The following is a 114,953-nucleotide window of genomic DNA, read 5'->3' as shown; positions in this document are numbered from 1 at the left end:
GTGACGTAAGACAAAAAGTGTTCTGAATGCCCTGCTCCCCTTTTCTGCTGGTAGGTTTTGCTGTCCAACAGCATCCCAGAGCTCTGCAGATGTTATTTTAAAATTGACTGGAACATCTGAAGCTAAATCACTCACTTGATTCTAATTGGCCCAATGTGATTGGCCCTCTGCTGTGATTTCACACTAGCAGATGCAAGAACACAAGCAGCTGTGTTTTTCATCTGGCCTTGTTATATCTGTCCTACGTCAAATACAATCTTCCATTTTTGAGAATATTTTTGAACCTCTGGCTTCTGAAAAAGAGTAATTTGAAGAAAGTGAGGGGTAGGAGATGCTCTACAGGAGAATTGAAGTGCAGATTGTGTGAAAGTTCTTTCAAAATAGTGAAGCTGTGGATTTTTTAGTTTATATACATTACTGACACGTTTGGAGGAGCACAGGCTGTTATTGTTACTTTTAAAATAGCTAATACTTACAGAAAGCTTAAGGAATTTTGGATATGTGATGATTATATTTTATTCAGTGATAACGCAGCCCCCTTCCAGGGTGAAGCACTGTGACTGCTGGAAAGGGCTTAGGCTTGCATGTGTCTGTGTTAATAAAAGTGAAGTGGTATGCACAGCACATGATTAGGAAGGACAGGCAGTGCACATGCAGTGTCTGTAAAACACTGATAAAATCCTACATTCGGATAAAATGAGAATATGATAATACAAGCTTATGAAAATCAAATAGCAAGGACTTTAGTCTTATTTGGAAGACCCTGTTGCATTGTGATGACAGTATGAAGGGTTTCAGTCTATTTGAGAACTAAAAGGCCCTCAGAGAATAGTGCTACTGTGGAACAAACCAACACAGGTGTAAGAAAGAGAAAGCAGACCTTTCATAGTTCAATGGTTTCATCAAAGTGTAATTTAAAGCAGCATTCATTTAATTCCTGAGTGGTGTTTCACAGAGCTCACATAAAAGAAAAACACAAGGGGTAATGAAGTTAATGACTTTTATGATTTTCATACCATAGTTCTACGGAGAAACAGGCAAATTTTACAACATGGTATCAGTAAATATTCTTGCTGATTCATGGATACCAGAAATTCATAGCTTAGCCTTCCTCTCTTCAAATAACATATTTTTCTTTTACAGCTGGAGGATCTGAAGCAAGAAAATCAAAGGAAAAACCACTCCCTGCTACTCATTTCCTGCTGAGCCATTTTGATAACCATAGTGACTGATATTAATGGATAATGACATGAGAATACCACTATTTTCAGTCCTTAACTGTAAATGGCATCATATTTTCATTTTCAGAAAACTACTAACAATACTTATGGCTGAATCAAGAAACCAACCAAGACTTCTTTGCTGTATCACTTTGACCAAATTGTTCAATTTCACTGTTGCTGTCACTCTTGCTCCTCTATGTGTAACCTGCTTATTTTAGTTCTAAATTTTGGGATTACAGTGTCTGTTTCTTGTAATGTATTTGCACAGTAAAAAGTACAAAGAGATTTAAATCTTCACTGGAATTTCCAGGTGCTACTTTGATATAAGTAAATCAATTAAAATCAGTTAAATAAGTAGTCACATCTTGTGTATAGCAGATGGACTTCAGTGCAATTAGAGTCTAATGGAACAAAAATGAATAGCAAAAGATTTTCCTGCAGCTTGGGAGCAGACAGAGTCAGTCTGAGGCAATGCTGGCTTCCCCCACCAGCTGTATTTGCAGTTATGCTGACAGAAAAGTGAAAGACTGTTTTGCATAATGGATTTGCAGGTTTTTTGCTGTTTAAGCCAACCACACAGAATCACACCCTAAATAGTTTCTCTTTTGTAAATCCCAGTGCAGTTTACTCTCACATGCCCCACTGCTCAGTGACATTCCACTCTCTCATAAACCTATTTATCAGTTACTTTCATAAACTCTTCCTAGAGGCTATAAAAAGTGCTTGCCAGTGAGATCTTAATTTAAATGGGATAAGTATTCCCAGAAAGTCAAAATGGTAGCATGGTCTTGGTACTGTATGGCATAGCTGTAGTTCACATGTGTATAGAACACATTTCTGAGGTGGAGCCTGAGCCAGCTATGTTGGTGCTGGCCAGTAAGGTGGTGTGGAAGTCAGTGCATGTTCACAGCAGAAAGTGGCCAGGAATCCACACGGAAGGGGAGAGTCATTATTAGCATGACGATGGGGAGAGAAGGAGTAAGCCCCTCTTGCTCTGCCTGGAAAGCAGGTTCCCATTTTTGAATGCAGAAGCTGGAACTGTATTCTGGTGTTTGTTTCTTTGTATGTAGGAAGTGTAGCCCTACACTTATGATTGAAAAATAATCAAATTAAGCCAGAGACCATGAATAGTCCACCTCCTATGAATATCTTATTTTATTTGCTAGTTACTTTGAATCCAGTGGCAGTAGTTGCTTTCACTACTACTGCGAATACCTCCTTGAAGCTCTTGATTTAGCTCAGATCACACTGTCAGCTTCACCATGGGAATGTGGCATCTTGTGGTTGTTCCTCAGTTCCTTCCTTCCTTCCCCCTTGGCAACTGATTTCCAGGGTGCCTCTGTATGGGCACATAGGATCAGAGCTCAACACATTGTCATCTTCCTTTTCATTTTGTTGCTATGTTGCTCTGTTGAGCCAAACTAGACACTAGCGTTTCCTCTTCGCAGAGGGCTGTGGTGGCAACTGTAAGCCTCAGAAAGCAAATTCTGATTTAAAAATAGTGTGTCTTACTAATCCATTGAGAACGCCACTGAAATAACTGAAGATAATGTACCATTTTTAATAAAGAAAGTGAACTGGTGATCTGAGATACCTGTGGTGTTGTTTTGTTTTGTTTTGTTTTCCCAAGAATTTAAAATTCAGCTGACACTCCTTTACCATTAAAAACAAAACAAAAACCACCCAGCCACCCCACATCACAAGTATTCTTGTTCAATGTTTTCTTACTCACTGTACAAACAAGACTACACACTCCAGGAGCCCTGCCCAGGAAGGTTGGGTATTCAGTTTAAAAATGACAAACTGACAGTTTTAGTGCAAAAAAAATAATGCCTGAACAAATACATGTCATTACACTGTGGTAGTACACTATACCCTGATATACTGGGACTAATTAGAGCCATTTAATGCTGTGACATGGCTGTTTGAGATTTCATATCACAGAATCACAGAATGTTTGGGGCTGGAAGGGACTTTCAGAGATCATCTAGTCCAACTCACCTGCTGAAATAGGTTCACTAGAGCAGATCACACAGAAATGTGTCCAGGTGAGTTTTGAATGTCTCCAGAGGAGGAGACTCCACAACCTCTCTGGGCAGCCTGTTCCAGTGCTCTGGCACCCTCAAAGTAAAAAAGTTTCTCCTCATACTCATAGAACTTCCTGTGTTTCAGTTTGTGCCCATTACCTTTCATCCAGTTGTTGGGCACCAAGGAAAGTGTCTGGTCCCATCCTCTTGACACCCACCCTTGAGACAGCATTGAGAAGATCTCTCAGCCTTCTCTTCTCCAGGCTGAACAGACCCAGCTCTCTTCGTCTGTTCCCATAAAAAAGATGCTCCAGGCTCTTCATCATTTTTGTAGCTCTTTGCTGGAGTCCCTCCAGTAATTCTTTATTCTTCCTGAACTGGGGAGCCCAGAACTGGACACAGTACTCCAGATGTGGCCTCACCATGGCAGAGTAGAGGGTGAGGATCACCTCTCTCAACCTGCTGGTCACACTCTACCTAATGCACCCCAGGATACCATTGGCCTTCTTGGCCACAAGGGCACATTGCTGACTCATCGTCAACCTGTTGACCAACAGAACTCCCTGCAATGCTGCTTTCCAGTAGGTCAAGCCCTAACCTGTACTGATGCCTCACCAGGTGCAGGACCCTACACTTGCCTTTGTTGAAATTTATCAGGTTCTTCTCTGCCCAGTTCTCCAGTCTGTCCGGGTCTCACTGAACAGCAGCACAGCCTTCTGGTTTGTCAGCCATTCCTCCCAGTTTGGTATCAGCAGCAAACTTGCTGAGGGTGCACTCAGTCTCTTCATCGTGGTTGTTGATGAACAAGTTGAACAAGACTGGACACAGTACTGACCCCTGGAGAACCCCACTAACTACAGGCCTTCAACCAGACTGTGATCACAGCCTTCTGAGCTCTGCCATCCATCCAGTTCTTGATCCATCTCACTGTCCATTCATCCAAATCACGCTTCATCCTACCACACGGATAACATTTCAACAGCTGGAGGTTCAGTGCTGACTACTCTCAGGGATCTCACATAAACAGAGGAAAGGAATACTCCCCAGCAGAATTCAGATTCTTGAAGAAATCTAGATGTCTGTCAAACAAAAATGTCACTAGGATGTTTTTCTCTCTAAAAATTGTCTCTTGAGCAGAGATGTGATTCCTGTTATGAAAATACATTTAAAAATAGTTTGAGAGTCAGTTTCTCAGACTAACTCTGGGATTTAGATTGTTGATAGATGTGCTTGAAAGGAAGTAGTTTACACCTGTGGCAACATTTCTTTGAAAGTCTCTTTATTTAGAGAACATTTTGACACAGACCTGTGACATCTCTCAGCTTCAGGCAGCTGAGGAATTAAAATTTTTATTGAGGAATGTCTGCAATAGAAAATCAATTTGACTAGCAATGTAATACTGTTACACTGTTAAATAATACAATGTGGTTATGCATAGCAACCAACAGAAAAAAACCCAGACTCTCTTGTGTGGAATGCAGAATTTGTCATGTTCTTGCAGATTGGAAACTTGCAGAAATGCACATGAATGTGAGAATTAACTTGATGTTCTGACAGAGTTAAGAAGATGGGCCAGGAGATAAGTAAAGCTTCTACTCACATAATGGCATATTCGAAGAAAACCGTAAACAAGTGAAGGTTAGGCTTCGTGTTTAAGTTAGGATCATTTAAGTCATCAATTGAAACAATTTGTACCTGTTGGTTTCAACTGGCCCAGCTGTTGAACTTAGCCCAGCATTTGGTTTAGTAAACTAAGATTATGGAGTTCAGAATGTTAAATAAGGGATTTATGCTAATGTGGTTTTTATTTCTACAGCTGCATGTATCTGGGTGGCACAGTAATACAAGAAACTTTTCAGAGTAATCTGCTGGCTGAAACAGTGTCCCAGTAAGAACCAAACCCATCCTATAGCTTTCCAGTGGCCTCCAGGGTTTGAGTTGATGATTTTGGTTCAGCTCACAGAAGACAGTTGTAAAGACGGTTAACACCGGCCTTTTAAATCTTGAATGCAAGTCAAAGAAAAAAACAAAGAAACTTGTGATTTGGATTTTACTGTAAGAGTTTTCCATTTGTTACAAATGGAGAATATGACAACCCCCTGCCTGCTCAGCACTTTACTATGTTTAACCTGTAAATACAGGTCTGCATTCCAAAGGGCTCATCACCCACTATCTTGTTTGGGTGGAAATTGATGCTACTGAAGAAAAGTTGTGCTGGCCTTCTGTTCTGTATTTGATGTCCCTCCATGGGCAGTACTAGAGGGCAGAAGCATTTTGATTTGGATCAGCTAGGGGATGTGAAACAAAGCCATTCCCTGTGAGAATGACTGCAGCTCTCTTTTGTGGTAACAGTCATTGTTCAGTAATTATTACAGAAAACTTCCTGTAGGTGTTATGAGTTCCGTTAGAATTCATAAAACCTGTCAGGAGGGCAGCTGGAACATGCGCTTTAAGTGTTCACTTGTTTAATCTCCTTTATGTTGTTTGGGATGGCAGAGTGGTACTATGACTCTGCCTGTTCTCTTCCATCCATCTAAGGAGGTTGAGGAGACAAGAGGACAAAGAAGATCAAGGAGACAAAGGAAAAGCTTATCTTGGCTGACAGATAATGTGTCTGAATGCAGTTCTACACCTTTCCTAGCCCAGGCAGTAATCACACAAAGTAACTGCCATAAAGAAGGTTGTCAATTTTCCTGAAGATAAAGGCTCTTTCTCAGACCTTTACTGCTGCTCTGGGGCTGTAGTTCCTTCCAAGATCCCCAGCGTCCTGCGTGAACTGTCCATAGCCATGGGTAATGTTGCTTTTCAGACTGTCAGTGGTGACACTGTGATCACTACACACTCCCCAGCAGGAGCTTTGCAGCTGAGCTGGCTGAGGTGGCTTGTGGCCAATAAAAAGCATAGGCCAGTGGCCAGGATCTGCTGTCAGACTCTGACTCTCTGCACTGTGCCCTGAGGAGGGCCATTTTTAATCTTTACTTTTCAACCCTTGATTTGCTTCCTGTATTTCTTCCACCTGATTGTCATAAATACTGAACACTCACAAGCAAATTCCCTCAAGGAAGGAAAACAGAAGCCAGGTTTTGGAGGGTTAACACCTGAGTACTGAAGATAGCTTTCCAATCTCAGTTCTCAGAAGCCACTGCTGGGAGTTTAGAGTCTAATCTTTCTGCCTTAGTTTACTCATATGTGACACCGGGATAATATTATTTACTACCCAACTGGGAAGGGTTCAGTGACAGAATTATTAATTTTTGTTAAGTGTTAAATTGGAACATATTAAAAAATATTCTTCAATTTGCTACAAGATCTCCATGGATTTTAGTAACAAGGTGCTGTCCTCACATAAAAACTGGGAGGAGAATAAAACCTCTGTGAAAGCAGACTGTCTTCCTGTTTACCACCTTACCAGAGAGTACCAGAAGCATGCAAAAACTGGTGCTTGCTTGTTTCAATTTAGAGAAAGAGCTTGCCCTCATTCCTGCCACAACTTATAGTCTGTTTTTGACACTTGTCTGACGTGCTGATCTTGTGCTTACAAAAATAACATTGAAAACTGATGCTGATAGATCTGACAGTATTTATGCCAAATTAAATATTTTAGTGAAAAATAATTTGGAAAAGTATTTCTTGCTGTTGCAAAACAAGAGACTTAGGACCTCACAATTACCATGAGTAAGAAGGTGAAGTCTAAATTCTCAATGACTGCTCCAAGGAAAGGAGTAATGGACCTGAATGTCCCGACACATTGACTTTTACATTTCTGAAAGCAAGTAGTATGAGCTCTGCATTAGGAACTGTGTAGCAGGGGCTTGAGCTGTGTTTTTGAAGTGCCTATAAATGCAGCGTTTGATTAAGTGTATAGTAGGCATGTATGTAAGAGTGAAAATAATAAAATACTGATATAAAACCATCTGGCATAAAAAAACCCCAGCAGAATAGAAGGAAGTAGAAGAACAGCAAGGGCACAAGCTGCTCCTCATGGTCTCTATGCCACTAACAAGTCACTACATCTGTGGGTGGAAATTGCCATGCAGATTAATTATCATGAACCCTGTTGGTGGACATGATGTCTCATGGAGAAACATAAGCAATGGCAAATCAGAAGCAGCTTTCCCAAGATATGTCTTGGAACCCACAATGAAAGCAAGATGAAAAATTTTATAGGAAAATCAGTGTTTTAAAAGTGTATACCTGAGAGAGAAAGATCTCAGGGACAGTGACAGACTTCAAGGCAGTCTGTAGTTTCTAGGACATAGTGAAGAAAATGTCCAAATCAACAATGGGAGGAAAATCTGTGTAAGATCACAACATAGTGAACTATGGTAAAAATAGTAGATACCATGACAGGAGAGGTCAAATTACAATAATATTTGTAGAGTTTGAAGTATTAGAATTTTTGAAAGTATCCAATCCCTTTCTGATGATTCTCTACACAGGATGTCTCTTTGGGCCAACAGTTGGAGGGTGAATGAAACTTTAAGAAGCTCCAGATGTCCAAATCAGAAAAAAGTATGTCTGTCCAGTGGCAGGAGTTGGACAGAACAGGAGGCAGAGACTCCCTCTGGGTTATCATTAAACAGTTTGGTTTGGCTGTTCTTTGTAACAAATCTCTGCCTTATTTCAAAGAATCTACTACAAATAATCACTTCAGCAATAAGACAGGATTGGCAAATTTTAGAAACTGAAAATGCAGTCTTTATGACAGTATATTTAATATAGCCTTTCTGGTTAGACTTTTTATCTTTTCCTTTCTCCAATGCTATTTACCCTCAGCTTCTGTGTATAAAAGATACAGCCCCATTTCTCTTCAATCATTTGAGTGCAGCCAACTATTCATACACTGTGGGAAGGTCTCCCTTCATAATTTTCAGTATACGTGCAAAGCTACTTTCAGCTCAGTTGACAAGTTGAATTTATAGCTAAAGTTTGTGGTACTGTGTGTGAGCAAGGGATCTGCCTCTTTTGCTCCTTGCCCTCACTTCTCCTTTTACCAAACTAATCTTCCTGGTGTAATCTTGATAGGAAGGCTGTGGCTGTGTGGACTTTTGTAGGAGTGATGATGGCTAAAGAGATACATTGGGAGAACTGAACGGAGTATTGATGTGTTCAGACAGTTTCAGTCTGCTCCTTTGTGATTCAAGGAGCTGCACTGCATCCTTCTACAAAAGGATGGGATTCCACACGCTGAGCACAGGAACATGCACAAAGAGGCAGGAAAGCACATGTGCATAGAGTCAAGTACTCCTCTTGAGCAGATATGGAAACCCCCTGGACTCTGCAGGTTCTTCCTGGTGTTTGCAGAGCAGTGAAAGGTCAAACCATGATGCCAAGTATCTTTGAGCACCACAAACAGTGAGATGGGGAGTGGAAAGTTACTGCAGGAGGCTGTAACATGCAGGTGTCTACAGACCTTACTAGGCTCAGCAGCAGCTGCGAAAGGCAGGCCCTTGACAGTGTTGACTGTTGACTTGACCTTTAGGATCCTGGTGGGCCTGGAGTTTATTTCTTGACTCTGTGTCAGTGCTTCACATCAAGCACTACTCACTGCCTTTGGTTAGAGGTGTTTTTCTTGCTGGACACCTGACAACTTCTGGTCTGAATTGCCTCTGTGGTAGTGCTGAGCTTTTCCACTAATAGGGACAATGCAGAATCTTTGCTTTCTCTGAAACTAGGGAACACATGAAAGGTCTATGAAAATAATATGAGAAAAATTCCTATCTTAAAATACAAAGATAAATAATGTATAATTTCAATACTTTTGTCTTCTAAAGCAGTGTTATAATACAGATGCAAGGTAAGAGGTCTGATGACTCATTATGACAGTATGATCAGCTGAACTCTTACAGCCGTGTTAGAATGTTTTGAAAAATCGCTATGCTTTTATGTACTGAAGAGGTAACTATGATGTTTCTGGTGTTGTGCAGTGGAAAAATATATGGATTGTACAGATTCCTCTCTGGTGATGGCAGAAGAATGCAGTGTATTTGGGGTGAAGAGACAGAGATCTCCACCTCTGGCAGTAGTAGGGGCATATGAAATGCTTTATTAGGACTAAATTTTAAAGGATATAACTTCCTCTTTAGGTATTTACACAATAAAATTAGCATGCTCATCAGCTCATCAACAAAACAGCCTTTGAAAGAGCCCTGTAATACTGGACAATCCTTTGTTTTCCATATGAAAATTTTCCTCTGTTTTAAATAATGTACTAATACTAACCTTGTGCACAGTTTACTGGAAGAGTGGACCGCTCCATTCAGTGTAAATAAATGGTCCACTGGAATAAAGACTGCCCCATGTTTAAAAGCATTTTCGAATTCTGTTTATACAAATTGATATGTGGAAGCTAGAGCATGTTCTGGTGAGGAAGTGAATTGTGTTTTGGTCAGAAAATGTATCCTGTAGATAGACATATATATCTATATATAGATATATAGGTAGATAGATAGATAGATAGATAGATAGATAGATAGATAGATAGATAGATAGATAGACAGACAAATAGATGATACAGATAGATAGATAGATGATAGATAGATAGATAGATAGATAGATAGATAGATAGATAGATAGAGTATGCATATATATGTTTTCTTAGCTCTTTGTTCCAAGCCACACTCCCTAGATGCGTGAGTACTGCAACACTCTATGAGTTAGCGCTCAACTAGTGCCACAGAAGAATGTGCCAGAGATATTTAATCCCTAGAGAGAGAGAAAAAAAAAATCTCTGTCATGACCTGTTGACCAGACATTTCTTGGCAATTGCTAATCAACTGTTGGGCTTTTATTGTCTCTCCAGCCATTATTTTCCAGGAAAGATCTGAGCAAGAGGTCAATGCAGCTTAAGTAGGTATTGGTTTATTTGTTCTTTTGTGCAGTATGCTGCAGTGAACAGTCTGCTCTTCTCTGAAGGTCAAAGACTTTAATGTAATTTGACTTGTTTATTTACTCTAGAATTTGATTATCAAGCCCCAAATGTAAGAATAATTCCTGGTGGCAACATTTCTGAGAATAGTTTTTAGTGCTTTCTATGAGCATTAATTTTTAAAACATCAATATTTGGTGAATTGTGAACTACTTCTTTATTGATGGTCTAGAGAGAAGTGACCTGGATCTTAATTCAAATTAAGACTCTCTCTGCTCAGGTAAGTACTGTAGTCTATGCTTACCCTTGAACAGAAAATTAGATCTGCATTCCTTTCCTGAAAAAGTATATTTCCTCAGCTGGAGACCCAGGGTAAAAATAATTCCTTCCTTGAAAAAGATGAGGGAAAAAAGGGGGAAATGCTAAGAAAAAAATCAGCTAGCAGATGTTTCCTGTCCTGCAAACTGATTGTGTAGAAAAGAGACAGTGGTTATATGTGCTTCTAGCTTCAAGTAACTGCATCTGAAATTCTGCATTTTTGAAGGAATTTCATTTAAAAGACAATGTTATCTTTGATCAAAACTTGTTAATTATTCAGCTTTGTCCACCCATGCTGCATTAACAGACCACTGCTGAGTGGGAAAACCAGAAAGCTTGTCAGCTCCTTTCTGGGAATAGAAGTGTCTGGCCTATGGGATGGGGGAACGTCTCTCCCTTTCTCTCTTGCTGTAATATTGGAAGTATCTGAAATTTGTTCAAGCCTCTATGAGAAGCCAACACAGACTTCTCCTGTATCTTTGTTTCCAGCATGGAACCACAACAGGCAAACAAATGGGCAGCACCACAGCTCCTGTGTGATTGCTTTGGGCAGCCCAAGAATCTCCTGGTCTCTGGACTCAGGAGAAGACGGAGCTGCAGCACGTGGCCTACCTCTATTGAGGCATCCCATTTGATAGCAAAAAGCTCAGTTTTCTTACCTGCTCTAAAGGGCTAGAGTGACGAAGGAGTTAAAGACATTTGACCTCACCGGGATTCCCTTGCTGTGCCATTTGGTCTCCTCTTCCGTCCACACACTGAACACGTTCCCAGGCAGTGTGCTAAACTAAAGATAATTAATCTTTGCCAGTGTGGTTACTTTGGGCTCTCACTCTGCAAAGATAAACTTTATTCTCGTAATGTCTACACTGCCACTTAGGGTGAATGTAGAGCTTATTTGCTGCCAGCCAGAGCGCATGAATTAGTTTTTTCTTTTCCTTTGTGCAGTACGTGCCAAAAACTCTGTACCGTTTGATGCCGGCTTAGTGTCTGCACTGAAGATCTGAATGTTCCGAGGAGCTCACTTATGAACGACCCTCTTTTTGTGTGAGGCCACAGGAAGGGTACAAAAGGGCTGGAGTCAGAGAATTTGGGGGTTGCAGTTGGTGGAGGTCCTGGGCACAGAAGTTTAAAAGCTCTGGAGAGCAGTGACCCCATGGAGCAAATATCACTGTGCTGCACTGTAGGAGGGACTTTGGACTTTTCAGTGAGGCTGGACTGAGCAGGACTGGTCCAGTGCAAAGACAGAATATGCTGGAATTGATTTTTCCTTTAACAGAGTGTGCTTCTGTCATGCACTATTTTTTCCGTTTAGCCTCAAGGACTAAGTTGCCTGTCAGGCGCATGAGCTTTTAACTCTCATGGATTTCAGCAAGAAGCCAGAGGCTTACATCACTTGTTGAGTTTGAGCTTTATACCCTGACACTTGGATCATATGTTTAAAAATAAAATATCCTTTTATTTGGGTGCAAAAGTTCCCTCTTCCCTGTGTTGCATCAGAGCAGCTGTTGTGCTCTACTTTTTTCTTTCTGGGACCGTCTGTGACAGCCACCAGCCATCCTTCTATTTACAGTCATTACCACAAGGAAATTGGAAACTGCAGCTACTGGGACATGATTATCTTCTCTTTCATGTCAGGTTTGTCTTTCACTGTGGCAAAGCAAAAGAAATATTTGTACAGCTAATAAAACATTTATCTAGAGACAAACAGAAGTGCCATGTCCCGACTGAATGAGCTGCTGATGTAGAGCTAATGTAGGAGGGATTTACTAGCAGTGGTGATACAGGAGGGGTGACAAAAGAGGACTCTCCCACCTCCACTGCCCACAGCCATGACCACAGCCCATCCGTAAGTAGTGGGGAAGCCTCCAGAGGAATAGCACCAAGATCTAGATAGATAAGAATCCTGTCTGCCTCTAGGAAAGGATAGTCTTGTGAAATATTTGGTCAAAGGCTATAGCACTTGCAAGGCTCTTGACTGAACAGCAGTCTGGTTAGATTTCTTTCTTCAGTTCCATGATCAAAGTGAAGAAATAATGCCTAATAACTCAGGATTGTGCAATCCTTGTTTTATGAAAATAACAATACACAGTTACATTTTTTTCACTGAGGAATATAAGGAATTAAATGAAAGAAATATTATCTGCCAGTGCAGATAACAGTTTTGAACAGCGTGTGCTATAACCCTGTCTGTCCCACAAGGATTAGTGTTTCATTATACCTTTTTAGCTTGTCAAGTTCACAAAAGCCACAACGTAGAAAATATGTGAAAAACAAGGAGTCAAACCCCCTATGTGCTAAAATTGTCTTTAATTTTGAGCTTATTGTTTTAATCTTAAAAAGATATTTTTCATGGCACACAGCCTCAGAATCGGCACCTTTTCATTTATAAACTACAGAGAATCCCTGTCAAGTTGTTTCCCTAATTTCAACTTTAAAATCACGCAGAAAATCTTTTACTCTCTGTTCCTGTTTTCTATGAAAGCTTAACAGCACATTGCTGCAATAAGATTGCATGTTAGGAGGATTCCATTCACAAAACAGATTTACAGCACATTAAATATTGATTTAGTAATTTCATCATCAATTAAAACTATAATGAAAATGACTATATAAATACATAATGCAGCTTTTGTGATGTGCTACCCTTTCTTGTTTTTGTTAATTTACACTCCAGTTTACAAGAGCATCTTTAGTACAATTAATGAGATTTTATTGTACAATTATCTTGTAACAAGCTCTTAGATATATTTCAACTGATTGAGGCCAATGAAATGAGTTAATTTTCAGCATCTGGTTTGGTGAGAGATTTATCAAGTTCTTCTGCAGGGTTAGATTTCTTCTGGCTTGGGATAGCAGGTAGAACACGACTTGGTTTCAGAGGGTCTCCTGATAGACCAGGCAAGAAAGAATATAGCAAATGACTCTGAGAATGTCCCCTTTTCTGTGATCTGGAGGTTGGGGCTGGTGGGAGGATAACTGCACCATTCCTTAGGGAATTTAAAGGCAGGGACTTAAACTTCTTACCACCCTGAGATGGTAGCTGAACTAGAAGAAAAAGAGAAAAAGAGTGCACAGGAAGTGAAAAGCATGACATTTTTACAAATTAGTTTGCTACTTTCTTTGAACTGTTGTTTATTTGTCTTATGTTTTGTGTATTCAAACCCATATTTGAAAAATGTGACCAAAATATGAGTAAAAAATTGCTAAAGCCTGGCATAACTAATCTTCACCTGAAGAAAACAACTCCAGTGTTAAGTGATTTACTTTGTGTTTGGTGACTATTAAGACTTGATAAGTTCAGAGGTTTACTTTTGATTGGTAAGCAGAGAATCTATACCACTATCTAAACTGAAGGAGACTTTGTCTGTTTGGAGAGATTTCCACAAGACACTTTTTCATCAAAAACCATGGGCTGACTGAAATAGAAATGTTTCATGGTAGATAAATTACTTTTAACAAAACCCTTGTGGGACAATGCTCTATTACACAGGGTAAACTCTGATAAAAATCTTATGAAGATGAAATGGAAGAAAGTGAGACGCTGTGTCTGGGCTGCTCTAGGCATGGTTAGTCATTAAGATCAGTCATTAGGGCCACACATGCTCTGCAAGTCACAGGCCACAAGAGCAGCCCAGTACCCTGTAGCACAATAAGAACCACACTGAAACACAAGAGCCACAGCTCATGTATCTCAGCAATTTTGTAAGAAACTGTGGATTTAGATCATTCTTAATCTCCACCTCACACTCAGCAGTGTAACAGTGTTTGTGCTTTAGAGTTAATGTAGTTCTATATCTTCTCTAAATTGAAATCCTCAAGCTTCATCATTCAAGCAACTCACTAACTAATTTCCTTTTTTTTTTTTTAAAGTAGAATTCAGAACCTTAATTGTAGACCTATTTTTTTCTGCCTTGGAATTTATTGTGAATTGCATTGCCTTCTTTTCTCCTAATTCCCCATTTTATTCATAAGCTCTTTCTATATGAACAGTTTGGGTTTTTCAGTTTAATCATATGAAGAACTCCCTACTGGAGTTAACGCCATCTCTGTTTTGGCTACAGAATCTTCCTTGCCCTCTTTCACATCACTTGTCCTTGGTTGCATTCTCATTCCATCTGTAATTTCCCTACCTTTACATCTGCTGTGATTAATAAATGAGAGGCAATTAACATTTTCCTCTGAGATGTTATAGTTTCAGCTTCATCTTACTAGCCATGGCAGCCTCCAGGAGGCTATTGGGCTTCCCTGTTTCACTGGCTTCAGCCTTTGAAACTAACCACAAACAATTCCTAGGGGTCAGGTATTAAAAACCATTCTCTGAGCCAAGCTGTTTTCCTCAGCTTGCCGTCATGACTGTGTCCTAGTTCTTTACATGCAGGAAAAATCCTGCTATAAAGCGTTCTGCCCCAAAGGTGACCACCTCAGCCTGTCATTATTTCACTTACTGGTCAACTCTAATTAAAAGCTGAGTGTTCGTGTTTGCATTTTTTACTGGAAGCCCTTTTCTTCCCTTTTCATAATTTCTGACAGAAATTTTCCTGGTATAAGTTGAGAGAAATTCTACAGAAATGAGGAATGGAGAAGAGTATTCTTTCTTAACCCTACAAAAATCTTGTGTAATTCCAGAGAAATATCTGAAGTTAATCTAGATTTGCAACATTTTAATAGAGGGTGACTGCGGAACTGAATAATCACTGCAGTCAAACCCTTGTGATGTACTGGACCTTACAAGTAAATTTTGATCTCAGAAAAAATCCTCAAACCAAACTAAACATTCAGCACATTAGAGGAACTCATAGGTAGAAAAGTGGATGAAGTTTCCTGAGGACTGTAGAACAAAAAGACAAAAAAAGAGAGAGGACTTAAGTACTTTCAGGACAGTTAAGCTAAGGTAAAAAAAATCCTAATTTCCTAAAATCCTGCCAACAGTTGGTGTTTCTCAAAAGAGAAATCTACATTCTCACTTCTCATCAAGCAGCATCAAAAAAAATAACTGGGACACTGACTCAGTGGATGCAGGAGAAATGAGGAAATGATGTTTTTTAGTAAGGAAGGGTTATTAACTTTGTCACAAATTTTCATAAAAAATAAGGTAGATCTGTTATTATAACGTGGACACACACCTGACAAAAAAAGCCACTCAGGTGTAATTTCCTGGAGAATAAGTTTACAATGCAAAATGACCTTGATAAATTGGAGAAACAGTAAGAAGTTCAGATAACAATACTCAACAAAGGCAAATGCCAACAACTGCACTTAGGGAAAGCAAAGAAAGAAATGCCAAACCACCAAATGTCCAAATGTAAAATGGCTAGGGGAATAACAGTGCTGCAAATAACTGGGGACACAGGCTGTACCCAAGTCAGAAATATATTGAAGAAGTTCAAGCAGAAGCCCTGCAGCTTCCGTGTGTTGGCAAAGCAGAAGCACCCCAGTCTTGTCATGCAAGCCCTTCTGTGTCTGTACATTTATGCAGTATGTATTTCATAAGTCAGAAATTTGCCCTGTTGGAGACAAATATTACCTCCCTAGTGTCTGCAGTGGGTACTGGTAGACCTGTGCCTCTATGCATTTTTTTACTATACGCATTGTGCAAAAGAGAGTGAAGTTCTCCTTGCCATATTCCTCTGTACCGTATGTCATATACTCATTTTGTCATTCATTATTTATTTGTCAGGAGCAGTAATTCTTTAAGATTTACGAGGTGTCTACTCGGGGTAAAGTAGAATCTTTATAAAGAGGATTTAGAAAATTGTTAGATTTTTTTTCTTTTCATGCTAATTTCAGTACAATTCAAGTTGTGATGGCCTGAGCAGGCAGTGTTTACTAGAGCTGCTTGGCCTTTGGCAATATTGTGTAACTCACAGGTCATATTCAAGGTTCATTCATGTTCAGGAAATTGCTTGGTTCTCCTTTCCGTGAAAAAAAAACAAAAAACCCCCCCAAAACAACAACAACAACAAAACCAAAAAAACCCCAACAAACTTTGCTTTAGTTCATACTGAATTTGTGTGAATCAAGCATAACTAATTACAATAAATGAGCACATTTGTTTTCTGGCACGTAATATAATACTCATTGCAACATACATTGAAATTTTGGTGTGCAAAACCACGAGCATATTGAGAGGCTCAACTGTTTCCCTTCTGGAGCACAGGCATATGTTCATGCATTGAAAGTTTACACCTGTAGAAAATATCTCCAGAACACTTTACATACATACTAGATAAGTACTTAGTGATGGGTTTAAGTAGGGCAAAAGCAGTGTAGCTTAACTTCACCTTCAGGACCAAGTAACCATCACAAACCTCTGCTCATTCAAAGAAGTGAAAACCAGCATCCAAACATGAATGCTTTCCATCTAGTCCTACATACTGTTCTTGGTTTAGAATGTTCAATAAGGATTTCCAGACTGGTACATGGATGGCTTCAAAATAGTACATATCTTCAAAATAATACATATGATGACTTGTATTAGTATATCTATTGAAACACATGAGCCTGGACCTAGCACTGGGGTCTGTGAAAGAGAGAACCCTTAAGGCTGGTTGCCCTACATCCAGGAGGTATATACTACAAAAGCATTAGAACTATTTTGATTCAGAGGGTGGAGACAGCTACCAAAGATTAGTGATACTCTAAGAGATACTAATTCAGGGAGCCTTTCCACTCAGTACTGTGTCGTGGTTGAGATGGACAAATGACAGTACTGACTCTTGAGTGGCTGCTCTTAACAAGCTGCAGAGACAAAAATGAGTCTCTCAGGGAGGCATTGCCCAGGGAGTATGTGCTACCCAGCAGAAGGGGCGGCTCTTAGACTCCCTTCCTTTTGCAAGCAGTGGACGATGATGGCCCTCTGCACAGAGGAGGCTGCTTTGTGAAATCCTTTGCTGTTAACTTGGGAAAGAAGAAACTTCAAGTCATGATGAATAACAGCAAAAATGACGGCTGATCCCCAGAAGACATTATTAAATGACCTGCAGAAATAGATCTCTCTTTTTTTTATTCAACATATAGTAACCTTACTATGGCTTCAGACCTTCTAAGCCACATGAAGAAGTGAAAACAGCAGAGAGATCTGTGTAAGTCCCATATTTATATGGAAAATTATTCTGGCATTGTGTGAGAGATGTGTGGTAGTTGTAAGCTTGTTTTCCAGGGGTCCTTGGAAGATTTGCATGATGAGATAGAAAGAGTATCCTGAGTGTGGAGCAGCAGCATGCAAAATAACAGATGCCAGGCTGTGCTGAGGCTACTCAAGAAGACGTGTGAGGGACCTGTTTGGCACTGGGGACATCTGGAGGGTGGGAGTTTATAAGCTGTGGTTTAAAGTCACACAAGTACTCTTTTCCTAGGCTACTGTTTCATTCCTCTATCCTCTTTCTAACTTGTATTTTTAAATGTTTCTGCCTAGAGATAAAAGCATCTCTTCCTTCTTTTTTTTCTTTGGCCTTCCTTTTTTTGGAAGATGTTTCTTCTTTCTGTTAATTTTTGAGTAGTTTCAGTTCTCTTTCTAATTTATGCCTTTTTTTATTGTTCTAGCTCCCTGGTTGCCTCCCCCACCCGCCGGCTTCATTTCATGTTTTTAATACGCATCTTGTGTAATGAAAATATTAGACGAACACAAAGGTTTACACTCAAGCTTAATTGCTGCAGCCATTTGCCTGGTTAAAGGCTCCTTTGCCTGGATAAAGGCTGTGTCCAGAACAGTAGTATTTTTAGAGATGGTTGGAGGATGATTGAAACCTTCTCTCTGAAACAGTTATGTGGAAAGCTCCAGAATCAAATGTGTCATTTGTGTTAACAGAGAAGAAATGTGACCTATTCTGCAAATAACTTTGCTTTTCTGTTATTGGCTTGAACTGATGCTTAAGCAGTAATGACCCTGGATAAATGTGTTGCATTACTTAATTAAACCATTATTATTAACTGTGATAATTGCATCTTATTCGTAAAACACAGCTTTTGGCATGAGACTGGAACTAAAATCCTGGCTGTTTGTATGACTTCCTGCAAGAACACCGGTGATTATGAAATATTTATTTTTTTTAAGGAATTTGCTTACAACTGTATTTTAACTACAAAACACAGAGAACATTAGTAGAAAGCTTAAAAACAGAAGACTTGGAGGTGGGGCTTTGCAAGCAGATAGGTTATTTTCTTTCCCCTGAACAGACAGAGAATTCCACCTCTAGTATTCCACATATCTCTACTTTTCTGCTTCCTCCCTTATTTGCTGTGCAGCAGCAGTGCAGGATTCTGTATTTTCCCTAGGCAATCTAATGTTCCCTATAAAGTCATCTCTGCCGTTTTGTTTTTAGTAATATTATTATAGCTGCTGAATTGCTTCTGAAGCTCAGATTAGAAAAGACAATGAATCTTAAGTTCAGCTCTGAAGTGTGAATACTTCAGGACTTGGCTGATCTACAGGATGACAAATAATAGCAGATCCTCATCCAAAATGCATTAGGGGATTTGCACTTAGTGGAGCACAAGAATGTGCGGGCAGGACACTGCTGGGAGTAGCTCTGGTGTTTCTATGTGAAGAACAGCCCAGTTGCTGGCTGGGTCCAGCCTGGACACTCACAAAGTCTTGATGCTCTGCTGGGGCTGTGGGAGTGGGATGAGGCTTTCTGTGCTCTTCTGGAGCTGGCTTCTTACTGCCTGGGGAATGAGGAGCTGCCTGGCAGTGCAGAGGAAAAAAAAGGCTGCTGCTGTCTCAGGCCCCTTTATTTCAGCTTCTGTGCTATAGAAGCTACTCAAACCAATTGCTGTGAGAGAAATGAATTATTCCTATCCTCATATAAAAGCTAGTTTATCCACTGTCCTTAAAACAGAGAAAAAGATAGAACATCTTTTCACGTATGTAACATTCAGAAAATGACAAAGTTTTTGGAAACCTGATGATCTTGTTCTAAATGTCTTCCCTCTATTTTTTTTTTCTAGCAAAAGGACACAAACACCAGTGTCGTGATATTTTTCATGCTGTCTGCAGAAGAGTTATTCCTTAGCCTGGCTTTCATCTCACATATTCAATCTTTTTCTGCCATGCAGCCATTTATGGTGTTGTCATCTATCTCTTTATGTCTTGTAAGTCACCATGTTACATCATGTCCTGCCCCCTATGAAAAACCACCAGAGTCATACAGGCATATGCAGTCAAGAGTGAAACCAAGTATTAAAAATCCCATGTCTGTGAGAATTCCAGCCACTTCTACTCCAGAAAACAAATGTAGAACAAAATTTTCCTCTATATTGATGTACATTATTTCAACTAGACCAAATCTTTGAAACTCATTGGAGAAAAGGGTTGTGATCAGGAGCACAATGTCCAACTGCAAGCGAGCCCGTCACTAGTGGAATACCCCAGGAATTAGTACTGGGGCTAATACTGTTTAATGTCTTCATTAGTGACTTGGACAACGGGGCAGAATGAACCTTTTGCAAGTTTGTAAATGACATGAAAGTGGAGGAGTGGCTGATACAGCAGATGGGTATGCTGCCATGCAGAGAGACCTTGACAGGCTGGAAAAATGGGCAGTCAAGACTCTTAAAAAGGGAATTGTAAAGTACTGAACCTGGACAGAAATAACTCCCTCCACCAATGCATGCTGCAGATCAAACTGCTGAAAAGGAGCTTGTTAGAAGAGGACCTGGGGGCCCTGATAGACACCAAGCTGAAGATGAGCCAGCAATGTGCCCTTGTGGCAAAGACAGCTAACAGCATGCGAGCTGCATTAGGAAAAGCAATGCTAGCAGATTGTGGGAGGTGATACTTCCCCTCTACTCAGCACTGGTGAGACACATCTGGAGCACTGTGTCCAGTTCTGGGGCCTCACACACAAGAGAAAACTGGATATACTGGAGTAAGTTCAACAAAGGGTGAGGGAGATGACCAAGGGATTGCAGTGTCCAGCATCAAAGAGGAGGCTGAAAGAACTGGGACTGTTCAGCCTTGGGAACAGAAGGCAGCTCAGGGAATTGTGTCAATATGTATAAACACCCGACTGCGGGTAAGTAATGAAGTGGGAGCCAGACTCTTCTCAGTGGTGTCCTATGAAGGGAAAACAGTTAATGGGCACAAACAAGTAAGAAGAAACTTACTTATTTGTCAAACACCAGAACAGGTTGCCCAGTGAAGTTGTGTAGTTCCCATATTTAGAGGTATTCAAAACCTAACTGCGTGTCATCCTAAGGAACCTGCTCTAGGTCACCACTCTGTGAGCAGAGGGGTTGGACTAGACGATCTCCAAAGGTGCCTTCCAACCTCAGCCATTCTACAATACTGTGAAAAAGAAACATGAAACCGCTCAAGCTCTCAGATGCCAGTGGCAGAGTCACACAGTATGATACTGAGTTGAGACTTGCCTGTACTTACTTTTATGAGCACAGTGGTTGGGTATGGCAGCTAGGCTGTTCTGTACAGGAGTAAGATTTTTTATTTTGGGTTGGTCTACAGACATCTGTTGAAAATTTCTACCTGTGAAAGAAAAAGATAATCTGTTACTATATGAAAATAATTGTAAATAATATGGTGCACTGTAGATTTCTGGCTTCTAGAAAAAAAGAAAACTTACATAGTAATTCTCAGAAATGCATAACAACAAGAAACCAGTAACTGAAAAAAACTGTTCCTTTGTTCTCTTTCCATTCATTAATAAGAGTAACTGATTTAATATAATCTTCCTATGTACCCTTATCAGTTACAGTATAGTAATTGGTCTCAAAACTGGCACAGTCTGGTATCTGGGTCCATGTAAGAATATTTGGACATGAAATTTGTAGAAATGTTCAACTAGATGGATTTGATTTCAGAATTGAAGTTTCGGGTTGCCAACTTTTTAAATAGAGTCTCAGCCTTTCTAAGTACTAGAACAGAAATGGAGTTCAACTGCTGGCTGGAAAATGAGACTGGTGGAACTATATCAGTAGTAAAGATGAGCTTTGAGAGAGTTTTGCTGCAGACGAAATCATGGCAGAACTGATATAAACTAAAGTTGCTTCTTATTAAACTATGTTTGTGGCAATTTCATTTTTATCAAGAACAGGTACTGGAAAACAAAAGGTTAATTGGCTAACTGTGGCATTTCACTGGGTAAGATTAAAGTTAACTTTGGTCTAGTACTATTAAAAAAAGACGATGTTAGAGGATGTGATGCATTTCACTACATAAATGACACATCAAATATTATTTAAAAAAATAGAAACTCCAGCACTTAATCAGCATTTTCCCCAGATCTTTTTCCTGAGTTGATCTTGTTCTGTGATGTTTGAGTCCCTCAAATATTTCTTTTTTGTTATGCCCAGATCTGAGATGAGCCTTTGAAGGAGTCTGGAGTTGTTTCATCAAACAGCTGCTTGTCCAGCATGGCATTGCAACATAACCCATTGCAGAGCAACTATGTGCTATGTCGGCATGCAGAGATGAGGGAAGACACAGGATGGATGAAGTAGGACATCTTAAGCAATAGGAAGAAATGGAATGATATAAATTGCCTTTGTGGTTTTGTGGTTGGTACTTGAAGACACCTATATATTGCTGGGCTGTGCAAGATAAACCTATAGGAAAACAGTTGTGGAACAGTTTCCTAGAGGCGAACTGCTGTAGTTCTCAAGACTGCTGTAACTATGTTAGTGACTAAATGGAGCTAAAGTGGTGTTCATCAGACAAATACCCATGTTATAGTGCAAACTTCAGCTCTGCATGGAGCATGATTCTGGCCCAAAAACCGCAGCAGTTGATTGGCATTGGATCAATCTACTGGATCCTGTGGGTAAAGTTGATGCATATTGGGCTAAAACATGAAGAATCGCTTATGCATGAGCTCTGCCTAATAGAAACAGACTTTGGTTTCCTTTTGCTACATTTTTCTCTTTATTTACTCTTTAACACATTCTCCAGGGTGATCAAAAAGTGGGTGTAAAAGTTGGTAAATTTCTTTTATACACATCACATCCACTGTGCACAAAATAATAAATATATACATTCAAAACCAACAGAGAATCAAGCCTGCTGCTCCCATTAGTTCCATTTGAGTTTTATTGGTTTCAGTGATGCTTATGCTGAGAACTAGTGGCTTATTATGTATGTACCATTATGGTTTGATGATGGGAGGTTGTTTTTTCTGTTGGGGTATGTTTATTTCATGAATGTGAGTATCTGGCAGCAAAACAATGGTAAAAAGCATAATCATGTCTGCAAGGCTGATATGAATGCTTGGAATATAATCCTTGTCTAAAAGTAGTTCTGACTTCAAGTGGAAGTATTCTTCTGCTCTTTCTTTCCATCTGCTATACGTTACATCAGAGAAAAAAAGGTTTTATTTCTTTAAGACATCAACTTTGTCATCCCCAAGAGCATATTTCTGATGGCCTTTATTTTTGAATGAAATGGAAAGGGTGAAATTTCATTATTCTGAAATGCAGGAGTGCTCTGCATTCCATTTACTGACATTTTCTACAGGTTGTTCTTTGATTTTCCTTTGCATTTAGGCAGGTGAATCACATTGTGGTACATTTTGTGGAAAAGCTGTAAATGTTATTATGAATAATCCACTGAAAATCAGTCCTTCAGTTTGAGAAAGGAACATGGCACCGATCAGTTTTGCCTTATTCTTTCCTGGCCAGTAAGTGCTTCCTGTTGGACTCTACTGTACTGCTTATGCCAACATAAGCTTAATGATAGCCTATTTTTTACATTACTCACTCAAGCAAATAGAAAGTACTGGGCTGCTGTAGTAAAACCTGTAATAAAGTGTCACCTTAGACCTGGAAGGTTAATAATCTAAAAAATGAGTGGCTAATAGAAGGGGGCTCCAGCTGGTTAGAGGGTGTGAAGAGCTGCTTTACATTTGAGACAGGCTTCCTTTTACCCCATCTCTTGAAATTTCCCTACTTACGCCGTTTTCCCTGTGGAAAGGAGACAACAATAAATTTTGCAGAAGAGATGATTACAAAGCTCATAAATACAAAATGCTTCAGATTGTAGATGCCAGCTCAGCACCGTGGCTGGCAAACCCTCTTGCAATATTGACAGCAGTTTTTGTTGCAGTCTATCTTTGCTCTCCCCAGTGGAGGGCAAGACAAAGTAGCTATCCTGAGAGAAACCAGTGGCATGACAATAAGGTAAGTCTCATAGTTACCCACAGCAACTGCTCCCCTTTGTTTAAGTGCTAAGATTCAGCTAGTAAATTGACTCATCTTTCATTTTCAGGAGCACAGAAAACAGGAGAAAAAACCTCAAAAAATCCCCGTCTATGTGTCAGCTGCCATCATAGCATGAAGCACAAAAATTAGCTCCGTCTTTAAAGTCCGGGTCATGCAAGACAACCAATACTGTGTTTCAGGTGAAAAAACAATTTTAAAATTGAGTTTTCCTACATTACTGATACCCACAACTCTACCCTGGATATTCAGCGATTAGGAAATTATATGTAGCCCCCACAGTCATGACTTTATAAGAAATAGAGTGTTAACACTTCAGTGTCCTTGAAAGACCAGATGTTGTTTTTTTCCCTTCAGCTGGACCTCCTACAGGAAAAAAAAAAAAAAACCAAAGACAAAAACAAAAACAAACCCGCTAAAAAACAATGAGGAAATATCTTTCTTGAGAGAGAGCTGCCTGCACAGCGCTGCTGGCTGGGCTGGAGCCAGGCTGACTTTGCTCCTGACCCCTGTGAGTCCTGCAGGCGCAGTGCACTGCAGACCTGGAAGCCCTGGAGCTCAGACGGTAAATGCAGCTCTAATTCACAGCAAGTCAGGTGGCTTTAATTACAGGAGGAGACAGATTTAAGCCACACACATAGGCGTGAAGAGGGATAAGCAGATCTTTTTATTGTGAAGAAATGCTACACAGTATCTGGGTTGTGCAATGTGTGCCTGTCAGACACTCTCTGGCTCCTTAAAAGCTTTTAATTCACATGCTCCAGTGGAAGTCCTTTATGTCAGCTACAGGAATCTTTTCATTGTTGGAAAGTTTTGTTAAAGGGGGCTTAAACAGATTCAGGATTTTTCTTTTTTTTTCCTTTTTCTATAAGGCAGATAATAAACTGTCAGAGACAAAATGACATACTCTTCCTCTGGACATACAAAGACAGCTCCCTTTGTAATGATTAGAAGATTTCCCGTAACTGATACAATTTTGCCCTCATTCGTGCATGTAGATGGCTGGTCGTATATTGAGTCCCTGTGCACATCATGGAGCACTGAGTGCATGCACAGGGTCTGTCCTGATTCATTTGCTTGGCTGCAGATTTTTGTCATAGGATATTAACAGAAAATCACCTGTCCAGAGCAAACAACGATTTAACTATGTAGTATTCTACAGTCTTAAGAAAAATCTATAATTTCATTTTAAATTACAGCCTCACTGTACCCTGTGATATTTAGGTTGTAAAGAAGCCCTGCAGGTTTTCTTGTTTTCCACATGTGAGAAAGTGTCATGCTGGAGCAATCTTTGCTAGTCATGTGGAGTTTGGGGTTTGTATGGTTGAGTGAATAGTTGAACAGTGTACAGAAAAAAAGTAGTGACACCTATAGACCAGGTCCATCAAGCTTTCAGTAATGTGACCTGATGTTCAGGAAATGGAACTTTTTTGAGTAGCACCTTTTTACCCTGAAAAACTATTTCCAGCCTTTAGTTTGAACAAAGCAGAATGACCTGTCATTCAGAAATTGTTGTCCCTACTCTCATTATTAGAGATCTGAACAGATATTTGCTATTTTACAGATCCCTTTGCTTAGGAGTCAGTACAATTTGCATTGCCATGCAAGCTCAGATAGTCATCTGACCTAACAGGGGGTTCTTCTCTGGCAAAGTTTCTGTTCACTCCTCTTTCCACTGGAGAATGGCTCACGTCTGTTGGGGTGTGCGTTGATCAACTTATCGTGTAGTGTTTACTCCTTATAATGGTGTATTGGTAAGTCTGGAGACTGCTTTTGCTTGTTTAATTTTCAGTTGGATATTACAGTGGTTGAAAGGCATGCTAGATGTGTTTAATTTTGGCATGGGACTAATCCCAAAGGAGATGAAGTTGGAGACACTGATATGTTGAAGTAAACTCCAGCATGCAAGCCAGCCAGTCAGATTCATTTAAACATGGATGTGACCCAAACAAAGTATGAGATCCCAAATCCTGCCAAATCCTGGTTTCGAGTTTACTTCAGAATTCTGGTGCTCTACTTCATTACTGTTGCATTACAGTTTCCAAGCCACAACATAGAAGCATTTACTCTGTCTCTGTAAATTTTGCAACCTGAATTCAGATTTGGAGAAACCATGAGAACAGCATACTCAATCAAAGAGCTGGCACTCAGTCAGAGGACTGGGAAGGCATGACACTACAGTCAGAACAGGTATGTAAGCAGAAAGTGGCATGGTGTAGAGCCATCAACATGGCACGTGTGGACTTAACTGTTTGGATTCAGGAGCAGCTCTCAGCATTTAAAGATTTGAGTGCAGTACTGGTCCGTTGCACATCTAGTTCCAGGACAAAATGTAGACACAAGGCACCAGGCATGGCAGTGGGTGTTAATGTGCAATTCACAAAGCACATGCATAAATCTGGAGGCACTTGCCTTTCACAGGTACCTTACATGCTTCCTAACTACTTGCATTTTTGCTTGCTCATCAGATCTACTTAAATGTCTTGTTTCTCACACGTAAGCTCCTTACTTCAGCTGTTAGCTTATGTCCTGTCAATGTGTGATTGCACTACATGCGGGGAGAAGAAACTGAAAAAGATATTAAAGAAATAGAAATGTCATGGGTCAGACTTACCCATTTTTTCTGACTCAGATTGCCACAGCAGTAGAGATTATAGGATATCAGATGTAGAGAAGAAAGAAATTACCTGATGGAGAGCTGGAAAGTGAAGGAAGGCGGGGAGGGCACAAAAGCACATGGTGAGATCTATCAGAGTTTAAACCATTTATCAGTTTGTCTGAAGGAGTCCTAGTACAGACTTTATAGGAAAGTAGTTGGTTAGAGTCTCTGTTCCAGGGATCATCCAGCAAAGCCTGGCAGCTTCTTCTGTGGTCCAGCAAGTTGTGTTCACTCCTACTTTTCTGAGACTTGTGTGCAAAATGGTGGGTGCCGGTGCTGGAGGAGAAGCTTGATGTTGTGCTCTGTGAAGCAGTTAAGAAAGAATTGGCCACAGTGATCGGGGGGAGGCTCTGGGTTCTGACAGGCAGAAGTCCCTGACACTCTGGTTGCTTCTTTTCTGATATGAGGTACTTCGTGTCTGTGCTCCTTCTTTTAAAGTCAGCAGTGGTCAAACACTTCTCTGGAATGTCTTTGCAGCTTGTGTCCATAATGCAATCAAAAGTGGTAATGATGTCATCTACTTCTGAGGTCTCTTCTCTAGGATATCGGTCTCTGCTTCTCTCCTTGTGGCTGGTTTTCTGATCATCTTTCTTCTTTTTGCAAGAGAAGATATGGTTCAGCATACCGAATCGTCCTTCTTTCTTTTGGAGCCTGTTGTTCTGAGAGGGAAACTGATGAACTGACTCAGACCTACTGGAAGTACAAATCAAAATGTGATGTCATTATTGCTAAACAATGAAAAAAATTCTGCCTGTGTTAGCCCATGAAATGGGCTATATATTGTTCAGATACATTTGCAGGAGTTGTTCAAGGAAGCAGAAAATTAGGAGTCCAAATTTGTAACTAACAAAGACTGAAAATGATACTGTGTTACTTTGCCCTTTCTTGTGGAGTTCTTTGCCCTGCACCCATCTTACTGTAGGCTCAGTGCAGCTATCAGGAAACAAAAAAAGAAACAAACTTTTCTGGCTACAGTATCCAAGAGCTGCAGAATCATGATTCTTAATGGTGAGGCAAAATCCAGTAATAACAAGAACATGCTGGGATCTTTAAAACCAAGTGGTCTTTTTATTATGTCATATTTGGAAAGTGGTATTTCTAACAGTACAATCATTGCTAATGCTCTAACAAAGGCACTAGTTCACCATTCCTTTCCCTTTTTCTTTCCCTTCTTTCCCCTTCTCCTTCTTGTCTTGCCTGTATTAAAGAGGCCTGGCACAGTTTCAAGAAACCTATCAAGACAATTACCTACAGTGGTGATGCTGTGATGTTTTTAGATGAGATTTTGACTAATCAGCATTTCTGACCTACACTGACAGGCAAAGCACAGGAGGAGGAGGAAGAGGAGAGGTAATGTTACCCATGTCTCACAATCTGTAGTGCAGGAAATAATACTGACTGCTAACTGGGAAGGAGGGGGAAGCACAAAGAAATGTGATGGTAAATGGCTTTGTAAATGTATGCTCATTTACTAAAGTTGAAAAACTAAAATGACAGCTGCTGAAACATGAGAAATACAAAGAGGGAGGAAGAACCATGAACAATGGTGAAAGAATTATACTTTTTAACAGAAAAAAGTCTAGAATAAGAAGAGACAGTGAAGGTAAAGAACTAAAGAAAGCTAGAAAACACTCCCAGATCCTTACTCTGAGGATGAAAACTTGAAATTTATTCTATTATCTATCTGGCAAAGCTGCTCTTGTGTTCAGTCTATCCCTCTGTCTGATCACATGAACACACAGCTTGCGCATAGAGATTTCAAAAAAGCAGATGGCACGTATCTGAGGGCTGAAACTATTCTGTAAGATAACTTTTCTGTGCAAAGATGACTGAGCCACAGCTATACTCACATCTTCTTAGTTCAGAACCCTCTGCTGATTGGCAGACTGGCACTGTAACCACAGTGGTGAGTCTTCAGTAGATGACTAATTCTAATGTTGCTATTTTGGTGGAAAACTTGAACTGAGTATTGCATACAAATTGAGGATACATGACCCAGGGCTCAAACCCTTCAGTGGCATACAAAAGCAATAAATTCATTTTCTAGTTAGTGGTAATATGTGAGCAAGACATAAACTTTTGCTTTACCTGCTCTCCTGAGACAGCAGCTTGATGCATGCCGTGTGCCCACAGTACATTGCATATGTCAGAGGAGTGTTTTCATTGATGTCTCGAGGGCTGCTGTCTATCCCCAGCTCTAGCAGTGTCTGCACACAGTCAGCTTTCCCTGCTGCTGCAGCCCAGTGCAAAGGTGTCCTAAAAAAAAAGGAGTGTGTCATAAAAATAGATTAATAAATTTACTATCAAAACTGTTAGTGACATAATGAGATGTGCTCCTGTGCTGCTTGTCCAGACTCATAGCATCCATTTTAAGGAACTCTTCATCAACTCATCCCACACTGATCTAATTGCCAGTGGTGGTAATAAGACCATAAACTGGCATCTATCTATCTATCTATCTATCTATCTATCTATCTATCTATCTATCTATGTATCTATATCTATCTATGTGCATCTATTTAGCTCTAGAGAAAGCAGACACGGGGCTGCAGAATGCCTATACATGCTATATAATAGTATCTCTTTCACTGCTGGAATTGCAGGGTGGGAGGAGTGCCTGAAGTTTTCAGAGCAGAATTTGAAAAAAATCTTTGTAGCATTCACTGCACAGTAACAAGCTCTTCTCATCTTTACACCTCTCTGGGAAGGTAATAAAAGAAGCCTCTCCTGTTTGAATGAGGACCAAACACATTGACCAGGCTGTCATTGCCCCTTTGCCAGTTTCTGTGTTCTCAGATGGGCACAGACTGGGGCAGACATAATTGTCTCGAATCTGTGTAGGAGAATCAGACTGGTTTTCTACTTGGCAAAAGATTTGCACGTGGTCTTTGGAAACTTTATTCCAGTTTCCAAATTGTAGTATTTTGCTCTTGTAAAAGCTCTGAAAGCACAAAAAAACACCATAAGAAAGCAGCAAGAATGAAAAATAAAACTGACTTTTCTCTGCCCATTTATTTGCAGTCCTGGTAATTTCAGATGGGTGCAGTCAGAAACACAATAGAATGGAAATCTCGTGTGTGTGTATGTGAACAGCTTATCTTTTCCCCTCTTCAATTATAATACAATCTATGGAAGTATCTGAGAATGTGTAATAGGAGGCCATGTCTTACTGAGCTCTTAAGTGTAGTTAAACTCCCTGCTTTGCCCTTCTTTCCATAGAAACACAGGCTTCTCAGTTACATTTTCCTGATGTTTAGAAACTTCTCAGAACCTTATTGGTTTTATTTCTGTTCCATTTTACTGCATTTTTCCAAGAAGAATGCTATTATTTTAAGTACCTGAAGGCCTAAGCCAAGAAAACCTTGGCTTTTGCTCCACTGAGCAGAATAATCAAGGCAAACAGTCACTTGGTTCTGTTTGCATTAAATAGATTTATGAGCAAAGTTCCAAGGGAGGTAGGTGTGGGGTGAAAAAGAGGAAAGATGTCTTCTGCGCTTAGGATGTAGGGATTTCATCCTCGAAAGAATCAAATGCATGTCAGGATGGAAGGTGAAGGTGCCCTGGTCCTACAGGAATACTGTGTTAGCATCTGCAGTGCAACAAGGGAACACTGCCATTTCTTAAATAGAAATAGCAGCAGGATCCCAACTTCAAGTTGTAGGATCCTGTTCTATTGTTTTGAAAAGAATTTTCACTTTTGATTGAAAGAAGTTAAATCAAGTGGTGACAAAGTCATTTCACACATAATCTTATCATTTCCTACCAGAAACACAAAGTTGAATAACATTCATACTAGTCAGTTATTATACTAGATACAATACAAGTGAGCTAGACTCCTTTGCAGTGTTTCTGAGCAAGCATGGTTTTCTGTAAGTGCAGTTCATTAACTAGGTCATGGCCTGTGCAACAGGAAGCATGATTATAGAATAAACAGAGCTAGTCTCAGGTTAATAGAAAGGAAGCAGCAATTTCAGTTTCAGAGTTTCCATGGTTACCTGTCATCCACATCAAGGGCCTGTAGGTTGCACTCTGGGATTTTAGCCAGCTCACTGATAATATCACTGTAGCCTGCAGCAGCAGCAATGTGCATACATGTTTTGCCGTTCTCATCATCGTAATTTATTATTGATGGTCCCTGGTAGTGGTCCAGAATGATGGAACACAGAATCCTGTTGCCACTCTGGCGAGGAATTTCAGAGAAGAAAAGCATTTTACAATGGAGCTCACACCAAACTGCATTTTCTCTGCCAGAGAAGGCTAAATAAAAAAATGGTATTCTGTTTTGTGTTTACCAGACTTCACAGGTATGAAAGCCAAAAGCTTCCAATCTCCTGCTGGGAATTGGGTTTACTTTATGAATTTCCTAGAACACTTTGAACACTGGAAAAATAATAAATAATGTACCGCTGCAAGTATCTCCAAAAGTTACAGAATGTAAATTACTCAACAGCTTTCTCAGAAATAACTTGGGTTTTTTGCTTTTTTGCTAAGCCAGAGTCCAGAAAGATATGAGCCTATATTTTCACATCAAAATGTAGGGTTGGAAAGGACCTCAAAAGACCAACCCACTTCCATAAGCCTGTTCAAGTACACTTAGAAAAGCCATGTAAAATATTTGGTGAAGTGGTTCTTGAAAACTTTCTTAGCTAGTTTGCTCCAGTGCTTCAGTGTCTTAATAGAAAGTTGACATTGGTCTCTAACCTGCCAGTGAAACTGAACATTTTTTATGCTAACTTGGTAAGAATAGAGAAAAATAATTCATAATTTTTTGTAACAACACAGAAGCATGAGGCTGGACAGGTCTTTCTAGGTCATTAAAGTAAATCCCTGCAATCGCTTGCAGCTATGTTATATCATGGCTTTTATAAATTACTGTGTCCATTAAAAGCAATTAATTTTTTTTTACCCCATTACTCCCAAGGAAGGCAGTTCAAGAACTTGTTTGCTCTAATGATTAGTATCTCTAATTTCTATTCATACTCCTGGCTGATTTATGTCCCTGTATGTCTGTGCCAGCATTATTATTTAGGTTAAACACTTTTTTCCTCTGACTGGTATTTATTGTTCAGATGTTTCTCTAGACAATCATCATATCCCTTTTGAGCTGGTCTCTTGCTGCTTTAATCAATCAAGGTCTTTTAAGTCTTTCTTGTAAAATGTGCTTTCTGTTTCTCTCATCAACCTACTAACCCTTCTCCTTTTGTTTTAATCGTGTATCCTTTGAGAGGCGTGGTTAAAATTGTACCTAGTCACACACAAACATTTTTGCCAGGTCTTTGTACATTGACACCAGCTTTTCCTATTTGCGTTAGAAATACCTCGTTTGTTATGTCACAGAGTAAATTTTGCCTCATTCACAGTTGTGTCCCATTAGAAACTCCTAGTAATTTTTGAATAACCATTTACACCTCAGTACTTCTCTTCCATAGTTTCTTCCAGACATATAGTTTCTAGTTCCTGGGAGGACCTTCTGTTATTAGCAGCCAAATGCATGACTTAAATATTTTACCCTATTCGTTTTTGTCCCATTTGTATTACTCTAGACTTGAAGATGATCCATCTTCTCCTGCATGATACCCACATTTTTTTCTGTTAATGTCTTCTAATTTTTAGTTATTGGCAGATTTCATCAGAAAGCCCCTATATTTTGTGCCAGGTTATCAGGAAAATATTAAGCAGGATTGATTTCTAGCCTTATCCATGAAAATAATTTCCTTCCAGCCTCTATTCAACATTCGATTATTACTCTTTGTTTCTTGATTTTGAGATACTTCTTCTGCTTCTCCATACTTTTGCCTTTTATTTTGTAAGATGTTTATGTACTTTAAATATACCTGTTAAGAATAGGTAGCCATCCATTATATCTCAGGACTTTTCTACACACTTTTCTTCTCCAGGCTTGGGATACAGATTCCTGCTACATTTTGTACTGTTGACAGGATATGTTCCAGGTCGCTGAAACTTGCTGATCCCAGAGCTTCTCACTCCTTCTGAGAATTCCCTTAATTTATCAAAATGTGTCACTCTGAAATAAGGAATTTTGTGTTGTATGTGCTTTATTTACTCACCCATTTAATTTAAAGTCTACTCATGATCATGCAGTCCAAGCTTATTTTCTTTGAGCAGGAATTTTATATCTTTCTCATTAACCACATTAAATTTATTATTATTTTATAGTTGTCTCAATATCCAATGAAAAAAAGAGTATTGATCTTCATGTTCAGGAATAATGAGGTCCTGCCATTTTTATTCTCCATTCCTTATGCCAAATGTCCATGTTCTCCACACTAGCATAATTCTCAGGTACCTTTTCTGGCCACTAGCATCAGAGAAATCCCTAGTCACATTCAGGGCTAACTGAATCTAGAAGTCTGTTGTGTATTTGTACAGTAAACATCTATCTATCTATCTATCTATCTATCTATCTATCTATCTATCTATCTATCTATCTATCTATCTATCATCACCCTTCTCCAAGTCAGTTTTGATTAAAAAAAAAAATTAACATGTAGTAATTTAGTATTTCTATATTTGTGTTCTAGTGGCACTACTATTCCTCTAATTTTATACTGTCCTGCTAAGTCCAAATTTCACATCCTGCACCTACAGTTTCAGTCCCTCAATATTCTTGCACAACTCTTGACATTTGCATAAGAAATTTACCACTGTTCTTACTGGCATTTTATGCATTTACAGACTGTTCTGTCTCCCACAAGTCTTCCATTTTCTAGACTAAACAAACCATTTCAACCTCTGTTCATAGGTTAAATTTGTCAACCCACTTATCCTACTTGGTGCTTGCTTTTGGCATCTTTCCAGTTTGTCTATAGCGTTCTTCAACCATGGCACCTCAAATGACATAATTATACAGCTGAGGCTTTTCTCCTGGCATTGAAAATGACATCAGTACTTCCCGTAGCCTGCACGTATCACACTTCTGTTAATATGTCCCAGAATGATGTTTGCTCGTTTTGTATCAACACCATAATTTAAACTCCTATTCACTTTGTAATCCACTAGTGTACTACTCTAGTACTCTTCATTTTCTGCAAACAGCTTTAATTTTTCACAGCTCTGTACACAGTGCTATTTTATTAATTTCAGGTCGTCCCTACATTTTATCAAAATAATTTTGAATTTAATCCAGACCCACAAAGTTCTTGGTGTCCCTCTAATTTGGTTGTAGCCATGAATTATATATGCATTCTGTATTTCATCGTCTCATTATGGAACAAATAAAAATGTTCTTATGGTAAATCCCTTATGATAAAACTCTCTGTGAGATGGTCACCTCCAAATGTTATTTGAACTGTCCTGAATGTGGCTGATACAGAATCTTGATGTGTGATTTAAGTTCCTGAGCTGATTTTGGTTGCATTACTCCTTATGCTTCTGCACTGGGTCATCCTGTATTTGGACTGAATTTTAGGTCCATTATAGCAGCTTGCGCTTATAGAAATTATGCTATTGGCATCACTCAGTGGAATTAACATTGTCTATACTGCTCAGACCAGAAAGGGAGAAGGAATTGGACTTCTTATGATCACTCTGTTCACCACCCACTTAACAAGCTCTCTGTGCCATGTGATGGACTTTATCTTGTTGGCACTTTTCCAGCACTTCTGTATTTTACTACATGTCATTAAACTGATTAACTGACATTCAAACATACTATATCTGATAGCTTCTTATCTGAGGAAGCAATAATGGCTTTGAAGATGGCTATAAAATTTCTCTCCTGTTTTAACAATGCAAATGAATTGTTAACTACGTTTTCTAAATAATCAAGGGAAATTTCCTAATATTTTGAACCTTCTGCTGTAAAAAATCTCTGGCCAACTGCTCTGTGGCTTTCCAGCTCACTTTTCTTAGGAATGCCTTCTTATCTTTATGTTCATCTTGGCTTTTTAAAGTTACCCACAAAATTCTACTAAAATGCTTACACTGCCCTTATTCTTAGATTGATAGCTTGAGCTGAGGTCACCAAAAATGTAGTCTTCCTGTGGTAAATTTACCATGAACCACAGTACTATTGTTAGACTAGGATGTTCAGTGGTAGATTTACCATAGGAAAATTACATGGTTTTGTGACCTTTCTGTATGTATCCCTACATTTCATCGTCCCTTTTTGCATTCCAACTATTTTCAGCAATGTTCTAAGAGATTATTAGTTACTTTTTAATGTGTTTCTAAATATTTCTGCAGGGGTGCCCCCACAGTTTTCTTTATCCCTTTGTCCCTTCTCACACATTTATCTGCTTCCATCCATTATTATTTCTCCTCAGTGAACTTTTCTTTCTTAGATTACTCCTCTAAATTAAACTTACATCGTGAACAAGGAATGACCTAGAGCCTTGATTCAGGAGCCCTTGCAAGGCAAATATTGTGCTTTATACAAGTTTTTGTCTAAGATTTGTATCATCTTCAGACAAATTCACTAACAAGGTCATTAGCTCTCACTTTCACTTCATTACAACTCTGTTTTCCTTAGGCTTCTTAATAAAAAGCCCAACTTCTGATAGTTACTTATCTCTGTGCTTTCAAAACTGATTTTCAAAAATGATTCTTCAGCAAATATCCACCAAATCAATTACCATGAGGACAATCCTGCAAATTTGGGATGTTTTTCTGGTTTTGACACTTTTTTTCACCTATGTCTACTCAACTTGTCCTCGTTGTTACTACAGCCATTGTTGTTTACTTTAGCCCTTTTATATCGAACTGATATGTAGAGCAATAATTTTACTTCCGTAGTTTTTTGTTGCTTATGTAATATTCTACTATAATATTGCACTTTATTCTGCGAGTTCTTCAATCGTACATAATACAATCTTCTCCTTGTTCAATGCACTGTATAGAGGGTTAATTTTTTTTTCCCTCATCAGCATACTCTAGTGAAATAGATATTTCAATGCCAAAGAGAAGAAGGAATGTGAAATAAGTCTGCTAAGCTGGTTTGTGACTACCAGTAATGCAGAGGTGGGAGGGAGAAAGGGACAAGCTATGGACCACTTAACTGCTTTCAGGAAATCCCGACAAAGTATTTTTCTTTCAAGTGAATGCCTCTGGAGATCATATGGTTAGGTTGTATTATTTCTCCTGTGTTTTCTATCTCTTTGTATTAGCATGCAGTTTAAAGCCTTCCTATATCTATAGCTAGCTTTGATGGATGGGAATTCCCCACCAGCAGTGCTTGATGTTGCTTCTTATAATTAGATTGCACTTTAGGGCTGTGTGTGTTTCCTCTTCTTCTGCATTCCTTCCTCTTTCAATTCCACACCTGTGAATCCAAAGTTTGACTTTCTGTTTGAAGTCCTTCTCTTACTCTGAATGGCTTGACGTTTTAACCAGTATTTCATTCCTTTCTGCAGCAACAAGCAAGAACTATTCCCATTGCACTACCCTAGAAGGTAACTTACTTTTATAAACAAGCACCATAAATTGATATAGCTTTAATAAGATTTGCATCAGTAATGCTGGCTTTCTCCTGGAAACTGTCTTTGTGCATCACTGTGTGCTGTTTGAGTTTTATGCTACAATATACTGACTGGTCTCCCAACGCTTTTATCCTTCCTATTATCCTCACAAACATACATACAGACCATATTTTAATATGAAATTGACTGTAACATCTCTTTTACTGAAATAAAGAAACATGAGCCATTTCAAGTATTTGTTGAGCAACCCATAGCAAAATTTGAACAAATAACTTGTCTGTGGACAAGTTGAGGTTATTACATTGGTAATATTCCACAGACTTTTCCCACATGGCTCTGTTGGTTGGGACTTGAAAAGTCTGGACATTTGATTCAAGTCTTTGCTGGTAGAAGACCCTCATTCAGTTAGAGTTATACTGGCAAAACTGAGCTGTTCCTCCAGTACAATTTTGTCCCTTATTAGACTGACTTCTCGGAAGTGCAGTTTCATTTATGGTCATGTTCAGAGCACCACGGCAGTGTATTATTTCATTACCTTTACTATAACTTGAGTTCAGAATTTTGTCCTAGAATCAGAACAAGACAAACATAAAGTTGCATTAACAGTGAGGATATGTTTGGTTGGAATCAGATATTAAGGCTGTATCAGAACAACACATCCTTGTCTTGTCATAGGTGCAGTTTCTGCTGTTTTAAACATGGACAATGCTGAATTCAAGAGCACAGATATAATCTGGCTCCTTCTAATCTGCAGCAAACAGTGCAGTGAGAAACATCCATAAAGCTGGCAATTTGGACTGCTGGAGGATTTTGCACACATGTGAACTTTCTCCTGTTATTAAGGACTTCCAGCGTTTCCCCTCTGTATCCCAGACTGGAGAGAGCTGAGGAAACGTTAACTCTGCCTCTGGTGCTGACTTGCTCCGGCTGCCAGATGGCTGTGTTGGCAGTGGAGAATCAGCGCAAAAATGCGGAGCACCCTGTGGTTTATCTGCCCTCCAGGGACAGAGGCAACTGGGCCCTGTGTTGAGGAAAGGAGCAATCCGTAACACCATCTTCAGCTTTCCTCCTGCCAGGGAAACTTTGCCAGAAGTTGCCTGGATGCAGCCCAGGCAGTTCACAGGGTGTGTTTCTGATGGCAAACCAATATAAATTAACAACAACTCTACTGACGCCGCTTCAGTTACATTGGTGAGACTCAGCCAGCTCAGAGAGAAGCTCATTTGTCTTCTCCTAACCCTCGTGCTTCAGCCCCAGACACCCACTGAGACAGTGTCTCTTGCAGACTCAGAGCGACCCAGCTTGGCTTGGCTTTGTGGTACTCTTGGAAAGGGAACATATTGTTGTTGTGCAGGATACTTTGTTCTGTGGTCCTCAGGGCACTGCTGCCTCTGGTACAACTAGAGGACATGGTATTTTAAACTATTTATCCTCTCAGCAGCCTTAGTGGATGTTGGAAAAAGCTACCAAATGACAAAGGCAGTCGTGGAGGCATACCTATATGGCTATCCTGTGTCCCTGACTCTCTTACCCTCTCTTTGCTCAAACAAAACACTGCCTAAAATACTAGCCAAGCCTCCTTTGGAATTTATTTTCACTTGGAGCTTTCTATAATAAGTGCATATGATTTACTGTGTAAATTACTATGGCTATGACTAAAATTACTTGGCAGCTTTCCCCTGCTAGTATGTTGTTGTAAAGACTGATGTCTTGAGATGAACTCTTTATGTGCTTTGAAAAAGAGGTCATCTTTTATTCCACAGTAAAATAAGGATTTATTCTTTACTACTATCAGAGAAATGGAAACATTTATCTTCCAGTGACTTTTTGCCGGACAGAGTAGATCAGGATATTTACAGATGTGCAGAAGTTGTTGCGCATGTACATTACTCATGTTCTGGCATCTTGTGGAGTTCAACATAGACCGTGTGCTTGGAAGTGCCTGTACTTGTGCAGGCAATTATCCTGTTCTTACCTACATCTTTTGCCTGAGACAAACTCCTGCTAATCTCTGTGGGAGTTCTGCCACTGATTTCCTTGGACGTGATTGATGTGAATAGCTACATTGTCAACGGTATGTTCATACTTGAAGGACTTACTTACAGTTTTAACGGTCAATTATTTCAGGTAAAGGCAGTTTTTCTGATGATCTGGTGGTACAGATACATTGTATCTGATGTATCATATACTAGTAAAAAATAGAGCTTTGGCTTATAAACTGGCATAAATGAAAGTAGAGGAGTAGTTTACATCTATACAAAAAACCTAAGTAGCACTAGAGATCACCCATGAGCATCAAAACTCAGTTGTCTGTACTGTAAAATTTTTAAAATCCCCCTTGGCATGGTTTTGGCTTGGGTCCAGTTCCTGGACATAGTTTAGGAGCTGGCAGGGACCACAAACAATTCCCAATAAGTGGTCGGCATGACTGCCCTGTTTTAGAGAACAAGAGAGTATAGCTGTAGGGACACAGGGTGTCATGTGATAGTTGGCCTTGGTGCCAGAGCCAAGACACAAGCACATTTAATTTGCTGTTGCAGACATTGTCCCGAATGTTTTGGGCACTTTTTGGAAAAAGCTGCTGATGGTACTGGAGCAAGTTTATTTCTTACTCAAAACTATTTACAATCTCTCTTCCTCCTCATTTTCCAACCTGACTGCCCACTCTGTAGACTTCTGCTGCTATGCAATGTTCCAGCCTCCATGAGCAACAGCTGTACCTTTGCTGGAATGTTTAAACACGAAAGGGATTTCTTAAGGGCACACTTAAAATGCAAATTGAATCTGGTTTGCATTTGTTTGCTAACAGTCAAAATTATCTTTAAAGCTTAGTGACATAAGAAAAGAAATCACTAGTCTCTTGCTTTTAGTCATCTCTAGAAAACTGCATGAAACAAGGAAAAAAAAGTACGATTTTGCAGTGAAAGAAATCTGCCTGAAACCAACCAGACGGTGAACTGTGCCTAGAAAATGCACCTTATCTGGCCTAATCCAACAACAAGCATGTCTGCCACAGAGAAACATCCACTAGGTTTTAAGAAGTCTTTGGAGTTTCTGACTTCTTCCGCCATAGGCAGCCCACAGAAAAAAACCACAGGGTGGTGGGCAGAGAGAAGGAGCGTGTGATCCCTCAGGACAGACCCTGGCCCCAAGCTGGTGCTCCCTCCCTGGTCCCCTTCCTCTGCCCTGGCTGATGGCCAGCTGTGTCCTCCAGATCCCCTGCAGCAACAGAGAGATTTGTTCCTTGACATCCTCAAATCTGACTGTGCTCTTACCTTCCAAGTAATTGCAGAAAGGCTGCCACGCATGCTCAGCCAAACACAAATGAAGAGTTGGCTGTGCTTGACTTTTACAACGTGTTTAAAATATACAGGCATTTTGTTCTGCTCTCAGGAAACAGAGGAATGAAATAATTGCATTGTTGCTATGTAGCAAATATGCAGGCTCATAATTTTTAAAATCTTCACACTCCAAATCAGCCTATAAAAAAATTGTAAGTGCAGGTCCACATGGCAGAATATTATTTTCAATGGCTTCTTTTTAGTTGGCTTCGTTTTATACCTAGAGGTTAGCATTTCTTCTCTTGAGAAGAATTCTTTGATTGTATGTTTATTCTTTAAATTAAAGCTGATATTTTAATATAATCATATGACTTAGGGAGCCAGAGTTTTAAGAAAGAGACAAAGAAACCTCTGATAAAAATCATGACAACTGGCAAGGCAATGCAAGCATACTCCCAGGCTATTTCCAAAGTACTACTAATACTATTATGATACAGTAGTATGTTCTAAGATAGTGTATCCTGTATAGTATATACTAGATTTTACTGGGATTTCAGTGATGCCAGTATCTAGGACCGTTAGAATGGCTTTTCACTTTGTTCCAGTATCAGTTAACAGTTTTTCATTACAGAGCTGTGTTTCCTTTTCATTACAACAATTATTGCTGTCTGGAACGAACGGAAAGAAATACCTCCTGAGACACTTCTAGTATAGCCTTATCTGCAACCACTCTTAAAAATATTGCATGTGTAAAAACTGTGGTATGAGATATTCTCATTTCAAACCAGAGTAATCTGTGTTTTTGACACTGGTGTAACACATTTGCACTGAAGGAGTGAATTTAAGCTGCAGGAGACTTGAGCTTTTCAATAGAGCAGACCTTGTTGTGGGCAAGGTCTATGCAGTTACACAGCCTGGGACTCCACAGCCACTGTTTGTCTGATGTGAGACCAAGTGCCAAATACATTGTCTTTGAAACAGCCAGTGTGGAACAATTATTTTGTATGAAACATGCTAGATAATTTGGTTTTGAGTGGTGGGCAATGGTTTTTATGTAGTCTTGCACTGTGTTTCAGTGTAGTGTGGCCAAATCTCCTTTTTCCTGCTGCTTGTGAAACAAGTTTCTGCACAGTGCCTGGTCTTCCCCTGCTGCATTTTTTTTAAAATGAAAGTAAACACAGGGCCCTATCTAGCCAAAAACAACCACTGCAGCTGGTACTGCCTGAGCTCTGTGAGAATCTTGTGCTCTGAAGATATTAATACAATTCTTAAAGGAAAAATATTCCCTTTCCAGCAGCCGCGGGAGAGGCTATTAAACATAATGATAACCCCAACTATCAGAGCTGTTGTTCTGCTCTCTGTCATAGCAGAGAAAGTCATGCTTGTCTACAGTGGCTATTTCTCCCAGACCTAACAGGGCACCAGAGAGCACTGACTGAAAGTGTTTTTTCTTGGCCAAGCTTGAGTAAGAGAAATATTAAAAGATCTGTTATATGCTCTGGTATTTCAGCTACCCCTTCTGGATCTAGAATATGGAGAAGTATGTGGATGGAAGAAGCAATTTACAATGCTTTATAGCAGGTATCTCTGAAAAAGAAAAAAGGGAGTCATCCTGCACATTTTTCCTCTGTTTTTTGGGTGCAGCTTAAAAGGAGAAAGAAGAGGGACTTGTGATTTGCCTCCACCTGAGGCCAAGTTGGTTTTGTGCAATTTTAATTTCCCTCTTTCTCAAGAGTTATTCTGCATATTCATGAGAGAAGGGTAGAGGTGGGAGTTTATGGTGGAATTACATAATAAAATTTACAAAATAGAGAACCAGGGAAATATTAAGATATAAGGGGACCTCTGAGGGTCCTGATTTGAAGGAAATTATTTTTTGTCCTTCTGTTTGAGAGACAGCTTGTTCCCAGAGCTCTGATCTTGCATGATGGATCTCTCTCAGATGTTTCCCACTAGAAGCAGACTGCATTAGCATAAGCCTAATAAAAATGCACAACAGGTTTTATATGAGATACATTTAGCCTCCTAAGGCAAAATAGCAAAGGATGTAGCTCAATTTCAGAGTGATTAGGGTTAAAGAAAAACAAACTGATGTTGAAATAATACCAGTAGCATAGGCCAAAATACACCTCTCCTTCAGAAAAAACAAAAGTCAAGCCTATTGTATATGAATCGTCTGTGGGAGGCTGTGGTTGAAAGAAGCATTATTTGTTCTAGATGTCCTTACTCATTTACAAATATAGTATGTGGCAGTTCAGAGCTTTTAAATTTCTTTGCTGATACATTCTTTTAAGATGAGTGAACTTAGACCAAAGGTGAGGATGCAAATACTTTATTGTTGTAGGAAAATTCAAAACCTGCCTGGATGCCTCCCTGTGTAACCTCATCTGGGTGTTCCTGCTCCGGCAGGGAGATTGGACTAGATGATCTTTCAAGGTCCCTTCCAATCCCTCACATTCTGTGATTCTGTGAAAATGTTACTGGATTTTTGCACAAGTTCTATTTCTGCTTATCTGATGTGCAGGTGTTTTGAACATTGATATGAACTTTTGAACTTGCTATGGCAGGTGCGCAGGGAAAAATATATTTATTTAATTTCATCTAGGAAGTTTTCTAAAGTAAAGTTTCTGCATTACTGATGTAATTGCATAATACAGTGTTTAATGCCACATTAAACCTCTGTGTTTTTTTTCTTCTCTAATGATTGCCTGAATAACTTTTAGCAATTATTATTTTTTTTTTCCCCTAGAAGACAAGAACATACAGCTCAACAAGAGATGTGATTGGCTCCTTGTCTTCCCTAATCTTCAGAGAAGTAGGGTCTCAACCCTTCAGCTTATTATTCCACAAGTGTAGCTGTTTAAGTATGTTTTAACTTGTGTGTACACTATTTTACTCCCAAAGGCCTTTGGCTTTTGACTATTTGAGCCACTGATTTCTGCAACCCTGATTTAATGCAAAAATTTAAGCATTAATTCAACATGAAGCCTGCACGAAGTCCCGGTGAGATAAATTGTAACTTTATTTAGGGCAACAATGCTGAGCCTGTTTTAAGTATGCCTTGCTCTCCAAAGAAGATGTTAGATCCTTGATCACTGCCCACTGGCAAAATGCTAGGGCTGTTAATGGACAATCCTAGCACCCATTTTTTCCATTTCACAGCCAAAATAATTGCTTTTGGAGTGTGTAGGACACCACAACAGCCAGCTCAGCTCAAGCAACTGCCTGGTGAACCTGTGGCCATGGCTCACCTGTACTGCCCAGTGCAGAGCTGTTTTGAAGTCTCTGTCCACCAGTGTCAGGTCTGCTCCCCTGTGCAGCAGAGTCTGGGTGTGCTGGGGTCTGTTGTGGAATGCAGCCCAGTGGAGCGAAGTCATTCCCTGAAAGCCACAAACCCAAAGAGCAAATAGTCATCACTCACAGGAGCAACCTTCAAGTCACTGCAGATAAGCTAGACTGTCTGAAATAATGAGTAGTGTGGCCAGCATGACTAGGGCAGTGACCATCCCCCTGTACTCGGCACTGATGAGGCCCCACCTCGAATCCTGTGTTCAGTTTTGGGCCCCTCATCATAAGAAGGACATTGAGGTGCTGGAGAGAGTGCAGAGGAGGGTGACGAAGCTGGTGATGGGCCTGGAGCACAAGATGACAAGGAGCAGTTGAGAGAACTGGGGCTGTTTAGCCTGGAGAAAAGGAGGGGAGACATTATCACTGTCTACAGCTACCTGAAAGGAAGTTGTAGCATGGAGGGTGTTGGTCTCTTCTGCCCAGCAGCAAGTGAGACGATGAGAGAAAATGGCCTCAAGTTGTGCCCAGGGAGGTTTACATTGGATATTAGGAAAAAATTCTTTACAGAAGAGGCTGTGAAACAGTGAAACAGGCTGTCCACCAAAGTGGTGGAGTCACCATCCCTGGAGGTGTTTAAAAGACATGTAGATGAGGTTCTTAGGGACATGGTTTAGTGACCGAGTTATGGTTGGACTTGATGATTTTAAGGATCTCTTCCAACCAAAATAATTCTATGATTCTATGATTCAGTGACTCTTCCCTCTCCCTGTTGGGTTGAAGTAATTAGTAACAGCTTCTGCATTAGTGAAGTCATAACGGTGAATCAAACAATCAACTTTTTGGAGTTATTGCAGAAAATGGATACAAATAAAAATGCTTTTTTGGTACACATTATAAGTAATGCGTGGTCACAACCACAACAGCTGGAGGATGCTCCCTCACTGCTCAGTTTGGGTCCTGTAAGAAAAGCCTGTTTTAGACTGGTACTTTAACATGACACATTGTGATGTTTATTTTAGGTCTTATCTTTGATCCAAAATAAATGTAAGTTAGTATTCTAGCTGGCAATAATCAGCAAGCTAAGGAACTGGCCAAGTGATGTCAACAAAAAAGTCACAATATAAATGTCAATATTTACTGTTTAGGGAGAAAACAAAGCCAATGGTAAACTACTGACCTTCATTTTCATTCCGTCTTAGCAGTGTTCAGTCTACCTTGGTGGATCAAGGAATTCATGACCTGTATTTGCATCTTCATCAACATTGTTATACACACCTATATTTTACTTTACATCCATAATACTAGAGATTTTCTGTATCAAGTTACTAATTGAGTGTATATCTTAAAAATTGCTAGTGTTGCTCAGATACTACATTTTGCTTTGAGCAGGTGGTTGCTTTCTGACTATCGGAGAGGGATCTGGGGGTTCTGGCCAATGGCAAGTTGAACACAAGCCAACAGTGTGCCCTGGCAGCCAAGAGGGCAACTGTGTCCTGGGTGCATCCAGCACAGCTTTGCCAGCCGGGCAGGGAGGTGATTGTCCCGCTCTGCTCTGCACTGGTGCGGCTTCACCTGGAGCACTGTGTGCAGTTCTGGGTGCCACAGGATAAAAAAGGTATAAAGCTACTGGAGAGTGTCCAGAAGAGGGCTACAAATTTGGTGAAGAGTTTGGAGGGGAAGCCATATGAGGAGTGGCCAAAGTCACTTGGTTTGTTAAGCCAGGAAAAGAGACTGAGGGGAGAACTCATGGCGGTTACAGCTTCCTCACAAGGGCAGGAGGAGGGGCAGGAGCTGGTCTCTTCAGTGACCAACAACAGAATCCAAGGGCATGGCAGGAAGATGTGCCAGGGGAGGTTTAGGTTGGACATAGGGAAAACGTTTTTCCCCCAGAGGGTGGTGAACAGGCTCCCCAGGGAGGTGTCACAGCTCCAGGCCTGACAGTGTTCAAGAAGAGACTGGACAATGCCCTCAGACACATGGTGTGAATTTTGGGGTTGTCCTAAGCAGGGACATGAGTTGGACTCAATGATCCTTGTGGGTCTCTCCTATCTCAGGACATTCTATGATCCTATGAACTCTTCTTAGGGAAAATGCATTTCAAGGGTCTTGTCTGGTTTCTGAAATGATAAAAAGCAAAAAGTGTAGAATGGAAAATAAATTAAAACTTGACATAGAACCCCCTAAAGCCAAATTGACAACAAAGCTATAAAACATGAATGCAGACAACTTATCAGTGCATTCATAGCGGACGCTGTTAGGAATTCTTTTCTAAATAAAAGCTTGAATACCCTAACATTAATTTCTCTCACTCATCAGGTATATTATAAGGCTCTTCAAGTGCTCAGATGGCTTCAGTATAGGTGAGGACAAAATAGAGTAGTTGAACAAGAGCAGTTTTGTTTTTAGTTAGGGTTTGCAAAGCTTAATCATGGGGGTTTTGGTTTTGTAAAATGAAAAATGAGAGTAATATCCTGACCTGACTGAAATTAATGGGAGCTCTGCCATTGACGTCAGTGGACCAAGGTTTTGACACAATGGACTTAATACTGTTGATGGACACTCAATATCTGTGAGTGCTGTGAAGTGAGGCTTCACTAAAGTGATTTCCAGCTGGGAAATGGGTCCTCATGCCTAGTCCTGGACAGCAGGAAAAGTCACTGAAAGAGGAGAAGCCACAGTGTAGCAGGCCAGCTTTCTGTTGTTCCCTTTTGGTCTGTTTATACAGGCAAAAATCCTTGAAAAATGAACTTTTTCTCTGTTTTTACTGTGGTAACTAGCAGAGTCAGCTGTAATGTAAGAGTGTGAGAACTGTGTGTAGGGATCAGAAATCTCTTTAGTACAGGAACACAGATCAGACAGGTCAGCAGCAGACGCTTAGGGAGAAAATACAAGAAACAAGGCTTGATGATATATTATCACCTAACGTTTGATAATCAGGCTGAAGACTTCCTATGATATCCACACCTCCAAAGGGTAATGATGCATTTTCTGAAAAAGTAATTATTTCAGTTTTCTTTAAAAATGCTGCCTGATAATTTCTGTAGCTGTCCCCATTAATTTAGATGTAAAAAACTGTTAATAATAATAATTCTCTTTTTATCTTCTCAATGCAATTTATGATGCCATGGACTTGTATTATATTATCCTTCTGGCACCGTTGCCAAGCGGAAAGTCCCATTGTAGTCAGCTTGTTCTAGTTGTTAGCCTGCCCATGGAGGGAAGCTAGTCTGTAACTATTAGTGTGTTTATAGTCCTTTTCTGTTACTTTTCTTGTATATCCTTTTTCAAATTACGCTTGCATCTGGCACTCCAGATGCGGGTGTACCAAGGATTTAGAGAGACCATAATGCTGTTTCCTGTTCTGTTCTCTATTTCTTTTGTAATATATTGTACATTCCACATGTCCTTTCGGAGCACCCAACTGAGCAAAGAGCATTGAGCTGGTTGCGGCAGCAGCTCACATCTCTGGGCCCACTGCAGTGGGCAATGGCTGTGTGACCCCTACCCTTCTGGTTTGTGTGTGGTGGTACCACCCTTGAGTGGCATCTGCAGATGGTAGATAGACTGCTCTTTGTGAGAGGAAGCATGAGAGTGGTATCAGAACTGTCAAAGCTGAGGATGCGGTAGAATACAATATTAAAGGTGAGACAGCCAAACAATTTTGCATTTATAAAAACTAAGGAGTAGTAGCGGAGTAAACAAACAAACAAGACATGCCTCTGGAACATATAGTGTGACACTTGTTTTACCCAGATTGGAGGTTTTTCAGGGAATTTTTCTTTGCATTGTCATCTCACAGGCTTCATAAGTAAACCCACAGTTGTGGAAACTATGAAACCTCCAGATGTTTTTCTTACTGTTGACATGTTCATGCATTCATCAGAGTGTTTTTCTCAAGTGTAAGATGGGCAAACTGAAGTGTTTCACTTATGCCAAGAGAGCAGCTCTATTAGTTGCAATCATCCGTGAGGATCCACATCTTTTTAATAAAACATAAATATTCAGGACTTTGTACAGACACTTCAACAAATATCTTCCCAGTAGCAAATGACAGTGAGCTGGAATAAAAGTTCCAAATTGCAGGTAGCAAAGCATTACAGAAAAACATTACTGCTTGAAATTATGATCCATGGATCCAGGCAATTCATTAGCCACATAATTTGACACCAAGACAAGACATATGTCTGGTTTAGGTTGTTGTGAACATGGTTTGTAAACGATTCAGTGGATAAAGGAGATTCATGGGAAGAGGGAAAATTAACAACACTGTGGTGGCAGGGCTCAATTCCTTAGCGATCACAGGGTAGCATAGATTTTTGTAGCTCTATGCCTGTTCTGTGTAATACCAAATTTCTTACATTTCTTCCTGAAAACAGTTAGTACTTTAATGATGGGATGCTTGATTAAGGTCTAGCTTCAGAAGAATCAAAAGCAATTAATGGCTTGGCAAGTAAGTTAAGTGACTGATTCAAGGTACCTCAGAACTGGTAGTATATGGAGAAGGTTTATTAGCCTAAAAGTTAATCGCATGTAGTATGAAAAATGAAACAATGCTTTGCAGAGTACAGCAAAAGCATTATAGAAATCTTTGACCGGTGCATAGTGTCATCATAAAATTGAGAGTACAGTGGACTCGTTCTGAATAGCATGACTTGTATGACCCTAGAGACTGGGACTGTGACTTGCAGCACAAGATCACTCACCTCATTGTCCTGATGATTAATTTCACTAAGATTTGACTTCTGCAGGAGCACGTTCAGAAGCCTGTGGAAGCAATGACATAATCAGTGTGCTGTATTCCTGACTAAACCTGAAAATTTGACATTTTTTTCTGAGAAACGAAACATGCAACTTCAAGAAAAATCAGTATTAGTGACGGGCACAGGTCAGAATCTTAGGTTGGAGGTTGGTCATACTAGAAGAGGCTTCATAGCTTACTGTAACATCAGAAGTTTAGTGCTAAGAATTAAGAGTAGATCCACTAGGAAGAATTCTTGTGCTGATTGCCAGGCTAGAATCAGAGTGTGTAATACTATTCATGTATGCGGTTTTTGGTAGCTTAGTAATTCATTGTAATCCTATTATTATTTTATAAAGTTTGAAACAAACGGAAATGCTAACGTCCAGTTTCTTAAATGATTTTTCACTCTCAACTCTTGGCAGCAATACACTGGTTCACATTTTATAGAGTATCAGGCTACAAACACTCCCCTCTGGTGGAGGGAACAGTTACAATGAAATAGTTACATGAAATATTATTCAAGTGCAGTAATATTTTTAACACTGGATTTTGTTTTTCTTTTCCTTTTGGCTTCCTATGAAGGTGTTCTGAAATCACTGAAGTTTTGGTAAAGATGGTTGTGTTTTATAGTAGAATGCTAAATGTTTGGATACTGTACACGGCTGGACCCTGGAAATGACAAGGACCATCTTATCATGGGCCAAATAGCATAGATTGTAACATGGATGTAAAGTTCTTATGATTCGAGCAAAATGAAAGATACATCTTTAGTAGATCCCTAGATAAGATCGTAATGCATATCTATGGCTCATCTGAAGGTGTGAATTTGTTAGAAACCTTCAAAGCCTGGTCATTTAAAAGACATGCTATTTTGCAAGGAAATTAAAAGAGTATGAAGTGTCAAGGGGGAAACTCGATAAATATGCAGATAATGCATAAAAATGTATAAAACCATACATCTGTTTCCTTGCATAGGAAATGGAATGAAAATATTTTGGTATTTTTCACCAGGACAATCTTCAACAACTTCCACTATGTTTTCTGGATTGACCTGTGCTCAGGTGTGTGGATCAGATCAAGCAGAGAATGTTGCACAACAAATTTGTTCTTCGCCCCACCCCTCCCTGTAATATACAAGTACATAATGTAAATTATTCAAAGGATGACATTTACAGCTGCTTATGGATGTTTTGGGCAATTCTCTGGGTGAAAAAGCTTATCTGTTGGTAACACCGTCTTCAGGTGCCACAAGTCCAAATATCTTTTTTTTCTAACTAGAGCATCTCTAAGGAGTGAAGACTGTTTGTATCCCAGTCCTCTGCTAGAACTTCAAAACTGTTTGTATATGGGTACAAACACTTGTAGAAAAGGAGTGTTGCACTTCCTTTTCTGAATCACACAACCAATGGCATTATGGAATCATACTGCAGGAACTCTGAAAAGAATGGCATTTCAGGATTGCTGTGATTAGTTCGGTAAAAATTTGTAAAAGGGAGGAGGCATTTTGTGGTCATCTGGCACAATGACTCAGAATCCAGAAATCTGAAAACAGGTCTGGATAAAAACGGACTAGTGAGAAGAAAGGAAGCGAGATAACTATAATATGCTTGCAAAACCCACTTATCACAGTTTTATAAGCTCACATGTGGTTCTGTAGTTTAACCCCAGATATAATAAATGAAACCAGTGTATGTGAAGGAAATCTCATTCTTAAGTGTAAAACCTCTGCCAACAACAAACTATATCCTCATGCTATTACGGCAGCATCAGTGTTACCACTCAGATACATAGATATTCAGCCATGTAGCTGAGATTTCTCAGATATCTGCTCTTAAAGGCAGAGTTCAGGAAGTCCGTGGATTCTCTTTCCACCTTTCCTCTTAGGCTCTACAGAATGCACTGAAACACAGAAACAATTTATCAAATCAATACATTAATTGGCTGATCACTCTCTGTCTTTCCATGTGGTTCATGTACTGCCTGCAGCACATGGAATTGGAGCAGTGGGCTGCCAACTTCCAGACTTGGTTGAAAAAGCATTTCGTAGTTGGCCACTGCATATTCCCTTTTGGCAACAACAAGGGATTCAAGAGAGTGACAATGGCAGTGGTGGAAAAGCCACCCCTCAGTGTTCCAGGCATGTCTTCTGGGCATGGGGCAAATCCAGTGACAAGACAGAGGAGAAGGAACTGAGCAACTGGTAGACTCCTGTGCAGAGCAAAGGTCTGCTTGTACCCATGGAGAATGTGAAAAATGTTCAGAGAACCCTGTGTGCTGCTGGTAAAGTAGATTACTATTCCCTTTCAAGTAGCAGCATGTGCAGGGTTGTACAAACATTGTCTTCTTTCTGTGGAGGCTTTGTTTAATGATAGTGACCCGTACTTTTTCAGAAACCTCAAACTATTCTCTCCAAATGATGCATGAGAAACAGTGATAATGTGGAAAATGAATAAAGCTGTTAAAAAAGGCTGGAAAGCAAGAGCAGAAGAAATACACAGAGGTCTGGATTGGCCTTGCATGGTGACAGCAGCAAAACCATAGACTCGGTGGTTAAGTCACAAGAGCATTTTGAATTTGTACTGACTGTTTACTTGTCTCTAATATTAGTCTTCCTATCCTTCAGACACTATTTACTTAGGAGAGGTTTTGAGTAAATTTATTCAGATGTACAAATTGTGATTTATTAAACCTTCCTGATATCACAGGCTGGAATGAGACAAAGAGGATCTTTCTTAACACTTCTTGTGAATACACTCTGTAGTTGTTACGCTACCTTCAGTAAGAGGAGTTAAAAATGAGCCAGTCCACCAAACCTCAGCTTCTCCTTTACAGAAGGGGCTCTCAGAGGGACTGTCAAAACTTTCCTCACATTTGCCATGCTACCTGGAGGCATGTTCCAGAGAAGGAGCTTCTTGTAATGTTTCTTGTGTGGACATGGCAGAAAGGTAATTGGACAAGGGAAACCCAGAGCTTCAACCCCATTTTTTTAAATATATATATATATATTACATATTTATATATATATTTTTTTTCCTCTTGCTTTTGTGATCTTAAACTAGGTTCTTTGCCTTACTTGGCCATATATCTCTGTTACACAAGTGCTGTACAATGCTTTTCCTTCTCTCTACCTGCTTTCTGATAACCACTAAACAAAGGAGCAGGTCATAAGTGCAACTGTTCCAGCTAACCTTCCCTGCCTCTGGGCTGGGTAACTTGTTGGTGGCTGCCTGTTGAGATTTAGCCAGCAAACACTGCCATAACCCGGGACATACCTCACGTCGGGCTCTGCAGTAGCAGCGTGTAGTGGCAACCTCCCGTTTTTGTCGGGTATGTTCTGCTTAGCACCATTTCTGAGCAGGCTGACACAGCCTTCCAGCCAGCCCTAAAAGAGAAATCAGAGCATGTCAGAGGAAAGTGAAATACACCAGGCCAGGTCTTTGCTTGGTGGTTCTGGTATCTGCGTGTATGACTGTAGCTGTTTCTGCCAGTGAAAGAACTGGTCTTTTGTTTCCCCAATAGAGATCTCTCAGCACTGAGAGCAGTTCTGCTTTGGAGTCTGAGTCTCAGACTAGCTTGTCCAGTCATTCCTGTGATAAGGTGTTTTATTTACACTGCCTTTTTTTTTTTTTTTTGCCTGCAGATGTCACAAGTACTAACTGAGCAAAAAGTGATAAAAATCCTGCAAATTCCTGTATCACCAGCAAATGCTACACATATTCCTGCAGGTGGATTTAATTATGCTAGGTTTAACCAAGGAGGTGAGCACTTAATCTCATTTCCTTTACGAGATTTTAGCAGGAATGGCAAATCAATACTAGAAATCATTAGAGTGTGGTCTTATAAATATCGTTGCAGAAATTTGAACTAGTGACAACATTAGGTTGAAAACAGCACCCAAACAGATGGGATGAATCAGTTTTTGGACTAAAACCTTCTATTGATCACCTCAACAAAAAAGCAAGTAAACAATCTGTTTGTGACTACATAACTCTTTCAGTGTGTACTTAAGTCCCAGGAAAATCAACCATGTGTTTGCTTTGTTCAGACCTCCACAGACAATCAGTAAAGACTGTTCCCTTCTGTATGAGCTGTGTTGGGTTGGCATTACCAGCATTTATAGGGAAAAGCTGTGAAATTATGGAGCCAGAACATGGCTGTTACTGCTCCCAGTGGAAGTACACGACCACTGAGTTCTGCTTGTGATTGTGACTGTGGAGCTCTACTGAATTCAATTCTCTGGGCAGACATTGCAGCTAAATGCTCTCTAGATCTCTGATTAGAACCGCCACAGAAACAGAAACAGAAATGGAAACTTCAAAGCCTGGGTGGTTTAAATCTTTTCCAGTAATTGCCTTTTTTTTTTTTTTTCCCAAATAGTACTTTTTGCCCTCTGGGAAAAGAGGAAGGAAAAAAGGATCATGACACTAATTATGGGATTTTTTTTGAAATATCTGGCAGATGAAATGTTTATTCTCAAGTAAGTGGGGCATGCTCCTTGCACTGAATAAGACCGCCTGTTTTGCTATTTTCTACTCTTATTTTCTGGCTAAATATCATGTAGCTGAGCAGAAGCATTGTTTTTGTCCTGAATGTGCAGGAAGAAACTAGATGGAAGGGATGCGATTAATTAGGTTGCCACAATATCTGCTTAAATGATTTGGCAGTCATCCAGTGGTATACTACAGAGCATGGATGAACATTCCTTCCTCCTTTCTACCCAACTAATAACAGAAGCCCATGACCAACCCCTCTGTCCAATGAAGTTGGTCCCCATCCTCTCTCTGATTCCTGATTTCCTCCCAGTGAGGAGTAGAAGGCTAAGGAGCATCCTTGTGTGCTTCAGACAGAGACCACATCCCCTTTCCCAAACTTCTCGGTGGGTTGTCTGCCCCTGCTGTCACTTGTCTGTGGGTTGACTGGGGGATTGGATTGTTTATTATCTGAGTATCTGCACTGGCACGTGCAGCACCTTGAGCTTAAGTTCTTAACCTGGCCACCCAAGGCCCAGCTCATGTGGTGTGCAGGAAAATATGTCTGCTGACCACCAGGAGTTGAGATAGGAATGCCCTCAATGGAGGTCTGATGCTGACAGTGAGAGCAGAGAAGTTAATCTGCATGTTAGGAACAAGAAGGGACTTTCCAGTGCACAGAAAAAAGCAGCTTTCTTGAAACCACACAGAGGACCCTGGATCCAGTTAGAACTCCACACTGACCACTGATTTTCCAACCCAGAAGAGGAAGGACTCCCTGAAAGTAAAGGAGTCCTGGTCCTTTCCTAATAGTCATTGTTTCCAGCTTTGCATTATAGTGAAGTTTATAGTTTCACTGTTGTCTGGAACCAAATGTTTTGTACTCTTTTTTTTTTTTTTTCCTCTCTGCAGTATAAAGAGAAATCTTATTTGATCTGCGTATTTACTCCCTTCAATACGTCTATCTTTCCATCCTCCTTGCCCAAGTTTTCGTACCAGATAAGTTGCCAGAGATAAACTGGTACGCCCACAAGCATCTTGAGTATTAATATTGGCTCCCATCTTCAACAGAAGCTTCACTGTATCGACCTGGCGTCCTGACACAGCGTGCATCAAAGGTGTGCAACCTGGGGAAGAAAGTCATATGTTCTTTCACGATTTTTATTTTGTCAAAGCCAGAAGATAGAGGTATTTTCTTATTTGCTAATGTTAGCACTGGCAAATCAACAAATCCTTTCTCTGACAATTGTCCAACAGTTGAACTTGGCTTTTGCAGGCAGGAACTAACTGCTGTGACAGCTACTGACCACTGATTTTAAAAGGAGCATGACTTCATTAGCAAAAGTCTTGCCTCATTAACTCTTCTTCTGGAGGGAAAAGTGCTTTTCTGTTGACAAGTTCCAGTATGAACTGTTGGCTTTGTACACCATTTTGGAGGCTGATATTCTTCAGATTGACTAGTAGTTAGATGGTGCTTGGCTAATTTTCTCAAACCACAGCCTCATTCTGTCTCTATGTATTCAAAAGGTTTATGAAATTATGCCCTGCCCCATGCAAAGGTATATATATGTGAGTTAATGCTTAATATATACAACAACATATTTTTAAGACTGAGTTTGCTTTAGAATATTTTATTTTCTGTTGTCACGAGAACTTATTTTATGTCCTGCAAACAATATTTCTGCTGGAAAAAACCTGAAATCTACATTCAAACCTAATACTCAAATTTCGTTGTGAAGTATTATGATATCTTTTAGTTGCTTCCTCTTCCTTCCATTCTCTTAACTGCTGAATAACAGCAAGAGATTTCCCTGCAGAATTTGACAAAGCAATTTAAAATGAATAAATTGGTAATAAGCATGACTATTAGAAACTATAATAGTACCAGAAACTTCAGATACAACTGAAGAACTGAATTGTTCGTACTGGATTCAATGAGGCTCCTTAGCAAATGTGCACTACTCGACCTGAGATTGTGCAGACTCTGCCGTATGTGCAGGATATGAGCCATATGTTTTGTCTTGCAAGACTGGTGTTTAGTTACATTTGTATGTACAATCTAGTAAACAAGTTTATTCTGGAGCTGAAATATGATACTTCCATTTGCTGATCAGTCTATCTCCACCCACTGCCCTTCATACCTAGTCTGCCTCATGCTAAAGGTCTGGACTGAGAGCATTTCAGCTTGCTTAAGCACTTTTTCTACTGACCAACAGATGATTTAAAGATAATAGTTAGGATGTCTGGTTTAAAACATAGGAAAAATTGGTCACTTTGTAAAAACTGGTAAAGATTAGAATAGGCAGTGTACATATGGACTCTTTAAAAGAAACTACAATAAAAATTACTTCTGAATAAACAAAGTCTTTTTTTGAGAGAAGCTTCCACATATCTGTGGCTTTAATTCACTTGGAAATAGATGCACATAAAACCCAGCCAGTAGACAGCACTTTGTAATAACATCAAGTAGTAACTGAACACAAATGAAAAGGAGCACAATCTCATGGATAAAACATTATTTAGATCATTGCACATTTTACGGCCATCCCTTTGGCAAACAATTGCATGACAAAATCTTTCAAACTCTGTCTGTACACATGCTTTTTAGGTGCAAAAGACCAGAACCTTCTACTCTAGAGATGGGCTGAATGTGTGGCATTTGGCTTTGATAAAAAATATTGTTTTCCCTTCCCTGAAATGACAACAATTTCCCAGCATCTCCGTAAAGAAGATAAAATAGTTTCCTTGTAAAGTACTGTCTGATTATAGCAAAACAACTTATTTGTATCTATATAAAAATGTTACCATTACAGGGGGAAAAAAATATTCAAACAGAACATTTCTAATGCATGTTCCAAAGAATAACCCAAATTTCCCGTAATCTGCTACTAAATATAATTTGCTGATCACAAAAATCAGGATAAAAAAAATAGAAAATTTAATTGCAAGATGAAACAGCTAGTTGCCTGAGAATGAGTTCTGCCTTCATTTACCCTCACTGTCACAGCATTCCAGGATGGAAGGATCTTCTCGAATCACTGCAGTTAGTGTGTTCACATCACCGTTAGCTGCTGCTTGGTAAACCACAGTCAAGTCAATGTCTTCTGCTGCATCACCTGCCGGGGAGGAGTATGTCCATGAGTAAGCAGAGAGCATGTACAAATTATCAACAGTGAAAATAATGACCCTTATTTAACTGATTTTTTTATGGCTATATAACGAGGTGGAACAAAGTGTATCCAAACAGAATCGTGGTTTTTGTTAGTCATCTGAAACTTGTTTTTCATCATAACTTCTTTCAAAATCTGTCAGATGTAGACAGTGAGAGAATAAAAAAAAAAAACCTTTTGGAAAGTTTCCACCTCATATAATAAATCATACCACCATTAATGTAACATGACTTGAGAAACAAAGAAGTAACAACTGAACTAGCCACGATATTGCTTTTCTGAGATAGGATGAAATTAGGACATAGGTGTTTTTAGTTTCCATGTTATCCTTGCACTGGTCAGAAGACTGAGGCTTTTCTTTTCCTTTCCCTGCAGTGTCTGGGGGAATTATATTCTCAGGAGAGTGCACTTCTGGCAGCAATGGTTTATGTTAAGAGTTCCTGCAAAAAGGACTGGTGGACTATTGCTTTGAACACAGGAGAGGTTTATTTTGTTTGGCAATTACATTATGAGGTATTATTTAAAGCAGATGCCTTGCAGGGCTTGTTCCTGAACGCTCCTCAGATTTTTGTTTCTAGAGGAATTACTGTGATGATTCTCTGCTTGCTTCTTTGCTTGTAATCTCCTTCCAGACCGGTCAATCCCTTGCTCCACACACCTACACCTCCTTTGGCTTCAAGTGGACTATTAACCTGTTAACTCCAGGAGTCAAGAGAGCTGATTTTTTGGTGCAGGGTCAGATCTGATGTAATGGCAAAATCCTCCAGGTATGTATTGTTGGTCAGCCACAGTGTTGTGTTTAATTGTAAAAAGAGTTTCTTATCTCTATAAACTCAAAAAGAAGTACAACGGCAATGAGCTGTGCCTTTCACTGTGCCTGACAGAGCTACAGAGCATAACATTTGTCCAGCCAGTGCACTGCCTTGTTAGCAGGAGAAAACGAAACTGACACAAAATCACACTAGAGACCTGATCAAAGGAAAGACAGATTAAGTGTATGCTCACTTCTCCTTACTGTTGTGTCTTCTGAAATAAGGCAAATAGTTTGAAAAGAATTTGAAGAGTTAGTAAAAAGTCATTTTCATAATAAAATAATACATTTTTATTAACACATTGATATAAACTGTATTTTAAGCGTCATCATATATATACATTTAATTGATAAAATATCTTTGAAGATAATTTTAAATTATTAGACACACTATGTTGTGATCAGACATTGTTGCAGCTGAACCTGCATGAACTCCATGTTGGTGTTTACAGCCCAGTGTAATTTCCCAAATGTGACTTTCTATCCCTGCAACACAATTATCACTCTTGACTTCAAAACTTAGCTGCCATCAAGATGCAGTCAGCTCTCACCCTGGGAAAGGTCAGTCTGTCAAAGCTGGAGCTCTCGTTGTGGGCTTGGGAAAACTAGAAAGCTGATGCTAAATTGGGCTTTGCGAGTGCACAGATTCCCTCTCCATCACTACTCAACTGAGGAGAATTTAATTTATTCTCTTTATTCTAGATGCCTTTTAAAATACCCATTTGATAACATTTTTAAATTAAAAATGTTAACTGGATTTTTATTCTACTGGGGAGTCTCTTGCTAAGGCAACTGTTTATTTGGCTCAGAAGTTTTGACCTGTGGGCTTGAGGGATCAGGAGACACTACACATTATTGGCTCTGGAGAGTCATCATCAGTGACTGGTATATGAAAAACAGTGTCTTTACCACAGGGCAAATTAATCAGATTTCCTTATCACGCGAGATCTGCAGACCGGTCTCACAATCACTAAACTCAGCAAAGACATGTTAATAAGAAGTTCAGGTCTGAGCTTATCCCTACTCAAAGCATGAGGTAGTGTGGGCTGGGTGGAAGGCAAGGAGACAGGCAGAAGTTAATGGCTTGTGTTGCTCCTCTTGGCCAGTCTCTGGAGGTACACAGGGGGTGCCAGCCACGAGCACCTCTCACAGCTGTGTGCGGTTGTTGTCATAGGGAAATGGTACAGAGAAATGCTGCAGACACTGGGAAAGAAACCCTTAGATGTACTGGGACAGACAGTGGATCAAAGGGGCCCTCACTTCCTTTTATACATTACACATGTAGATTTTATACTTTTTGCTCTTTAGTCATGTAAGGACTGTTAACTTTTCCTGCTGTGAGTCAGGAGCAGAGAAATCCAGCCAGAAAATGGAACTTTCCATTTCCTGAGCAGAGCCAGTTTCTTACCCAGAGGGCAGGATGACAGTATGGCAGTAAGATGAGGACATGGATGGATACTTGCATGTGGGTCCCTGACTCCCTTTACCCTTATTCATAGAAAACCGAAATACCTACTTCCCTAGGCCTTTCCTTGTGCTGGGCTGAATCTGCTTTCTCTGGAGGAATTGTGCTATATGAGGAGGGAAAGTAAAACTCTGAATGAATGGATGAATTAACGAAGGAGTTTTCCCCACACCTGCTCTCACAGAACACAGTCCCCACTCCTGTTAAAGGGCAGTGGCATAAAGCCATGTCCGAGATTCACACTTCCCCACTTGTGGGTCCAGGCCATCAGAGCAGGGAGAGGCAGGTGGAGCAGGCTGTCACCATGCTGGCAGGGAAGCCTGGGCCAGGAGGAACTGATCAGTGCCCATATTACGCTTCCGACATAAACCAGACTGACACTAATTCAATTTCTGTAGCTTGATATGATTTCAAGTGGTCTGTCTTCAACATGACCTATGTGGTGGGGGAAGAGTGGGAAGGCAGATGCGCGTTCTTCTGGTGCCAGGAGGGCTTGGATGTTTTTCATGCTGGATGCACTTGACTCCAGGTGGTACAACACCTCCTACCTCATCTTCCTCCAGCTCACCCTGTCAAGGAATAAGGGGGTCTGCATGCAAAGCCAGTAGGCCTTTTTTTTTTTTTTTTTTTTTTTTTTTTTTACACAAAAAGCAGAAGAGGAACAGTTTGGCGAGTGGGCATTTTTCAAAAGGCCACAGTGAGATCCTGAGTGCTTGTGACCCCTCTGTCGGCTTACCCTGCTGCGGAGCTTGGCTGTGGTGGGGGCAACAGCATCACATAGGATAAAAGGATTGCCTGGCCATCCCTCTTCAGATGTGTTAGTGCTACTCTATTCATTACCTTGCAGTCCTGTAAATGCCAGTGAGTACTTGTGCTGTTTCAGATCCATTTTGCAGTTTATTTTGGAAAATTACTGTGCTAGTGGTGAAAGGAAGCTGTCAGTCAGCTTCAGCAAGGCAAAAGGTCCAACTGAGAGCCCAGGTATGCAGCAAGGGTAGGCAAAAAATGCAGATGGGCGTGACAGTGGTGTAGAAATGTATAGAAGAGCCTTAGTGAGCAAAGAAAAAATTACATATAAGGCTGTGACTTTTTCTTTTGTAGCTAAAATGCTCAGAAAGAACCAGAGTTAAAAGCCAGTCTGTGGGAAAGCAAGATGTGCGGTTCCAGCCACCTGAATGATAAAGGAAGATCAATACTAATATGACCATCTGGATGGTCAAAGAAATAATACTAACATAATCAGATCATAGCAAAATATAAAAGGCCTTGGACAGATTGTGTTGAAGTACGTTTCTCATAATTGTAAAGAGTTATAGTCCAGACTCGTGAGAATGGTTCTCGGGCCAGATAACCGCCCCCAAGTGCATGGAATGTGTGAATGTCCTTGGGCCTGGTCTGTGAATGAGTGCGAAAACAGGTGAGACAAACATCACATGAGTTTAGTGTGTTTTTAATAGCAATTACTGGAAAAACATCTTATGTAACATCTTAGTCTAGGCCTGTATCTGTAAATCCTATAAATTGTCAATGGTGAAAAAAGAAGTGGGCCTAGATCAGCTCTCTGCTCGCCCAGGCTCTGTGCTTTTTTCCGGAACAAGATCTCTGTGTCTGCATTCCGGTTTGTGTCATTCCTAATCGCTGCAAGTGGTGCCTCGTGTCACCCCTGGAGGCTCTTCGTTGAGCAGTGTCTTTGGCCACGACCACACAATCCGACGGGTGAGTAAATTTTGTAGCCACATTAATCCCTACAGTACATATAGGGACAAGCAGTCCTTGTGGAACGAGAGAGCTGCGGGATTGCGTTAATATGGGGCAAGCCATTTCTCAGGAACATAAATTGTATTTGCAGCTTTTAACGCAGATATTACATTTTTCTGGGTATCGTATTCCTGAGAAGGAGGTCATTTCACTCCTGGTATGGGTGAAAGAGAATTGTGCTTGGTTTCCGAGTGAGGGGACATTTGACAGTAAAATTTGGAAACAGGTCGGGGAATATCTACACTCACAAAAGAATTCAGGTTTTACAGTCCCTGATAGTTTGCATGTAACTTGGAGATTTGTGTACACTGCGCTATCACAGTTGCAGTCGGCAGAGCAAATAATGCAAGGGCAAACAGGGGAGGATGGACAGAAAAACACAAATGAGCAGGTTGCTAATGATTTGAGTCTTGACAGCACTAATCCTTTTGAATCAGGCTCTGTAGATCTTGAAAACCGGCCAGTTTTATATCCATCATTAGTGCCATCACAGCTGTGTAAAGATAAGGCAGAAATTTGTGAGGAGCTGGGTCAGGAGTCTGAAACTCTGCCCTCAGCATCTCCTTTACCTGATTTTAATGATGCTTATACAGCACAAAGTAACCCCTTAATGACTAAGACAGCAGAACACAAAGGGGTGATGGAAAAATGTGGTGAAAAGGCTACGGAGCATGGCGATTTTTCTTCCACCTTTCCAGTTAATTGCAAACCACGACCACCACCAAAACATGATGGACTATTTTATACAATGGTTAAGAAGTTAAAAAAATCTGTGCAAAAGAATGGGTTACACAGTCCTATCACAGTGGGAATTATTGAAAGTATTGGTGCCACATACGTAATGACTCCATGGGATTGGAAAGTGCTTGCTGAAACAATTTTGACACCAGCGCAATATTCTGTGTGGCAATTAGAGAATAAAAATCTTGTGATTGAACAGGTCTTGGAAAATTTGTCATCAGGAGCAGAGATAAATCAGGATATGTTGCTAGGAACCGGACAGTATGTCACTCCACACGCGCAGGCTGGGCTTCCGTGGCAGGTTTTTGAACAGGCAACTTGCATTGCTATTAGAGCGTGGAATCGGATCCCAGAGTCAGGGCAGAGCGTAAGCTTGTTTGCAAAAATAAGACAGGGACTGCAGGAGTCTTATGTAAGTTTTGTTGACAGATTGCAAATCGCTGTAGCAAGACGGATTAAAAATGAAGATGCAGCAAAAGTTTTACTGCTGCAGCTGGCATATGACAATGCTAACTCTGCCTGCCGGGCTGCTTTGTTGTCAGTGAAAGGTGAAGCCACTGATATCGCGCAATACATTAAGGCTTGTCAGAATAAAGGAACTGAAACATTTCCGCCTTCGGTGTCAGCAGCCGTGTTGCCTCAGCGCAGTGTAAATCAAGCGAGTCTTAAGTGCTTTACTTGTGGTAATGAGGGTCATGTCAGTAAAAACTGTCCTCAAAAGCGCTATAAAACACCAAGAGAATGCTCACCACAGTTGTTCTCTCGCTGTCAGAAGGGATATCACTGGAATAATTCCTGCAAATCTCAGTTTCATAGATCAGGGAAGCCCTTGCCGGGAAACAGCAAGAGGGATGCGAAACCCGGTGCCCCGCAATCCAAGAGGGTTCAGAATCCAACTTTCCAGCCGCAAAACAGTCTCTCCCCCGGAGCAGCAACAGTATCGCAATCTGGCGCACAGCCTATGATCTCGCCCCTGCAACCGCAGGCGGCGCCAGGTTGGATTGGGCAACCGCAACAGAATTGTTAATTACAGAATCCCGGGTATATACAGTAGGTACCTCTGTATGGGGACCTTTACCTAATGGATTTTTTGGATTGATTGTTGGATGCTCTAGTGCTAGTGTACAGGGTATATTTGTCCTTACTGATGTAATTGATGCAGACTGTCTCAGAGAGATTAAAATCATGGTCACAGCGACTCAGATTCCCTGCAAAATTCTAGCTAATCAGCGAATTGCACAGCTGTTGCTTTTGCTGTACTGGGTCCCTCAGACTGCTACAGCTGGATGAGGAGATTCTGGTTTTGGGAGTTCTGGTCAACCACAAGTATTGTGGTCCCAGGAGATGACTACGCAGCAACTCATGCGTACTGTTTCAATTCAGGGCAGACCTTTTACAGGGCTAGTGGATACTGGCGCTGATGTTTCTATCATTTCTAAACAACAATGGTCAGAAAACTGGCCCCTGGAAGTAGCTATGGCTGCAGTTGTTGGAATTGGAGGAAGTCAAATACCTATGAGAAGTGCTCGGATGTTGCATATTGTTGGACCAGATAAAGTCTCAGCTTGGATTCAGCTGTATGTTTTACAGACTGCTATCAACCTTTGGGGTAGGGATTTGCTACAGCAATGGCATGTTACTTTAACCACTGCAGACACAAATTTATCTTAAGGGTCACTGATCTAAAACCCCTGCTCAAACTTACTTGGTTATCAGACAGGCCGGTTTGGGTCGACCAGTGGCCCTTGAAAGGGGAAAAATTGCTTGAAGCTCTAGGCACTAGTTCAAGAACAGCTGCAAGCAGGACACATAGTACCTTCCACAAGTCCGTGGAATACTCCCATTTTTGTTATCCTGAAAAAATCAGGGAAATGGCATTTGCTACAAGATTTACATGCAATTAATGCAGTGATGCAACCTATGGGAGCCTTACAACCTGGTGTCCCAAATTCCACTATACTGCCTAGTAATTAGACACTACAGATTATTGATTTAAAGGATTACTTTTTTACCATTCCACTACATCCTGATGATTGTCGCTATTTTGCTTTCTAAGTTCCCAGCATTAACAATGCTCAGCCTATGCAGCATTATCAGTGGACAGTTTTACCTCAGAGTATGATGAACAGCCCCACAATTTGCCAGCTTGTTGTGAGTACCGCTCTGCAGCCTACACGTGAGACATTTACAGAGGCTATAATATATTATCACCTGGACGACATTTTAGTCTGTGCTGAACAACTTGACTATCTCCAGGGTGCGGTAACACACTTACATCAAGCTCTGAAACTTCATGGCTTACAAGTTGCACAGGAAAAAGTGCAGACTGTGCCTCCTTGGAAATATTTGGGCTGGATTTTAACAGAAACTATGATCAGACCCCAGCCTTTGGCAATTAATAATGACATTAACACATTGAATGATTTACAGAAATTGATGGGTACAATTAACTGGGTACGACCCATGCTTGGAATTTCTAACCATGAACTTCAGCATCTGTTTAATTTGCTAAAGGGAGATTCAGATTTAACATCTCCTCGCACTTTAACTGTGCAAGCACAGGGAGAATTAGAGCTGGGAGCACACAAAATCACGAACTTACAGGCTGACCGCATTCGACTGGATTTGCAGATTTGTCTATTTATAGTTACAACACAGAAACAACTGCTGGCTATTGTGGGACAGTATGATGAGAATGCAAATAGACTGATATACTTGGAATGGATTTTTTTCCCCAATTCTTTCTATAAAACTATTACTCAGCCCCTGGAATTGATTGTTACTCTGATCAAAAAAGGCAGAGAACGGATTCAGGCTTTAGTAGGCTGTGATCCATCTGTCAAATATGTACCTTTTGTGAAAGCAGATTTTGATTTTTTTTTGTTCGCAATCTATGTCCTTGCAAATTGCACTAGCTGATTTTCTTAACAGCATAGCTTCTGGCATGCCTAACTGTAAATTGCTGCATAATCTGCATGTCTTTGATATCAGACCACAGACTGTACTTGTATTCGGTCCTATCCCAAATACTCGCACAGTTTTGTTGATGTTTCAGGGAAGTCTCATAAAGCTGTAGTGGTCTGGTGTGAAGATAACAATTGGCATCATTTTGTTAAAGTTGTTGAAGGTTCAACCCAATTAGTGGAACTTGGCGCAGTTTTGCATGCCTTAGAGCTTATTAGGGAGAAACCTCTAAATTTGGTTTGTGATTCTGAGTAAGTAGTCAAGGTCCTACAGCGCATCCCCTCCACGTTTCTTAAAGAAATCTTGCAACACCAGCTCTTTGATATGTTTGTATCATTGCAAACTGCATTACAGCTTTGCAAACACCTACTGTTTGTTACTCATATATACTCTCATACAACTTTACTAGGTCCCGTAACTGAAGGTAATGCAGTTGCGGATTCTTACACTGTAGCTACAGTCTGCTTCCAGTCTGCCAAGGCTTCACATGCTTTCTTTCATCAGAATGCTGCTGCATTAAAAAAAGATGTTTGGTCTCACTCCCGAGCAAGCGAGAGACATAGTGCGCTCTTGCCTGGAATGTCAAGGGCTGATTACAAGCTCACCCTCCCTTGGAGTTAACCCTTGCGGGCTCTCAACTAATGCCATTTGGCAGTCTGATGTTACACGTTTCATCTTTTGGCCATTTGAAATATGTACATGTTTCTATAGATACTTTTTCAGGTATGCTTTGTGCGAGTGAGAAAAGCAGAGATGTTCAGCGTCACTGGACCCGCTGTTTTGCTATGCTGGGAGTGCCACAACAGATTAAAACTGACAACGGTCCTGGATACACTGCTAGATCCATGCAGTATTTTTTACAGCAATGGGGTGTTTCGCATGTCACAGGTATTACACATTTTCCCACTGGACAGACTGTCATTGAACGAGCACATTCCACACTGAAACAGATGTTATTAAAAGAAAAAAGAGGGAATATGATGCCTCAAGAACAATTAGACAATGCAACATATACTTTAAATTTTTTGAATCGTACCATGCCTCCCTCTTCTTTCACAGCAGTGGAAAAACACTTCCGTGTTCCAGACTCACTGTCTCAGAGACCAAAGGTTTTATAACGAGATCTCGTGCACAACACTCAGTGGCAACTAATCACCTGGGGGAGGGGATATGCTTGTGTTCTTCTTCCAACAGGACCAAAGTGGCTTCCTGCGAAATATGTTAACCCTTTCTACGAGCTGGACAAACACAACGCAGGACCCAGTACCAGAGATGCAGCACCTGTCCCTGCAGCAGAGCGTAATGAAGAAACAGAAGAAACAGCTAAAAAGTTATAGCAAAACCTATTAACGATTGCCTGTCAGAGAAGTTCTGTCTGTTTTATCAGTGATGGGGGGATGGAGATATAGTTCAGAGTAATTTGGCTTTTGTTTCCATTCTGGGTCTTAATGTGTAAGGTATCTAAAATAACCAGTGAAGATGTTTTGATCTTGTAAATTAGAGATATTAGTATATCAGAATTGTATAGATTACTAACTGGTAAAGAAATCTTTCAATGCATTTGTTTTCCTTATTAGGATAACTAATCAGCTTTCTCCAATATTTGTAGTTGTTGTAATTTGTATTATTCTGTTCTATTGTAGGTTGATTTATAACAAGAAAATGACACATAAGGTATGATGATCCACAGTGGGCATTCAAACTCACCAACAGAATACCCCCTTTTGACTTTGGAGGCAAGAGGTGACTGCACCACCACTCCAAAGTAGTTTGTCAGATGACTGTGGTTACAGGATGGAATGTGTGGCAGTTGCGCATTCCCCTGAAATCTGGAGCCTTCAATAAGGAGGTTGTTGGCTCCGTAGCACCTTTTGTGCCCCACTGTGCCTGTCCCCACACATATATACCTAGAATGGTACCAAGGTGTTGTCAGTCAACTTCACCTCTACCAACTGATGGGTCAGGAGGGGTGGGACCCTCGGTCAGTTGACAGGGTCCTTAACAATGGAGGTGCGCAGACTAGCTGAGAAGCTTCTGGACTACGTTGTAATGCCCACAGCCACATCTGGCCAAACAAGGAAACGGGGTTCCCGCCGAAGACGCCCTTTGAGTAGCCTTCTCGGAGCTGCGGGTCTGTAAACTGGAGTCCTTTCCTTAGACAGTGTTCCTGTCTAAGGACACTTCCTGGGATTGAGACCACCTCACCTTTTCATTTGGGTGACTGATTTTTTACTGGATGCATCCTTGAATGAGACTTTGCCTAACCCAGGTGAGTGATTATTTCCTGTGAGTACCCTGAAGGAAGAGGCCTCTAGTTTTGCTTCTAGTGAGTGTCTACATGCCCATTGTGGATCCTCATTATTCTTAAGATATTGTATTTAAATAATCTCCTTAGCTGATATTCGAATCTGTATTTTATGTTAACAGAGTGAAATATGTGTAATACCATTGAAATCAAATTTCAGTGGTTATGAGTGAAATGAAGTAAAATAACAGTCTTAGCTAATGTGCAAGGCCTGATTTAGGATTTAGACAGTACCCTGCAAAATAATTGCATAGTTTGTAAGAATTAGCACTGTAAGACATAATGGTGAACATTATCTAATAGCATAAAGTGATTAGACTCAAAACCTTCCTTTGCACATCTTAATCTGCATATATGGATTTTTGCGGCAAGTGGATATGCTTGTGTGATGTTTTTTCTTGTAGTCTTCCGAATCATGTGGAGAATGAAAACAGAATGCAAAGAAGAATAAAGCCAGGGTCCCTATTGCACTCTCTGAGAACCTGAAGTTTTAAAACAAAAAAGGGGGAAATGTGGGAAAGCAAGATGTGCGGTTCCAGCCACCTGAATGATAAAGGAAGATCAATACTAACATGACCATCTGGATGGTCAAAGAAATAATACTAACATAATCAGATCATAGCAAAATATAAAGGGCCTTGGACAGATTGTGTTGAAGTACGTTTCTCATAATTGTAAAGAGTTATAGTCCAGACTCGTGAGAATGGTTCTCGGGCCAGATAACCACCCCCAAGTGCATGGGATGTGTGAATGTCCTTGGGCCTGGTCTGTGAATGAGTGCGAAAACAGGTGAGACAAACATCACATGAGTTTAGCGTGTTTTTAATAGCAATTACTGGAAAAACATCTTATGTAACATCTTAGTCTAGGCCTGTATCTGTAAATCCTATAAATTGTCAATGGTGAATAAAGAAGCGTGCCTAGGTCAGCTCTCTGCTCGCCCAGGCTCTGTGCTTTTTTCCAGAACAAAATCTCTGTCTCTGCGTGAATCTGTGTCTGCGTTCTGGCGTGCGTTGTTCCTAATTGCCACAGCAATCTATCTGAAAGAGCCTGCAGTATTTTAAAAGTACATTATCGATAGCGTATTTTGGTCTGAAAGGAGGTATATAAAGAAACATGCATAATAATCACAGGATTCAGAGTAATGAAATTACACTGCTTGTAACATCAACATTCCTATGAAGAACTCATGTTTTCCATGATTTAAGATTTCCGCTGACCTGTTGTTTTACAAAGTGCACATTAGATGTACATAAGTCCATGCTTTCTCCTACATTGGATTTTTAAGATCTGAATAAATTTCCTGGAGCTTAGTTTATGTGGTCTTGACAACAAGTGATTTAGACCTTGCTAAAACACTAAGTTTTGAAAACTGAAATCTGGAAAACAGGGTAATTTATGTTCACTGAGAAGAAATGTTTATGTATATAGTTTACTTCCCCATATTCCAAAAACCCTTCTGTCTCCAACAGTAGCCAAATGCCCCATGTGATTTCCCACAGCTGGTCATCAGGACACAATACTAGGCAGTTTGATTTCAGCATGTCAGTGTCAAAGGTCGGTGGGAGGTGGATGTGAGCAGATTTTGGAAATTGTAATTTGCACTCTCTTACAGATTCATTGGTTGCTTAACAAAGTAATAATCTCTGTGTGTGCCTGGCTGTGAACACACCAGTCCAGGTCTGTGTCCCTGTGTCTGGCTTCTCTGTTTAACTGGTAAACATTTGAAGCCAGGTACAGCACACATTTAAAGGGCACTAAGCAGAAGCAGAAGGGGAAGGGTTTCTGATGTTGCCTGGCTTCTGGAAGTCTCACATTGCTACTGCTGTTACTACTGGTAAGTGTTATAAAGTATTACTGAGCAGTACCATAGCAAGTGTTGCAAAGAGACTATGATTTTCAAGCCTGAAATGCTGTTTTTTTTGACAGTAGCTGGGATAGTTTTCTGATCCATGGGGTGGATAAAGCATTTCGGGAGGGTCTGGATTATTTTATTGGACCAACAGATATTGATCTGGTGTATTTGAAAGCTAGTCTGTATTCTTCCATTGTTATAAATTGCTCCAATGAAAGATATTTCCCTTCTCCTTGCTAAAAAAAATCATGCCTGCCTAAGTCAGCACTGTGCCAAGACATTAACATACTACTTAGATAAAATCCACCATACACTATGTATTTTCAATAGCCCTTTCTTCACATGATAATCAATGGGTTAAGTGTCCCATTACAGTGTGTTGTCTGCTCCTGCTCCCTACCCACCTTCTATGCAGCTTGCAGGAAAGCAAACCTTAAAACACAGATTATCTAATGAGCCCGCATCTCTGTGGTGGTGGTGGTGGAAGGGGAATGACAAATTCGTCTGGAGGGGACCCTCTTGCTGAGGTGCTGAAGGTGGAGTGTGCAATGGGGCTGGAGGTGATGCTGGACAGGAATAAGATGGGTCAGTGTGGAGACTGGTTTGGCAGGAGCTGAGCCTGCAGATTAGGAGTAAGGGAGGTACAGGCAGATGTTGCCTACCAGCTCTCTCACTTCTATCCAGATAAAGTGGTTTGGGTCAATGGTCTTCTGTGTTGCTGTCTGCCCCGTTACCCATCTGGAGACTTCACTGCTCCTTCCCCAATCCTGGTCATATTCCATCTGCATTCTTGGCAGTTCCATCTCCCTCCCCGCTCTGAGTCCTGCTAGGTTGGTGTGTGGCATGGAGCATACTTGTAGTGACACTGAGCATATTGCCTGCAGAAAGAGAGCTTAAGAACAGCTATTTAGAGCTGAAGAAGCTCGGTCAGCCCCACAAATCTGTCCTGTTGAGGAAAATGCTCCTTACATCACCTACATATGACCTAGGAGAACCTGGCTCTATTTCTGCAGAACACACCCCCATTCTCCTTTTTGCATTTCCCTTCCTCCTTTATCCTTGCTGGCAGTGCCTTTTGTCTCTTGTCACTCAGTTGTTGGTGACTCTTCGATCTTCCCCGGCTGCTCAGCATGGGCTCCTGTCTGGGTTGGCATAGAACCAGCCTCCCAGGACTTGCTTCAGGCTTTGATGGCTGCTGTGGCTGCAAGGCAGCCATAAGCCCACAGCTTTATGTGGTGTGTATTTACTTTGGGTTCAAAAAAGAAGCATAGGCAAGCACAAAGGCACAACCTGTGGGATGCCCAAAAGGCACTGTAGCGTCTGTCTTGCCCCTAAATGACTCCTGCCCTTTGTCTTTTTTCTGTAGTCATCACCTTTGCTGTGGGACCAGCACAGCTATGTTAGCTTGGACACTTTGCAGGTGTGCACTGGAAACTGTGGCCACTGAACACGAATTATCTGGCAAGCTGACTTGAAGATAAATTTGTTGCAACACAGATAATCAAACAATGACAGCTTCCTAATTTGGGAACATAAACCAAATGCCACTACATTCCTTATAACAGATTAAGGCAATAAGGCATAAAAGCTTGTATTGGCAAATAAAGACACGAAATTCAACCATCTGACTTAAAAACAGACAACAAAGAGACATTTGTATTTCCATAGCAACCTTACCATGTAGAAAATCTTAATGTTTGGGCTTCTAAAGATAACTTAAATTCACAATTATGGCAATACTGAGCTAATATTTGCTGAAGCAAAGTCAGCATCTAGTCCTTTCAACGTACACAAACTAGTAGTCTCATGAAAATCACTTTTTCTTCCATTTTTATTCAAACAGCTCTGTTTGCTTAATATTGCAATTGTTTTACATATATATCCACAAGAGCATCAATATGTAATATAAACAATAAACATATACACACATCTCTTAGTGCTAAACCTAAGAGCAATCAAATGCTGTGGCTATTCTGCTAAAATATTGTATTTTAAAAAATAACTGTAGCAATAGGCTGAAACACCCATGACTAAAATTGATGCAAGAAATTCCTTCATGTGCAATCAAAATAAATCTCCATGAGACCTGATATTTTCAAAAATTTATTGTTATTCATCCTGTCAAGTTATCTTAGCACATTTGCATGGGAGGCATGGGAGGACCAGAGGATTTTTAAATTAGTAGCAGGTGACTTACCTTTGTGCTGATCAAACACTGATGAGGTACTGAAATCCATTGTGGTCTATCTTGTTATTTACAACCAGACCGGACAAGTGCCATCTCCCAGGTTTTCTGGGAAGAATCCCAGGTATTACAGTAAACAATTCAATGATAGCTGTCTCCAGTCTTCTTGTCGGAGAATTAAACTCGCTTTATGGCTGCAGGTTGTTGTCAAGGCAAGGACATTATCGCTGACTCGACAGGAACATTGTATTCTGTTTGTTATGGACCTTCTTAAAATGACATCCCTGGAAGCTCAACTGAGCTTCTGACAAACATCTTTGCTTCAGCGAGTGGAATTGCCTACGAGCAGCTCTAAGGGATGCTGCAGCTCACCCAGACAGACAGACACGCCTGGGAGGGTGAGCGGGACTTGCTGCAGGCGGAGCATCTGCAGAGCTGACAGCCCGGCCGATGGGACACCCTGTGGTGCAGGCTGGGGACACCCCACGGTGCTGGACAACGGCACCCCACGGTGCTGGACAAGGACACCCCGTGGTGTGGGCTGGGGATACCCTGCAGTGCGGTGCCCAGGGACAGCCGGGCCCTGCCAGCAAGCACCTGTGCCCCACTGTGGCCAGCACCGCTGAGGGTGGCTTGTGACATGATGTGTTCAGAGACTGTTTCCTAATTTAACTCCTGCATGGAGAGCAGAAATTAGAAAGCCCTTACTCCCTTAGTTTTGTACTACCCAACTAAAATTAGGTAAAGCACAATGTTTAATGAAGGGATAATAACTGAGAGCACGTTACCAAGGCTGAAGTGGACAGTGATAGCTCCAACAGTATAGTGCAACAGGTATAGTTCTGCCAAATGAAAAGTAGACACATCTCTTCACCCTATTTTTTTGTCTGGCCCTCTGTATCCCTAAGTTAGGAATTCAGACTCCGTACTGTAAAGGGAAAGGGACTCTGGTGAACTTTCCTTCTTGCTGGGTTGTTTCCTTGGAGGAAATAACAAGAAATGGGCTGACTTGGAATTTACCAAGAGTGATGGGTCATCAGCAGCGCCTGGGGGCTGGTGGATGGGAGGAACATAACAAGTTTAATTACCACTGGTGCACTGAAAGAGACACATCACCTCTACTGAATAAGGTAGACCTGCATATGAAAATTAGGAAAGGCAAACCATTTTTGGCCTGAAAGTGCAGACAGGGCCTACACTAAAGCTATGCCTAATCTGGGTCAATTTAAGAAGCCCCGAGACTTTATTCACTGTATTTATTATATTCTGCTGTATTGACTGATTCCCATGACTACAACAAATGCTAGAGATGTAACATACATGTGGACACTGTAGGAGCTGTAGCTGGATGTGCTTCACATCCTAAGCATCTGCTTCTGAATGTAAATTCAAACTATGTGTTTGGAAAAAGATGGTGTGGTCCAGGAAGCAATACGGCCTCAACAGCTTGAAGACAAAGACCAGAGCTGAAATCATAGAATAATTTTGCTTGGAAAAGAGCTTTAAGATCACTGAGTCCAATGATTAACCTGACACTCTCACTAAATCATGTCCCTAAAAACATCATCTATGCATATTTTAAACATCTCCAGGGATAGTGACTCCACCATTTCCCTGGGCAGCCTGTTCTAATGCCTGACAACCCTTTGCATGAAAACATTTTTCCTAATATCCAACCTAAACCTCCTCTGGTGCAACTTGAGCCCACTTCCTCAAAGGACACCAAAAGTGGCCTTTGCTTCCTGCATGTGGCAAGGGGCCCTCTGTCCCCTCTGTACTCAGTGTTTCTGACCATAGGCTCTGCTGACGCAGAGGTTATGCAGTTAGCTGGTGGCTCCACAGCCCTCTACCTGATCTGATCAATTAAACACAGTTTTGTCTGCCCGTTTACCATTACTCAGTCTCAGTCCTTCCATTCTGCTCCTGAGATGAAGGCATTCAGCTTTGGAGGTTGCTGCTCCAGTTTCACTCTTGCCGTGTGTTAGCCTGGAAATGAGGCACATTACAGGTATGCAGGCAAGGAATTTGGGGGAGAAACACCCTGAAGCTGATTCCTTGTGGGTCCCACATGGGGCACAATGTTTCCTGTGGTGCTGAGTACATTGACAGGGCTCACCTTGTCTTCAGCTTTGGGAAAGCCAGGTACCTCCTCTGAGACTGGGCTGACTGAAATTAAGTTGATCTTCTTCATGCAATTAGAAACTTTTATTTTTCACAGTTAGCATGCTCATTGTTTGGATTTAGTTTGAGAATAATAAGATAACATCCCTGGACAGAATTAATGCTTTTATTCAAGTAACTTCCCAGTGTTTTGGAGTTGGAATGGAGGTAACGTAAGAACTTACTGTTATCTTATCCGTTGCCTGGGAGACCAAGGTCTTTCTGTCTGCAGACTTGAGACAGCAAGGAATGGGGGCATAAATGTGACAGACCTTGACTGACATCCTGGCTGATGAATGAGAATGTTCCATGCCATTAGCATCATGCTGCATATTTAATGGGAATCAGGTTTTCCAGCTGGGGAGACTCGTTCTGTTCCTGTTCCATTTTGGTTGGGTTCTGTTTGGGAGTTCCTTTAGTTTAACTTTTTGCTGCTCTGCCGCTTTGCACTCGGCTTACATTGAGTGTCTCTTATTCTGTATTTTATTTTAATTTTATATATGTTAGTAGTATTAGTATATTATTTTTATTTTATTATTTAACTGTTTTTATCTCAATCCATGAGTTTCTCACCTTCCCTTTCGATTTTCTCCCCTGTTTGGGAGTGGGATGGAGGCAGCGAGCAAGTGGCTATCATGGTTTTCATTGCTAGCTGGGGTTAAATCATGACAGGTGTCCACAGCCCACAGGAATGAAGGGTGTTTGTGAACTGGCAATTCCTGCCCTCTGCATCCATCAGAAGAGAAGCAAGGCCAATGCTTTAGCAAAACTCATTTCCCAATGTGGGCATGAGTACCAGCTGAACACTGTTCTGTTTCTCAGCTGTGGTAGACATATCACAGCTCAGAGGCTGCCAGAAAAGCTGAGATTTAGGAATTTGGCTTGAGTCAGTGGTTTCTCTGTAAGTATCTTTTAATTGCTTCTTCAGAAGACTTGAAGGAAATTTGTCCAAATTCCTCAGGGCCTCCTGTGCTCAGTGACTGTGAAAGCAACCCTGACTAAAGACACCAAAGCCGCAAAAGAGATTGAGCCTGGTCTAGGCAGCAGATGAAGATGATAGCTTTAGTATAATTAATTTACATTATTCTTTAATTTAAGCAAAGTGTTTCTGACTTTTTGTGTTGTCCATGGTGGTTGGGCTTTTTTGAGGTGTTTTTTCTTTTTTACTGGAGGAAAGCTCTGGTACAGAAAAGTGATGAAAAGAAAGTAGCAGAAACACAGAGGTTGTGTGGTTTGGTTTTGGTTTTTTTTCATGTTTGCTCACTTTTGCCTGTGCATTAATGTTTGGCTGTATGCAGGGTAGTTAACTCTCCTAATAACAGTTAATCGAATGAATGCAAGGGTTGCAGTAAGACCACAGAGAAATGGTTGAAATATATATATTCAAATGCTACGTAAATGTTGTTTACTGGGTACAGAGCAGGACTAAAGGCTGGTGTTACAGGGACTGAGACGTCATCAATGGTCCGAGCTGACAGTACTGCTCTGTGCCACGCTGCCATCACAAGCACAGACTAGGCCGACACATCTGCTCTTCTGCTGCCCCTGCGGAGGACATTGGCAAGTGTGCAAGGGCTCTGCATTCTTATTTTGAGTCACACACAGTCAGTGTTTTGTAGGAAGGATGATTTTCTGCCTTTGCAAGGTGCCTGGAGCAGCACTGCCCTCATCTGTAGAGAGCACAGCCAGCAGCCAGAGCTGCAGAGGCAGCAGCTCCAGGGGTGAAGTGTTTCCCTGCTTCCTTCACAGGTGTGTTCAAAACCTGAACGTTTACACCCTCTGTATTGCTTGGAAAGCACATAATTTAGTGAATGCAAGTCAAAATGAAGAAAGGGATGCCGTCAGCTTACACTTTCAGTTCCTAATGAAATCTAGTAATAATAATTAGATCATAAAGCATTTCAGGTAACATGCTACTTATGAACTAACTCATTATTGGATTTGCAGCTCAGTCCTCATTGTTGGGAGTGTTCTTATGGTAGCAAGCTCAGATCACATGGAAAAGTCAGACCCCTACCCAGGCAGAAGGACTCAGCTGTGCCCTCTGGAGGGGACTGATCTGTTCAACCAAATGAGGACAATCTCCCTTAAAATGTCAGCAGACAACCAGTGACTAGAGAAAGCAGAATGAAGTCAGAGCTATGTCCTAGAGGTTCCCATGTGAAATGTAAGACAGGCTGAGGATCTGTGCTTCTCTGCTTCCTGCTTTATAAGACCAAATACATCCTCTGCTGAGTCAATATGAATTTTTTCCCTTGAATTCAATGGGATCAGGGCATCTCCCATGGTACAATTGTTCAGGATATCACTGGCATCCTGTGAGACACATTTAGTACCAAGCCAATCACATCGACACCTGAGGCTCTTAAACAGTAATTGGTTTTGTGGGTTTTATTTTCCCAAATGATAGTCTGTAATTAACTTTTTTTTTTTTTTTAATTTTTTTTTTTTAATCCTCAGACTGATTTTTCTGCCCACTTCAGAAGGAATAGGAAGTCTCCCACTGGGTTTAGCATCCTTACCATGCTGTAACTTTCCCTCATTACCTGCCAAAGAATTCCTCGTGGTATTTTCAGGTCTAAAACTGCATTCAGTACCTCTGGTATGCTCTAAGGCTGGTTTGAAGAGCCTGATGGAGTGGGTGAGCCAGAGGTGCACACGGAGGAGCAGATGTGTGTGGAGACCCACTCAGCCAGGGTGGTCAGTATGCAGGGGTGTCTGTCCTGAGTACACAGCCCTGTCTGCGACAGCAGGGAGCTGGAGCTGGGGCCTGTCACACTGGTGGTACTACACTGGTAAAGAGAAATTTATGTGCAAACCCTCACTATTTAATTTTTTTAAAGTTTAAGTTTATTTATTCTGTTATTGTTTGCTCTACCAGATAATATAAGGGAAAAAAAAGGTGTCTACTGTAGGTCAGATCAAAGGCTTCTGGTAATGGCAGTGTCTAAATAGCACTCAGCAGCAGCTGTCTGGCAAACTGCAGGACAAGTGTGCAGTGATGTTTCCTCTGAGCACTCCTCTGGTCTCTCGCCTTTTTCAGATGGTGGCCTGTACAGCGAAGTCTCTAAGGCAGTCCAGTGATTCTGCAGAGTTCCAGTAGGTGGTGGGGTGGGATTAGCACTCAGCTTTTCGAACAAGCAGAAGCAACTCTTAAGTAGAGACACTTGCATTGTTTTTCTATTAAATAATTTAAAGTGGAGGAAGAAAATTTTGTTTGACACTATGCAGTGCATTAAGAAAGCCTGCAAATTAGTGAAGTCCCATTCCAGAAATCAAACTACAGTACAGAGCATGGCCAGCCATCTATGAATGGTAGGCTTTGACAGCCTCTCTGTAAACATTTGTGATAGTAAATTTTCATTGTTAAAATACATGAAAAACTTAACACGTTTTTACATCTTCAGCTCCAAAATGCCCTTTCTTAAACGAGAAAATTTAGTCATGTGAAGTTAAACCGCAAATTACAAGTGGGCTGAAAACAGTTTTAAGAAGAATGGATCAAAAAAAACCAAAACAGACTGAGTGGTGTATCTGGTTATTCTCAATAGGCAAAACGAGAAAGTCTCCTGGTGCAGCACTCAATTAGGAGAAGGTGGCTGCCTCTTGCGCAGTGGATGGAGATACCATTCTGCTTTTGTGTGTTTGCTGTGCCAGTTCTCTCAGGAGACATGGAAAGATGGGCTAATGAGGAGAGTGTCAGCCACCCTGGGAGTGGTACCTGCCATAGCACGGGTTGTGTCCAGACTGTGCAATGGGACATGTGAATGACACTGACAGTGTAACAAATCCAAACAGGCACAACTGAATAGAAAACAGGAAATTTCAGTGAAAAGTAAATTCTTAGAGGAACAGTTTAAAAAATAAACTAGTTAATCCCCTGCTCCTGATCACTTTTTTATTATATGAAAGGTAAATATAAACCATCCAGTCCAATTAGTTTTGGTTGTAGAAACAACAGGAATCTATTTATTGTGTCATAGGATTATCATATCACAGAAATCTGTTCCTCATTAATGCTCACAATATACTAATCCCATTTTCTTCTGTGGCAAGACATGGAAGCACATGCCTTTTTTCTAACCCCATTTCTTTGAATCTCTTTCTTTGCCTCTTAATACAGAAATCAGAGGACAATAACAAGATTAAGTCCCACACCCGTATCTTTCCATCGTGTTCTTTCTAATGATTTCATTTGCATATAATAGTAGCTGTTTCTGTGCCAGAGTAAGGGCATGTCTTCGGATGCTGGTCTCTCCTGTTCGACCTGTGAAAACCCAGAAACTGCTTGCAGCCCTTACTTGGACATCTCACCACCTGGCTGGGAAGGTAGCACGCTTTAGCAAAGCTGGCTGGCATAGTGTGGAAGTTGTCAAGGCATGGCTACAGTCAGTGATAAATCAGATTTATACATAAGAAAAGTAAAGTACATGCTGGAAAAAATAGTCACATGAACAAAAGCATTTTGATGGGCCTGTGTTGCAATGACAGATATCATTACAAAGTTGAGCATCAGATTTTACACAGTGGTAGGAGAACATATTTTTGCTTTTTCCATTCATGTCTTATTATTGTCCTATGCAATGTTTCTATTTACAACACCAACCTGGAACCAGTTTATCTTTTCAGCTGCTGATCATTTTTCTACTGTACACTGACTCCAGCACATGCAAGCAAAAGTAAGTGCAATGCAATGACACACATAAGATTGATACTTGTTCAGCATGAGTAATGAGCAGGGTAGTCCAGATATAAACAGGTGAATAACAGGTAAATAACGCAGCTGCATAATATTGCATCAAAAGTTGTTCCTCTCCTTTCAGTGTGACTACAATGAGGTGTGCAATATGGAATGAATGAGCTGATGGCTTCTGTCTTTTTGTGTTTGAGGTAATCGAAGTTATGTGTCCATTAAAGTGTTTTATCAGTAATATTTTACATTTCTTTGCCAAGTTTTGTCAAAGCCCCCAATGTGAAGAAAAAAAAGCGTCTGTAACATGCAAACTGCAAAATGTGGCACAAAGGACTTAGTCCTCCATTCCTTGCATACCTGGAACTCCTGTTGATATCTCATCACAGGTTATGAGCTTTACTACAGGTTTCCAAAGTGACAAGTTGATCAGTAGTAATGGGGCACATAGGTCTGTGGTTTGGTATTATTATACTTACTCAGAAGTGGCAATTTAGCCATGTGTCAATGAAACTCAAACAAAACTGCAAACATTTAACTGGTATCTCAATATACATTGTGCAATCACTGTCAGAATTTGGAGTTAAGCAGCTGAGTAGGCCACAGCACCAGAAGTAGGTTCAGAAGCAAGCCCAACACATCAGGCAAGACAGTGCTATCCTTTTGAAGACTTACGGTATTACATCTGCTGAAGGCGCATCAAATGTGCAACCCAGCAGGACTCCAGATTGCAGCAGCATTTATTGTTGCTTTGATGTAGTCAAAGTACTTCCCAGACTTATAAGACTTATTTATGGAAGCCCCCTTCCACCTGTACAATATCTATCATAAATATTTTGAATTATGGTGCTACTGGGATGGCCAGACAAGCACCATGGTCCCATGGTGTCATTCAGCACTGAAACCCATCCTGAAATCCTTTTGTGCTCCCAAGATTTTCCAGTCTACCTAGACAAGACATAGAAAGGTGAGGAAAAGTCACAAAGGTGAAGTGCATTGTAGGGGCCCCTTGGATGGCCAGAGTGGTGTCACATACCCAGCAAGCAGTCCTGAGACTGGCAAAGGGCTTCCAAATGGCCATGGCTGGCTGGTGCCGGGGAGAAAGAGTGGCCTTACAGGTTAAATGTAATACTAAAACGTGAGATTGCTGTGTTCTGCTGCAGTCTGCTTTCATAAGCTTTGCTGTTCCAGTTTACTGGAAATAATAATACTACTATAATCAGTTATTCATAGAAAGCAAAAGATGTGCACACAGAACTGATGTGGTTTTAAATACTTGAGTGGATGTTTGAAGGAGGGCTGTTGTAAAGCTTGCTCATTTCTTACTGTGATCTCTAGAATCAGCATGGAACAGAAATGTAGAGAACATATTTCCCTACTGATGAGTGGCTTTTATATGAAGTAATTTTTGAACTTCAGAGGACCTTTCCTGAGATTGCAAAACCACTCCAAGTGGGTCAAAGTGTGGCCTTAAACTATATGGATACTCTTAACTGGCAAGAGAATCTGGAAGCTGATAGGGACCACTTGAATACTCCATGTGTGTTTATCCTGCATATAATGGACAGGCACAAAGTGGTTCAATTTGTACTCTGACACAAAGATGAGGTTCATGTGTTAGCTGAAGCCCAGCATCATACTAGCACATTTTTCAGCTTGGAGTGTTTGTCAACTATGTTCCACATACATACATGGGAAAAATAAGCACAAGAAGGAACTTCTCCTTCACAAACGTAACTGAAACGTCCAGTTATGTTGGTCAGTTCATGGATTATACACATAGACGTGCATGAATAGAAACCAGAGATCAGATGAAAGGAGGTGCAGAGGGTCCGTCAAGTGACTCCAGGTATCGGGAGGCAGTCGGGGCGCTGCTCTGCTTTGTGCTGTGTTTTCCGTGGCACAAGAGGTGACAGACGGGACCCCATGGTTTCCTCCCCGCCCTGCAGAGCCCACGCTGGGTGTGCCTCCCCAACACCCACAGACCTTCCTGGCAAAATAGCCCCGCCTCAGATTTTTTTCAGAGAGCAGGAAATGTTTTACAGTCTAGTTAGGCAGGCTTAAAGTAAAAACAAACGAAAAAACCCACAAAATCCTGCTAAAAGGTGAAAACAGCAAAGCAAAAGGTGAATGTGCTCAGCTTCTTTGGAGACATAGGTGGTAGGGAAATGGCTTTGCTTTGCCTCAGCTGGCAAGAAGACAGCTTTCACGGCAAAGTCGGTGCCCTCAGGCACACAGCCGCGGTGTCACGGACAGTCCGTGACTGCGGGCAGCAGCGCGGCCGTGCAGCCGCCCCCAGGCAAGCACAGCCCCTCAGCCGGTCGGGGCTCCCTGCAAGCTTCCAGCAAGCTGTCACACCTTCCGGCTCACCCCCCCATCTTGGGTGTCAGCTGTGCTGGACTGTGTTTTTTTTACGAAGGGGCTATGAATCATGTGTGTGTGCCTCCAGGACCTCTTTACCTAGCTGACATGGCTACAGCACGTTCAGGACAGGAGGGGAGTATACAGAGGAAAGGGAGTATTCCCCAAGCTCCCAGTAATTCTGTCTTTTCCTGTGGGCCTCTTGTTCGGGATGCTTGCTCACTTCTCTGCTTGCTGTTTCGCTGCTGGCTGGTGGGTGGGATATGCGGACAAGAGCATGTCCCCAGAGGGTAGTGCACACAGGCAAGGATGGCTGTTTTCTCACTAATTCAAGCGCTAAAAATAAACATGCTACAGACCCATCCCTTCATCCCTCATGGACAGTTTGCAGAGTGACTTTAACAACCTTGAAAAATCCATGTGAGACTCTAAAAATGGTTTTGTGGTTTGCTGCATGACTGACTAAAGGCAGAAGTGTTTTAAAGTTCTTTGAGCATATTTTTGTTCTTGAATTATTTTGAAATTATAACACTTTCACATGTTGTATAGCTGCTTCTTTCCTAACTGGGGTCACTTCGGCAGTCTGTAAATCCTAAGCTATTCCTTATAACATTATCAGGAGTGGACAGGACTGCATAGAAGTATAGTAAATACCTTCATTTTTAGAATCTGAGTCTTATGGAATAGGCCAAGATATTTTTAAGTATGTTAAAAGGCAGGCTTGATTTGTTTGTTTTAACATTTAAGTTGGCTTAATAATAAATAAAGTCCTCTACAAATTTTTTTTTCTATTTCAGAGTTGGTTTACTATGACTTGTGAGGTTGGTTATAATCCACAACTGTCTTGACAGCTGTGTGAATATGAAATTGTGATGTCTGCAATGCATGAAAACATAATGCATCTCTGGATGAATAGGGATTTTAGCTGGTATTTATTATTCTGCTATTCTAAAATATCAGTCATTATCTACACTTCTAGTTTTCTTATGCTTTTTTTTTTTTTCCCCAAAAGTTATAAGTACACAACTCTGTAGGACAACTCTGACCATACAGGGTTTTTAAATTTATGAAAGCAAGGCTGGAGCTTTACAATTTCCAGAAAGCATGTTAGCAAGTAAATTTTGTAACATGTAATGCTCTTAGATGACCACTCAAATGAACAACAAATAGTTTACAGCAATTTGCTTACTGATATTTGCAAAATTACACACACACACACACATTGCATTTGTGCACAAACACACAATAAGGGCCTTTACCAATCTTTAACTGGAAGCTAAAACAAATTATAAATATTCACCAAAAAAGATATTGCAGTGGGCTTAGACACAGAAGCAACAACAACCAGAAAAACAGATCTGTATGAAATAAAGCCAGATAAGACAACTATTTACTGAACTTGCTTAATCCAGGAGGAGATTTGCTGACGAATGGTGTGGAGGGGGCAGGAGACTGTCCCTGCTCCTCCTGTGTGGCACATGTTTCACATCACTTGCAAGGGGAGCAGCTGTGCGGCCTCTCCAATCCACCCCATGGCTGTAGTGATCTCTGCTTAATCCAGGGCAGATTTATAACACAGTGCAGGTGGGGCTGTGTAAAATCACTCCATCAAAATTCTACAGCAGGGTCAATTATTTAAAATTAAGTCCAAGAACACAGATGAGCATCCTTGGGTCCATTAATGAAACTGCTGAGTGATTGTGTACCTGTCTGGAAGGATGACTTCTCAGGGTAGGGTCTTCCTAACACTTAATCCATACTATATGATGACAAAGGCACTGGGGGCCTTATCTTCAAAGATACTGCGGGATCTACAGTATTTATGAGACCAGGAGGCCATCTGGTCTAATGTCTTCTCCAGCAACAGTGAGCAGCAGGTTCTTAGAAATGTAGGAACTGAGCAGATACAGAAAAACCTTTCTCTTGTATGCCCTCCTAGTTTCCAGCAACAGGTGCTTTAGAGACTGCCTGTGCTGGAGGTTGTGTCCAGATCATAACAAATAACGTTAGAGGTGACTGTAGTCAGTGGATCTGTTCCTCATCAGTCTGTTGTATTATTAGATTTGCTTATGGTTTTGGCTTCTATATTATCCTGAATTACATGGTTAAATTCGTTATGCCCAGTAGTCTTGTACTTTCAGAAACAGTGATTTTCCTTCCTTCCTTCCTTCCTTCCTTCCTTCCTTCCTTCCTTCCTTCCTTCCTTCCTTCCTTCCTTCCTTCCTTCCTTCCTTCCTTCCTTCCTTCCTTCCTTCCTTCCTTCCTTCCTTCCTTCCTTCCTTCCTTCCTTCCTTCCTTCCTTCCTTCCTTCCTTCCTTCCTTCCTTCCTTCCTTCCTTCCTTCCTTCCTTCCTTCCTTCCTTCCTTCCTTCCTTCCTTCCTTCCCTCCTTCCTTCCTTCCCTCCTTCCTTCCTTCCCTCCTTCCTTCCTTCCCTCCTTCCTTCCCTCCTTCCTTCCTTCCCTCCTTCCTTCCTTCCCTCCTTCCTTCCCTCCTTCCTTCCTTCCCTCCTTCCTTCCTTCCTTCCCTCCTTCCTTCCTTCCCTCCTTCCTTCCCTCCTTCCTTCCCTCCTTCCTTCCCTCCTTCCTTCCCTCCTTCCCTCCTTCCCTCCTTCCCTCCTTCCCTCCCTCCCTCCTTCCCTCCCTCCTTCCCTCCCTCCTTCCCTCCCTCCTTCCCTCCCTCCTTCCCTCCCTCCTTCCTTCCTTCCCTCCTTCCCTCCCTCCTTCCTTCCCTCCCTCCTTCCCTCCTTCCTTCCTTCCTTCCTTCCTTCCTCCCTTCCTTCCTTCCTTCCTTCCTTCCTTCCTTCCTTCCTTCCTCCCTCCCTTCCTCCCTCCCTTCCTCCCTCCTTCCTTCCTTCCTTCCTTCCTTCCTTCCTTCCTTCCTTCCTTCCTTCCTTCCTTCCTTCCTTCCTTCCTTCCTTCCTTCCTTCCTTCCTTCCTTCCTTCCTTCCCTCCTTCCCTCCTTCCCTCCTTCCCTCCTTCCCTCCTTCCCTCCTTCCTTCCCTCCTTCCTTCCCTCCTTCCTTCCCTCCTTCCCTCCTTCCTTCCCTCCTTCCTTCCCTCCTTCCCTCCTTCCTTCCCTCCTTCCTTCCCTCCTTCCTTCCTTCCCTCCTTCCCTCCTTCCCTCCTTCCCTCCTTCCCTCCTTCCTTCCTTCCCTCCTTCCTTCCTTCCCTCCTTCCTTCCCTCCTTCCTTCCTTCCCTCCCTCCTTCCCTCCCTCCCTCCCTCCCTCCCTCCCTCCCTCCCTCCCTCCCTCCCTCCCTCCTTCCTTCCTTCCCTCCTTCCTTCCCTCCTTCCCTCCTTCCTTCCCTCCCTCCTTCCTTGCCTCCTTCCCTCCTTGCCTCCTTCCCTCCTTCCCTCCCTCCCTCCCTCCTTCCTTCCTGAGAGCTACATTCCTCCGAGGTTTTGGTCCGGCTCCTTTCACATAGATGTTGCTTAAGTCAGCAGCTAGTGCAGATATTTTGAGTGTGGTCAGTGTCTGCAGTGATAAAGAACAGCAAAATGGTGCTTTCTTCAAGTAGAAACAAATGCATTTTCTCTGTCAGATTTTTACAACTGAGAACCATGAAATGAGATAAACTGAAGGAAATAATGAAAGATCTTCCTGAAATAAATGGCTGTGTAGCAGAAGGAATGGGGTACAGATATTTCCATGAGCATTTTCTCAGGATCACATTGCCAATGTAGAGCTCAGCCAGAGCAGGCACAGCAGCTGCTTGAACATGAGGGATAGACTTATCTAGGAGGGTCTGCTGCTGAATCAGTGGAGTTCTGACAACGATGAATTTCAGCCAGTAATTACTAAAACAAGTGAAAAATAGTAGCCAGAGGTTATAGTACAAAATACCTGCCATTAGTATCTGTCATGATGTCAGAAAGCCTTCTGCAGTATCTTAGAGCAGGTTTGCTTTTCTTCTAGTAGGAGAGTACTCAAGAGAGAAGATAAAGTTCTTTCTTAGACTGTAAAGAGGCTAGAAAGCTTAACATACTTAAAATTGCTTAGCAAACACTGGTAAACTCTAGCTTACAGTAAGGCCATTTCTGTGCAATCTGCTACCACATTTTGCTATGAGCAGCAAAGACAGTATTTCGCAGAGCTGTTATTGGAGGTACAAGAAATATACCCCCAGGAGTCACTGGTCCACACACTGTGTAGTAGAAGGTTTATGTTCACGAAGGCAAAACAAGCACAGCCACAGTGGCAAGAGGTGAAAGGGATAGGGCATAGCAGTTTTCATGGGATATGGTGCTCCTCAAACTTTGATTCTTCTAGTTGCACAAAAGATGCAACTAGTTTGGTGTTCCAGTCAATATTTCTCTCTCCTGGGTGCTAAGCATCTTAGAAAGATAACAGCCAGCCCACTTGTATATATGTGTGTATGAACATACATATACATCCCCATCCTCATACACATTTACACACACAAATGTATAGTGGCCAACCTAATATGTATGTTCAATGGATGTCTGTCAAACATATCATATGCTTATTTGAAATGCTACTGAGGATGTATAAGATGGTGCAGTTGCCTAAGAACTATTGTGAAGTCACCTATTTCTTTTTAGGTAATACTATTTGTGAAAAGCCTTCAGAAGTTACAAGCAGTATTTTACTATTTGAGGACAATTAAACATGCAGATTTTCTTTGGATTCACGTTTTTACTCATCCCATTAAATGTTAGTCTCCTGGACATTTTAATCAGGATTACAGTGTCTAATGAGATTAGTTAGATAACACTTGTTAATTAGAGTGGCCTGTCCACTAGACTTCTTCTGAAGGGCATTTGGGTGCATGAAGCAGAATGCTTTGGAGGACAAGTGAGTGTGTGAGACCAAGGTCAGAGGTAGGATGCTGTGGGGTACATGAAAGTGCAAACATGAGTGTCAATATGGAGGTGCTTTTTAAACCAGTCAATTAAAAAGGCACGAATAGAAAAAAAACCACAACACACCTACTTTTATAGGAGTAATCCTGTCTCCTCAAATGCTGTTAAAATGTATGCAAATGTATCTATTGAACTTGAAGAGATGATGTACACAGAGTCCAATAAAAACAAACAAAGAGGAAATTATGATGAGAAAGCTCATTTTAAAGAAACTGTCAGAAAATAGCTAGCTAACTTTTTTGCTCTGAGTAGTTTTGAGTTGGAGATAGTTGGCCTACTGTTGGGCATAATTTTTTGAGAGAGTTTCAACTGGATGCATTTGAAACCCGCTTACATTTTCTGTGTACTTAAGTCCAGAATTTTTCACACTTCACAAGAACACAGAACACAAAGATTCTTTACTTGAAAGGAAGGACAACAATTCAAAATCGTGGGATGAAACATAGCGTAGTAAAATGTAAGCTCAGTATCTGGGTAGATGTAGTAGTGAGATAAATTAAACTGTAAAGAGTTTGATGAAAGCCTGAGAGTCATTTAAACCAGAAAGCCGCCTGACATATACTATAGAGAACAAACCTATGCTCATGGAGAGAGGCAAAATGATATCATAGGTCTTTACTATCATTTATTTTCTAATGTCTATTTTCTGTGATAAAGCATACTTTTGTGGAGATATGCCAATATTTTTAAGCCTAGGCATTGACGTTTGGATCTAGTTTAAAGAAGTATACGTAATCAGTCACAGGGAACCTTTCCAAAACTCTAAGATATGATGCAAGCAGAGCTGAGAAGTTACTGTGTTGAACTGACAGGCTGTGCTTAAAAAAGCAGTGACTGCCTAGGAGCCTGCATCTATATGGGAGTTAGTCTTACAGTGCTCCATTTGCAACTGGCTCCTCTGTATTGCCATAACAAAAATCGCAATTGTTAGAAATAACATTATATTGGCTTTGTGGTACTGGTAACTGAATCCAAAGCCTCCAAACAAAACTGCATATGGATCTTGCAAAGTGTGGTATGGTTTCAGAATATATGGAAAAAAGCTTTTGTAGCACTGGAGTTTTATCCTTTCCACGGTTACATGACAGTACCTCCACCTTTTTCTAGTGTCATGAGACTTAACGCCAAGAGCTTACAGTTATAGATATGGCCTCTGGTTATCGCATGACCAGTGTAATCATACTGTTAGCTGCTGGCCTGAATATACGACACATATGAGAATGAGAATATGTAATAGCCTTGTAGCTTTTGTGCTCATAATATTACAGCAATATTTCCTTCTCAGCATTACAAACCGGGCAGTTACAAATACCGAAGGTAATATGTGTTGCAAGAAACTACACACAAATTTTCTTACACTCTTTACATTATTTTACATACATTTTTTTACATGCCCTAGCATGTATAAGGAGAACGTAATTAAATAAAAGTACATTTGTCTTACCTAAAACTTATTGATTCTGTAAAATCTACTCAAGACAGGATAAAGAAGAACCAATGATTAACCATAATCTCAGGCAGTCAAAGAAATTAAAACTTCCAGGCTGTGTGTTTACAGTGAAACTAGATGATACAGTGACAAGGTGGAGTCTTCCAAATCATTCAACCCACATTCAGCCAGCTGTGTAAACCTGAAGTCCACCCAAGTCCTTGCCTACTGCCTCCTATTTGTTGGCTTCAGCTCTTCAGAAACATCTACCCAACATGACACAGGAAGCTAGGAAACTTAGGTGCACATTTTGGCCATTTGAATTCGGCGTGCTCTCCTACTGATATCAGTATGAGTTTGCATTTGTTTAAGATGCAGTTATACAATATGTTTTTTGAAGTCTCACTCATGACACATGGGTAATGCATATCTTACTTTATTCCTGAAATATCAGGTCTGGACCTCTGAGGAGACAGTATGAATGACCAGCAGTGTTGCCAGGCATGGCATTCACTGGAGGTCAGGGCACCCATCATCTGCTCTGGATAAATCCTCTTCTGTATGACTCAGTGCTGTAAGTCACGAGTTACTTTCTAAAACAGTCTAACCATTCTCATCTTTATCTGGGTATTTAATTGGGGTCGTAATACTTTATTTTCAACTTTATGAGATACAAGTGCAAAGCAGTTGGTTAGCATTTCACTATCTGCACACATTTATTTACCTAATAAAAATTACACAACTACATTACTAGAAATAACTTGAAAAAGGGTAAGCCTCCCAGTTATTTAAAGTCCGATTTTATATTTTCACTACATTTTAGTTTGAACATGTGAGATGCCTTAAAAATTGTTGATTTGCTCTTACTTTCTCAGGAAAAGCATAGCTCCAGAATCCAATGCATTCATATACTAATGGGTTTTACAGGTATTTTTTCTAGTCAACCTGTCACAGCATAGACAGCTACAAAATGCATATGTTTCAGCTTTCATTGCTCAAAATATGTTTAGCAGTTTCTGTATTTCAGAGTGGAGAATCCCTAAATTACCTCAGAAATTATGGCTCATTGGGAGTACAGAGAAGTTAATAACAGCAGACTTGGGGGACATTTGACAAAACTGCAGATCTGAAACCTGGTCTGAGTTGTGTGTGTTTCTTGGAAGCCTTTCAAAAGGTTGATTATAACCTGCTTGAGTTTCAGTACATGCTGATGACCTCAGGCTTTTTCAGCTTTTGTCTGAGAAAGGTGAGGAATATTTTAGCTTAATTTACCCTCAGATAGGGAGGGGTAATACTTTTTCTGTGTTTGCTGATGTGGTTTGCACCATGTTTCTGGAATCTGGCTCACACAGCCAGAGTCAAGGACGATTTCAAGATGTCACGATACATCAGCAAAAGTAATTAGAGGAAGAATGCGAGCTGGCACTTGTATTAATGCTGCCTAGTAATTAATAGCATAGCTACAATCTTGCTGGCTCCTGTAACAATCCACAGGCTCCAGCCAGAGCTTCTTCTTTCCTTTTTGCCTGCCTGACATTGAGTAACTATGCCATACCACCCTTCCGAGCAGTTGCGGAGGAGACTGTTTTGGCTGGAATTAGACAGCCCCAGATGGTACTCTAATGCTCAACACCTGCCGTGACTCCTTCAGTTCTTCTTATCTCTGCCACAGCTTTTGCACATGCCTTTGTGCAGTTTGTTCAGCAGAGCAGGGGGAGGGAGGCAGACAGGCTCCCTGTCTGGCTCAAGGGGACACAGGGATGTGGGACTTGCCCAGCGTTTTGCCCACACACAGCTGCAGCACAGTGAGGGTGAGTGCCCTGCAAGCCATGGAGTCATTCCTCTTGTGTGCTGATCTAGGAGAGATCGAACACTCACATCTCTGCACAAATACATTGCCTGACTACCACAGCTCTTCCAAAACTGAGAGTTTTCAGGGAGGTTTTTCTCTCCTCTCTCCATGATTGCAGATGTTGAAGGCATTGTGAGCTACCATTCCCGAAAGACTGTCAAATATATATTTATGAAACAACCCTGTGTTTACATTAGTTTTAAAAGAACCGTCTCATCTGTACAGACCTCTCTTACAACATCTCCTGATACCTACCTGAGGGCTCTTCCTGACTGAGTGCATCTTTTCCAGGAACTCCTGAGGATGTGCCTGGCATTCTATGACTCAGAGAAAGAGACTGAAGTCATAGACCAGCTTCTTTCTGCAGTGGCCTCAGAAAGAAAGGTCAGATTAATGGACTGGACTTGTGCTGTAATTAAAATGTTCTATTAAATCAGGCTCCCCCACTGTTGGTTCCTGTAGGGCAAATATAGATCCATGGCTGGAACTAATAAGTGGCAAGATATGAATCTGGTCCTCCTGATAGACCTGGTTTAATGACCTGTGAAGGTCAACAGATTGATTTTACATCAAGGGGAGATATGTTTATCATACCTCCTGACCAAACAGTGGCAGCAGAGCATGGCAGATCTGTGGATGCTGTAAACCAGCATAGCATCACTGACACCATTTTGCCCAAAATGAAAAGCAGGGCTAACCCTAAGCACCCTGGGTTTGCCACAGAGCATTTTGTGGGTGAAATGTGCCGTTGACCTCTGGACCTCTGGACCTAGCAGTCTGAAAAGGAACAGACTCCAGCAGTTGTGGCTGCCTCTTTTGGACATCAGCAAAAGGTTAACAATCCTGCTGAACAAATACACATTTCTAAACAGCAATGAGAAAAATAAAAGGGGGAGGGAGGAGGCACAGGAGCAGGAGAGTGTGACATGCTTGCAGGGCATCTGCTAAATTTTCAGTACAAGTTGTCTGAACCCTTGCTAGCTGATCCAAGTATCTGATTGCTGGACACAGCTCAAGCAATTTTTAATCAATAAATTAAGAAATATGTTCAGAAGAAATTTGATATTAGAACTTCAGTTCCATCAGAAAACCGTAATTGTCTGGTTTCAGGATTCCAAGTACATGAAGTGCTGTGTGAAATGGTATAATATCTTACATAGCCAAGACAATGCTTTGGTATCAAGAAATATTAAAATTAGAAGTTTCAAGATCTGACAGGGTAAGTATATTTAGACCACGGGGTTTGTTATTTTTGATCATTTTACAAATCCTTAATGGGATAAAAGATTTTTACTCCATACAATATAGCTCCAAATAAAATATTCTGCACAGACTAGACTGTTAAACAGTATTTAGTGTGTATATATATAAATAAAATAGGAAAGCCATGAAAGGACTACAAGGTGATATTGTTCTGAAGCCTCTATTTTATCTACTTCAAAAATTACTGTAGCCATTTTAAGACGGCCATGTTGGATTTAATGAAGGTTACTTGTTGGTGGGTAGCGTATGTCACTGTCCAGACATACAAATGCAAAGCTCAGCTAATTTACTTTCTGTGATTCTCGTTGGGGTAAATGACTGACTCTCATCACTAATTACGATGCAAGAAAGCATCCAGACAGTGAGGCAGTAGAAGACATTTTACTTTCCTTGAGAAGGTAGCTGGGCAAGTTACTTTTTGTTATCTTTCCTGACCAGGTTAAATTCCCGAGACAGAGTGTCTCTCCTAGAAACAGGCATTGGTGTTGGACTGAGATCCTAGAAGGTAGAGATTGTGCTGCATGGTTTGTAATCCTCTTTATACCAGGATAAGTATGCACTTGCAAATAAATCATGTTGTAATCAGAATTCCATAGATGGGATCCGTCTGACTACACTAAGCTATGGATTTTTATTTGCAGTGTAGATACCAGTTTCTGAGCTAGTGACTCTAGAGTCCTTTGGAGTCAAGTGAAATATAGATGCTGCTATTACACAACTAATCTCATCCTAAAGCAAATGCAAAAAGCAGGTCAGATGAATGACATCCTTAATATGTGGGACACATGAGAAATACATGGAATAGAATTACAGGTGGAGAAACAGGAAAGAGGTCATGTGCTTCTTTTACATGACTTCAAAGTGAAATCAAGTCAGGTCCTTCTGAACTGTCAACACTAAAGGACTTGTGATCCTCCAGGCTCCCCTGGTCTCTAGTCCCAGTTTTGATGTCTCCACACACTCTTGTACTAAGACATGGATCCTATGAACTCCTGTGAGACTTCCTATTTTCTTAACAATTACCTGACATTGTTGTGATGTCATTGACACATTTTTAAAAATCATTTCAAAGATGCTGTCAAATTAGAGTGACGTTATTTGGGTCCACTGAAATAAAAAACTGGCCTCACATTTGCACAGGCTTTTACTTAAACATATTTCAATCATGCGTTGTTCTGGTCTCTGTTACAAAAAGAACCAAACCAAACCAAAGCATGATGATGGGTGATAAGGTTTGCCTTTCAATCAGGTTAAGTCAGTTGAGCAAGACTAAGATTGCTGGAAAGACCAACACACTTCAAGGCATATTATCTGTTATCACTGAAGTCACATGTGAAATATAAGCAGCTGCTGGAAAGTCTTTGTAAATTTGCAGAATAGCTTGATAAGAGTTGCCTTTCATTTAGCTTATGGTCCAAGCCTAGATAGCTCTATGTCTCTGAAGGTATTTCTTTTCTCACTTCAGTATATACTCTCCTTTTCACCTTGTCATGAATTCGTGAAATTCGAAGATCTCAATACTGAAGACAACTTCCACAATTTCAATAGGCTATTTATGGTCACGTGAAACTCATCTTCTTAGGGGTAAATTTGGCTTATGCCACTAGATACCTGGGAGCTTCTTGTGTTTGTTCAGTTCCATGATTTTATCACCTTTTTGGTATATGTTTTTAGTATTTATAATAAGTATTGTGTTTCTAAATACATAATTATGCTTTTAATCCAGTAATAATTTCTGATTTCTCAGTTTGTTTTCATCAGCTAGAGGCATGCCAAAATTAGATTGCTTACTTCTGCATTACTAGCAGGTCTGCTAGCAAGCTCATTGTGATGTACTGTCATTAGCGTACAGAAATATTTCTCAATTCCTCTGTGTATTATGCTAGCAATTTTCTTTATCCAAACCTTTATTGAACTGAATTTTGCTACATACTACTGAGAATCTTGCTGTGTCCATGTAACACGTCTGCACTGCTCTTTTCTCTCCAAGTTCTGTACATCTTAATTCGTGTTTTCTGTCCTTCCCTGATTTTGGGGGTGATGAAACCAGCCATATCTCTGAATAAATTGTTTAATGCTCACTGGCTTGATAAGTTAATTTGCTTTCAATATATTGGGATCACTTGTAAAACAAAACAAAGCATACCATCTGGATCTAAAGTGATTTCATCTCCTGAGGGTCTCTTCCAATTGAAATGATTCTATGATCTGTGGTTTTACTTTTCAGAACATGAAGACACAGAAGCTTACAATGAAGCTGAAGTCCTCAACTCTGAAGGCTGATGAGGAAATGCCTGTTCTTTCAGTGGATTTGTTGCCAAGGTTTTTATAAATTGGAACCCCTCATGATTATATCCCTTGAAATGTGCTTCTACTTTGTTTCGAAGTTCCTGCTGTGTCTTGGCCTTACAACGGAAATATGATGCATGCTACTTACAGAGTGTTGAAAAGCTCATTGGTCCAAATTTTATTCTTCATTTCATCATTGGCCTTGGTGACTGACAAAAGTACTGCCTTGTGTTTATCTGAGTATGTCCTCTTTTGATTATTGTGAGCTGCTGCTCATTTAGTGTCTTGAAAGAATTCCATGAAAGTCATAATGAAAGACAATACTTAGTTTTTCTGAGGATGTTTGTCCAAATCCTGAAATGCCTACTAAGTCAATAAAACTGCTATTTTTAATCTTTGCCTCAAGATATTGTCCTCAATCATGGTAACTTCTGGATTGACCCATGCATTCACAGTTTGCACATTTGCATTCATAAATACAGGCTGATAGCATGCATACTCCAATGCATATTCTAAAATAGTCTAGTGATTTCAGTACTGAAAGATAGAGTATCTGCTTTTAATTAATAGGCTGAAGTCCCTGAAAGGACAATGAAATAACTGGGTAGATAAAGAAAGTAAGTTAAAAAAGAAAGAGTCAGTGTTTCAAAAGGGGAGAACATATAGCAAGTGCACCAATTGATCACAAATAGCTGTCTCTCAAGTACTTTCAACACAATGAATGTCTTGTAGATCACAAAATAGCAATGTCATGATGAATTATGATTTACACACTATTCACTCTTCACTGAACTTGGCTGGCACTTAGGTGCTTCATTCCAGCTCAAGATCTATCCTCTTTAGATTAAAGAGCTGTTATAACTTACTGTTTGTTTAGAAACAGATAAACGATATCCCTCCTGTTTTCTCAGAGGCAGACTTTATTCTGCCTAGTGGGAGTTATTAAAAATGCTGGCCTCAATGCCCTTTCTGAAAGATCAAAGATATAAAATCAGCCAACATTGACATAAAACAGATGCCATATTTTAGCTAAAGTTCCATTTGTTATAGGTCCTTATCTACATGGTTCTATTGATAAAGGCATAATCTATCAGAGATATGAAAAATAAAATGGCTGTGACTTTTGAACAGACTGTGCTATACTCTATTTGATGTAGCTGGAAGACAGTATAGTAACAGATTAAAAAAATCATTATAGTTCCCAATCAGCCACCCACCTATTTTTTCACCTTTTGTAAACAACAATACATTAAGTGTAAAGAGATAATTTCTTTGTCTGGCACTGCTGTACTACATCATCGTTGTCATCATCGTGATAACTGTAATGTTTTCCAGTTTGCGCCTGATACCCTTCTTCATTCATGGATAATTTCATTCAACCTTTTACCAACGCTTGCCTGCAGTTGGTATCAGTGACCTAGCAGGCCTGCTTTGCCTTGGTCTCTTCTCAGGCTATGTCTATATGGCACGTGAAGAGGAGCTAATGACTGGTCTAAACCAGGTCCCTGTCTAGCCATGTTCACACTACGGAGCATTTGAGCCTTGTATCCTCTGGATCCCGTGCAGTTCTTCGGGCCCACAGGGCTATTCTTTGCATGCTTTTTTGGTTTCAATTCAAGGTATCTGAAATGATGTGATGACTGGCATCATGAGTATCAAGCTGAGGTGAGGACAGAGAGGTTACTGGGATAGTACTGGAGGAGGAGGTGGGGTGGAGAAAGCCAAACCTTACAGTGTTGACCGTGCTGCCTAATTAATTCCTAGTGCAGTGCTGTAGATGTTGCCTTCTTCTGTTCTCCTCTTCTCCTAGAAGTTTTGTGAATACATGCATTGTGCTGGCCTTATATGTAGCAGTTTAGCTCTTTATTGCCTCATAAATATTGATTTAATTCAGAAAAAGAACCTCAACATACTACTTTTCATTCTCTCCTGGCAGGTTTATTCCCAAACCAGAGCTTTAAGTTGAAAGCAGTGCACTGTTACTAGTTGGTTCTGGTTGCCGAACACAAAACCTTTATTAGTCTTTCATCTAATGGGGTTGTCTGGCAGTACTGTGTGAGAAAACCTGTGTCTTGACACCCCAGCCTCTTGAAGGACTCCGCCACAGGTCACAGATCCTGACCTGTCCAGCCAAGCCAACCTGCTTGCATGGGTCTCCCCTGAATTTGCAAGGAGCTGGGACTGCAAAATATGCATTCTTCTCATGTTGTGTTCAGTGTTCTGCAAATCGGATTGTTCCCTGGTAAGTATTCTTCTTGCTCATGGCTCTCTCTTGGCATGCAGGTGGCGGGACACCTGCAGCTGCACAGCCCTTCATCCTCTTTGTATCTCAGGCTCTTTCTGCTCTTTCCACTCAGGCATGTGCACATTTTCAAATAGTTGTGCTGCATTTATTCCCAGCATACAGTCAAACATGGGAATCCTTGCAGCTTCTTGAAGCCTCTTAGAGTTGGAGGTTGACCAGAAGTGAATGGCTGTGGGGTCTGTGGCTTCTCCTCGACCAGTGGCACTAGTGGTGCAGTGCAGCCCCTGCTTCACACGGTGGGGTGGGGTTGCAGCTACTTTGCTCTCCTGTTGTGTTCACAACAGGAGCTGCTGGAGGGACTGTATGTTTTTGGAAGTGGACTGAGTTAAGAGCATTCTTGTTATGCTCCCATGACAGAGGACTGAGGGTAAAGAAGAATGTGTGCGGCTTGCAAAACATGCCTCTTCCCCGGAAGCAGAAATTTTTCCTATAATGGAGCCATTACTGAAGCTCAATGGAATAGAGTTAAGTGACAAATGCACACTTCTCTGTATGTTCAGGCAAAAAGCAAAAATATCCTTCAGAGACCAAGTAAAGGGTTCAGTGCCTGCAGCAAAGCCACTAAAAGCAAGAAAATCTTTCCTGTGATTTCAGAAAGTTCAGGTCTCTCCTCTCTGAGCAGCAAGTAATGAGAATTACAAATTCTACCTGCTAGGAGGCAGCTCTATCCCCTGGCTGGGAGGATCTCCGCTCTAGGGCTATTCAGCTTCAGTGAGATCTGGGACAGATCACCCCACAGCTGCCTCTCTGACCCAGTAGTATGTGTCAACAAATAAATGTTTTAGAAAACCATGTGCGACACATTCCTCATTGTACTGTGGGACTATAGCATCAGTGCCAGTAAATTATATGTATGCAGAGTGAAGACAGTCACAATTTCAAGATCCCATCTTCAAGGTACTTTCAAATGGCCACTAAATCCAGATGCTTAAGTATCTAGTGCCAGTACTTTTAACTTTGCTTTCTTACACACGGAACTATTTGTGCTTACACAAAGAAGGGACATCATTGCTATCATATTGCCTCAAAAAAAATATATGCGCTTGTAACCAGAGTAGATTTTTTTTCAGACTTGAAACCAGAATAAGAGAGCAGAATCTGAAACTTAAGTTTTTAAATTACTTTAAATTATTTTAGTATAAGTTCTGGGCCAAGTCTATGTAGGTCAAAAAATATACCCTGATGTCACACATATGACTGCACATAGTTTCAAAATATTTTCACTATGCTAAATCTGATATGGTGATAATTCTGTGAATTGTTCATAGGGTGAAAGCATATAAAAATAATCAAAACCATTTGTGAAATACCCCAAATATGAAGCATCTCTTATTTTACCATGCAGGATGGATGTATATAGAAAAGCCTTATATGTGAGAAATTTAAAAAAAACTGTCTGAAATAGGCCAGTGTTCAAGCTGGAGCAGAAGCAATGACAGAGATCTGGTACATAAATAGAGATGACAGGTCAACAGAGAGCAAAGGAAAAGGAATTGATCAGTTATAAGTGAAACGTAATTGACGTGTCTCCATGACACTTCTACTGAATACATTTCAGCTGCGGTTTGTCTTGCTCATCTACTAAGCCTCACATGATCATTTTCTTACTCTCTAGAAACGAGCCCACCAGGAAGATTTGTGCCAGGAATAAAGCTCACTCTCTCTTTTTGGATACTATAAACATATATGTATGTATGTACGCAAGTGTGTGGAATTAAATACCATTTTACACCAGAAAGCCGGGAACCCCAAGAAACTCAATGAAAATCCATTCACTTGCTTATTCCAATTTTTCTCAAGTTTTTTTTTTTTTTTTTTTCCTCACTTCCCACATAACCCTAAGCTTGATGTCTAACTGCTGTAGGATTTGTGTGTATGTAGAAATTGATTAAGGATGTATGAAGGCATTAGTCTAAAGTGGTAAGAATGCCATTCACAAAGTACAAACATTAAGTATTTATTTTTCAAAATGGAGGCACTATTATAGACTGGTTTGCTTGTCAGAACACAAATGGAAAGGAATGTCGTTTTTCTCAGGGAAAATGCATGTATGTGCAGAAGAGATCAGAATCGCCCATAAGAGATCCTCACAGCACTTTGCATCAATCTTTCCTGGTTTCATGCTCCTCTTTCTGTATTTTCCCCCCAACTCTGCTTATACTGTTTATAATAAAACATAGCTGCTAGAAAATATGATGAAAGATAAAGAGTGTTTTTTAAGTAGTCCTGGAAAGGCCTGTTTATATTTCCTGTCAGGTCATTTTTCAGAAGAAAATAGAAAAAAAAATGCTAATAAACTATAAAATGTGGTCCTTTCACTGATGTGTGAAGCAGGCCTGCAAGTTCACGAAATGCTGCACGCAGTTAAACCACTTCATTCCTGAATTCAGACTTATTCTATCATGATATCTGGGATGCTTTATATCCACTGCACCATGTTACACTGTTATCAAGCATTGCCATCCATAGAGAAAGCTGATTGAAAATCGTTGTTATGTCAGTATTTTTCCGTATGTAAATATTTATGTCTTAGTCTGTCATGTGCAGTTAATAAAAAAGCAGTATCAAAACCAGAGTGAACTTTATGTTTGGTCCTGCAAACCTACTGTTTTATTCTCAGCTAAAGCAGACCCAGCCAGGAAAAGGCTGTGGGCTCACCTCAGTCCCTAGGGATCAAAACCCTCATCTTCTCCCTGTTTCCCAGGGGCTGCTTTAATAATTAGCTGGACAATAATTGGGGAAAGGAATGCAAAAGATTAACTTCCATCATTCCCACACAGGTTACTGACCCTTGTGAAAAGGATGTTCAGAAGCCACAAAGGATACATGCTTAGCTGATATAACATTGTTTGGGCTCCTGTGCTCTCTGTGCTTGGCATGGTGTGAGCTCTGGGACCATGGGATGCAGTCCTGCTGTCTGTTTGGGTGTCCCTCCACTTAGGAGAAGGCTTTGGCTGCAGCTGAACACTCCCTTCTCAAACATTTTAAGTTCGAAGTATTTTCCTTGGCAAAAACATGTCCTGCATATTTGAAGCACCATACAGTGGCCCTGATATTTGGACATATTTTTTACCCTGTCCACAGTACTATTACGGCAGATGTATTATACATAAAATGGTAGAATGCTTTGGGTTGGAAACCACTTAAGTTCAGGTTAGAGATTCCCGTTGCTTCTCCAAAATGTAGGCTTTAATTAAAATGCCAAGAATGCTAGAAGACACTTAATGGATTGTGCTCAGCCAAAGTCTTCCATCTACACCTGCTTTTAATTCCATATATATTGATCTAAAGTTTGATGATGTGCTGTGGGAAACAAAATGGATGTCACCCTTAATGAGTAAAAATTATCAAGTGGAACTTTACAGCAGAAAGGAATTAATAAGCAGAAATCAGAGCTCTGTTTTAAATATAAAAAGTACGTGCAGTGCTTAAAATGAAGAATTTAGTACACTTAATTTCAGTCTGGACTATGTTGGTGTATGAATGTTCACGTTCATTGTGAACATGAAGATGTGTGAGTCTACATCTGTGTACGAATTATGATGAATGAGGGTCAATTCACCCAGAAAGCTGCAACTGGTACCACTATAGAATTTGCAGATGTTTGGCAGAAAAAAAAAAAACCAAAAAACAACCAAGTTGTTTTATTCTAGATTAACCATAAATATGAGAAATGACCTGGTATGGTATAAATCCTCAGGAAAGATGTGTGGAATGCAAACATCCAGTTAATCAGTCATCAGGGGTTACTTTTGCTCTATGCAAACAGAATAGAGAGAACATTTGTCTGGTAATGAATGGCACAGTTTTATAGGAACACTCTTATGTGACAGTTATCATTTTCTCTTTGATTGCCCTCTCCAAAAAAAGGTCTTCCCAAGAAAACCTCCCTGAATGTATGTTGCTTGTCCTCACTTATTTGTCACTGACTGTTGCTCACAAAGGCCACCAAAGTTTCTCAAGAACAAGGGTTGTTTATCAAATCCAGCAAATGTCTGGGCACATGCATAGTGTTTACTAATGACCATGCAGTTCTGTAACAGAGAATTCCAACAATATCACATGAGAAGGGACTCCTTAATTATTTTGGCCACTCATAATCAGTGTAATGATGCGAGCTTACTTGGTTGATTAGGCTGTGGCAAATAGGTCTAACAAGGTCTGAATTCGTCATTGATTTTTAAAGTATTCCATGTAATGTTAACATTTGACAAGTGATTACTCAGAGCCTTCACCATGTGTTGAGAGAGATTCGCATCCCTTGGCTACCCTCCTCTGCACGCGTATTTGAGATAATATATCACATAGGCGCACCACAGTTTGTAAAGTTTCTGTTGCAAGTCTTCCACTTTTTATTATGTGGGAAGGAAAACATAGTGTTACACTGAAAAAAGTTATACATAAGTCTTCTTTATTATGTTGTTCTTCTCTTTATGATGTATTTAAGGCTTTTGTATTGTTAGCTGCATTGCATTCATAGTCTTGCATTCAGTAACAGGCTGCAAACTAAATCAGTGTTCCCTTTTACTTTCTTTTTCAGTACCTGAAGAAATGTTAAAGAACGTTCCTTTGTCTCGGTGGGGAAAGGGAAGGGTAGAAAAAGAAATAGAGTTATGCACGACTGCTACCATCTTCGCACTAGCCAGTTCTCCCAATCATGAAACAGCAGCGGGGTAAGTCTGTGCCTCTAATCCTCTGTACACATAGGGGCACTGAAGTCTGATATGCAAAGGAGCACAGAGCTCCTGCTGGTGATCTTAGCTTCACCTGATCCTACCCGCCTAATCTGAGGGACTGAAGGACTAATTTGCTAAGCTGAGGGAGTGCAATCTGGATGATCGGGTAGTGAGGTGGACTGCGAACTGGCTGAAGGAAAGAAGCCAGAAAGTTGTGGTCAGTGGGCCAGAGTCCAGTTGGAGGCCTGTAGATAGTGGAGTGCCTCAAAGGTCAGTACTGGGGCCAATATTATTCAATATATTCCTCAATGACTTGGATGAGGGAATAGAGTGTACTATCCACAAGTTTGCTGATGACACGAAGCTGGGAGGAGTGGCTGATATGCCAGAAGGCTGTGCTGCCATCCAGCGAGATCTGGACAGGCTGGAGAGTTGGGCAGGGAAAAATTTAATGAAATATAACAAGGGAAAGTGTAGAATCTTGCATCTGGGCAGGAACAACCCCAGGTTCCAGTATAAGTTGGGGAATGACCTACTAGAGAGCAGCGTAGGGGAAAAGGACCTGAGGGTCCTGGTGGACAGCAGGATGACCATGAGCCAGCACTGTGCACTTGTGGCCAGGTAGGCCAATGGCATCCTGGGGTGTATTAGAAGGGGGGTGGTTAGTAGGTCGAGAGAGGTTCTCCTTCCCGTCTACTCTGCCCTGGTGAGACCACGTCTTGAATATTGTGTCCAGTTCTGGGCCCTTCAGTTCAAGAAAGACAGGGAACTGTTGGAGAGAGTCCAGCGCAGGGCAACAAAGATGACGGAGTGGAGCATCTCCCTTATGAGGAAAGGCTGAGGGAGCTGGGTCTCTTTAGCTTGGAGGAGACTGAGGGGTGACCTCATTAATGTTTACAGATATATAAAGGGTGAGTGTCACAAGGATGGAGCCAGGCTCTTCTCAGTGACAACCAATGATAGGACAAGGGGTAATGGGTACAAACTGGAACACAAAAGGTTCCACTTAAATTTGAGAAGAAACTTTTTTTCAGTGAGGGTGCCAGAACACTGGAACAGGCTGCCCAGGGAGGTTGTAGAGTCTCCTACTCTGCAGGCATTCAAGACCTGCCTGGATGCCTTCCTGTGTAACCTCATCTAGGTGTTCCTGCTCCGGCAGAGGGATTGGACTAGATGATCTTTCGAGGTCCCTTCCAATCCCTCACATTCTGTGATTCTGTAATTTCCCCTCTTTGGGGAAAAGAAAAGTCAGTCTGCTGTGTACTCCAGATCCACATTTATTTGACCAGAAGACATAGCTATCAAATGACTTGGATCTTTTGAGAGGTTTAGGACCTGTGTTTTTTTCCCACTTGGCTGATTGTGGAGCTTTAGATTTCTTCTAGCCTACTTGCAAAAAGTTTTGTGTTCAGTTCTTGTATGTAGTGTTATAAATCATAATTATTCAGACTAAAATACAAACTCAGTTCCAGATGCTTCCTATAGTGGGGAAACTTCCTGTTCAAAAGCAATCTTTCATATGCAACTTATACACAAGCATGCTGTGTGTGCTATATCTGTAACATATCTGAGTAATGCAAAACAGCAGGTTCACTTGTGAGGACACAGGTCTTTCTCCAGGAAGCCAACCTTCAACCTTTTCTGCAAATCCTGGCTTTGGGTGCTTCATGGCATGCTTTTAGGAGAGTTTCATTAATTTCTGGTGCTAAAGCAGTCTTTTTTATGACAGCTGTTGCAATACTTTCAGTTCTTCTTGGAAAGCAGAAACAAGAAGACAAAGGGATTTGCTTTGATTTCAAAACTTCTGTTTTCTCTTCTACCGTATTTTCACATGAAGATTTTTTCAGTCTCTTATTTATACTGACTCTTTGTCAAGTCCTGCTGTTTCCACCTGTCTGTCATGGACCTTTCCACTTCCAAGGATGTGAGACAGGCAGTTGGTAAGGCCATATTCACAGAACTGTATGTAACACCAGACATTATACACCCAAGATTTATGGGCTTCAAAAGTCTTGCCTCATTACCTGCCTAAATCTATGGGGGCCTTAAGTTATAAAGGTGGAAGTTATAAAGACGGAAAATCTTATGTTCCCATGGATCCTGTCCTGCAGCAGTCTCAAAACATCCTAGACTCCAGGAGTCTAAACAACTTGTTCCCTATATTCCACTAACGTACCATTGGGTTACACAAACAAGGAATTAATCTGCTGTTACTGAAAAGTAGCTTCAGAGCACATGTAGTGCATATCCACAAGGCTCTGCATAAAACACAGTGGCAGAAAGTGCTTTTATTTAAAATAAAAAGGACAGGACGAGGCACAAAAGCATACTGGATATGTGAAGAATGATATTTTAATGCCCTCTCCCCTAAGTCACCAAAGGACACACTGCCTGCCTCTGAGAGGGATGCCCTGAAACCCAGGCTGAAGACTCCGCTCTTGCTGATTTCTGAAGGACATCTTTAAAGATTAACTGAGTCAAATAAGGAGTAGCCCTTTAGCCTGGTGACTGGAGCACTCGGGAAGAATGGAGCTGGGCCTTGGAGCCTAGTGCATGGATTGTTTCTGTATTTTAAAGAAGGGAAGAGCAGAGAGCAGAGCCTTGGCCTCCCCAGCCAGCTCCATGATTGCGTGCCTGCTAACGTCCTACTCTCACTCACTCCAGGCAAAGATCTGCATGTATGGTTGAGAGTTCAGCCCTGCTTCCTGTGTATCTCTCCAAGATACACAAAATATTTGCATACAGCGTGTATATATGCATATATATACACTTATTGTGCATGCATATACTCAGGTGCAAGCACTGGCAGCTAGAGCGTTCATTCTCTCTTGGCAGATAGGAAATATTTTGCTCAGCCCAACTCAGCAAAAGCAGGAACCATGACCACAGACTTATTAATAAATTAAGTAAAATGGCAAAAGGAAAATTTTAGTCTTGTCAACCAACTGAGAAACAATACAGTCACTAATCTAGCAGTTACACTTTTGAAATGGATCCAGATGCACTGGAGACTGATTTGTATCCTGTAACAGTTTAAAATATAAATTTTAGATTTCTGTTCATTTGTTGTTATCTATACTGGTGGCATCTAGAGAACTTCCTTACATCAGATAGCGAGCTGCTTGCAAGCCGTTATTTTACTACTTAGTTAAATAATTTGTATTAGGACAGTTTTCAGTTTATATAGTCTTCCAAAGCATACACACTTATCGCAGGGACAGGCAGTATGCTTGCCAGGAAGCTGTATGTGTGAGGCTGCCAGGGCACTTAGAGACATCCAGAAGGTTTTTGGGCCAGAGGAACACAAAATAAACTCAACCTAGATGCCAGCAGACCTTGTGCTTTGTGGTTGTGGTCAACAGCCAAGGCAGGGTGATGGCTGTTCCTTTGAAAAGTAAGTTCAAATGGCTTTCCACCTGTGACAAACATCCAGCCAACAGTAAACTGCATGGGCAGGCCCCTTCTGTTTTCTGTTTAGCAGACCCCTCAGATGCTGGAGTTATTTCAAAACAGTTCTCATGCCATAATGCCCATGCTCCTCGTCAAGGAGCTTGGTAGGACCACTAGCTACTTTAGATAGAATGTGTCAGAAACAAAACAGGGAGAAATGGTCTAAAACACCGGCCCCTGGCCTGGTTTTGGCCTAGTGGTGTTTTTCTGGATGGCAGCTGACTGCTCTGTCCCCTCCAGATGCAGAGGAAGTCTCTTCCTTCCTGTCACCGCAGAAATTTGCTATGTTATCTCTAGACTGTGGTCTCTGCCCTGCTGCCCAGGCTGGGCTGTCCCTGTCTCGGTGGCTCTGCCGGGCTGCCCCAGGGGTGCTGGCTGGGAGCAGTGTCCCCATCCCCAGCACAGCTGCAGGAGTTGCTGCCCCAGCGAAGGAGCTGACCAGACAGTGCTGAGGAATGAAAGGGCAGAGCAGAAGGCATGGCAGCAGCAGGCTGCTCAGGAGCCAGGCTTTAGCGCTTTGTTCAATAAAAGCATTAGTAATATCAGGCTGGGGATGGCTCGGGGAGCAGGCGGCACTGGGACGTGGCTGGAAGTCAGCTGGGAGCTGGGACCAGGACTGTGGAAGAGGAGACAAGGAATAGGCTTGGGAGGCAGTAGCAGGACAGACAGGCCACCTGCTTCTTGTCCTAACCTACATTACCCAGATATTGAAGACTTCTTGCTTTCTTGGTCTTCTGTGACCACATTTGCATCTTGCCCATGTGCTGCCAAGAGAAGTTGATTGTGTCCTGCCAGGTGAGCAGCAGCTGCCTTAGTTTATCACCCTGTGCAGTGTCCTAACCATTGGGCCAAAACCTCTATATGCTGGATGACATCTGATAAACCAAGTGTCCTGAAGGAACTAATAGGCTACATTTGTATAGGAGATGGACTCTTATTACATCTGTGTGGCCTGCTGCAAGCTTAGCATCTCGGCTGGTACCTGCTAAAGAGTTGTACTGGCCAGATGTAGTCTGAATCAGTGACCCAGTTTTTGGGCTAATCTTGACTGGGAGTGGTTCAATGAGTTTTATCAGGCCTTTGTTGATCGAAGGCTGGATAAGATTTCACAGGTTAGAGCACATTGAAGAGAAACAATGCCAATCTCTTTCTCTGAGTCCAGCATCTCTCCCAAGTTATAGGAATCACAGAAAGGGCCACAGAAGAATTACCTAGACCTTCAGGGCCCTGGATGCAGGACTGACTGTCTTTGTGGTGAGCATCATAAAAAGGTAAGACTAATCAAGACAGAGCAATCCAAATTTCCATCTAGACAGGTGCTCTGTCTCCAACAGTGGCTCACAGTGAATGTTAGGAAGACAATGAGAACAAAACCAGACTTGTGGTATTAATTCCTCAAAATGTTTCTCCAGCCTCCAGCATGCTGTGTGGCAGTTGAAGGAGTGTATTAAGGAGGAAGGAGAAGTTTAGATCTCCCTTGTGCTGCCTTCCATCCACATGAGACATGGTTTAATCGCACATTGCAAAGATATTACAGAAGTGGTGGGAGGTCAGCTATTTTGATTGTAATGTGTGGCATTCCTGAAACTAGGGATGGATGGTGGCATCCATAAAATGTGCCAAGACTTCGCAAAGGAAAGAAAGAGAAGCAGAAATCAGGAGATTTTGTCCCACATATTGTCTTTTCATGTTAGTGTATTTTGCTGCTGCTTTTGGAAATATGAGTTGGCTTCACATATGATCTTTTGAGGTCCCTTCCAATCCCTAACATCTGTGATTCTGTGATTAATGAGATGGTATTAGTCAGTGTTCTGCAAACGAACATATCTCAGTTACTGCAGTCTCTACCTGTACTTAGAATTGAAAATAACTATAGTAACTGTGGCCTCTGCTGTCAAACACTAACTTTTGGAGTAGTACCTGCTGTACATTGGCTCCTGCAGTGAATGTGTCTGTATGTGCTCCCTACTATAGATAAGCATGGAAGCAACATATAAGAAACATTCCAGTCAGGACTGAAAAGTTTGTGACCACTAGTTCTTCCTCCTTGAACATTTTTTGTACTAAAAATTGAATGAAATGATGAGCCAAAGAGGAGGGCTTGTGAAAAGCTTATCAGGAATAAATATTTAGAAAATTTTGCTATTGTAACATCATTCCTGACAAGTTTATCTTAAAAACTCTTGCTTTATACTATCTTCCAGCCCAGAACTTGCACAAAAATGGACATTCGAAGTGGTTTCATCTGAAATGTATTCAGGCTTTCCATATGTGTTTCTAATGTTTCCCTAGACACCACTTTGAACTATTTAGGAAATCTCAAAGGCAGTGTTTGTTTAAGATTGGTGAACAGAATGGCACTGCAGCCTGGGAACTACACAAGCAAAAGAGAAATACTGTCTTCACAAAATACACTGCAAATGCCTTGAATTGCTTTGTATTACAGTTGACACTAAAAATAACAGTGGGGTGTTATTGTTGTGGGAGCATGGGGAGTGCGTTGAAGCACAAGCAGAGCTCCAGCTCCAACCTGAGAGTGGCTAGGATGGGAGCTTGCATTGTCCTCCCTGCCTGGAAATGCCATGTTTCTCTTACATTTTCTAATTTCAAAAAAATATTACATTCAGCTTGTGTTGAAAATACAAGGCACCTCAATTTTCTTTCTTTGAGCACATAAATATTCATCATTGTCATTGTGTACTTAATGCTTTAGTCCTTGCAAACCATGTTGTGACTAAACAACTCTCAGTTGAGCAAAGGCTGCAAGAACTGGTCCTTGAATGAGCAGGGACCTTTCACATGGATGAAGAGAGACTTTGCATTTTGTTTACACCTTCCAGCAATGGCTTGTTATTAGCTGTTCACAGTATCATCCAAGTTAGATAAAGACAAACCATGAAAGAATGTTTTCTCCCATGTTGCCATAACTCTTTATTTTTTAGGTTTTTCTTTCTAAAATTAACTGTGGCTAGATCTTTCAGCCGAAAGGCATGTTCCTACTTCTAGCTGTGCTTCAGCCCTCCTGTGCTCATATGTCCTCAGACTCCTTGGGAACATGGAAACAGAGATTTTTATTTAAGGAAACAGGAAAATGATCAGGAGAAAATTGGCAATGGTCCCTGTGTTTTTATACAAGAGAAAGAACGGAACAAAAAATTGCAACCACAGCTTTGCCCATAGTCTGGAAACAAATAATAAATGCCTAGCTTTACTTCAGACATCCCAGTCCTATTTCCAGTTCCTTCTGTCTCCAGTTTTACTCACAGACCTGGATAGGGGCAGAGGTGGCCCATTCTAACTGTTCTCTGTTTTGACAGCCCCTTTACCAGCTGTTTAGCCAAATCATCCTGTTCAGCTCTGTAATCTCTCCTGCATGGGCAGACACAGTCATGTCTACATTTTCACTGTTACTGGTCTTCCTACACAGTCAGCTTCAGATCAGCCCTGCTCTTGGGTCTGCCTACCCTAGTTTTATGGGTTCTTTCTAGATGCAGAGTAGGTATGGTATAGGGAAGGTGGTCAGAGCAGGGCTTTCTCTTCACAGGGAGCAGGTGGCTCGATCGCTGTGCCATGTAGCTCAGAACATGTCAGGGAAAACAGAAGTATTTTCTAAGAGGAATGTTTGTGAGCATATTACAGACATGACATGTAAAGTAAATCTTGTTAATTGCAGGATATTAGCTCCTTCTCCCAGCATGTTGTCCTGTTCTTCTCCCAGGTAGCAGCCGATGTAGCTGGGCTTGCAAATCAGCCTGCAAGTGAACGAAAAATCAGCTAAGAGGAACCTCGGTGTTTTGCAAGGCAGGTCATTGTATTTAAACATTTCCAACAGTGCAGCAGAAGCCAAACAGAAGATCCTTTCTTACAGGAACCTCCCCTCAGAGCTCTAACCCTGTTGCAGGAAAATAGTTTTCCCTTAAAAACCACTTTGAGTCAGAGATGTTTTGAATCAGGTGCATGCAGAGAAGCTCTAGTGAATTTTCCACTACACTTTAAAATGCTATCCTTCACCTTGGCCCCCCAAAACTGTCTGCTCCACTTCTCTGCCAGCAGTTACCATCAGGATGGGAGAGACTTGTAGCAGGTCCAACCTGATTATGCCTACCACAAACACGCAGATGCTGGCTGGAGGCGGCAGCACACAATAGGTCTGCTTTAAAATTTGTGCTTCTAGGTCTTCAGGGGTTGTGCAAATATTTACTTTGCTTTGCAGTATCGCGGCACTCCCTAAGTTTCTGCTCTGAATGGGCCCAAAATGCTCAAAACAAGCTCAAGTGAAACTGCCATTCTTCAGGTGGTTTTGCACTGAAACCAAATCAAAAGAGGTGGTCACTATTTCACAGAGCATTGTGGAGAGGTATATTTAGAAAAGTTGAAAAAGGCAGCAACTTTTTGGCAAACTGTGGTATTAAGGGCCAATTTGCACTGAAGGGTGGATCCAGAGCTTTCACTCATTAGGATGAGCAAAAATACATGCTGTCCATAATCATTCGGCAATATTTTCAAGACGTGCTCTTTCATCCCACACCACGCAGCCTAAAGATGTGAAACGATCAGAAGAATTCCTGATTCACTTTCACTCCTGTTTGCCCAAATGCCTGTTGCTATGTCAGCCATCCTCCCTTCCTAGGGCAGGACTGGGGCCACAGCCGAAACTCAGGCTTCACATTGATGTTGTCAGAGAGTATCACATGGGAGGAAGCGTTGCAGATAACAAGACGTGATTATGTTTGCTGGGACACCAGGGCTGGAAATAATCATTATAGAAAACAACAAGATTACCAGTACAGAGTGACCAGATTAGCACTTGCTGAACTGCTGTAGCTCAAAGCTGCTAAATCCTCCCCTACTCACAATATAAACTTGACTGTCAGAGACTTGACTTAAAGCTATCCACTCCTCTCACCTCAGGTGAGCTCAGACACTATGTGCTTTGCTTGCACTGGGGCAAACTTACAGTTAAATGACAATGCTTATATTTTTCCTAAACCCTTACATTTTTGCTAGCAAACCTCAATTGTTCTTTTCAGTAGTGACACTCTGAGTTCAGTAAGGATTTAAATTCCTTTTGAAAACAGGACAAACATGTCTAAAGCGTTGACAGAGCCCTGACCACCAGTAATATTGTCTCTCTCAGAAGGAAATAGGTGGCTGTATGTGTCTAGACTGAACCTGCTTCAGTACAGATTGCAAATGGAGCTGATGGGTTCACCAGCTCATAGAGCCTATTCCCAAACATGCAGTCATAGCCTACAACATAAAGAGCTTAACACTGCATGGAACAGGAGCTAAGTGTCTTTAATGTCTGAATTACCTTTGAAAATGTAGTGTAGGCTCTTCAGCATATCTGACTGTGTTATCACAATGACTGATTCATGTTGCTTAAGAAGTGGTAGGTGACCCTTTTGCAAAATGTTGTTTCTTTCGCTAGGGCTGCCATGAATAGAAAAAAAAATATATCTGCTAACAGTTAATAGAGGCATAGAGTAAGAACAGTGACCACTTCAGGAAAACAAAGACACATGTAAAAGTGTGCCATGGAAAGGTATCTTTTTATCAAAAGAACAGGAAAAAAAGAGATAAAACAAGCCTACATAAAGCCCACCTTGAAAGATATGTTGAAATGCTAATATCTCGAGACAGGTTGGTGATTAAGACTTGTGTTAACATTTAAACCAGGAAGTGAATAAGGGCCGCATCTCAGTTATGTCTTTATCCCTTTGGGATCGGTTTAAAATGGACCTGAAGACTGATGCTATGGTTCAGGAATATTAGGTTGGCCTTCAAAGGGACAGTGTTGGTATAAAGAAGATATATGCAGTGGCTCAAACTGGGTACTGAAGGGGATGCACTATGTCTGGGAGACACTGGTTAGGCAGTGCTTGCTAGTGCACACTGGATTTGAGGTAATTAGAACATATTTTTTTTTCTCCAGATAAATTATAATCTCCCATTTGTATTTATTCAGTAGGGCCTGCAACCTGCTATTGAAGAGAGGATCAGAAGATGATAGCTACTGGTTTCTTCCCTCCTCCCACGCTACACACTGGCCCAGGTTACGCTCGGTCACATACTCTGGGGCAGACTCGTGTTTTGGTGTGACTTTTGGTTTCTGACACTGCAGACTGTGGTGACCGGCTGGTATTTTTAATCCATCTGCTGCTATTATCAGTGAGGATTTCTTGCCTGTTTGTATTCCAAACAAGGATTTACAAGAGACTGTAAGAAATAAGAGAAGAGATAAATGGGGGGGAAAAGGCAGAAAAAAAATGAAAAGTAATTCAGAAATATGTCTGTTCTTTCCGTTCAAGCCGCTGTACAGAAACTATGCTTCTATTGTGGGACAAAGACCTTTGAGCACAGTGAGATGTGTTTATGCTGCTGCTATCAAAGAGCCTTTCATCTCCACAAAGCAAATTATTAACACATTCCACTAAAGATGTGGGGGTGGAGGCCTGGCCTTGGAAAAAAAGCTGGCCAAAAATGAACATTTTTTTTTATAAACACTTTAATGATAGTGCATGGCACCTTGCCAAGACCCTTATGCCCAGTGAAGCACTGCAGGCTGATTGTTTGTCTGGAGAAGTCCCGTGGGCTGCGCCTTTTGTGCTGAGGAATTTCTCATTTGAAAGGCAGTGGTGTGGGAGGTGTGGGCCTTTCCAGGTTCATCGAGTTAAGGCCTGCACTGTCCGTTGCCTTAAACCTGCACCAGAGACTAATTTTTGCTGGATGAATGAACACTCGCCTCTGTTCCAGGTGGTAAATCTTAGCCTTTCAGAAGCAGCTTGTAACATGAGGAATAACCTACAAAAAACATGCAGAACACTTCTGTTAATAGACTACTCCCCATGTACTCCCAGCATCCTGTGCATATGTCTGACTACCTAGCAAAAATTTTGCTTACTGTTATTCTATGAATGAGTAAATATTTTATGTTTTCTCCCTTTCCCCATGGATCAATATAGGCTTGCTTAGGAAAAAGGCATGTTGTTAGTAAATGGGGACCTGAAATCCATTTATCAATAAATGTGTCAAAAATCAGATTTTTTTCACCAGCTCTTTTTTCGGTTTCATTTGAAAGGAGTGTGATTATTTACAAGAACATCTTATTTATTCATTGCTGTTATTATCACAGCACAGGATGTGTGTGTGTGTATATATATATATATACATAAATGTATATATATATAAATGGATTGCAATGACTTTGACAGGTTCCTGTGATTCGAAGGACAGCTGCTGTCCTTGGAACACAATATATTTCTTCTGTAACAGCATTTAAGTAGAGCTCAATGGGCTCCAGGAAAGGGGAGTACCCACAGGTTTCTGTACATGCCTGAGTTCCTCTTTCACACTTAACATTTATCTTTTGGGCAGTTGTGGACACTTTGGGGCTGGGTGGGAGTTTCTGTGTGCTTGTACACTTCTCAGATGTTTATATACTGTAATAGCTCATTACCGGTTAACTTAAGATACTTAAGGAAACCCTTCTTCAAATTTTTTTCCAAGATACAAATATTCATATTGAGCACTGTGAAGTAGGTCTGGAGTTTGAACTAACCCACTTGCCAGTTGCAGAATAGTTGAGGAATAGGGCCAGATGAGATAACAAAATGTTTCAGTTTACTGCTGTACAAATAGACATTTCACACTTAAGAATGTGAGCAGAATGGAGTGGAAAAACACTTCCAATTTGTGGAAGATGTCGATATTTAAAAAATTAATCTTGTTCTGATCTCTGACAAAACCAAGAGTTAAAAAGTACTCTCTGAAAAGAGGAAAGATCCTGGTTTACAGCATATAAATGACTGCTTTATAGCACATACGGCTTATATAGGTTCTGAACAGTAGGCCACAGAGGCCCTATAGTCTTAAGTTGAAGGCAACTGATTTGAGATCTGAGGTCTTAACAAAGCCTGGGAACTGCCAAGAGCTCATTAGATGGGAAGCCATGGCTATTGGGTCCTTGGTCACCCTTTGACCCAGGTGGACAAGAGAAATCAGGAAAATATCTGCAAAAACCATACCATGTTGTTGGAATTTTGTATTTTACCAGCTGACAATTTCAAATATAAAAAAAAAAATCCTTGCCAGAAATTTTCCAGCTGTTTTGATTTGATTGAGAGCTAAGTTAGGTACAGGCTGGCAGTACCCCGGGCTGGTAAACCAGTGTAATGTTTCAAACAGAGTTATTCTGGTCCCTAGACAAAAACAGTTTCAATGAGTTTTGTTCTGATGTATAATGTGCACACACTCCTTATCTTACTATGATATTGATAAATACGAGACTTCATTATTTTGAAGCCCACATGGACAGGTTATGTCAAAGGCGAAGTGTACCTTACTGACAATTTGGCAGCTGTATCTGAAATACAGCAGTAACAATCTTAAAGTATCTCTTGGTAATGGCCATTATAGCTGTTTACCTCAACAGGAATTGAAGTTTTTTAATTGCTTGTAATACTTTCTTTATACTTCTTTATAATTAGTCCAAATGATGAATTTTCAAAACGTTTTCATGACAAATTTTATACCCTCAGAGTGAACACGGTTTATAAGGTATGTGTCCTCACTGATCTTCGTGGTTAAAGCCTTGCTTTTTTGCTGCCAAAAGCAAAGGTCCTGTTCGACTGTGGCAATTCTAGGATTTCTCCCAGCCAGCTTCACTGACAAATACATTCTCCCATTCACTCCTAGCCTCATTTAGCTTTTATTCTCCAGAAATCCAGTTATTTGGCATTTTTTTTTCCTCAGTCAGCTCTTCTCTGTTCTGCTGGAGGATGGCTGAATACAAGGGATCAAAAGATTCCCAGACTCTTAACCTACCCTTACTTAGAGGGGTTTGTGTTGTTTTGTTGTTTGCTTGCTTTTCCACTGACGGCTATTTCCCTGCTCTACTTACTCTGTGTGAGAAAATCTGAGTAGAAATAGTCCTGAAAAGAGTGTCTCTGCAGTATCTGTGATCAGAGGCATCCTGTCACCAGGCTGATGGAAAGCCATTGTTTGGAGAGAACCGGTTTTGGGAGTCACACTGCTGAAACCATCAGGGTGTCGGTGTCACTTGCTTTGCCCTGGAGGCAGTGCAAACAGCTACATGGGAACAGTCTCTTCTTCAGAAACTTTACGAATATAATCTACCAATTTAGGCATTAGGCAGTAATATTAGTTTATTATGTATCCTACATACAGTGGCTTTTAAGAGTTGAGTAGGACTTGGTTCTTTGTCAGACCTGTCAACCTATGTAGCTAAATTGCAGCTGATATGTTATTGAGGATGTTAACTCAAGTCAGCAGCAGTTAAACTGGGAAGTGCTTAATAATCACAATATTTGAGCATGTGTGCTTAAGTTGAAATTAGAATTAATCCTTGTGTTCTGAAATAAAATCTGAATACATTTAAGAGCCTCCTAGACTCCATATTTCTTCAAAAGCCTCATCTTCTAATTTGATCTATATTTTCTGCACATTAAAAACAATGAGGGTCCAATGGCTATGGGGGATCCCATGACTCTTTGGAGTTTACTGTCTCATTAGCTGCCCTTCAATGTACGTCTTGTAGGAATACACCAGGCAATACAGTTCAGTTTATTGCCTGAACTTCTCTCAAATCTGCTTGCAAAGCCAAGCCCTTGCTCAGCCTGCAGTGGTCCCATGTTTGGTTTGACTGTAATACTAAATACCAGATCTCTACTTATTTCAGACTCTTAATTTCCTTTTGGACAGCACTCTACCATCACTTGTGAATATGAAGGTATGCATAAATCAGCTCTCTTCAGCAATATCATTTCAGAAATATAAGCAAAGTGTCTATTTTCTGAAATACTAAAATCAAACTACATCATCACAAATGTCTTGCTTGCTGTATTAGGCATTGCATAGCAGGTCAGTGCTCTGGTGAATCACAGGCACCTGACACATTAATGTCCTGCATGTCACAACTATGTATTATGGGGTCCTTCATAAAAGTTTTCGAGATCTTCTCAGAGCACTGGTGTTCTGCATGACTTAGCTTAGTTCAGGGTGCATTTGCCATTTCTGAAGCACTAGTTTAAGATTTTAGACTCCTTATTATAAACTTTGGTACTTTGCCTTTGTCTGTGTTCCTAAGGGACCATTTAGACTGGGACATTTGTTTCTAGCTTTTCTAGCTGTCTCATTTGTTCTCTCTAGCCTTCAGGTGTGAGGGCTAGAGTCCTATACAGCTTGTGATCCATAATCTAGGTGCTTAACCTAGCCAGATCTAGTTTTTAAGGTTATATTTTCCTTTGGCAATTAAATATGGTTTATGATATAGCAGACACTGATATCATTTAGGCAAATATAAATTCCAGGTTTCTCTTGATATTTTGAAAGGAACCGGACTGAGGTGGTGTGAAATAAGTCTAGGTTTAAATAAATTCGCACATGGATGAGTGAAGAAGGCATTATCATCTGAACAGGACTGGTGTGTCAGTCTGCTTTCTCTGCTTTTGGTATGACACTGGAAGAGGGAAGCCCAGTGCTTGGAAACAGGTGTCTGTTAATCACCTGCAAAGGCGGAACTCCAGACTGACAGCTGTGTGTGGCTGGGTCTTACAGTAGCGTATCTGAAAGGTGATGGATAAGGATCCAATCTCATTAACAAGTAACATCTATGCAAGTTCATTGCAAGTACTTTCCTCTTTACAGTGGCCCAAAGTCAGACAGACTTCACATACAGACAATGATAAATTGCTCTTTGCAATGTTCTCCCGGTCTTTGGCTTTCCAACTTTGTTTCCAATTTCTCTTTGATTTTTTTTCTGTTACAAATTTGTCACTGCTGCTGGCAGCTGACTTTCCTGATGGGAAGCAGGAAGCTGCTAATGGCGAAACACCTTTCTCTGTGTTGGTTGATTTTTCACCCAGGAGATATTTCCTAGGATAGGAATCTGTCAAAGGAAGTATGTTGAGAAGCCAGGAGGAAATGGAGAAAGAAGGAGTCCTAGATGGTTTGCCAACAGCACTGAAGCTGCTCCAGCCCTTGCACGGTTAAGAGCTTAGAGTGGTGGTGAAGCCAAATTTTAAGCAATCTTCTGCTTGAGGAGAGCAATTGGCTTGGTTAAAAGAAATTGAGATGTGAGGAAGGAGACAGAGCCTTACAAGGGAAGCAGAGACTGATAAATGCTGAGGGAGAGGCTCGTTCCTCAAGGAGAGGGCAGAGAGCCCCAGAAAATCCTCCCCACCCACGGGATTGCCCCTGTTAAAAAAGCACTTGCACTTGCACTCACATACAAGCCATGTATGTATTTATAAACATGTGTTGCACTACCATCGACCTTGATCTTTTTGATGGTTTTATATTAGCTCACCTCTTCAGGGATAAAGAGGAGGCTCCTTGGAAGCTGCCAGGCACAGTGCAGAGCCAGAGTGAACTTAAACTTTGACTTTATGCCTTTCCTGCTTACAAAGCCTATGTGGAGAAGTCTGACTTGCCAGTTGCTAATGCTGTATGATTCAAACATGTCAAAGCAATCGATACTGGCAAACAAGGAAGCAGATTGGGTCTGAAAGCACCTTTCCATTCGGGCTTCAACCCTGGGAAAAATACAGAAATTTGATTGGCAGAAGGCATTTCCTTCCTACCTGATCTAAAAGAGGCCTTTCCTGGGCTAAAGCTGCCAAAGGTGACACAGGAAGACCAAACACAGCAGTCAGTAGAGAACAACAGGACATGCAGGGTCGGCCTTGGCTGTTGCATTTTCCCTGAGTTAGTCTTTTGGTATAAGTCATTAATACTGATCTGCAAGCTAGGATTTAAACTACCCCTTTTGAAAAGGGAGAAATTATGCAAACAGTACGTTTTGCTATTTATGGACTTGCATTGAACAATTAAACTATTCTTAGGTACGAAAAATGTGAGGGAGAACCTTCTACTTTTTTTGCTGTATTGAAACTCCTTCAGAAATAAGGAAATGAAGGACTCATAGAAATCGAGTAACTGAAAAAATAAAAAAGGCAAACATTAAAGGATCTATTTATACATAAATGTATTTTTATATATATATATATATATATTTTGATTTATAGGTAACTGCCTAGCTGAGTTAATTTTAGATCAGCTATGCTATTCATAAGGTTATGTCAGGGTGTGTAGTATCTTGTATTATTTTCAGTCTAGGGTAAGCCAGCAAGGTAAAAGAATCACTCTGGGCTTCACGCTCTAACATGCAGTGACTCCAGCTTCAGGGGGAGCTGGGGAGAGCAACAGATGTAAACTGTTCATCATGGATTTCTCCAGCTGTTATCCCCCTCCCTGCCCTTGTGACTGCAGAGCAGCCAGGGAGTCCACCAGGTGTATGGTAGTGACCTGTTCCTAACAATACACAGCAACCATGGCTGGCAGGTGGACCTGGTATTGTTTCCTTAAGGGATGGCCAGTGGTCAGGGTGCTAGGTCAGTACAGGTGCAGATGCTCAGGAGTGCTTTAGGATGGTGTCTCTGTATGGTGTCACCTTGTGCCTCCTAACACCCTGAAACACAAAGGTCTCTGTGCTGACAGCCATCGTTTCAGGGAGGTACTGAAGCCATGCTCCCATCTGCTTCAGCCCCTTTGCTGTCTGATAACACAGACTGCTGCTTCGCTGGCATCTATCCATCATGTTGTGTCTGGAAACTAGGTCAGAGAAGACTAGCTTTTTGACATACACTTCATAATTGTCACTCTTCATTGTGAACTGCAAGGTCACACGACTGAGTGGCCTGAGGAGAGGCATAGATGCACTGAACCACTGCCAGAGCAGCTGAAAAAGAGCTCCTATTCATTGCAGATTACATGTTTCAACCTAACTGACAGAAAAGCATACCTGTCAGCTCCATGGCAGGCTGATTAGGTTAATTAAGTCCTTGCCTATGAGTACAATAATTAGAACTGTCAGTTGTTTAAGTGATGATATAAGAAAGGCAAGATTCAAGGAGAAGCACTGGAGTTTGGAAGTACTAATTGTATAGGAGGGAATCCATATCAGGCAATGATTTAATATTTCCCTTCAGGCAACATCATTTATGAATAATGCTGAGGGGAGGAGAAAATTGTGTCCAGTGGGGTTTATTTTGTTTTTCACTTACAGTAATGAGAACTGAGATGGTCAATGAGTTTATAAATCAGATTTATAGGCTGGAAGCATAACCATAGCCTTGGGGTAACCTTGGAAATCTTCACTTTTCATAGGGAAGGTCTTCAGAACAAGGAGAATAGTATATATTTTCTCATCCTCTCAATAAAGGTATAAGAAGCCATCTCATCTATTCTTGTAGCTTTGGATTTGTCAGTAAATGCCACGTGCCAGAGTGATAAGTCATAGTAGCAGCAGCGTTAGTAGCACAAAATGTGAAGAGAGGGAAGCTGAGAGAAACAACACCAGGAGAGCCATATGTAAGGCTCGATAATAAGATAATAAGACTCTGTTCAGTCCTGAGAAGACTCTTAGGAAGTTTGATTTTTATGCCCTACGTTTTTAGATGTAAATAAATTTTCAGGAGACCAGAGGAAAGAGAACAACATGACAGCAGGTCTGGAAAATGTAACTTGCTAAGAGCAGAGTTGGATTTGTTTAGTTCAAAACAAAGACAAGACTGGGAAGGAAGAGAGGACGATCATGGTAACATACTTCCAGTGTGGTATGCAGAAGTGTGATCACTTGAATCCCATGACGGCTGAGGGAAGGACAGGAACAAATTAGGAGGCTGTCTAAGGGTGTGGTGAAAGTACTGGAAAGTATAAAAAAAGATTATAGGCAAGCATTTATTTGCATTAGTGGCAGAAGATATTTTGCCACCTCTTAGGAGGAAAAAATATAAAAATAAAGATGGAACAGGATAGAGAGAAAAAGATCAGGAGCAGTAAGATGATTTTGGGAATTGGGACTAAGAGGAAGTTTTGAACTATGGGTAGATCAGGTTATCCAAGGAAAAGTACAGAGTAGCTTGATAAAGAGTCCAAAGTCTCAAAAAAAGCAAGGCAGACACCTCAACAAAGGCTGTTGTAACGACAGATGGAGAGTAGAGATGAAAAGCTGGAGAGAAAAGTCACAGAGACTGATCACTTTTTGTAGAAGAGAGTATGACTAACAGCAGACCTGAGAAAGAAAGGGAATGAACAGAGGCTTGAAGAACATGGTTGTGGAGAGGTCATTGAAAGCCTCAGCCACGCAATGACAAAGGTACTGTGTCCCAAGGTACAAAAAACTATTTAACACTGTAGCATTAAAATGAGATTTGAATAATGCAATTCCACATTTTGTTGTGTTTTTTTTTTTTTTAATTTTTTTTAAGAGCACATATGCCCCTAATTTTCTAGCATGCACGCATACACCACAAAGAAATAATGTAAGCCAAGCTTTAATTAGAAACACCTTCCAGAAAACATTAATGACTTGTCTTTGTGGAATTGAACAGTTTCTCATCAGACTAGCTCAATCAGAGAAACAAACTGTCAAAAAGTCTGTGTAACCAGAACTCATGTTCGGTTTGATTTGGACATGGTTTGGAGAAGGGGAAGTAACACACAGATGTGAGGTTCTCCGCCATTTCCTGATATTGCTTAAGAAAATACGGTCACTGTAAAGCATAGAACATTTCCTAAGTGTGACAGTGATAGCAATCTCATTTTTTACTGACACTACATAAGTTTTCTGGGAGGCTGGCATCAGATACTGGAAGAAGCTCATGAGTTATATTCATCTCAAGGAAAAGTACCAAAGCCAATCGCCTTCCCAGCAGCAGAGGCTGTTGAAGTGTATGAGCAGCTTTACCAGTTTAATGAATTGGGTCATTAACAGCAGTGATTCCTTGGAGTCAGGACTGCCTGTGCTGTTTTGTGTTAAGGAGGGGCATCTCCAGCCACCATGAG

The 114,953-nt window shown here is 40.9% G+C and overlaps 1 protein-coding gene and 1 long non-coding RNA gene across 9 annotated transcripts; one reads left to right on the top strand and one right to left on the bottom strand.

Moving 5' to 3' along the window:
• Positions 1–941: 941 nt before the first annotated feature.
• Positions 942–69,253, bottom strand: ANKRD55 (ankyrin repeat domain 55). 3 transcript variants are annotated; one of them, XM_071801848.1, is made up of 11 exons: positions 68,742–69,252; positions 54,469–54,591; positions 52,472–52,602; positions 50,279–50,388; positions 46,969–47,029; positions 42,229–42,357; positions 30,255–30,439; positions 28,348–28,515; positions 26,288–26,952; positions 20,815–20,916; positions 942–2,562 (listed from the first exon to the last, which is right to left on the bottom strand). In XM_071801848.1, the coding sequence occupies exons 1-11, from the start codon at positions 68,779–68,781 to the stop codon at positions 2,462–2,464; spliced, it is 1,815 nt and encodes a 604-aa protein (XP_071657949.1). In that variant the 5' UTR covers positions 68,782–69,252; the 3' UTR covers positions 942–2,461. The 3 variants fall into 3 exon arrangements, with proteins under 3 accessions (XP_071657949.1, XP_071657948.1, XP_071657950.1); XM_071801847.1 differs by lacking the exon at positions 942–2,562 and adding an exon at positions 13,116–13,481 and having other exon boundaries at positions 26,288–26,949; positions 68,742–69,253; XM_071801849.1 differs by lacking the exons at positions 942–2,562; positions 68,742–69,252 and adding exons at positions 13,116–13,481; positions 60,170–60,300.
• On the top strand, positions 66,292–109,485 carry LOC136115269 (uncharacterized). Of its 6 annotated transcripts, XR_011736370.1 has the most exons (9): positions 66,292–66,526; positions 84,705–84,824; positions 86,394–86,486; positions 87,213–87,321; positions 87,804–87,870; positions 89,593–89,687; positions 91,591–91,896; positions 96,500–96,632; positions 106,054–109,485. It is a non-coding gene; the product is annotated as an uncharacterized lncRNA (long non-coding RNA). The 6 variants fall into 6 exon arrangements; XR_011736368.1 differs by lacking the exons at positions 91,591–91,896; positions 96,500–96,632; positions 106,054–109,485 and adding an exon at positions 88,831–88,949 and having other exon boundaries at positions 66,293–66,526; positions 89,593–90,047; XR_011736369.1 differs by lacking the exons at positions 91,591–91,896; positions 96,500–96,632; positions 106,054–109,485 and having other exon boundaries at positions 66,294–66,526; positions 87,804–87,889; positions 89,593–90,047.
• Positions 109,486–114,953: the final 5,468 nt, after the last annotated feature.

The sequence above is a fragment of the Patagioenas fasciata genome, chromosome Z (assembly GCF_037038585.1).
Source record: "Patagioenas fasciata isolate bPatFas1 chromosome Z, bPatFas1.hap1, whole genome shotgun sequence".
In the NCBI taxonomy this organism is placed as follows: Eukaryota; Metazoa; Chordata; class Aves; order Columbiformes; family Columbidae; genus Patagioenas; species Patagioenas fasciata.
Note: the sequence above shows the minus strand (reverse complement) of the source record. Positions and strands in the feature narration are given on the sequence as shown.

Bases quoted from the DNA above. Each gene is read 5' to 3' on its own strand.
- ANKRD55 (XM_071801847.1), bottom strand. From the start codon at position 68,781: ATGGATTTCAGTACCTCATCAGTGTTTGATCAGCACAAAG. The intron at 20,917-26,287 runs GTAATTTCTTTC...TTTCTTTCACAG, and splicing joins ACTTTCCAGCTCTCCATCAG to GTAGAAATTTTCAACAGATG. The intron at 13,482-20,814 runs GTAAGTACAGGC...TTTTTCTTCTAG, and splicing joins CAACCACTGTGCTCATAAAA to TTCAGCTACCATCTCAGGGT.